Here is a 144,179-nt window from a genome sequence, read left to right as displayed (position 1 = left end):
ACAAGGTTTACAAACTTGATATTGGATCAGGACATCCCATGGTGTAATTGGTATTAATGGTTTGTTCAACAATTAAAGTTCTGTGTGATACAAGTTCGAACTGGAGTAATCCTGGTTAGTTTCTATCTGTTATAAATTTGACCCAGGATGAAAGGACAAGAAAAATAAGGCCTACTTTATAAAAGTGTCTTTAAACAAATTGATGGTATAATTTCAACCTAGTTTTCTAAAAATTTATTTCACTGAAGTATAGTTGACTTACAATGCTGTGTTAATTTCTGCTGTACAGCAAAGTGATTCAGATATATATATATATATATATATACACACACACACGTACTGTTTATTGCATATATACATATGGTTTATTACAGGGTACTGAATATAGTTTCCTGTGCTGTACAGTAAGACCTTGTTGTTTATCCATCCTATATATACTAGTTTGCACCTGCTAATCCCAAGCTCCCAATCCGTCCCTCCCCCATCTTCCCCTTGACCACCACAAGTCTGTTTTCTATGTCTGTGAGTCTCTTTCTGTTTTGTAGATTCATATGTGTCTCATTTTAGATTTCACATATAAGTGATATCATATGTTTTTGGTGTTCTCTGAGTTCACTTAATATGATAATCTCTAGGTCCATCATGTAGATACAAATGGCATTATTTCACTCTGTTTTATGGCTGAGCAATATCCCATTGCATATATTTATCACATCTTCTTTATCCATTCATCTGTTGATGACATAGAGGTTGCTTTCATGTCCTGGCTATTGTAAATATGGCTAGAGTGCATGTTTGCCTGGCTGTGTTTTTCCGATTCTGGTCTTCTTAACTTATCGGCCCATTAGTGGATCAGGCGGATCATGATAGCTCAATTTTTACCTTTTAAATGCAACTTCATTCTGTTCTCATTATTAGCTGTAACCAGTTTATATCCAGCCAACAACATATAGTGGGTATGCATTTCTCCACAAGTCCTTCAGAATTTTTTGCTTGTAGACATTTGCTGATGGCATTTTGAATGTTGGGTGGTGATAGCTTTTGGTAGTTTGGATTTGCTTGCGACCAATAATTCCTGATATTGAGCTTTTATCCATGTACTTTTATTTAAAAAATGAGTGAGTAAAACATACATCTTCAAATTATTTTCTTGAAAAATTTTTCCTGCTTTCAATTTTTTCTGTCCATTACATATGCCAGGACATTTTTTGAGGGCAGGTGTCATTTACAAGCCATGCAATAATTATGAATATTAAGTGACCATTAACACTGGGCTTAAAGCTGTTGTGGTGGGAAACGGCCAAAAGGCGGTAGCATTTCTCCATTCCCAAATCTGGTTGCTAGGGCAGAAGAGCATTCCTAGAAGTCATGTTCCCAGGTTGTAAATTAGAATGGAATCTGCCAGGAAAAAACCCCGTAAGTTTATGTCACATTATTTCTTGTCCTTTGTTGTAGTTTTTTAAATTGAGGTAATGATTAGAATATTGGTTGTCCTAGGTATACACAATCTGAATAATTTTTACATATATATATATTAATGTAGAAATCCTCTTCCCATGTAAATTACTGCAGAGTGTTCCATAGACCTCCTTTGCTATATGGTCAGTCTTTTTGATATATGTATTTAATAGGTATTTGTACACGAATGGCAAAGCTAATCTTAATTTACCCATTCCCCCCACCTTTCCTTTTAGATAAGCATAGTATGTTTTCTAAGTGTGTGAGTGTCTTTCTCTGTGGAAGTATGTTCATTTGTGTCAGTTGTTAGATAACGCCTATAAGTGATATCATAGTATGCGTCTTTTGCTTTCCTACTTACCTCATGTTCTGTGATTCTCTCTAGGCTCATCTGTGGTGACTCAAAGGGCAGTGTTTCATTCTTTTCCATGGCTAATGTTCCATTGTGTACATGGACCACTTCTTCTTTATCCATTCAGCTGTTGATGGACATTTTGCCTGCTTCCGTGGCTTGGCTATTGGGAAAAGTCCTGCAGTGCAGCTGTTGCAGCCTGTGCCTTCGTGACTCTGGTCTTCTGAGGTGAGAGGCTCAGCGGCGGGCCTGCTGGATGGAACGGTGGCTCAATTTTTACTTTGAAATGCAGCTCCTTTCTGTTCTCATTATTGGCTGTTACCACTTTACAGCTCACCAGCAGCTAGAGGGTACACAGTTCTCTAGAACCCCTTCAGCATTTATTGTTTGTAGACCTTTTGCTGATGGTAGTTGACTAGCGTGAGTTGAAACCTTTTTGTAGGTTCGATTTGCATGAGTCTCATAATTCCTGATGTTGAGCTTTTATCCAATTTCCTTTTTTTTTGAAAAAGAGTGAGTAAACCTTACCTCTTCATACTATCTCCTTGAAAATTTTACCAGGTTTGAATTTTTTTGTCCATTCCCTACCTCAGCACAATTTTTGAGGGCAAGTGGCCTTTAGAGGCCTGTGTCCTTGTGAACGTTAAGTGACCGTTAGCTGTGGGTTTAAGGCCACTTTTGCGGAAAATGGCCACAAGGCGGCAGCACTTCTGCATTTCCAACTCGAGGTTTTGGGAGAACAGAGCCTTTTTGGAAATCCTGTTAGTAGGCTGCAAGTTAGAGTGGAATGTGTCAGGGAAAACCCCCAAGAGCATATATCTCCTTACTTCTTGTTTGTTATTTAAATTTAATTTTGATTAACTGTCAGAGCAAATTTGATTAAAATGTTCGTTTTAAGTGTACAAAATCTGATTCATTATATCTATGTGTCTAACTATTCATCTATGGATCCTTTCCCGTGTAGGTTACTAGAGAGTGTTGACTACACCTCTCTTGGTATTCCATAGTTATTTTGTGACATATTTCATATGTGTTAGTACATGTCTGTTAACCCCCTTATCCTAATTCATCCATCCCTTACACTTTTCCATTTGGTTAAACATAATTTTGTTTTCTTAATCCATGCGTGTCCTCCTCTTGGAAATAATTTCATGGGTATCAATTTTTAGGTAACACCTCTAATTGATATCATAGATTATCTGTTTTTCGGTTTCTTCCTTACTTCAAATTGGGGGTTTATCTGTAGGTCCTTCTATGGTGGTGCAAACGGCACTGATTCATTGTTTTCCACGGCTAATATTGCATTGTGTACATGGACACTTTTTCTTTGTTCATTTTTCTGTTGCTGGACATTTTGGTTTCTTCCACGTCTTGGCTATGTTAAATGATGCTGCAGTGCAGGATTGCCAGCCTGTGTCTTTTTGATTCTGGTGTACTCAGGTGATAGGTGTATGAAAGAACCTACCAGATAACATGGTAGCTCATTTTTTACCTTTAAACGCACCTCCATTCTGTTCTCACTACTGGCTGGTACCAGGTTACATCCCACCAGCAGCCAGCGGGTACGTAGTTTTCTAAAACCCATTCAGCATTTATTCTTTGTAGACTTTTTTGGTGATAATCATTCTGACGGCTGTGAAGTGAACCTTTTTGTAGCCTGGATTTTCATGGTTTATTAATTCCTGGTGTTGAGCCTTTTTACATGCCCTTTTTTTAACAAATGAAAGAAAAAAAGAGAAGGCAAAATGTGCGTATAATATGCCTCTTGAAATTGTCGTTTTGAGATATGCATGTCTTTTGAGATTTTTGCTCGATGTACGACCGAAGGATTTGTTTTAAGGGCACGTGTCATTTACAGGCCTGCAATTATTTTGAATATCAAGTAACCATTAGCCCTGGGTTTAGAGCTGCTGTTGTGTGAAATGGCCACAAGGCGGCAGCGGTTCTCCGTTAGCAAATCTGGTTACTAGGGTAACAGAGTCTCAATGGAAGTCGTGTTCTAGGTTGTAGATTAGAGTGGAATGTGCCAGGAAAGAGCCCCTTAAGTTTATGTCTCACTACTTCTGTTCGTTTTTTAAATTTAATTTTTAATCGCAGCAAGTTTGATTACAATGTTTTGCTTGTTCTAGGTGTGCAAGATGTCATTCTTTTACACAGATACATATATCGATTCTTCTTCGGATCCTTTTCCCATGTAGGTTATAACAGAATGTTGAGTAGTCTTCTCTTGGTGTTCCATAGGTCTTTGGTGATTATATACTTTACCTGTGTTTGTATATCTCTGTTAACCCCGGTAACCTTATGTATCCAATCCTCACACCTTTCCATTGGTGAAACATAAGTTTGTTAATGAAGCTGTGATTGCCTTCCTCTGTGGAAATATCTTCACTGGTATCAATTTTTAGGTAACACCTAAAAGTGATATCATAGGATATGTGTCTTTTGCTTTCTGACTTACTACAAGTTGCGTGATCACCTCTAGACTCATCCACGGTGCTCCAAATGGCATTGTGTCATTTTTTCCTTGGCTAATATTCCATCTGTACGTGTACCAGTTTTTCTTTGTCCACTCATCTGTTGATGGATTTATTGGTTGCTTCCATGTCTTGGCTATTTTAATATGGCTGCAATGCAGACTTGCCACCTGTGTCTTTCCAATTCTGTCTTGTTAGGTTACAGGCCCAGGAGTGGGCCTGCTGGATCATATGGTAGCAAAATGTTTAGCATGTAAAGGCACCTCCATTCTGCTCTCATTAGTGGCTCTCACCAAGTCACGTCCCACTTAATGTTGAGGGTATGCCCTTCTCCGCAAGCCCTTTCAGCATTTATTGCTTGTATTTTTGCTGAAGTTTATTCTGACTGGTGTGAGCTGGTACCTGTTTGTGGTTGGATTTGTATGCATCTCATAAACCCTTGAAATTGAGCTTTCAGGCATGTCTTTTTTTCCCTTAAAACTGTGAGTACAGCTTACGTCTTCATATTGTATTCTTGAAGTATGTGCCACATTTAGAAATATTTTGGCCATTACCTCCCTCAAGACATTTTGAGGGCAGGTTTCATTTATAGCCCAACAGGACTTTTGCTTATGAAGTGACTCTTAGCACAGGTTTTAAAGCTGCTGTTGCAGGTAATGGGCAAAGGGCGGCAGTATTTCCGCTTTTCCCACTCTGGTAACTAGGGAAAGAGACCTTCCAGCCAGTGGTTTTCCTTGGTTATAAATTAGAGAGGAATGTGCCCTGGATAAACCCCCAAATGCTGATGTCTCCTTACTTATGTTTGTTTTTGAAATTGAATTTATATGTTTTATTGGAGTCGTATTCCGTTGTGTACACGGACCACTTCTTTGTGCATTCGTCTGTTGATGGACATTTACTTTGCTTCCAAGTGTTGGATATGGTAAACATTGCTGGAGTGCAGGATTGCCAGCCTCTGTCTTTTTGATTCTCATCCTCTCAGGCGATAGGCCCGGCAGTGTGTAGGCTTGATTGAATGGTAGCTCAATATTTACCTCTTCAAGGAATATCCTTTGTGTTTTCATTACTGGCTCTTACCATGTCCCACTTTGAAGCGAGGGTACGCATTTCTGTACAACCCCTTAAGCATTTATTGTTTGCAGAATTTTTGCTGATGGCCATTCTGACTGGTGTGAGCTGATAGGTTTTTGTAATTTGGATGTGCATGTCTTTAAGAATTCCTAATATTCAGCATTTTGCCATGCCTTTTCTTAGTTCTCTTAAAGAAAAATCAGAAAAGAAACCAGTGAGTACAATAAACCTCTTGAAATGGTCTTCTTGGAAGGTTGGCCTCTTTTGAATCTTTTGGTCGATTTTCGACCCCAGGATGCTTTTGGAGTGCAGGTATCATTTACAGGCCTGCAATGAGTGTGAATATTTAGTGGCCATTAGCACTTGGTTTAAAGCAGCTGTTTTGGAAACGGCCACAAGGCGGCAGCATTTCTCCATTCCCAAATCTTGTTACTAGGGCAGCAGAGCCTTTTTGGAAGTCCTGTACCCAGGTTGTAAATTAGAATGGAATGTGCCAGTAGAAAAACCCCATAAGTTTATGTCATATTATTTATTGTTCTTTGTTTTAGTTTTTTTAATCGGGGTAATGATTAGAATATTGGTTGTCCTAGGTATACACAACATGAGTAATTTATATATATATATATATATATATACATATATATATAAATGTACAGATGCTCTTCCCATGTAAATTACTGCAGAGTGTTCCATAGACCTCCCTTGCTATATGGTCGGTCTTTTTGATATATGTATTTAATAGGTATTTGTACACGAATGGTAACCTTAATCTTAATTTACCTATTACCCGCACCTTTCCTTTTAGATAAGCATAGTATGTTTCCTAAGTGTGTGAGTGTCTTTCTCTGTGGAAGTATGTTCACTTGTGTCAGTTGTTAGATAACGCCTATAAGTGATATCATAGTTTGTGTCTTTTGCTTTCCGACTTACTTCATGTTCTGTGATTATCTCTAGGCTCATCTATGGTGCCTCAAAGAGCAGTGTTTCATTTTTGTCCATGGCTAATGTTCATTGTGTACATGGACCACTTGTTTTTTATCCATTCATCTGTTGATGGACATTTTGCCTGCTTCCGTGTCTTGGCTATTGGGAAAATTCCTGCAGTGCAGCTGTTGCAGCCTGTGCCTTCGTGACTCTGGTCTTCTGAGGTGAGAGGCTCAGCGGTGGACCTGCTGGATGGAACGGTGGCTCAATTTTTACTTTGAAATGCAGCTCCTTTTTGTTCTCATTATTGGCTGTTACCACTTTACATCTCACCAGCAGCTAGAGGGTACACAGTTCTCTAAAACCCCTTCAGCATTTATTGTTTGTAGAACTTTTGCTGATGGTAGTTGACTAGCGTGAGTTGAAACCTTGTTGTAGGTTCGATTTGCATGAGTCTCATAATTCCTGATGTTGAGCTTTTATCCATTTTCCTTGTTGTCTAAAAAGAGTGAGTGAAACTTACCTCTTCATACTATCTCCTTGAAATTTTTACCATATTTGAATTCTTTTGTCCATTCCCTACCTCACCACAATTTTTGGACGGCAAGTGTCCTTACAGCCCTGTGTCCTTGTGAATGTTAAGTGACTGTTAGCTGTGGGTTTAAGTCCGCTCTTTTGGAAAACAGCCACAAGGCGGCAGCACTTCTGCATTTCCAACTCGAGGTTTTGGGGCAACAGAGCTTTTCTGGAAATCCTGTTAGTAGGCTGCAAGTTAGAGTGGAATGTGCCAGGGCAAACCCCCAAGAGCTTATATCTCCTTACTTCTTGTTTGTTATTTCAATTTAATTTTGACTGATTATCAGAGCAAATTTGATAAAAATTTTTTTTCTTTGAGGTGTACAAAATCTGATTCATTATACCTATGTATCTAACTATTCATCTGTGGGTCCTTTCCTGTGTAGGTTATTAGAGAGAGTTGAGTACAGCTCTCTTGGTATTCCATAGTTATTTTGTGACATCTATTTCATATGTGTTAGTACATGTCTGTAAAACCCCATCTGCTAATTCATCCATTCCTTACACTTTTGCATTTGGTTAAACATAATTTTGTTTTCCTAATGCATGTGTGTCCTCCTCTTGGAAATAATTTCATGGGTATCAATTTTTAGGTAACACCGATAATTTATATCATAGATTATCTGTTTTTCGGTTTCTTCCTTACTTAAAATTGGGGGTTTAACTGTAGGTCTTTCTATGGGGGTGCAAACGGCACTGTTTCATTGTTTTCCATGGCTAATATTGCATGGTGTACATGGACACTTTTTCTTTGTGCATTTTTCTGTTGCTGGGCATTTTAGTTTCTTCCACGTCTTGGCTATGTTAAATGATGCTGCAGTGCAGGATTGCCAGCCTGTGTCTTGTTGATTCTGGTCTACTCAGGTGATAGGTGTATGAAAGGGCCTACCAGATAACATGGTGGCTCAATTTTTACCTTTAAACGCACCTCCATTCTCTTCTCACTATTGGCTCTTACCAGGTTACATCCCACCAGCAGCTAGCAGGTACGCAGTTCTCTATGACCCCTCCAGCATTTATTCTTTGTAGACTTTTTTGGTGATGATGATTCTGACGGCTGTGAAGTGAACCTTTTTGTACACTGGATTTTCATGGTTTATTAATTACTGATGTTGAGCCTATTTCCATGCCATTTTTTTAACAAGAAAAAAGAAATAAATGAAACAGAAGGGAGAATGCACATATAATATGCCTCTTGAAATTGCCGTTTTGAGATATACACGTCTTTTGAGATTTTTGCTCGATTTATCACTGAAGGATTTGTTTTGAGGGCACGTGTCATTTACAGGCCTGCAAGTATTTTGAATATCAAGTAACCGTTAGCCCTGGGTTTAGAGCTGCTGTTGTGTGAAACGGCCACAAGGCGGGAGCAGTTCTCCTTTACCAGATCTGGTTACTAGGGTAACAGGGCCTCAATGTATGTCCTGTTCTAGGTGGTAAATTTGAATGGAATGTGCCAGGAAAGAGCCCCTTAAGTTTATGTCTCACTACTTCTTATTCGTTTTTTTAATTTAATTTTAATTTTTTATCACAGCAAGTTTGATTAAAATGTTTTGCTTGTTCTAGGTGTGCAAGATGTCGTTCTTTTACACATATACATATATCAGTTCTTCTTCAGATCCTTTTCCCATGTAGGTTATGACAGAATGTTGAGTTGTCTTCTCTTGGTATTCCGTAGGTCTTTGGTGATTATATACTTCACCTGTGTTTGTATATCTCTGTTAACCCCAGTAACCTCATGTATCCAATCCTCACACCTTTCCATTACTGAAACATAAGGTTGTTTAATGAATCTGTGATTGCCTTTCTCTGTGGAAATATCTTCACTGGTATCAATTTTTAGGTAACACCTATCAGTGATATCATAGGATATGTGTCTTTCGCTTTCTGACTTACCACAAGTTGCGTGATCACCTCTAGACTCATCTACGGTGCTCCAAATGGCATTGTGTCATTTTTTTCCTTGTCTAATAGTCCATCTGTACATGTACCAGTTCTTCTTTGTCCACTCATCTGTTGATGGACTTATTGGTTGCTTCCATGTCTTGGCTATTGTAATACGGCTGCAGTGCAGATTTGCCTGCCTGTGTCTTTCCAGTTCTGTCTTCTTAGTTTATAGGCCCAGGAGTGGGCCTGCTGGATCATATGGTAGCAAAATGTTTACCATGTAAAGGCACCTCCATTCTGCTCTCATTAGTGGCTCTTACCAGGTCACGTCCCACTTACCGTTGAGGGTATGCACTTCTCCACAAACCCTTCAGCATTTATTGCTTGTAGATTTTTGCTGAAGTTTATTCCCACTGGTGTGAGCTGGTACCTGTTTTTGGTTGGATTTGCATGCATCTCATAATCCCTTGAAATTGACCTTTCCGGCATTTCCTTTTTTGCTTAAAACTTTGAGTACAGCTTACGTCTTCATATTGTTTTCTTGAAGTATGTGCCACATTTTGAGATATTTTGGCCATTACCTCCCTCAAGACATTTTGAGGGCAGGTTTCATTTACAGCCCAGCAGTACTTGTGCATATGAAGTGACACTTAGCACAGGTTTTAAAGCTTCTGTTGCACGTAACGGGCAGAGGGCGGCAGCATTTCTGCTTTTCCCACTCTGGTAACTAGGGAAACAGACCTTCCTGCCAGTGGTTTTCCTCGGTTATAAATTAGAGAGGAATGTGCCTGGATAAACCCCCAAAGGCTGATGTCTCCTTACTTATGTTTGTTTTTTAAATTGAATGTATATTTTTTATTGGAGTCGTATTCCGTTGTGTATATGGACCACTTCTTCTTTGTGCATTCCTCTGTTGATGGACACTTTCGATGCTTCCAAGTGTTGCCTATGGTAAATATTGCTGGAGTGCAGGATTGCCAGCCTGTGACTTTTGGATTCTCATCCTCTCAGGCGATAGGCCCGGCAGTGGGTAGGCTTGATTGAATGGTAGCTCAATATTTACCTTTTCAAAGAATAACCTTTGTGTTTTCGTTACTGGCTCTTACCATGTCCCACTTTGAACCGAGCGTACGCATTTCTGCACAACTCCTTCAGCATTTATTGTTTGCAGAATTTTTCCTGATGGCCATTCTGACTGGTGTGAGCTGATAGGTTTTTGTAATTTGGATTTGCATGTCTTTAATAATTCCTAATGTTCAGCATTTTGCCACACCGGTTTTAGTTCTCTTAAACAAAAAACAGGGGAAAAAACCAGTGAGTACAATAAACCTCTTGAAATTGTCTTCTTGGAACGCTGCCCTTTTAAATTTTTCATCGATTTTTGACCCCAGGATGTTTTTGGAGCGCAGGTGTCATTTACATGCCTGAAATGAGTGTGAATATTTAGTGACCATTAGCACTGGGTTTAAAGCTGCTGTTTGGGAAACGGCCACAAGGAGGCAGCATTTCTCCATTCCCAAATCTGGTTACTAGGTCAGCAGAGCCTTTTTGGAAGTCCTGTTGCCAGGTTGTAAATTAGAAGGGAATGTGCCAGTAAAAAAAAAACCCCATAAGTTTATGTCACTTTATTTCTTGTTCTTTGTTTTAGTTTTTTTAATCGGGGTAATCTTTAGAATATTGATTGTCCTAGCTATACACAATCTGATTGGTTTTTTCATATATATATATATATATATATATATATATATTAATGTACAGATCCTCTTCTCATGTAAATTACTGCAGGGTTTTCGGTAGACCTCCCTTGCTATATGGTCGGTCTTTTTGATATATGTATTTAATAGGTATTTGTACACGAATGGCAACCCTAATCTTAATTTACCCATTCCCCCCACCTTTCCGTTCAGATTAGCATAGTATGTTTTCTAAGTGTGTGAGTGTCTTTCTCTGTGGAAGTATGTTCACTTGTGTCAGTTGTTAGATAACCCCTATAAGTGATATCATAGTATGTGTCTTTTGCTTTCCGACTTACCTCATGTTCTGTGATTATCTCTAGGCTCATCTGTGGTGCCTCAAAGAGCAGTGTTTCATTTTTCTCCATGGCTAATGTTCATTGTGTACATGGACCACTTCTTCTTTATCCATTCATCTGTTGATGGACATTTTGCCTGCTTCCGTGTCTTGGCTATTGGGAAAAGTCCTGCAGTGCAGCTGTTGCAGCCTGTGCCTTCGTGACTCTGGTCTTCTGAGGTGAGAGGCTCAGCGGCGGGCCTGCTGGATGGAACGGTGGCTCAATTTTTACTTTGAAATGCAGCTCCTTTCTGTTCTCATTATTGGCTGTTACCACTTTACAGCTCACCAGCAGCTAGAGGGTACACAGTTCTCTAGAACCCCTTCAGCATTTATTGTTTGTAGACCTTTTGCTGATGGTAGTTGACTAGCGTGAGTTGAAACCTTTTTGTAGGTTCGATTTGCATGAGTCTCATAATTCCTGATGTTGAGCTTTTATCTATTTTCCTTTTTTTGGAAAAAGAGTGAGTAAAACTTACCTCTTCATACTATCTCCTTGAAAATTTTACCAGTTTTGAATTTTATTTGTCCATTCCCTACCTCAGCACAATTTTTGAGGGCAGGTGTCCTTTACAGCCCTGTGTCCTTGTGAATGGCAAGTGACCGTTAGCTGTGGGTTTAAGGCCGCTCTTGCAGAAAACGGCCACAAGGTGGAAGCACTTCTGCATTTCCAACTCGAGGTTTTGGGAGAACAGAGCCTTTTTGGAAATCCTGTTAGTAGGCTGCAAGTTAGAGTGGAATGAGCCAGGGCAAAGCCGCAAGAGCTTATGTTTCCTTACTTCGTGTTTGTTATTTAAATTTAATTCTAATTAATTATCAGAGCAAATTTGATAAAAATGTTGTTTGTTTTAGGTATACAAAATCTGATTCATTATATCTATGTATCTAACTATTCATCTGTGGATCCTTTCCCGTGTAGGTTATTAGAGAGTGTTGAGTACACCTCTCTTGGTATTCCATAGTTATTTTGTGACATATATTTCATATGTGTTATTACATGTCTGTTAACCCCCATATCCAAATTCATCCATTCCTTACACTTTTCCATTTGGTTTAACAAAATTTTATTTTCTTAATCCATGCATGTCCTCCTCTTGGAAATAATTTCATGGGTATCAATTTTTAGGTCACACCTCTAACTGACATCATAGATTATCTGTTTTTCGGTTTTTCCCTTACTTCAAATTGGGGGTTTATCTGTAGGTTCTTCTATGGTGGTGCAAACGGCACTGTTTCATTGTTTTCCATGGTTAATATTGCATTGTGTACATGGACACATTTTGTTTGTTCATTTTTCTGTTGCTGGACATTTTGGTTTCTTCCACGTCTTGGCTATGTTAAATGATGCTGCAGTGCAGGATTACCAGCCTGTGTGTTTTTGATTCTGGTCCACTCAGGTGATTGGTGTATGAAAGGGCCTACCAGATAACACGGTAGCTCAATTTTCACCTTTAAACGCACCTCCATTCTGTTCTCACTACTGGCGGGTACCAGGTTACATCCCACCAGCAGCGTTCGGGCACGCATTTCTTTAAAACCCTTTCAGCAGATATTCTTTGTAGACTTTTTTGGTGATGATCATTCTGACAACCGTGAAGTGAACCTTTTTGTAGCCTGGATTTTCATGGTTTAATTCCTGATGTTGAGCCTTTTTCCATGCCCTTTTTTAACAACAAAAAAAAGGAAAAAAAGAAAGCTTAGAGAAAATGTGCATAAAATATGCCTCTTGAAATCGTCGTTTTGAGATATGCACGTCTTTTGAGTTTCTTGCTCGATTTACGACCCAAGGATTTGTTTTGAGGGCACGTGTCATTTACAGGCCTGCAATTATTTTGAATATCAAGTTCCCATTAGCCCTGTGTTTAGAGCTGCTGTTGTGTGAAACGGCCACAAGGCGGCAGCAGTTCTCCTTTACCAAATCTGGTTACTAGGGTAACAGAGCCTCAATGGAAGTCATGTTCTAGGTTGTAAATTAGTATGGAATGTGCCAGGAAAGAGCCCCTTAAGTTTATGTCTCACTACTTCTTGTTCGTTTTTTAAATTTAATTTTTAATCGCAGCAAGTTTGATTACAATGTTTTGCTTGTTCTAGGTGTGCAAGGTGTTGTACTTTTACACATATACATATATCAACACTTCTTCTGACGCTTTTCCCATGTACCTTATGACAGAATGTTGAGTAGTCTTCTCTTGGTATTCCGTAGGTCTTTAGTGATTATATACTTGACCTGTGTTTGTATATCTCTGTTAACCCCAGTAACCTAATGTATCCACTCCTCACACCTTTGCATTGGTGAAACATAAGTTTGTTAATGAAGCTGTGATTGCCTTCCTCTGTGGAAATATCTTCACTGGTATCAATTTTTAGGTAACACCTATAAGTGATATCATAGGATATGTGTCTTTTGCTTTCTGACTTACTACAAGTTGCGTGATCACCTCTAGACTCATCTACGGTGCTCCAAATGGCATTGTGTCATTTTTTCCTTGGCTAATATTCCATCTGTACGTGTACCAGTTTTTCTTTGTCCACTCATCTGTTGATGGCTTTATTGGTTGCTTCCATGTCTTGGCTATTTTAATATGGCTGCAATGCAGACTTGCCACCTGTGTCTTTCCAATTCTGTCTTGTTAGGTTACAGGCCCAGGAGTGGGCCTGCTGGATCATATGGTAGCAAAATGTTTAGCATGTAAAGGCACCTCCATTCTGCTCTCATTAGTGGCTCTCACCAAGTCACGTCCCACTTAATGTTGAGGGTATGCCCTTCTCCGCAAGCCCTTTCAGCATTTATTGCTTGTATTTTTGCTGAAGTTTATTCTGACTGGTGTGAGCTGGTACCTGTTTGTGGTTGGATTTGTATGCATCTCATAAACCCTTGAAATTGAGCTTTCAGGCATGTCTTTTTTTCCCTTAAAACTGTGAGTACAGCTTACGTCTTCATATTGTATTCTTGAAGTATGTGCCACATTTAGAAATATTTTGGCCATTACCTCCCTCAAGACATTTTGAGGGCAGGTTTCATTTATAGCCCAACAGGACTTTTGCTTATGAAGTGACTCTTAGCACAGGTTTTAAAGCTGCTGTTGCAGGTAATGGGCAAAGGGCGGCAGTATTTCTGCTTTTCCCACTCTGGTAACTAGGGAAAGAGATCTTCTGGCCAGTGGTTTTCCTTGGTTATAAATTAGAGAGGAATGTGCCCTGGATAAACCCCCAAATGCTGATGTCTCCTTACTTACATTTTTTTTTAAAATTGAATTTGTATTTTTTATTGGAGTCCTATTCCGTTGTGTACGTGGACCATTTCTTCTTTGTGCATTCCTCTGTTGATGGACATTTTCATTGCTTCCAAGTGTTGGCTATGGTAAATATTGCTGGAGTGGAGGATTTCCAGCCTGTGTCTTTTTGATTCTCATTCTCTCAGGCAATAGGCCCGGCAGTGGGTAGGCTTGATTGAATGGTAGCTCAATATTTACCTTTTCAAGGAATATCCTTTGTGTTTTCATTACTGGCTCTTACCATGTCCCACTTTGAACCTAGGGTATGCATTTCTGCACAACCCCTTCAGCATTTATTGTTTGCAGAATTTTTGCTGATGGCCATTCTGACTGGTGTGAGCTGATAGGTTTTTGTAATTTGGATTTGCATGTCTTTAATAATTCCTAATATTCAGCATTTCACCACACCTTTTTTCATTCTCTTAAACAAAATAGAGAAATAAAACAGTGAGTACAATAAACCTCTTGAAATTGTCTTCTTGGAAGGTTGCCCTCTTTTGAATTTTTTGGTCGATTTTCGACCCCAGGATGTCTTTGGAGTGCAGGTATCATTTACAGGCCTGCTATGAATGTGAATATTTAGTGAACATTAGCACTGGGTTTAGAGCTGCTGTTTGGGAAATGGCCACAAGGCGGTAGCATTTCTCCTTTCCCAAATCTGGTTACTAGGGCAGCAGAGCCTTTTTGGAAGTCCTGTACCCAGGTTGTAAATTAGAATGGAATGTGCCAGGAAAAAAACCCCATAAGTTTAAGTCACATTATTTCTTGTTCTTCGTTTTAGTTTTTTTATTCGGGTAATGATTAGAATATTGGTTGTCCTAGGTATATACAATCTGAATGATTTTTACATATATATATATTAATGTAGAAATCCTCTTCCCATGTAAATTACTGTAGAGGGTTCCGTAGGCCTCCCTTGCTATATGGTCGGGTTTTTTGATATATGTATTTAATAGGTATTTGTACACGAATGGCAACCCTAATCTTAATTTACCCATTCCCCCCACCTTTCCGTTCAGATTAGCATAGTATGTTTTCTAAGTGTGTGAGTGTCTTTCTCTGTGGAAGTATGTTCACTTGTGTCAGTTTTTAGATAACCCCTATAAGTGATATCATAGTATGTGTCTTTTGCTTTCCGACTTACCTCATGTTCTGTGATTATCTCTAGGCTCATCTGTGGTGCCTCAAAGAGCAGTGTTTCATTTTTGTCCATGGCTAATGTTCATTGTGTACATGGACCACTTCTTCTTTATCCATTCATCTGTTGATGGACATTTTGCCTGCTTCCGTGTCTTGGCTATTGGGAAAAGTCCTGCAGTGCAGCTGTTGCAGCCTGTGCCTTCGTGACTCTGGTCTTCTGAGGTGAGAGGCTCAGCGGCGGGCCTGCTGGATGGAACGGTGGCTCAATTTTTACTTTGAAATGCAGCTCCTTTCTGTTCTCATTATTGGCTGTTACCACTTTACAGCTCACCAGCAGCTAGAGGGTACACAGTTCTCTAGAACCCCTTCAGCATTTATTGTTTGTAGACCTTTTGCTGATGGTAGTTGACTAGCGTGAGTTGAAACCTTTTTGTAGGTTCGATTTGCATGAGTCTCATAATTCCTGATGTTGAGCTTTTATCCATTTTCCTTTTTTTGGAAAAAGAGTGAGTAAAACTTACCTCTTCATACTATCTCCTTGAAAATTTTACCAGTTTTGAATTTTATTTGTCCATTCCCTACCTCAGCACAATTTTTGAGGGCAGGTGTCCTTTACAGCCCTGTGTCCTTGTGAATGGCAAGTGACCGTTAGCTGTGGGTTTAAGGCCGCTCTTGCAGAAAACGGCCACAAGGTGGAAGCACTTCTGCATTTCCAACTCGAGGTTTTGGGAGAACAGAGCCTTTTTGGAAATCCTATTAGTAGGCTGCAAGTTAGAGTGGAATGAGCCAGGGCAAAGCCGCAAGAGCTTATGTTTCCTTACTTCGTGTTTGTTATTTAAATTTAATTCTAATTAATTATCAGAGCAAATTTGATAAAAATGTTGTTTGTTTTAGGTATACAAAATCTGATTCATTATATCTATGTATCTAACTATTCATCTGTGGATCCTTTCCCGTGTAGGTTATTAGAGAGTGTTGAGTACACCTCTCTTGGTATTCCATAGTTATTTTGTGACATATATTTCATATGTGTTATTACATGTCTGTTAACCCCCATATCCAAATTCATCCATTCCTTACACTTTTCCATTTGGTTTAACAAAATTTTATTTTCTTAATCCATGCGTGTCCTCCTCTTGGAAATAATTTCATGGGTATCAATTTTTAGGTCACACCTCTAACTGACATCATAGATTATCTGTTTTTCGGTTTTTCCCTTACTTCAAATTGGGGGTTTATCTGTAGGTTCTTCTATGGTGGTGCAAACGGCACTGTTTCATTGTTTTCCATGGTTAATATTGCATTGTGTACATGGACACATTTTGTTTGTTCATTTTTCTGTTGCTGGACATTTTGGTTTCTTCCACGTCTTGGCTATGTTAAATGATGCTGCAGTGCAGGATTACCAGCCTGTGTGTTTTTGATTCTGGTCCACTCAGGTGATTGGTGTATGAAAGGGCCTACCAGATAACACGGTAGCTCAATTTTCACCTTTAAACGCACCTCCATTCTGTTCTCACTACTGGCGGGTACCAGGTTACATCCCACCAGCAGCGTTCGGGCACGCATTTCTTTAAAACCCTTTCAGCAGATATTCTTTGTAGACTTTTTTGGTGATGATCATTCTGACAACCGTGAAGTGAACCTTTTTGTAGCCTGGATTTTCATGGTTTAATTCCTGATGTTGAGCCTTTTTCCATGCCCTTTTTTAACAACAAAAAAAAGGAAAAAAAGAAAGCTTAGAGAAAATGTGCATAAAATATGCCTCTTGAAATCGTCGTTTTGAGATATGCACGTCTTTTGAGTTTCTTGCTCGATTTACGACCCAAGGATTTGTTTTGAGGGCACGTGTCATTTACAGGCCTGCAATTATTTTGAATATCAAGTTCCCATTAGCCCTGTGTTTAGAGCTGCTGTTGTGTGAAACGGCCACAAGGCGGCAGCAGTTCTCCTTTACCAAATCTGGTTACTAGGGTAACAGAGCCTCAATGGAAGTCATGTTCTAGGTTGTAAATTAGTATGGAATGTGCCAGGAAAGAGCCCCTTAAGTTTATGTCTCACTACTTCTTGTTCGTTTTTTAAATTTAATTTTTAATCGCAGCAAGTTTGATTACAATGTTTTGCTTGTTCTAGGTGTGCAAGGTGTTGTACTTTTACACATATACATATATCAACACTTCTTCTGACGCTTTTCCCATGTACCTTATGACAGAATGTTGAGTAGTCTTCTCTTGGTATTCCGTAGGTCTTTAGTGATTATATACTTGACCTGTGTTTGTATATCTCTGTTAACCCCAGTAACCTAATGTATCCACTCCTCACACCTTTGCATTGGTGAAACATAAGTTTGTTAATGAAGCTGTGATTGCCTTCCTCTGTGGAAATATCTTCACTGGTATCAATTTTTAGGTAACACCTATAAGTGATATCATAGGATATGTGTCTTTTGCTTTCTGACTTACTACAAGTTGCGTGATCACCTCTAGACTCATCTACGGTGCTCCAAATGGCATTGTGTCATTTTTTCCTTGGCTAATATTCCATCTGTACGTGTACCAGTTTTTCTTTGTCCACTCATCTGTTGATGGATTTATTGGTTGCTTCCATGTCTTGGCTATTTTAATATGGCTGCAATGCAGACTTGCCACCTGTGTCTTTCCAATTCTGTCTTGTTAGGTTACAGGCCCAGGAGTGGGCCTGCTGGATCATATGGTAGCAAAATGTTTAGCATGTAAAGGCACCTCCATTCTGCTCTCATTAGTGGCTCTCACCAAGTCACGTCCCACTTAATGTTGAGGGTATGCCCTTCTCCGCAAGCCCTTTCAGCATTTATTGCTTGTATTTTTGCTGAAGTTTATTCTGACTGGTGTGAGCTGGTACCTGTTTGTGGTTGGATTTGTATGCATCTCATAAACCCTTGAAATTGAGCTTTCAGGCATGTCTTTTTTTCCCTTAAAACTGTGAGTACAGCTTACGTCTTCATATTGTATTCTTGAAGTATGTGCCACATTTAGAAATATTTTGGCCATTACCTCCCTCAAGACATTTTGAGGGCAGGTTTCATTTATAGCCCAACAGGACTTGTGCATATGAAGTGAACCTTAGCACAGGTTTTAAAGCTGCTGTTGCAGGTAATGGGCAAAGGGCGGCAGCATTTCTGTTTTTCCCACTCTGGTAACTAGGGAAAGAGATCTTCTGGCCAGTGGTTTTCCTTGGTTATAAATTAGAGAGGAATGTGCCCTGGATAAACCCCCAAATGCTGATGTCTCTTTACTTACGTTTTTTTAAAATTGAATTTGTATTTTTTATTGGAGTCCTATTCCGTTGTGTACGTGGACCATTTCTTCTTTGTGCATTCCTCTGTTGATGGACATTTTCATTGCTTCCAAGTGTTGGCTATGGTAAATATTGCTGGAGTGGAGGATTTCCAGCCTGTGTCTTTTTGATTCTCATTCTCTCAGGCAATAGGCCCGGCAGTGGGTAGGCTTGATTGAATGGTAGCTCAATATTTACCTTTTCAAGGAATATCCTTTGTGTTTTCATTACTGGCTCTTACCATGTCCCACTTTGAACCTAGGGTATGCATTTCTGCACAACCCCTTCAGCATTTATTGTTTGCAGAATTTTTGCTGATGGCCATTCTGACTGGTGTGAGCTGATAGGTTTTTGTAATTTGGATTTGCATGTCTTTAATAATTCCTAATATTCAGCATTTCACCACACCTTTTTTCATTCTCTTAAACAAAATAGAGAAATAAAACAGTGAGTACAATAAACCTCTTGAAATTGTCTTCTTGGAAGGTTGCCCTCTTTTGAATTTTTTGGTCGATTTTCGACCCCAGGATGTCTTTGGAGTGCAGGTATCATTTACAGGCCTGCTATGAATGTGAATATTTAGTGAACATTAGCACTGGGTTTAGAGCTGCTGTTTGGGAAATGGCCACAAGGCGGTAGCATTTCTCCTTTCCCAAATCTGGTTACTAGGGCAGCAGAGCCTTTTTGGAAGTCCTGTACCCAGGTTGTAAATTAGAATGGAATGTGCCAGGAAAAAAACCCCATAAGTTTAAGTCACATTATTTCTTGTTCTTCGTTTTAGTTTTTTTATTCGGGTAATGATTAGAATATTGGTTGTCCTAGGTATATACAATCTGAATAATTTTTACATATATATATATTAATGTAGAAATCCTCTTCCCATGTAAATTACTGTAGAGGGTTCCGTAGGCCTCCCTTGCTATATGGTTGGTCTTTTTGATATATGTATTTAATAGGTATTTGTACACGAATGGCAACCCTAATCTTAATTTACCCATTCCCCCCACCTTTCCGTTCAGATTAGCATAGTATGTTTTCTAAGTGTGTGAGTGTCTTTCTCTGTGGAAGTATGTTCACTTGTGTCAGTTTTTAGATAACCCCTATAAGTGATATCATAGTATGTGTCTTTTGCTTTCCGACTTACCTCATGTTCTGTGATTATCTCTAGGCTCATCTGTGGTGCCTCAAAGAGCAGTGTTTCATTTTTGTCCATGGCTAATGTTCATTGTGTACATGGACCACTTCTTCTTTATCCATTCATCTGTTGATGGACATTTTGCCTGCTTCCGTGTCTTGGCTATTGGGAAAAGTCCTGCAGTGCAGCTGTTGCAGCCTGTGCCTTCGTGACTCTGGTCTTCTGAGGTGAGAGGCTCAGCGGCGGGCCTGCTGGATGGAAGGGTGGCTCAATTTTTACTTTGAAATGCAGCTCCTTTCTGTTCTCATTATTGGCTGTTACCACTTTACAGCTCACCAGCAGCTAGAGGGTACACAGTTCTCTAGAACCCCTTCAGCATTTATTGTTTGTAGACCTTTTGCTGATGGTAGTTGACTAGCGTGAGTTGAAACCTTTTTGTAGGTTCGATTTGCATGAGTCTCATAATTCCTGATGTTGAGCTTTTATCCATTTTCCTTTTTTTGGAAAAAGAGTGAGTAAAACTTACCTCTTCATACTATCTCCTTGAAAATTTTACCAGTTTTGAATTTTATTTGTCCATTCCCTACCTCAGCACAATTTTTGAGGGCAGGTGTCCTTTACAGCCCTGTGTCCTTGTGAATGGTAAGTGACCGTTAGCTGTGGGTTTAAGGCCGCTCTTGCAGAAAACGGCCACAAGGTGGAAGCACTTCTGCATTTCCAACTCGAGGTTTTGGGAGAACAGAGCCTTTTTGGAAATCCTGTTAGTAGGCTGCAAGTTAGAGTGGAATGAGCCAGGGCAAAGCCGCAAGAGCTTATGTTTCCTTACTTCGTGTTTGTTATTTAAATTTAATTCTAATTAATTATCAGAGCAAATTTGATAAAAATGTTGTTTGTTTTAGGTATACAAAATCTGATTCATTATATCTATGTATCTAACTATTCATCTGTGGATCCTTTCCCGTGTAGGTTATTAGAGAGTGTTGAGTACACCTCTCTTGGTATTCCATAGTTATTTTGTGACATATATTTCATATGTGTTATTACATGTCTGTTAACCCCCATATCCAAATTCATCCATTCCTTACACTTTTCCATTTGGTTTAACAAAATTTTATTTTCTTAATCCATGCATGTCCTCCTCTTGGAAATAATTTCATGGGTATCAATTTTTAGGTCACACCTCTAACTGACATCATAGATTATCTGTTTTTCGGTTTTTCCCTTACTTCAAATTGGGGGTTTATCTGTAGGTTCTTCTATGGTGGTGCAAACGGCACTGTTTCATTGTTTTCCATGGTTAATATTGCATTGTGTACATGGACACATTTTGTTTGTTCATTTTTCTGTTGCTGGACATTTTGGTTTCTTCCACGTCTTGGCTATGTTAAATGATGCTGCAGTGCAGGATTACCAGCCTGTGTGTTTTTGATTCTGGTCCACTCAGGTGATTGGTGTATGAAAGGGCCTACCAGATAACACGGTAGCTCAATTTTCACCTTTAAACGCACCTCCATTCTGTTCTCACTACTGGCGGGTACCAGGTTACATCCCACCAGCAGCGTTCGGGCACGCATTTCTTTAAAACCCTTTCAGCAGATATTCTTTGTAGACTTTTTTGGTGATGATCATTCTGACAACCGTGAAGTGAACCTTTTTGTAGCCTGGATTTTCATGGTTTAATTCCTGATGTTGAGCCTTTTTCCATGCCCTTTTTTAACAACAAAAAAAAGGAAAAAAAGAAAGCTTAGAGAAAATGTGCATAAAATATGCCTCTTGAAATCGTCGTTTTGAGATATGCACGTCTTTTGAGTTTCTTGCTCGATTTACGACCCAAGGATTTGTTTTGAGGGCACGTGTCATTTACAGGCCTGCAATTATTTTGAATATCAAGTTCCCATTAGCCCTGTGTTTAGAGCTGCTGTTGTGTGAAACGGCCACAAGGCGGCAGCAGTTCTCCTTTACCAAATCTGGTTACTAGGGTAACAGAGCCTCAATGGAAGTCATGTTCTAGGTTGTAAATTAGTATGGAATGTGCCAGGAAAGAGCCCCTTAAGTTTATGTCTCACTACTTCTTGTTCGTTTTTTAAATTTAATTTTTAATCGCAGCAAGTTTGATTACAATGTTTTGCTTGTTCTAGGTGTGCAAGGTGTTGTACTTTTACACATATACATATATCAACACTTCTTCTGACGCTTTTCCCATGTACCTTATGACAGAATGTTGAGTAGTCTTCTCTTGGTATTCCGTAGGTCTTTAGTGATTATATACTTGACCTGTGTTTGTATATCTCTGTTAACCCCAGTAACCTAATGTATCCACTCCTCACACCTTTGCATTGGTGAAACATAAGTTTGTTAATGAAGCTGTGATTGCCTTCCTCTGTGGAAATATCTTCACTGGTATCAATTTTTAGGTAACACCTATAAGTGATATCATAGGATATGTGTCTTTTGCTTTCTGACTTACTACAAGTTGCGTGATCACCTCTAGACTCATCTACGGTGCTCCAAATGGCATTGTGTCATTTTTTCCTTGGCTAATATTCCATCTGTACGTGTACCAGTTTTTCTTTGTCCACTCATCTGTTGATGGATTTATTGGTTGCTTCCATGTCTTGGCTATTTTAATATGGCTGCAATGCAGACTTGCCACCTGTGTCTTTCCAATTCTGTCTTGTTAGGTTACAGGCCCAGGAGTGGGCCTGCTGGATCATATGGTAGCAAAATGTTTAGCATGTAAAGGCACCTCCATTCTGCTCTCATTAGTGGCTCTCACCAAGTCACGTCCCACTTAATGTTGAGGGTATGCCCTTCTCCGCAAGCCCTTTCAGCATTTATTGCTTGTATTTTTGCTGAAGTTTATTCTGACTGGTGTGAGCTGGTACCTGTTTGTGGTTGGATTTGTATGCATCTCATAAACCCTTGAAATTGAGCTTTCAGGCATGTCTTTTTTTCCCTTAAAACTGTGAGTACAGCTTACGTCTTCATATTGTATTCTTGAAGTATGTGCCACATTTAGAAATATTTTGGCCATTACCTCCCTCAAGACATTTTGAGGGCAGGTTTCATTTATAGCCCAACAGGACTTGTGCATATGAAGTGAACCTTAGCACAGGTTTTAAAGCTGCTGTTGCAGGTAATGGGCAAAGGGCGGCAGCATTTCTGTTTTTCCCACTCTGGTAACTAGGGAAAGAGATCTTCTGGCCAGTGGTTTTCCTTGGTTATAAATTAGAGAGGAATGTGCCCTGGATAAACCCCCAAATGCTGATGTCTCTTTACTTACGTTTTTTTTAAATTGAATTTGTATTTTTTATTGGAGTCCTATTCCGTTGTGTACGTGGACCATTTCTTCTTTGTGCATTCCTCTGTTGATGGACATTTTCATTGCTTCCAAGTGTTGGCTATGGTAAATATTGCTGGAGTGGAGGATTTCCAGCCTGTGTCTTTTTGATTCTCATTCTCTCAGGCAATAGGCCCGGCAGTGGGTAGGCTTGATTGAATGGTAGCTCAATATTTACCTTTTCAAGGAATATCCTTTGTGTTTTCATTACTGGCTCTTACCATGTCCCACTTTGAACCTAGGGTATGCATTTCTGCACAACCCCTTCAGCATTTATTGTTTGCAGAATTTTTGCTGATGGCCATTCTGACTGGTGTGAGCTGATAGGTTTTTGTAATTTGGATTTGCATGTCTTTAATAATTCCTAATATTCAGCATTTCACCACACCTTTTTTCATTCTCTTAAACAAAATAGAGAAATAAAACAGTGAGTACAATAAACCTCTTGAAATTGTCTTCTTGGAAGGTTGCCCTCTTTTGAATTTTTTGGTCGATTTTCGACCCCAGGATGTCTTTGGAGTGCAGGTATCATTTACAGGCCTGCTATGAATGTGAATATTTAGTGAACATTAGCACTGGGTTTAGAGCTGCTGTTTGGGAAATGGCCACAAGGCGGTAGCATTTCTCCTTTCCCAAATCTGGTTACTAGGGCAGCAGAGCCTTTTTGGAAGTCCTGTACCCAGGTTGTAAATTAGAATGGAATGTGCCAGGAAAAAAACCCCATAAGTTTAAGTCACATTATTTCTTGTTCTTCGTTTTAGTTTTTTTATTCGGGTAATGATTAGAATATTGGTTGTCCTAGGTATATACAATCTGAATAATTTTTACATATATATATATTAATGTAGAAATCCTCTTCCCATGTAAATTACTGTAGAGGGTTCCGTAGGCCTCCCTTGCTATATGGTTGGTCTTTTTGATATATGTATTTAATAGGTATTTGTACACGAATGGCAACCCTAATCTTAATTTACCCATTCCCCCCACCTTTCCGTTCAGATTAGCATAGTATGTTTTCTAAGTGTGTGAGTGTCTTTCTCTGTGGAAGTATGTTCACTTGTGTCAGTTTTTAGATAACCCCTATAAGTGATATCATAGTATGTGTCTTTTGCTTTCCGACTTACCTCATGTTCTGTGATTATCTCTAGGCTCATCTGTGGTGCCTCAAAGAGCAGTGTTTCATTTTTGTCCATGGCTAATGTTCATTGTGTACATGGACCACTTCTTCTTTATCCATTCATCTGTTGATGGACATTTTGCCTGCTTCCGTGTCTTGGCTATTGGGAAAAGTCCTGCAGTGCAGCTGTTGCAGCCTGTGCCTTCGTGACTCTGGTCTTCTGAGGTGAGAGGCTCAGCGGCGGGCCTGCTGGATGGAACGGTGGCTCAATTTTTACTTTGAAATGCAGCTCCTTTCTGTTCTCATTATTGGCTGTTACCACTTTACAGCTCACCAGCAGCTAGAGGGTACACAGTTCTCTAGAACCCCTTCAGCATTTATTGTTTGTAGACCTTTTGCTGATGGTAGTTGACTAGCGTGAGTTGAAACCTTTTTGTAGGTTCGATTTGCATGAGTCTCATAATTCCTGATGTTGAGCTTTTATCCATTTTCCTTTTTTTGGAAAAAGAGTGAGTAAAACTTACCTCTTCATACTATCTCCTTGAAAATTTTACCAGTTTTGAATTTTATTTGTCCATTCCCTACCTCAGCACAATTTTTGAGGGCAGGTGTCCTTTACAGCCCTGTGTCCTTGTGAATGGCAAGTGACCGTTAGCTGTGGGTTTAAGGCCGCTCTTGCAGAAAACGGCCACAAGGTGGAAGCACTTCTGCATTTCCAACTCGAGGTTTTGGGAGAACAGAGCCTTTTTGGAAATCCTGTTAGTAGGCTGCAAGTTAGAGTGGAATGAGCCAGGGCAAAGCCGCAAGAGCTTATGTTTCCTTACTTCGTGTTTGTTATTTAAATTTAATTCTAATTAATTATCAGAGCAAATTTGATAAAAATGTTGTTTGTTTTAGGTATACAAAATCTGATTCATTATATCTATGTATCTAACTATTCATCTGTGGATCCTTTCCCGTGTAGGTTATTAGAGAGTGTTGAGTACACCTCTCTTGGTATTCCATAGTTATTTTGTGACATATATTTCATATGTGTTATTACATGTCTGTTAACCCCCATATCCAAATTCATCCATTCCTTACACTTTTCCATTTGGTTTAACAAAATTTTATTTTCTTAATCCATGCGTGTCCTCCTCTTGGAAATAATTTCATGGGTATCAATTTTTAGGTCACACCTCTAACTGACATCATAGATTATCTGTTTTTTGGTTTTTCCCTTACTTCAAATTGGGGGTTTATCTGTAGGTTCTTCTATGGTGGTGCAAACGGCACTGTTTCATTGTTTTCCATGGTTAATATTGCATTGTGTACATGGACACATTTTGTTTGTTCATTTTTCTGTTGCTGGACATTTTGGTTTCTTCCACGTCTTGGCTATGTTAAATGATGCTGCAGTGCAGGATTACCAGCCTGTGTGGTTTTGATTCTGGTCCACTCAGGTGATTGGTGTATGAAAGGGCCTACCAGATAACACGGTAGCTCAATTTTCACCTTTAAACGCACCTCCATTCTGTTCTCACTACTGGCGGGTACCAGGTTACATCCCACCAGCAGCGTTCGGGCACGCATTTCTTTAAAACCCTTTCAGCAGATATTCTTTGTAGACTTTTTTGGTGATGATCATTCTGACAACTGTGAAGTGAACCTTTTTGTAGCCTGGATTTTCATGGTTTAATTCCTGATGTTGAGCCTTTTTCCATGCCCTTTTTTAACAAAAAAAAAGGAAAAAAAGAAAGCTTAGAGAAAATGTGCATAAAATATGCCTCTTGAAATCGTCGTTTTGAGATATGCACGTCTTTTGAGTTTCTTGCTCGATTTACGACCCAAGGATTTGTTTTGAGGGCACGTGTCATTTACAGGCCTGCAATTATTTTGAATATCAAGTTCCCATTAGCCCTGTGTTTAGAGCTGCTGTTGTGTGAAACGGCCACAAGGCGGCAGCAGTTCTCCTTTACCAAATCTGGTTACTAGGGTAACAGAGCCTCAATGGAAGTCATGTTCTAGGTTGTAAATTAGTATGGAATGTGCCAGGAAAGAGCCCCTTAAGTTTATGTCTCACTACTTCTTGTTCGTTTTTTAAATTTAATTTTTAATCGCAGCAAGTTTGATTACAATGTTTTGCTTGTTCTAGGTGTGCAAGGTGTTGTACTTTTACACACATACATATATCAACACTTCTTCTGATGCTTTTCCCATGTACCTTATGACAGAATGTTGAGTAGTCTTCTCTTGGTATTCCGTAGGTCTTTAGTGATTATATACTTGACCTGTGTTTGTATATCTCTGTTAACCCCAGTAACCTAATGTATCCACTCCTCACACCTTTGCATTGGTGAAACATAAGTTTGTTAATGAAGCTGTGATTGCCTTCCTCTGTGGAAATATCTTCACTGGTATCAATTTTTAGGTAACACCTATAAGTGATATCATAGGATATGTGTCTTTTGCTTTCTGACTTACTACAAGTTGCGTGATCACCTCTAGACTCATCTACGGTGCTCCAAATGGCATTGTGCCATTTTTTTCCTTGGCTAATATTCCATCTGTACGTGTACCAGTTTTTCTTTGTCCACTCATCTGTTGATGGATTTATTGGTTGCTTCCATGTCTTGGCTATTTTAATATGGCTGCAATGCAGACTTGCCACCTGTGTCTTTCCAATTCTGTCTTGTTAGGTTACAGGCCCAGGAGTGGGCCTGCTGGATCATATGGTAGCAAAATGTTTAGCATGTAAAGGCACCTCCATTCTGCTCTCATTAGTGGCTCTCACCAAGTCACGTCCCACTTAATGTTGAGGGTATGCCCTTCTCCGCAAGCCCTTTCAGCATTTATTGCTTGTATTTTTGCTGAAGTTTATTCTGACTGGTGTGAGCTGGTACCTGTTTGTGGTTGGATTTGTATGCATCTCATAAACCCTTGAAATTGAGCTTTCAGGCATGTCTTTTTTTCCCTTAAAACTGTGAGTACAGCTTACGTCTTCATATTGTATTCTTGAAGTATGTGCCACATTTAGAAATATTTTGGCCATTACCTCCCTCAAGACATTTTGAGGGCAGGTTTCATTTATAGCCCAACAGGACTTGTGCATATGAAGTGAACCTTAGCACAGGTTTTAAAGCTGCTGTTGCAGGTAATGGGCAAAGGGCGGCAGCATTTCTGTTTTTCCCACTCTGGTAACTAGGGAAAGAGATCTTCTGGCCAGTGGTTTTCCTTGGTTATAAATTAGAGAGGAATGTGCCCTGGATAAACCCCCAAATGCTGATGTCTCCTTACTTACGTTTTTTTTAAAATTGAATTTGTATTTTTTATTGGAGTCCTATTCCGTTGTGTACGTGGACCATTTCTTCTTTGTGCATTCCTCTGTTGATGGACATTTTCATTGCTTCCAAGTGTTGGCTATGGTAAATATTGCTGGAGTGGAGGATTTCCAGCCTGTGTCTTTTTGATTCTCATTCTCTCAGGCAATAGGCCCGGCAGTGGGTAGGCTTGATTGAATGGTAGCTCAATATTTACCTTTTCAAGGAATATCCTTTGTGTTTTCATTACTGGCTCTTACCATGTCCCACTTTGAACCTAGGGTATGCATTTCTGCACAACCCCTTCAGCATTTATTGTTTGCAGAATTTTTGCTGATGGCCATTCTGACTGGTGTGAGCTGATAGGTTTTTGTAATTTGGATTTGCATGTCTTTAATAATTCCTAATATTCAGCATTTCACCACACCTTTTTTCATTCTCTTAAACAAAATAGAGAAATAAAACAGTGAGTACAATAAACCTCTTGAAATTGTCTTCTTGGAAGGTTGCCCTCTTTTGAATTTTTTGGTCGATTTTCGACCCCAGGATGTCTTTGGAGTGCAGGTATCATTTACAGGCCTGCTATGAATGTGAATATTTAGTGAACATTAGCACTGGGTTTAGAGCTGCTGTTTGGGAAATGGCCACAAGGCGGTAGCATTTCTCCTTTCCCAAATCTGGTTACTAGGGCAGCAGAGCCTTTTTGGAAGTCCTGTACCCAGGTTGTAAATTAGAATGGAATGTGCCAGGAAAAAAACCCCATAAGTTTAAGTCACATTATTTCTTGTTCTTCGTTTTAGTTTTTTTATTCGGGTAATGATTAGAATATTGGTTGTCCTAGGTATATACAATCTGAATAATTTTTACATATATATATATTAATGTAGAAATCCTCTTCCCATGTAAATTACTGTAGAGTGTTCCGTAGGCCTCCCTTGCTATATGGTCGGTCTTTTTGATATATGTATTTAATAGGTATTTGTACACGAATGGCAACCCTAATCTTAATTTACCCATTCCCCCCACCTTTCCGTTCAGATTAGCATAGTATGTTTTCTAAGTGTGTGAGTGTCTTTCTCTGTGGAAGTATGTTCACTTGTGTCAGTTTTTAGATAACCCCTATAAGTGATATCATAGTATGTGTCTTTTGCTTTCCGACTTACCTCATGTTCTGTGATTATCTCTAGGCTCATCTGTGGTGCCTCAAAGAGCAGTGTTTCATTTTTGTCCATGGCTAATGTTCATTGTGTACATGGACCACTTCTTCTTTATCCATTCATCTGTTGATGGACATTTTGCCTGCTTCCGTGTCTTGGCTATTGGGAAAAGTCCTGCAGTGCAGCTGTTGCAGCCTGTGCCTTCGTGACTCTGGTCTTCTGAGGTGAGAGGCTCAGCGGCGGGCCTGCTGGATGGAACGGTGGCTCAATTTTTACTTTGAAATGCAGCTCCTTTCTGTTCTCATTATTGGCTGTTACCACTTTACAGCTCACCAGCAGCTAGAGGGTACACAGTTCTCTAGAACCCCTTCAGCATTTATTGTTTGTAGACCTTTTGCTGATGGTAGTTGACTAGCGTGAGTTGAAACCTTTTTGTAGGTTCGATTTGCATGAGTCTCATAATTCCTGATGTTGAGCTTTTATCCATTTTCCTTTTTTTGGAAAAAGAGTGAGTAAAACTTACCTCTTCATACTATCTCCTTGAAAATTTTACCAGTTTTGAATTTTATTTGTCCATTCCCTACCTCAGCACAATTTTTGAGGGCGGGTGTCCTTTACAGCCCTGTGTCCTTGTGAATGGTAAGTGACCGTTAGCTGTGGGTTTAAGGCCGCTCTTGCAGAAAACGGCCACAAGGTGGAAGCACTTCTGCATTTCCAACTCGAGGTTTTGGGAGAACAGAGCCTTTTTGGAAATCCTGTTAGTAGGCTGCAAGTTAGAGTGGAATGAGCCAGGGCAAAGCCGCAAGAGCTTATGTTTCCTTACTTCGTGTTTGTTATTTAAATTTAATTCTAATTAATTATCAGAGCAAATTTGATAAAAATGTTGTTTGTTTTAGGTATACAAAATCTGATTCATTATATCTATGTATCTAACTATTCATCTGTGGATCCTTTCCCGTGTAGGTTATTAGAGAGTGTTGAGTACACCTCTCTTGGTATTCCATAGTTATTTTGTGACATATATTTCATATGTGTTATTACATGTCTGTTAACCCCCATATCCAAATTCATCCATTCCTTACACTTTTCCATTTGGTTTAACAAAATTTTATTTTCTTAATCCATGCGTGTCCTCCTCTTGGAAATAATTTCATGGGTATCAATTTTTAGGTCACACCTCTAACTGACATCATAGATTATCTGTTTTTTGGTTTTTCCCTTACTTCAAATTGGGGGTTTATCTGTAGGTTCTTCTATGGTGGTGCAAACGGCACTGTTTCATTGTTTTCCATGGTTAATATTGCATTGTGTACATGGACACATTTTGTTTGTTCATTTTTCTGTTGCTGGACATTTTGGTTTCTTCCACGTCTTGGCTATGTTAAATGATGCTGCAGTGCAGGATTACCAGCCTGTGTGTTTTTGATTCTGGTCCACTCAGGTGATTGGTGTATGAAAGGGCCTACCAGATAACACGGTAGCTCAATTTTCACCTTTAAACGCACCTCCATTCTGTTCTCACTACTGGCGGGTACCAGGTTACATCCCACCAGCAGCGTTCGGGCACGCATTTCTTTAAAACCCTTTCAGCAGATATTCTTTGTAGACGTTTTTGGTGATGATCATTCTGACAACCGTGAAGTGAACCTTTTTGTAGCCTGGATTTTCATGGTTTAATTCCTGATGTTGAGCCTTTTTCCATGCCCTTTTTTAACAAAAAAAAGGAAAAAAAGAAAGCTTAGAGAAAATGTGCATAAAATATGCCTCTTGAAATCGTCGTTTTGAGATATGCACGTCTTTTGAGTTTCTTGCTCGATTTACGACCCAAGGATTTGTTTTGAGGGCACGTGTCATTTACAGGCCTGCAATTATTTTGAATATCAAGTTCCCATTAGCCCTGTGTTTAGAGCTGCTGTTGTGTGAAACGGCCACAAGGCGGCAGCAGTTCTCCTTTACCAAATCTGGTTACTAGGGTAACAGAGCCTCAATGGAAGTCATGTTCTAGGTTGTAAATTAGTATGGAATGTGCCAGGAAAGAGCCCCTTAAGTTTATGTCTCACTACTTCTTGTTCGTTTTTTAAATTTAATTTTTAATCGCAGCAAGTTTGATTACAATGTTTTGCTTGTTCTAGGTGTGCAAGGTGTTGTACTTTTACACATATACATATATCAACACTTCTTCTGATGCTTTTCCCATGTACCTTATGACAGAATGTTGAGTAGTCTTCTCTTGGTATTCCGTAGGTCTTTAGTGATTATATACTTGACCTGTGTTTGTATATCTCTGTTAACCCCAGTAACCTAATGTATCCACTCCTCACACCTTTGCATTGGTGAAACATAAGTTTGTTAATGAAGCTGTGATTGCCTTCCTCTGTGGAAATATCTTCACTGGTATCAATTTTTAGGTAACACCTATAAGTGATATCATAGGATATGTGTCTTTTGCTTTCTGACTTACTACAAGTTGCGTGATCACCTCTAGACTCATCTACGGTGCTCCAAATGGCATTGTGTCATTTTTTTCCTTGGCTAATATTCCATCTGTACGTGTACCAGTTTTTCTTTGTCCACTCATCTGTTGATGGATTTATTGGTTGCTTCCATGTCTTGGCTATTTTAATATGGCTGCAATGCAGACTTGCCACCTGTGTCTTTCCAATTCTGTCTTGTTAGGTTACAGGCCCAGGAGTGGGCCTGCTGGATCATATGGTAGCAAAATGTTTAGCATGTAAAGGCACCTCCATTCTGCTCTCATTAGTGGCTCTCACCAAGTCACGTCCCACTTAATGTTGAGGGTATGCCCTTCTCCGCAAGCCCTTTCAGCATTTATTGCTTGTATTTTTGCTGAAGTTTATTCTGACTGGTGTGAGCTGGTACCTGTTTGTGGTTGGATTTGTATGCATCTCATAAACCCTTGAAATTGAGCTTTCAGGCATGTCTTTTTTTCCCTTAAAACTGTGAGTACAGCTTACGTCTTCATATTGTATTCTTGAAGTATGTGCCACATTTAGAAATATTTTGGCCATTACCTCCCTCAAGACATTTTGAGGGCAGGTTTCATTTATAGCCCAACAGGACTTGTGCATATGAAGTGAACCTTAGCACAGGTTTTAAAGCTGCTGTTGCAGGTAATGGGCAAAGGGCGGCAGCATTTCTGTTTTTCCCACTCTGGTAACTAGGGAAAGAGATCTTCTGGCCAGTGGTTTTCCTTGGTTATAAATTAGAGAGGAATGTGCCCTGGATAAACCCCCAAATGCTGATGTCTCCTTACTTACGTTTTTTTTTAAATTGAATTTGTATTTTTTATTGGAGTCCTATTCCGTTGTGTACGTGGACCATTTCTTCTTTGTGCATTCCTCTGTTGATGGACATTTTCATTGCTTCCAAGTGTTGGCTATGGTAAATATTGCTGGAGTGGAGGATTTCCAGCCTGTGTCTTTTTAAATTTTTTTTTTTTTTTTTTTTTTGCGGTATGCGGGCCTCTCACTGTTGTGGCCTCCCCCGCTGCGGAGCACAGGCTCCGGACGCGCAGGCTCCGGACGCGCAGGCTCAGCGGCCATGGCTCACGGGCCCAGCCGCTCCGCGGCACATGGGATCCTCCCAGGCCGGGGCACGAACCCGTATCCCCTGCATCGGCAGGCGGACTCTCAACCACTTGCGCCACCAGGGAGGCCCCAGCCTGTGTCTTTTTGATTCTCATTCTCTCAGGCAATAGGCCCGGCAGTGGGTAGGCTTGATTGAATGGTAGCTCAATATTTACCTTTTCAAGGAATATCCTTTGTGTTTTCATTACTGGCTCTTACCATGTCCCACTTTGAACCTAGGGTATGCATTTCTGCACAACCCCTTCAGCATTTATTGTTTGCAGAATTTTTGCTGATGGCCATTCTGACTGGTGTGAGCTGATAGGTTTTTGTAATTTGGATTTGCATGTCTTTAATAATTCCTAATATTCAGCATTTCACCACACCTTTTTTCATTCTCTTAAACAAAATAGAGAAATAAAACAGTGAGTACAATAAACCTCTTGAAATTGTCTTCTTGGAAGGTTGCCCTCTTTTGAATTTTTTGGTCGATTTTCGACCCCAGGATGTCTTTGGAGTGCAGGTATCATTTACAGGCCTGCTATGAATGTGAATATTTAGTGAACATTAGCACTGGGTTTAGAGCTGCTGTTTGGGAAATGGCCACAAGGCGGTAGCATTTCTCCTTTCCCAAATCTGGTTACTAGGGCAGCAGAGCCTTTTTGGAAGTCCTGTACCCAGGTTGTAAATTAGAATGGAATGTGCCAGGAAAAAAACCCCATAAGTTTAAGTCACATTATTTCTTGTTCTTCGTTTTAGTTTTTTTATTCGGGTAATGATTAGAATATTGGTTGTCCTAGGTATATACAATCTGAATAATTTTTACATATATATATATTAATGTAGAAATCCTCTTCCCATGTAAATTACTGTAGAGTGTTCCGTAGGCCTCCCTTGCTATATGGTCGGTCTTTTTGATATATGTATTTAATAGGTATTTGTACACGAATGGCAACCCTAATCTTAATTTACCCATTCCCCCCACCTTTCCGTTCAGATTAGCATAGTATGTTTTCTAAGTGTGTGAGTGTCTTTCTCTGTGGAAGTATGTTCACTTGTGTCAGTTTTTAGATAACCCCTATAAGTGATATCATAGTATGTGTCTTTTGCTTTCCGACTTACCTCATGTTCTGTGATTATCTCTAGGCTCATCTGTGGTGCCTCAAAGAGCAGTGTTTCATTTTTGTCCATGGCTAATGTTCATTGTGTACATGGACCACTTCTTCTTTATCCATTCATCTGTTGATGGACATTTTGCCTGCTTCCGTGTCTTGGCTATTGGGAAAAGTCCTGCAGTGCAGCTGTTGCAGCCTGTGCCTTCGTGACTCTGGTCTTCTGAGGTGAGAGGCTCAGCGGCGGGCCTGCTGGATGGAACGGTGGCTCAATTTTTACTTTGAAATGCAGCTCCTTTCTGTTCTCATTATTGGCTGTTACCACTTTACAGCTCACCAGCAGCTAGAGGGTACACAGTTCTCTAGAACCCCTTCAGCATTTATTGTTTGTAGACCTTTTGCTGATGGTAGTTGACTAGCGTGAGTTGAAACCTTTTTGTAGGTTCGATTTGCATGAGTCTCATAATTCCTGATGTTGAGCTTTTATCCATTTTCCTTTTTTTGGAAAAAGAGTGAGTAAAACTTACCTCTTCATACTATCTCCTTGAAAATTTTACCAGTTTTGAATTTTATTTGTCCATTCCCTACCTCAGCACAATTTTTGAGGGCGGGTGTCCTTTACAGCCCTGTGTCCTTGTGAATGGTAAGTGACCGTTAGCTGTGGGTTTAAGGCCGCTCTTGCAGAAAACGGCCACAAGGTGGAAGCACTTCTGCATTTCCAACTCGAGGTTTTGGGAGAACAGAGCCTTTTTGGAAATCCTGTTAGTAGGCTGCAAGTTAGAGTGGAATGAGCCAGGGCAAAGCCGCAAGAGCTTATGTTTCCTTACTTCGTGTTTGTTATTTAAATTTAATTCTAATTAATTATCAGAGCAAATTTGATAAAAATGTTGTTTGTTTTAGGTATACAAAATCTGATTCATTATATCTATGTATCTAACTATTCATCTGTGGATCCTTTCCCGTGTAGGTTATTAGAGAGTGTTGAGTACACCTCTCTTGGTATTCCATAGTTATTTTGTGACATATATTTCATATGTGTTATTACATGTCTGTTAACCCCCATATCCAAATTCATCCATTCCTTACACTTTTCCATTTGGTTTAACAAAATTTTATTTTCTTAATCCATGCGTGTCCTCCTCTTGGAAATAATTTCATGGGTATCAATTTTTAGGTCACACCTCTAACTGACATCATAGATTATCTGTTTTTTGGTTTTTCCCTTACTTCAAATTGGGGGTTTATCTGTAGGTTCTTCTATGGTGGTGCAAACGGCACTGTTTCATTGTTTTCCATGGTTAATATTGCATTGTGTACATGGACACATTTTGTTTGTTCATTTTTCTGTTGCTGGACATTTTGGTTTCTTCCACGTCTTGGCTATGTTAAATGATGCTGCAGTGCAGGATTACCAGCCTGTGTGGTTTTGATTCTGGTCCACTCAGGTGATTGGTGTATGAAAGGGCCTACCAGATAACACGGTAGCTCAATTTTCACCTTTAAACGCACCTCCATTCTGTTCTCACTACTGGCGGGTACCAGGTTACATCCCACCAGCAGCGTTCGGGCACGCATTTCTTTAAAACCCTTTCAGCAGATATTCTTTGTAGACTTTTTTGGTGATGATCATTCTGACAACTGTGAAGTGAACCTTTTTGTAGCCTGGATTTTCATGGTTTAATTCCTGATGTTGAGCCTTTTTCCATGCCCTTTTTAACAAAAAAAAAAGGAAAAAAAGAAAGCTTAGAGAAAATGTGCATAAAATATGCCTCTTGAAATCGTCGTTTTGAGATATGCAAGTCTTTTGAGTTTCTTGCTTGATTTACGACCCAAGGATTTGTTTTGAGGGCACGTGTCATTTACAGGCCTGCAATTATTTTGAATATCAAGTTCCCATTAGCCCTGTGTTTAGAGCTGCTGTTGTGTGAAACGGCCACAAGGCGGCAGCAGTTCTCCTTTACCAAATCTGGTTACTAGGGTAACAGAGCCTCAATGGAAGTCATGTTCTAGGTTGTAAATTAGTATGGAATGTGCCAGGAAAGAGCCCCTTAAGTTTATGTCTCACTACTTCTTGTTCGTTTTTTAAATTTAATTTTTAATCGCAGCAAGTTTGATTACAATGTTTTGCTTGTTCTAGGTGTGCAAGGTGTTGTACTTTTACACATATACATATATCAACACTTCTTCTGATGCTTTTCCCATGTACCTTATGACAGAATGTTGAGTAGTCTTCTCTTGGTATTCCGTAGGTCTTTAGTGATTATATACTTGACCTGTGTTTGTATATCTCTGTTAACCCCAGTAACCTAATGTATCCACTCCTCACACCTTTGCATTGGTGAAACATAAGTTTGTTAATGAAGCTGTGATTGCCTTCCTCTGTGGAAATATCTTCACTGGTATCAATTTTTTGGTAACACCTATAAGTGATATCATAGGATATGTGTCTTTTGCTTTCTGACTTACTACAAGTTGCGTGATCACCTCTAGACTCATCTACGGTGCTCCAAATGGCATTGTGTCATTTTTTTCCTTGGCTAATATTCCATCTGTACGTGTACCAGTTTTTCTTTGTCCACTCATCTGTTGATGGATTTATTGGTTGCTTCCATGTCTTGGCTATTTTAATATGGCTGCAATGCAGACTTGCCACCTGTGTCTTTCCAATTCTGTCTTGTTAGGTTACAGGCCCAGGAGTGGGCCTGCTGGATCATATGGTAGCAAAATGTTTAGCATGTAAAGGCACCTCCATTCTGCTCTCATTAGTGGCTCTCACCAAGTCACGTCCCACTTAATGTTGAGGGTATGCCCTTCTCCGCAAGCCCTTTCAGCATTTATTGCTTGTATTTTTGCTGAAGTTTATTCTGACTGGTGTGAGCTGGTACCTGTTTGTGGTTGGATTTGTATGCATCTCATAAACCCTTGAAATTGAGCTTTCAGGCATGTCTTTTTTTCCCTTAAAACTGTGAGTACAGCTTACGTCTTCATATTGTATTCTTGAAGTATGTGCCACATTTAGAAATATTTTGGCCATTACCTCCCTCAAGACATTTTGAGGGCAGGTTTCATTTATAGCCCAACAGGACTTGTGCATATGAAGTGAACCTTAGCACAGGTTTTAAAGCTGCTGTTGCAGGTAATGGGCAAAGGGCGGCAGCATTTCTGTTTTTCCCACTCTGGTAACTAGGGAAAGAGATCTTCTGGCCAGTGGTTTTCCTTGGTTATAAATTAGAGAGGAATGTGCCCTGGATAAACCCCCAAATGCTGATGTCTCCTTACTTACGTTTTTTTTAAATTGAATTTGTATTTTTTATTGGAGTCCTATTCCGTTGTGTACGTGGACCATTTCTTCTTTGTGCATTCCTCTGTTGATGGACATTTTCATTGCTTCCAAGTGTTGGCTATGGTAAATATTGCTGGAGTGGAGGATTTCCAGCCTGTGTCTTTTTGATTCTCATTCTCTCAGGCAATAGGCCCGGCAGTGGGTAGGCTTGATTGAATGGTAGCTCAATATTTACCTTTTCAAGGAATATCCTTTGTGTTTTCATTACTGGCTCTTACCATGTCCCACTTTGAACCTAGGGTATGCATTTCTGCACAACCCCTTCAGCATTTATTGTTTGCAGAATTTTTGCTGATGGCCATTCTGACTGGTGTGAGCTGATAGGTTTTTGTAATTTGGATTTGCATGTCTTTAATAATTCCTAATATTCAGCATTTCACCACACCTTTTTTCATTCTCTTAAACAAAATAGAGAAATAAAACAGTGAGTACAATAAACCTCTTGAAATTGTCTTCTTGGAAGGTTGCCCTCTTTTGAATTTTTTGGTCGATTTTCGACCCCAGGATGTCTTTGGAGTGCAGGTATCATTTACAGGCCTGCTATGAATGTGAATATTTAGTGAACATTAGCACTGGGTTTAGAGCTGCTGTTTGGGAAATGGCCACAAGGCGGTAGCATTTCTCCTTTCCCAAATCTGGTTACTAGGGCAGCAGAGCCTTTTTGGAAGTCCTGTACCCAGGTTGTAAATTAGAATGGAATGTGCCAGGAAAAAAACCCCATAAGTTTAAGTCACATTATTTCTTGTTCTTCGTTTTAGTTTTTTTATTCGGGTAATGATTAGAATATTGGTTGTCCTAGGTATATACAATCTGAATAATTTTTACATATATATATATTAATGTAGAAATCCTCTTCCCATGTAAATTACTGTAGAGTGTTCCGTAGGCCTCCCTTGCTATATGGTCGGTCTTTTTGATATATGTATTTAATAGGTATTTGTACACGAATGGCAACCCTAATCTTAATTTACCCATTCCCCCCACCTTTCCGTTCAGATTAGCATAGTATGTTTTCTAAGTGTGTGAGTGTCTTTCTCTGTGGAAGTATGTTCACTTGTGTCAGTTTTTAGATAACCCCTATAAGTGATATCATAGTATGTGTCTTTTGCTTTCCGACTTACCTCATGTTCTGTGATTATCTCTAGGCTCATCTGTGGTGCCTCAAAGAGCAGTGTTTCATTTTTGTCCATGGCTAATGTTCATTGTGTACATGGACCACTTCTTCTTTATCCATTCATCTGTTGATGGACATTTTGCCTGCTTCCGTGTCTTGGCTATTGGGAAAAGTCCTGCAGTGCAGCTGTTGCAGCCTGTGCCTTCGTGACTCTGGTCTTCTGAGGTGAGAGGCTCAGCGGCGGGCCTGCTGGATGGAACGGTGGCTCAATTTTTACTTTGAAATGCAGCTCCTTTCTGTTCTCATTATTGGCTGTTACCACTTTACAGCTCACCAGCAGCTAGAGGGTACACAGTTCTCTAGAACCCCTTCAGCATTTATTGTTTGTAGACCTTTTGCTGATGGTAGTTGACTAGCGTGAGTTGAAACCTTTTTGTAGGTTCGATTTGCATGAGTCTCATAATTCCTGATGTTGAGCTTTTATCCATTTTCCTTTTTTTGGAAAAAGAGTGAGTAAAACTTACCTCTTCATACTATCTCCTTGAAAATTTTACCAGTTTTGAATTTTATTTGTCCATTCCCTACCTCAGCACAATTTTTGAGGGCGGGTGTCCTTTACAGCCCTGTGTCCTTGTGAATGGTAAGTGACCGTTAGCTGTGGGTTTAAGGCCGCTCTTGCAGAAAACGGCCACAAGGTGGAAGCACTTCTGCATTTCCAACTCGAGGTTTTGGGAGAACAGAGCCTTTTTGGAAATCCTGTTAGTAGGCTGCAAGTTAGAGTGGAATGAGCCAGGGCAAAGCCGCAAGAGCTTATGTTTCCTTACTTCGTGTTTGTTATTTAAATTTAATTCTAATTAATTATCAGAGCAAATTTGATAAAAATGTTGTTTGTTTTAGGTATACAAAATCTGATTCATTATATCTATGTATCTAACTATTCATCTGTGGATCCTTTCCCGTGTAGGTTATTAGAGAGTGTTGAGTACACCTCTCTTGGTATTCCATAGTTATTTTGTGACATATATTTCATATGTGTTATTACATGTCTGTTAACCCCCATATCCAAATTCATCCATTCCTTACACTTTTCCATTTGGTTTAACAAAATTTTATTTTCTTAATCCATGCGTGTCCTCCTCTTGGAAATAATTTCATGGGTATCAATTTTTAGGTCACACCTCTAACTGACATCATAGATTATCTGTTTTTTGGTTTTTCCCTTACTTCAAATTGGGGGTTTATCTGTAGGTTCTTCTATGGTGGTGCAAACGGCACTGTTTCATTGTTTTCCATGGTTAATATTGCATTGTGTACATGGACACATTTTGTTTGTTCATTTTTCTGTTGCTGGACATTTTGGTTTCTTCCACGTCTTGGCTATGTTAAATGATGCTGCAGTGCAGGATTACCAGCCTGTGTGGTTTTGATTCTGGTCCACTCAGGTGATTGGTGTATGAAAGGGCCTACCAGATAACACGGTAGCTCAATTTTCACCTTTAAACGCACCTCCATTCTGTTCTCACTACTGGCGGGTACCAGGTTACATCCCACCAGCAGCGTTCGGGCACGCATTTCTTTAAAACCCTTTCAGCAGATATTCTTTGTAGACTTTTTTGGTGATGATCATTCTGACAACTGTGAAGTGAACCTTTTTGTAGCCTGGATTTTCATGGTTTAATTCCTGATGTTGAGCCTTTTTCCATGCCCTTTTTAACAAAAAAAAAAGGAAAAAAAGAAAGCTTAGAGAAAATGTGCATAAAATATGCCTCTTGAAATCGTCGTTTTGAGATATGCAAGTCTTTTGAGTTTCTTGCTTGATTTACGACCCAAGGATTTGTTTTGAGGGCACGTGTCATTTACAGGCCTGCAATTATTTTGAATATCAAGTTCCCATTAGCCCTGTGTTTAGAGCTGCTGTTGTGTGAAACGGCCACAAGGCGGCAGCAGTTCTCCTTTACCAAATCTGGTTACTAGGGTAACAGAGCCTCAATGGAAGTCATGTTCTAGGTTGTAAATTAGTATGGAATGTGCCAGGAAAGAGCCCCTTAAGTTTATGTCTCACTACTTCTTGTTCGTTTTTTAAATTTAATTTTTAATCGCAGCAAGTTTGATTACAATGTTTTGCTTGTTCTAGGTGTGCAAGGTGTTGTACTTTTACACATATACATATATCAACACTTCTTCTGATGCTTTTCCCATGTACCTTATGACAGAATGTTGAGTAGTCTTCTCTTGGTATTCCGTAGGTCTTTAGTGATTATATACTTGACCTGTGTTTGTATATCTCTGTTAACCCCAGTAACCTAATGTATCCACTCCTCACACCTTTGCATTGGTGAAACATAAGTTTGTTAATGAAGCTGTGATTGCCTTCCTCTGTGGAAATATCTTCACTGGTATCAATTTTTTGGTAACACCTATAAGTGATATCATAGGATATGTGTCTTTTGCTTTCTGACTTACTACAAGTTGCGTGATCACCTCTAGACTCATCTACGGTGCTCCAAATGGCATTGTGTCATTTTTTTCCTTGGCTAATATTCCATCTGTACGTGTACCAGTTTTTCTTTGTCCACTCATCTGTTGATGGATTTATTGGTTGCTTCCATGTCTTGGCTATTTTAATATGGCTGCAATGCAGACTTGCCACCTGTGTCTTTCCAATTCTGTCTTGTTAGGTTACAGGCCCAGGAGTGGGCCTGCTGGATCATATGGTAGCAAAATGTTTAGCATGTAAAGGCACCTCCATTCTGCTCTCATTAGTGGCTCTCACCAAGTCACGTCCCACTTAATGTTGAGGGTATGCCCTTCTCCGCAAGCCCTTTCAGCATTTATTGCTTGTATTTTTGCTGAAGTTTATTCTGACTGGTGTGAGCTGGTACCTGTTTGTGGTTGGATTTGTATGCATCTCATAAACCCTTGAAATTGAGCTTTCAGGCATGTCTTTTTTTCCCTTAAAACTGTGAGTACAGCTTACGTCTTCATATTGTATTCTTGAAGTATGTGCCACATTTAGAAATATTTTGGCCATTACCTCCCTCAAGACATTTTGAGGGCAGGTTTCATTTATAGCCCAACAGGACTTGTGCATATGAAGTGAACCTTAGCACAGGTTTTAAAGCTGCTGTTGCAGGTAATGGGCAAAGGGCGGCAGCATTTCTGTTTTTCCCACTCTGGTAACTAGGGAAAGAGATCTTCTGGCCAGTGGTTTTCCTTGGTTATAAATTAGAGAGGAATGTGCCCTGGATAAACCCCCAAATGCTGATGTCTCCTTACTTACGTTTTTTTTAAATTGAATTTGTATTTTTTATTGGAGTCCTATTCCGTTGTGTACGTGGACCATTTCTTCTTTGTGCATTCCTCTGTTGATGGACATTTTCATTGCTTCCAAGTGTTGGCTATGGTAAATATTGCTGGAGTGGAGGATTTCCAGCCTGTGTCTTTTTGATTCTCATTCTCTCAGGCAATAGGCCCGGCAGTGGGTAGGCTTGATTGAATGGTAGCTCAATATTTACCTTTTCAAGGAATATCCTTTGTGTTTTCATTACTGGCTCTTACCATGTCCCACTTTGAACCTAGGGTATGCATTTCTGCACAACCCCTTCAGCATTTATTGTTTGCAGAATTTTTGCTGATGGCCATTCTGACTGGTGTGAGCTGATAGGTTTTTGTAATTTGGATTTGCATGTCTTTAATAATTCCTAATATTCAGCATTTCACCACACCTTTTTTCATTCTCTTAAACAAAATAGAGAAATAAAACAGTGAGTACAATAAACCTCTTGAAATTGTCTTCTTGGAAGGTTGCCCTCTTTTGAATTTTTTGGTCGATTTTCGACCCCAGGATGTCTTTGGAGTGCAGGTATCATTTACAGGCCTGCTATGAATGTGAATATTTAGTGAACATTAGCACTGGGTTTAGAGCTGCTGTTTGGGAAATGGCCACAAGGCGGTAGCATTTCTCCTTTCCCAAATCTGGTTACTAGGGCAGCAGAGCCTTTTTGGAAGTCCTGTACCCAGGTTGTAAATTAGAATGGAATGTGCCAGGAAAAAAACCCCATAAGTTTAAGTCACATTATTTCTTGTTCTTCGTTTTAGTTTTTTTATTCGGGTAATGATTAGAATATTGGTTGTCCTAGGTATATACAATCTGAATAATTTTTACATATATATATATTAATGTAGAAATCCTCTTCCCATGTAAATTACTGTAGAGTGTTCCGTAGGCCTCCCTTGCTATATGGTCGGTCTTTTTGATATATGTATTTAATAGGTATTTGTACACGAATGGCAACCCTAATCTTAATTTACCCATTCCCCCCACCTTTCCGTTCAGATTAGCATAGTATGTTTTCTAAGTGTGTGAGTGTCTTTCTCTGTGGAAGTATGTTCACTTGTGTCAGTTTTTAGATAACCCCTATAAGTGATATCATAGTATGTGTCTTTTGCTTTCCGACTTACCTCATGTTCTGTGATTATCTCTAGGCTCATCTGTGGTGCCTCAAAGAGCAGTGTTTCATTTTTGTCCATGGCTAATGTTCATTGTGTACATGGACCACTTCTTCTTTATCCATTCATCTGTTGATGGACATTTTGCCTGCTTCCGTGTCTTGGCTATTGGGAAAAGTCCTGCAGTGCAGCTGTTGCAGCCTGTGCCTTCGTGACTCTGGTCTTCTGAGGTGAGAGGCTCAGCGGCGGGCCTGCTGGATGGAACGGTGGCTCAATTTTTACTTTGAAATGCAGCTCCTTTCTGTTCTCATTATTGGCTGTTACCACTTTACAGCTCACCAGCAGCTAGAGGGTACACAGTTCTCTAGAACCCCTTCAGCATTTATTGTTTGTAGACCTTTTGCTGATGGTAGTTGACTAGCGTGAGTTGAAACCTTTTTGTAGGTTCGATTTGCATGAGTCTCATAATTCCTGATGTTGAGCTTTTATCCATTTTCCTTTTTTTGGAAAAAGAGTGAGTAAAACTTACCTCTTCATACTATCTCCTTGAAAATTTTACCAGTTTTGAATTTTATTTGTCCATTCCCTACCTCAGCACAATTTTTGAGGGCGGGTGTCCTTTACAGCCCTGTGTCCTTGTGAATGGTAAGTGACCGTTAGCTGTGGGTTTAAGGCCGCTCTTGCAGAAAACGGCCACAAGGTGGAAGCACTTCTGCATTTCCAACTCGAGGTTTTGGGAGAACAGAGCCTTTTTGGAAATCCTGTTAGTAGGCTGCAAGTTAGAGTGGAATGAGCCAGGGCAAAGCCGCAAGAGCTTATGTTTCCTTACTTCGTGTTTGTTATTTAAATTTAATTCTAATTAATTATCAGAGCAAATTTGATAAAAATGTTGTTTGTTTTAGGTATACAAAATCTGATTCATTATATCTATGTATCTAACTATTCATCTGTGGATCCTTTCCCGTGTAGGTTATTAGAGAGTGTTGAGTACACCTCTCTTGGTATTCCATAGTTATTTTGTGACATATATTTCATATGTGTTATTACATGTCTGTTAACCCCCATATCCAAATTCATCCATTCCTTACACTTTTCCATTTGGTTTAACAAAATTTTATTTTCTTAATCCATGCGTGTCCTCCTCTTGGAAATAATTTCATGGGTATCAATTTTTAGGTCACACCTCTAACTGACATCATAGATTATCTGTTTTTTGGTTTTTCCCTTACTTCAAATTGGGGGTTTATCTGTAGGTTCTTCTATGGTGGTGCAAACGGCACTGTTTCATTGTTTTCCATGGTTAATATTGCATTGTGTACATGGACACATTTTGTTTGTTCATTTTTCTGTTGCTGGACATTTTGGTTTCTTCCACGTCTTGGCTATGTTAAATGATGCTGCAGTGCAGGATTACCAGCCTGTGTGGTTTTGATTCTGGTCCACTCAGGTGATTGGTGTATGAAAGGGCCTACCAGATAACACGGTAGCTCAATTTTCACCTTTAAACGCACCTCCATTCTGTTCTCACTACTGGCGGGTACCAGGTTACATCCCACCAGCAGCGTTCGGGCACGCATTTCTTTAAAACCCTTTCAGCAGATATTCTTTGTAGACTTTTTTGGTGATGATCATTCTGACAACTGTGAAGTGAACCTTTTTGTAGCCTGGATTTTCATGGTTTAATTCCTGATGTTGAGCCTTTTTCCATGCCCTTTTTTAACAAAAAAAAAAGGAAAAAAAGAAAGCTTAGAGAAAATGTGCATAAAATATGCCTCTTGAAATCGTCGTTTTGAGATATGCAAGTCTTTTGAGTTTCTTGCTCGATTTACGACCCAAGGATTTGTTTTGAGGGCACGTGTCATTTACAGGCCTGCAATTATTTTGAATATCAAGTTCCCATTAGCCCTGTGTTTAGAGCTGCTGTTGTGTGAAACGGCCACAAGGCGGCAGCAGTTCTCCTTTACCAAATCTGGTTACTAGGGTAACAGAGCCTCAATGGAAGTCATGTTCTAGGTTGTAAATTAGTATGGAATGTGCCAGGAAAGAGCCCCTTAAGTTTATGTCTCACTACTTCTTGTTCGTTTTTTAAATTTAATTTTTAATCGCAGCAAGTTTGATTACAATGTTTTGCTTGTTCTAGGTGTGCAAGGTGTTGTACTTTTACACATATACATATATCAACACTTCTTCTGATGCTTTTCCCATGTACCTTATGACAGAATGTTGAGTAGTCTTCTCTTGGTATTCCGTAGGTCTTTAGTGATTATATACTTGACCTGTGTTTGTATATCTCTGTTAACCCCAGTAACCTAATGTATCCACTCCTCACACCTTTGCATTGGTGAAACATAAGTTTGTTAATGAAGCTGTGATTGCCTTCCTCTGTGGAAATATCTTCACTGGTATCAATTTTTTGGTAACACCTATAAGTGATATCATAGGATATGTGTCTTTTGCTTTCTGACTTACTACAAGTTGCGTGATCACCTCTAGACTCATCTACGGTGCTCCAAATGGCATTGTGTCATTTTTTTCCTTGGCTAATATTCCATCTGTACGTGTACCAGTTTTTCTTTGTCCACTCATCTGTTGATGGATTTATTGGTTGCTTCCATGTCTTGGCTATTTTAATATGGCTGCAATGCAGACTTGCCACCTGTGTCTTTCCAATTCTGTCTTGTTAGGTTACAGGCCCAGGAGTGGGCCTGCTGGATCATATGGTAGCAAAATGTTTAGCATGTAAAGGCACCTCCATTCTGCTCTCATTAGTGGCTCTCACCAAGTCACGTCCCACTTAATGTTGAGGGTATGCCCTTCTCCGCAAGCCCTTTCAGCATTTATTGCTTGTATTTTTGCTGAAGTTTATTCTGACTGGTGTGAGCTGGTACCTGTTTGTGGTTGGATTTGTATGCATCTCATAAACCCTTGAAATTGAGCTTTCAGGCATGTCTTTTTTTCCCTTAAAACTGTGAGTACAGCTTACGTCTTCATATTGTATTCTTGAAGTATGTGCCACATTTAGAAATATTTTGGCCATTACCTCCCTCAAGACATTTTGAGGGCAGGTTTCATTTATAGCCCAACAGGACTTGTGCATATGAAGTGAACCTTAGCACAGGTTTTAAAGCTGCTGTTGCAGGTAATGGGCAAAGGGCGGCAGCATTTCTGTTTTTCCCACTCTGGTAACTAGGGAAAGAGATCTTCTGGCCAGTGGTTTTCCTTGGTTATAAATTAGAGAGGAATGTGCCCTGGATAAACCCCCAAATGCTGATGTCTCCTTACTTACGTTTTTTTTAAATTGAATTTGTATTTTTTATTGGAGTCCTATTCCGTTGTGTACGTGGACCATTTCTTCTTTGTGCATTCCTCTGTTGATGGACATTTTCATTGCTTCCAAGTGTTGGCTATGGTAAATATTGCTGGAGTGGAGGATTTCCAGCCTGTGTCTTTTTGATTCTCATTCTCTCAGGCAATAGGCCCGGCAGTGGGTAGGCCTGATTGAATGGTAGCTCAATATTTACCTTTTCAAGGAATATCCTTTGTGTTTTCATTACTCGCTCTTACCATGTCCCACTTTGAACCTAGGGTATGCATTTCTGCACAACCCCTTCAGCATTTATTGTTTGCAGAATTTTTGCTGATGGCCATTCTGACTGGTGTGAGCTGATAGGTTTTTGTAATTTGGATTTGCATGTCTTTAATAATTCCTAATATTCAGCATTTCACCACACCTTTTTTCATTCTCTTAAACAAAATAGAGAAATAAAACAGTGAGTACAATAAACCTCTTGAAATTGTCTTCTTGGAAGGTTGCCCTCTTTTGAATTTTTTGGTCGATTTTCGACCCCAGGATGTCTTTGGAGTGCAGGTATCATTTACAGGCCTGCTATGAATGTGAATATTTAGTGAACATTAGCACTGGGTTTAGAGCTGCTGTTTGGGAAATGGCCACAAGGCGGTAGCATTTCTCCTTTCCCAAATCTGGTTACTAGGGCAGCAGAGCCTTTTTGGAAGTCCTGTACCCAGGTTGTAAATTAGAATGGAATGTGCCAGGAAAAAAACCCCATAAGTTTAAGTCACATTATTTCTTGTTCTTCGTTTTAGTTTTTTTATTCGGGTAATGATTAGAATATTGGTTGTCCTAGGTATATACAATCTGAATAATTTTTACATATATATATATTAATGTAGAAATCCTCTTCCCATGTAAATTACTGTAGAGTGTTCCGTAGGCCTCCCTTGCTATATGGTCGGTCTTTTTGATATATGTATTTAATAGGTATTTGTACACGAATGGCAACCCTAATCTTAATTTACCCATTCCCCCCACCTTTCCGTTCAGATTAGCATAGTATGTTTTCTAAGTGTGTGAGTGTCTTTCTCTGTGGAAGTATGTTCACTTGTGTCAGTTTTTAGATAACCCCTATAAGTGATATCATAGTATGTGTCTTTTGCTTTCCGACTTACCTCATGTTCTGTGATTATCTCTAGGCTCATCTGTGGTGCCTCAAAGAGCAGTGTTTCATTTTTGTCCATGGCTAATGTTCATTGTGTACATGGACCACTTCTTCTTTATCCATTCATCTGTTGATGGACATTTTGCCTGCTTCCGTGTCTTGGCTATTGGGAAAAGTCCTGCAGTGCAGCTGTTGCAGCCTGTGCCTTCGTGACTCTGGTCTTCTGAGGTGAGAGGCTCAGCGGCGGGCCTGCTGGATGGAACGGTGGCTCAATTTTTACTTTGAAATGCAGCTCTTTTCTGTTCTCATTATTGGCTGTTACCACTTTACAGCTCACCAGCAGCTAGAGGGTACACAGTTCTCTAGAACCCCTTCAGCATTTATTGTTTGTAGACCTTTTGCTGATGGTAGTTGACTAGCGTGAGTTGAAACCTTTTTGTAGGTTCGATTTGCATGAGTCTCATAATTCCTGATGTTGAGCTTTTATCCATTTTCCTTTTTTTGGAAAAAGAGTGAGTAAAACTTACCTCTTCATACTATCTCCTTGAAAATTTTACCAGTTTTGAATTTTATTTGTCCATTCCCTACCTCAGCACAATTTTTGAGGGCAGGTGTCCTTTACAGCCCTGTGTCCTTGTGAATGGTAAGTGACCGTTAGCTGTGGGTTTAAGGCCGCTCTTGCAGAAAACGGCCACAAGGTGGAAGCACTTCTGCATTTCCAACTCGAGGTTTTGGGAGAACAGAGCCTTTTTGGAAATCCTGTTAGTAGGCTGCAAGTTAGAGTGGAATGAGCCAGGGCAAAGCTGCAAGAGCTTATGTTTCCTTACTTCGTGTTTGTTATTTAAATTTAATTCTAATTAATTATCAGAGCAAATTTGATAAAAATGTTGTTTGTTTTAGGTATACAAAATCTGATTCATTATATCTATGTATCTAACTATTCATCTGTGGATCCTTTCCCGTGTAGGTTATTAGAGAGTGTTGAGTACACCTCTCTTGGTATTCCATAGTTATTTTGTGACATATATTTCATATGTGTTATTACATGTCTGTTAACCCCCATATCCAAATTCATCCATTCCTTACACTTTTCCATTTGGTTTAACAAAATTTTATTTTCTTAATCCATGCGTGTCCTCCTCTTGGAAATAATTTCATGGGTATCAATTTTTAGGTCACACCTCTAACTGACATCATAGATTATCTGTTTTTTGGTTTTTCCCTTACTTCAAATTGGGGGTTTATCTGTAGGTTCTTCTATGGTGGTGCAAACGGCACTGTTTCATTGTTTTCCATGGTTAATATTGCATTGTGTACATGGACACATTTTGTTTGTTCATTTTTCTGTTGCTGGACATTTTGGTTTCTTCCACGTCTTGGCTATGTTAAATGATGCTGCAGTGCAGGATTACCAGCCTGTGTGTTTTTGATTCTGGTCCACTCAGGTGATTGGTGTATGAAAGGGCCTACCAGATAACACGGTAGCTCAATTTTCACCTTTAAACGCACCTCCATTCTGTTCTCACTACTGGCGGGTACCAGGTTACATCCCACCAGCAGCGTTCGGGCACGCATTTCTTTAAAACCCTTTCAGCAGATATTCTTTGTAGACTTTTTTGGTGATGATCATTCTGACAACTGTGAAGTGAACCTTTTTGTAGCCTGGATTTTCATGGTTTAATTCCTGATGTTGAGCCTTTTTCCATGCCCTTTTTTAACAAAAAAAAAGGAAAAAAAGAAAGCTTAGAGAAAATGTGCATAAAATATGCCTCTTGAAATCGTCGTTTTGAGATATGCACGTCTTTTGAGTTTCTTGCTTGATTTACGACCCAAGGATTTGTTTTGAGGGCACGTGTCATTTACAGGCCTGCAATTATTTTGAATATCAAGTTCCCATTAGCCCTGTGTTTAGAGCTGCTGTTGTGTGAAACGGCCACAAGGCGGCAGCAGTTCTCCTTTACCAAATCTGGTTACTAGGGTAACAGAGCCTCAATGGAAGTCATGTTCTAGGTTGTAAATTAGTATGGAATGTGCCAGGAAAGAGCCCCTTAAGTTTATGTCTCACTACTTCTTGTTCGTTTTTTAAATTTAATTTTTAATCGCAGCAAGTTTGATTACAATGTTTTGCTTGTTCTAGGTGTGCAAGGTGTTGTACTTTTACACATATACATATATCAACACTTCTTCTGATGCTTTTCCCATGTACCTTATGACAGAATGTTGAGTAGTCTTCTCTTGGTATTCCGTAGGTCTTTAGTGATTATATACTTGACCTGTGTTTGTATATCTCTGTTAACCCCAGTAACCTAATGTATCCACTCCTCACACCTTTGCATTGGTGAAACATAAGTTTGTTAATGAAGCTGTGATTGCCTTCCTCTGTGGAAATATCTTCACTGGTATCAATTTTTAGGTAACACCTATAAGTGATATCATAGGATATGTGTCTTTTGCTTTCTGACTTACTACAAGTTGCGTGATCACCTCTAGACTCATCTACGGTGCTCCAAATGGCATTGTGTCATTTTTTTCCTTGGCTAATATTCCATCTGTACGTGTACCAGTTTTTCTTTGTCCACTCATCTGTTGATAGATTTATTGGTTGCTTCCATGTCTTGGCTATTTTAATATGGCTGCAATGCAGACTTGCCACCTGTGTCTTTCCAATTCTGTCTTGTTAGGTTACAGGCCCAGGAGTGGGCCTGCTGGATCATATGGTAGCAAAATGTTTAGCATGTAAAGGCACCTCCATTCTGCTCTCATTAGTGGCTCTCACCAAGTCACGTCCCACTTAATGTTGAGGGTATGCCCTTCTCCGCAAGCCCTTTCAGCATTTATTGCTTGTATTTTTGCTGAAGTTTATTCTGACTGGTGTGAGCTGGTACCTGTTTGTGGTTGGATTTGTATGCATCTCATAAACCCTTGAAATTGAGCTTTCAGGCATGTCTTTTTTTCCCTTAAAACTGTGAGTACAGCTTACGTCTTCATATTGTATTCTTGAAGTATGTGCCACATTTAGAAATATTTTGGCCATTACCTCCCTCAAGACATTTTGAGGGCAGGTTTCATTTATAGCCCAACAGGACTTGTGCATATGAAGTGAACCTTAGCACAGGTTTTAAAGCTGCTGTTGCAGGTAATGGGCAAAGGGCGGCAGCATTTCTGTTTTTCCCACTCTGGTAACTAGGGAAAGAAATCTTCTGGCCAGTGGTTTTCCTTGGTTATAAATTAGAGAGGAATGTGCCCTGGATAAACCCCCAAATGCTGATGTCTCCTTACTTACGTTTTTTTTAAAATTGAATTTGTATTTTTTATTGGAGTCCTATTCCGTTGTGTACGTGGACCATTTCTTCTTTGTGCATTCCTCTGTTGATGGACATTTTCATTGCTTCCAAGTGTTGGCTATGGTAAATATTGCTGGAGTGGAGGATTTCCAGCCTGTGTCTTTTTGATTCTCATTCTCTCAGGCAATAGGCCCGGCAGTGGGTAGGCTTGATTGAATGGTAGCTCAATATTTACCTTTTCAAGGAATATCCTTTGTGTTTTCATTACTGGCTCTTACCATGTCCCACTTTGAACCTAGGGTATGCATTTCTGCACAACCCCTTCAGCATTTATTGTTTGCAGAATTTTTGCTGATGGCCATTCTGACTGGTGTGAGCTGATAGGTTTTTGTAATTTGGATTTGCATGTCTTTAATAATTCCTAATATTCAGCATTTCACCACACCTTTTTTCATTCTCTTAAACAAAATAGAGAAATAAAACAGTGAGTACAATAAACCTCTTGAAATTGTCTTCTTGGAAGGTTGCCCTCTTTTGAATTTTTTGGTCGATTTTCGACCCCAGGATGTCTTTGGAGTGCAGGTATCATTTACAGGCCTGCTATGAATGTGAATATTTAGTGAACATTAGCACTGGGTTTAGAGCTGCTGTTTGGGAAATGGCCACAAGGCGGTAGCATTTCTCCTTTCCCAAATCTGGTTACTAGGGCAGCAGAGCCTTTTTGGAAGTCCTGTACCCAGGTTGTAAATTAGAATGGAATGTGCCAGGAAAAAAACCCCATAAGTTTAAGTCACATTATTTCTTGTTCTTCGTTTTAGTTTTTTTATTCGGGTAATGATTAGAATATTGGTTGTCCTAGGTATATACAATCTGAATAATTTTTACATATATATATATTAATGTAGAAATCCTCTTCCCATGTAAATTACTGTAGAGTGTTCCGTAGGCCTCCCTTGCTATATGGTCGGTCTTTTTGATATATGTATTTAATAGGTATTTGTACACGAATGGCAACCCTAATCTTAATTTACCCATTCCCCCCACCTTTCCGTTCAGATTAGCATAGTATGTTTTCTAAGTGTGTGAGTGTCTTTCTCTGTGGAAGTATGTTCACTTGTGTCAGTTTTTAGATAACCCCTATAAGTGATATCATAGTATGTGTCTTTTGCTTTCCGACTTACCTCATGTTCTGTGATTATCTCTAGGCTCATCTGTGGTGCCTCAAAGAGCAGTGTTTCATTTTTGTCCATGGCTAATGTTCATTGTGTACATGGACCACTTCTTCTTTATCCATTCATCTGTTGATGGACATTTTGCCTGCTTCCGTGTCTTGGCTATTGGGAAAAGTCCTGCAGTGCAGCTGTTGCAGCCTGTGCCTTCGTGACTCTGGTCTTCTGAGGTGAGAGGCTCAGCGGCGGGCCTGCTGGATGGAACGGTGGCTCAATTTTTACTTTGAAATGCAGCTCTTTTCTGTTCTCATTATTGGCTGTTACCACTTTACAGCTCACCAGCAGCTAGAGGGTACACAGTTCTCTAGAACCCCTTCAGCATTTATTGTTTGTAGACCTTTTGCTGATGGTAGTTGACTAGCGTGAGTTGAAACCTTTTTGTAGGTTCGATTTGCATGAGTCTCATAATTCCTGATGTTGAGCTTTTATCCATTTTCCTTTTTTTGGAAAAAGAGTGAGTAAAACTTACCTCTTCATACTATCTCCTTGAAAATTTTACCAGTTTTGAATTTTATTTGTCCATTCCCTACCTCAGCACAATTTTTGAGGGCAGGTGTCCTTTACAGCCCTGTGTCCTTGTGAATGGTAAGTGACCGTTAGCTGTGGGTTTAAGGCCGCTCTTGCAGAAAACGGCCACAAGGTGGAAGCACTTCTGCATTTCCAACTCGAGGTTTTGGGAGAACAGAGCCTTTTTGGAAATCCTGTTAGTAGGCTGCAAGTTAGAGTGGAATGAGCCAGGGCAAAGCTGCAAGAGCTTATGTTTCCTTACTTCGTGTTTGTTATTTAAATTTAATTCTAATTAATTATCAGAGCAAATTTGATAAAAATGTTGTTTGTTTTAGGTATACAAAATCTGATTCATTATATCTATGTATCTAACTATTCATCTGTGGATCCTTTCCCGTGTAGGTTATTAGAGAGTGTTGAGTACACCTCTCTTGGTATTCCATAGTTATTTTGTGACATATATTTCATATGTGTTATTACATGTCTGTTAACCCCCATATCCAAATTCATCCATTCCTTACACTTTTCCATTTGGTTTAACAAAATTTTATTTTCTTAATCCATGCGTGTCCTCCTCTTGGAAATAATTTCATGGGTATCAATTTTTAGGTCACACCTCTAACTGACATCATAGATTATCTGTTTTTTGGTTTTTCCCTTACTTCAAATTGGGGGTTTATCTGTAGGTTCTTCTATGGTGGTGCAAACGGCACTGTTTCATTGTTTTCCATGGTTAATATTGCATTGTGTACATGGACACATTTTGTTTGTTCATTTTTCTGTTGCTGGACATTTTGGTTTCTTCCACGTCTTGGCTATGTTAAATGATGCTGCAGTGCAGGATTACCAGCCTGTGTGTTTTTGATTCTGGTCCACTCAGGTGATTGGTGTATGAAAGGGCCTACCAGATAACACGGTAGCTCAATTTTCACCTTTAAACGCACCTCCATTCTGTTCTCACTACTGGCGGGTACCAGGTTACATCCCACCAGCAGCGTTCGGGCACGCATTTCTTTAAAACCCTTTCAGCAGATATTCTTTGTAGACTTTTTTGGTGATGATCATTCTGACAACTGTGAAGTGAACCTTTTTGTAGCCTGGATTTTCATGGTTTAATTCCTGATGTTGAGCCTTTTTCCATGCCCTTTTTTAACAAAAAAAAAGGAAAAAAAGAAAGCTTAGAGAAAATGTGCATAAAATATGCCTCTTGAAATCGTCGTTTTGAGATATGCACGTCTTTTGAGTTTCTTGCTTGATTTACGACCCAAGGATTTGTTTTGAGGGCACGTGTCATTTACAGGCCTGCAATTATTTTGAATATCAAGTTCCCATTAGCCCTGTGTTTAGAGCTGCTGTTGTGTGAAACGGCCACAAGGCGGCAGCAGTTCTCCTTTACCAAATCTGGTTACTAGGGTAACAGAGCCTCAATGGAAGTCATGTTCTAGGTTGTAAATTAGTATGGAATGTGCCAGGAAAGAGCCCCTTAAGTTTATGTCTCACTACTTCTTGTTCGTTTTTTAAATTTAATTTTTAATCGCAGCAAGTTTGATTACAATGTTTTGCTTGTTCTAGGTGTGCAAGGTGTTGTACTTTTACACATATACATATATCAACACTTCTTCTGATGCTTTTCCCATGTACCTTATGACAGAATGTTGAGTAGTCTTCTCTTGGTATTCCGTAGGTCTTTAGTGATTATATACTTGACCTGTGTTTGTATATCTCTGTTAACCCCAGTAACCTAATGTATCCACTCCTCACACCTTTGCATTGGTGAAACATAAGTTTGTTAATGAAGCTGTGATTGCCTTCCTCTGTGGAAATATCTTCACTGGTATCAATTTTTAGGTAACACCTATAAGTGATATCATAGGATATGTGTCTTTTGCTTTCTGACTTACTACAAGTTGCGTGATCACCTCTAGACTCATCTACGGTGCTCCAAATGGCATTGTGTCATTTTTTTCCTTGGCTAATATTCCATCTGTACGTGTACCAGTTTTTCTTTGTCCACTCATCTGTTGATAGATTTATTGGTTGCTTCCATGTCTTGGCTATTTTAATATGGCTGCAATGCAGACTTGCCACCTGTGTCTTTCCAATTCTGTCTTGTTAGGTTACAGGCCCAGGAGTGGGCCTGCTGGATCATATGGTAGCAAAATGTTTAGCATGTAAAGGCACCTCCATTCTGCTCTCATTAGTGGCTCTCACCAAGTCACGTCCCACTTAATGTTGAGGGTATGCCCTTCTCCGCAAGCCCTTTCAGCATTTATTGCTTGTATTTTTGCTGAAGTTTATTCTGACTGGTGTGAGCTGGTACCTGTTTGTGGTTGGATTTGTATGCATCTCATAAACCCTTGAAATTGAGCTTTCAGGCATGTCTTTTTTTCCCTTAAAACTGTGAGTACAGCTTACGTCTTCATATTGTATTCTTGAAGTATGTGCCACATTTAGAAATATTTTGGCCATTACCTCCCTCAAGACATTTTGAGGGCAGGTTTCATTTATAGCCCAACAGGACTTGTGCATATGAAGTGAACCTTAGCACAGGTTTTAAAGCTGCTGTTGCAGGTAATGGGCAAAGGGCGGCAGCATTTCTGTTTTTCCCACTCTGGTAACTAGGGAAAGAAATCTTCTGGCCAGTGGTTTTCCTTGGTTATAAATTAGAGAGGAATGTGCCCTGGATAAACCCCCAAATGCTGATGTCTCCTTACTTACGTTTTTTTTAAAATTGAATTTGTATTTTTTATTGGAGTCCTATTCCGTTGTGTACGTGGACCATTTCTTCTTTGTGCATTCCTCTGTTGATGGACATTTTCATTGCTTCCAAGTGTTGGCTATGGTAAATATTGCTGGAGTGGAGGATTTCCAGCCTGTGTCTTTTTGATTCTCATTCTCTCAGGCAATAGGCCCGGCAGTGGGTAGGCTTGATTGAATGGTAGCTCAATATTTACCTTTTCAAGGAATATCCTTTGTGTTTTCATTACTGGCTCTTACCATGTCCCACTTTGAACCTAGGGTATGCATTTCTGCACAACCCCTTCAGCATTTATTGTTTGCAGAATTTTTGCTGATGGCCATTCTGACTGGTGTGAGCTGATAGGTTTTTGTAATTTGGATTTGCATGTCTTTAATAATTCCTAATATTCAGCATTTCACCACACCTTTTTTCATTCTCTTAAACAAAATAGAGAAATAAAACAGTGAGTACAATAAACCTCTTGAAATTGTCTTCTTGGAAGGTTGCCCTCTTTTGAATTTTTTGGTCGATTTTCGACCCCAGGATGTCTTTGGAGTGCAGGTATCATTTACAGGCCTGCTATGAATGTGAATATTTAGTGAACATTAGCACTGGGTTTAGAGCTGCTGTTTGGGAAATGGCCACAAGGCGGTAGCATTTCTCCTTTCCCAAATCTGGTTACTAGGGCAGCAGAGCCTTTTTGGAAGTCCTGTACCCAGGTTGTAAATTAGAATGGAATGTGCCAGGAAAAAAACCCCATAAGTTTAAGTCACATTATTTCTTGTTCTTCGTTTTAGTTTTTTTATTCGGGTAATGATTAGAATATTGGTTGTCCTAGGTATATACAATCTGAATAATTTTTACATATATATATATTAATGTAGAAATCCTCTTCCCATGTAAATTACTGTAGAGGGTTCCGTAGGCCTCCCTTGCTATATGGTCGGTCTTTTTGATATATGTATTTAATAGGTATTTGTACACGAATGGCAACCCTAATCTTAATTTACCCATTCCCCCCACCTTTCCGTTCAGATTAGCATAGTATGTTTTCTAAGTGTGTGAGTGTCTTTCTCTGTGGAAGTATGTTCACTTGTGTCAGTTTTTAGATAACCCCTATAAGTGATATCATAGTTTGTGTCTTTTGCTTTCCGACTTACCTCATGTTCTGTGATTATCTCTAGGCTCATCTGTGGTGCCTCAAAGAGCAGTGTTTCATTTTTGTCCATGGCTAATGTTCATTGTGTACATGGACCACTTCTTCTTTATCCATTCATCTGTTGATGGACATTTTGCCTGCTTCCGTGTCTTGGCTATTGGGAAAAGTCCTGCAGTGCAGCTGTTGCAGCCTGTGCCTTCGTGACTCTGGTCTTCTGAGGTGAGAGGCTCAGCGGCGGGCCTGCTGGATGGAACGGTGGCTCAATTTTTACTTTGAAATGCAGCTCCTTTCTGTTCTCATTATTGGCTGTTACCACTTTACAGCTCACCAGCAGCTAGAGGGTACACAGTTCTCTAGAACCCCTTCAGCATTTATTGTTTGTAGACCTTTTGCTGATGGTAGTTGACTAGCGTGAGTTGAAACCTTTTTGTAGGTTCGATTTGCATGAGTCTCATAATTCCTGATGTTGAGCTTTTATCCATTTTCCTTTTTTTGGAAAAAGAGTGAGTAAAACTTACCTCTTCATACTATCTCCTTGAAAATTTTACCAGTTTTGAATTTTATTTGTCCATTCCCTACCTCAGCACAATTTTTGAGGGCAGGTGTCCTTTACAGCCCTGTGTCCTTGTGAATGGTAAGTGACCGTTAGCTGTGGGTTTAAGGCCGCTCTTGCAGAAAACGGCCACAAGGTGGAAGCACTTCTGCATTTCCAACTCGAGGTTTTGGGAGAACAGAGCCTTTTTGGAAATCCTGTTAGTAGGCTGCAAGTTAGAGTGGAATGAGCCAGGGCAAAGCCGCAAGAGCTTATGTTTCCTTACTTCGTGTTTGTTATTTAAATTTAATTCTAATTAATTATCAGAGCAAATTTGATAAAAATGTTGTTTGTTTTAGGTATACAAAATCTGATTCATTATATCTATGTATCTAACTATTCATCTGTGGATCCTTTCCCGTGTAGGTTATTAGAGAGTGTTGAGTACACCTCTCTTGGTATTCCATAGTTATTTTGTGACATATATTTCATATGTGTTATTACATGTCTGTTAACCCCCATATCCAAATTCATCCATTCCTTACACTTTTCCATTTGGTTTAACAAAATTTTATTTTCTTAATCCATGCGTGTCCTCCTCTTGGAAATAATTTCATGGGTATCAATTTTTAGGTCACACCTCTAACTGACATCATAGATTATCTGTTTTTTGGTTTTTCCCTTACTTCAAATTGGGGGTTTATCTGTAGGTTCTTCTATGGTGGTGCAAACGGCACTGTTTCATTGTTTTCCATGGTTAATATTGCATTGTGTACATGGACACATTTTGTTTGTTCATTTTTCTGTTGCTGGACATTTTGGTTTCTTCCACGTCTTGGCTATGTTAAATGATGCTGCAGTGCAGGATTACCAGCCTGTGTGTTTTTGATTCTGGTCCACTCAGGTGATTGGTGTATGAAAGGGCCTACCAGATAACACGGTAGCTCAATTTTCACCTTTAAACGCACCTCCATTCTGTTCTCACTACTGGCGGGTACCAGGTTACATCCCACCAGCAGCGTTCGGGCACGCATTTCTTTAAAACCCTTTCAGCAGATATTCTTTGTAGACTTTTTTGGTGATGATCATTCTGACAACTGTGAAGTGAACCTTTTTGTAGCCTGGATTTTCATGGTTTAATTCCTGATGTTGAGCCTTTTTCCATGCCCTTTTTTAACAAAAAAAAAAAAGGAAAAAAAGAAAGCTTAGAGAAAATGTGCATAAAATATGCCTCTTGAAATCGTCGTTTTGAGATATGCAAGTCTTTTGAGTTTCTTGCTCGATTTACGACCCAAGGATTTGTTTTGAGGGCACGTGTCATTTACAGGCCTGCAATTATTTTGAATATCAAGTTCCCATTAGCCCTGTGTTTAGAGCTGCTGTTGTGTGAAACGGCCACAAGGCGGCAGCAGTTCTCCTTTACCAAATCTGGTTACTAGGGTAACAGAGCCTCAATGGAAGTCATGTTCTAGGTTGTAAATTAGTATGGAATGTGCCAGGAAAGAGCCCCTTAAGTTTATGTCTCACTACTTCTTGTTCGTTTTTTAAATTTAATTTTTAATCGCAGCAAGTTTGATTACAATGTTTTGCTTGTTCTAGGTGTGCAAGGTGTTGTACTTTTACACATATACATATATCAACACTTCTTCTGATGCTTTTCCCATGTACCTTATGACAGAATGTTGAGTAGTCTTCTCTTGGTATTCCGTAGGTCTTTAGTGATTATATACTTGACCTGTGTTTGTATATCTCTGTTAACCCCAGTAACCTAATGTATCCACTCCTCACACCTTTGCATTGGTGAAACATAAGTTTGTTAATGAAGCTGTGATTGCCTTCCTCTGTGGAAATATCTTCACTGGTATCAATTTTTTGGTAACACCTATAAGTGATATCATAGGATATGTGTCTTTTGCTTTCTGACTTACTACAAGTTGCGTGATCACCTCTAGACTCATCTACGGTGCTCCAAATGGCATTGTGTCATTTTTTTCCTTGGCTAATATTCCATCTGTACGTGTACCAGTTTTTCTTTGTCCACTCATCTGTTGATGGATTTATTGGTTGCTTCCATGTCTTGGCTATTTTAATATGGCTGCAATGCAGACTTGCCACCTGTGTCTTTCCAATTCTGTCTTGTTAGGTTACAGGCCCAGGAGTGGGCCTGCTGGATCATATGGTAGCAAAATGTTTAGCATGTAAAGGCACCTCCATTCTGCTCTCATTAGTGGCTCTCACCAAGTCACGTCCCACTTAATGTTGAGGGTATGCCCTTCTCCGCAAGCCCTTTCAGCATTTATTGCTTGTATTTTTGCTGAAGTTTATTCTGACTGGTGTGAGCTGGTACCTGTTTGTGGTTGGATTTGTATGCATCTCATAAACCCTTGAAATTGAGCTTTCAGGCATGTCTTTTTTTCCCTTAAAACTGTGAGTACAGCTTACGTCTTCATATTGTATTCTTGAAGTATGTGCCACATTTAGAAATATTTTGGCCATTACCTCCCTCAAGACATTTTGAGGGCAGGTTTCATTTATAGCCCAACAGGACTTGTGCATATGAAGTGAACCTTAGCACAGGTTTTAAAGCTGCTGTTGCAGGTAATGGGCAAAGGGCGGCAGCATTTCTGTTTTTCCCACTCTGGTAACTAGGGAAAGAGATCTTCTGGCCAGTGGTTTTCCTTGGTTATAAATTAGAGAGGAATGTGCCCTGGATAAACCCCCAAATGCTGATGTCTCCTTACTTACGTTTTTTTTAAAATTGAATTTGTATTTTTTATTGGAGTCCTATTCCGTTGTGTACGTGGACCATTTCTTCTTTGTGCATTCCTCTGTTGATGGACATTTTCATTGCTTCCAAGTGTTGGCTATGGTAAATATTGCTGGAGTGGAGGATTTCCAGCCTGTGTCTTTTTGATTCTCATTCTCTCAGGCAATAGGCCCGGCAGTGGGTAGGCTTGATTGAATGGTAGCTCAATATTTACCTTTTCAAGGAATATCCTTTGTGTTTTCATTACTGGCTCTTACCATGTCCCACTTTGAACCTAGGGTATGCATTTCTGCACAACCCCTTCAGCATTTATTGTTTGCAGAATTTTTGCTGATGGCCATTCTGACTGGTGTGAGCTGATAGGTTTTTGTAATTTGGATTTGCATGTCTTTAATAATTCCTAATATTCAGCATTTCACCACACCTTTTTTCATTCTCTTAAACAAAATAGAGAAATAAAACAGTGAGTACAATAAACCTCTTGAAATTGTCTTCTTGGAAGGTTGCCCTCTTTTGAATTTTTTGGTCGATTTTCGACCCCAGGATGTCTTTGGAGTGCAGGTATCATTTACAGGCCTGCTATGAATGTGAATATTTAGTGAACATTAGCACTGGGTTTAGAGCTGCTGTTTGGGAAATGGCCACAAGGCGGTAGCATTTCTCCTTTCCCAAATCTGGTTACTAGGGCAGCAGAGCCTTTTTGGAAGTCCTGTACCCAGGTTGTAAATTAGAATGGAATGTGCCAGGAAAAAAACCCCATAAGTTTAAGTCACATTATTTCTTGTTCTTCGTTTTAGTTTTTTTATTCGGGTAATGATTAGAATATTGGTTGTCCTAGGTATATACAATCTGAATAATTTTTACATATATATATATTAATGTAGAAATCCTCTTCCCATGTAAATTACTGTAGAGTGTTCCGTAGGCCTCCCTTGCTATATGGTCGGTCTTTTTGATATATGTATTTAATAGGTATTTGTACACGAATGGCAACCCTAATCTTAATTTACCCATTCCCCCCACCTTTCCGTTCAGATTAGCATAGTATGTTTTCTAAGTGTGTGAGTGTCTTTCTCTGTGGAAGTATGTTCACTTGTGTCAGTTTTTAGATAACCCCTATAAGTGATATCATAGTATGTGTCTTTTGCTTTCCGACTTACCTCATGTTCTGTGATTATCTCTAGGCTCATCTGTGGTGCCTCAAAGAGCAGTGTTTCATTTTTGTCCATGGCTAATGTTCACTGTGTACATGGACCACTTCTTCTTTATCCATTCATCTGTTGATGGACATTTTGCCTGCTTCCGTGTCTTGGCTATTGGGAAAAGTCCTGCAGTGCAGCTGTTGCAGCCTGTGCCTTCGTGACTCTGGTCTTCTGAGGTGAGAGGCTCAGCGGCGGGCCTGCTGGATGGAAGGGTGGCTCAATTTTTACTTTGAAATGCAGCTCCTTTCTGTTCTCATTATTGGCTGTTACCACTTTACAGCTCACCAGCAGCTAGAGGGTACACAGTTCTCTAGAACCCCTTCAGCATTTATTGTTTGTAGACCTTTTGCTGATGGTAGTTGACTAGCGTGAGTTGAAACCTTTTTGTAGGTTCGATTTGCATGAGTCTCATAATTCCTGATGTTGAGCTTTTATCCATTTTCCTTCTTTTGGAAAAAGAGTGAGTAAAACTTACCTCTTCATACTATCTCCTTGAAAATTTTACCAGTTTTGAATTTTATTTGTCCATTCCCTACCTCAGCACAATTTTTGAGGGCAGGTGTCCTTTACAGCCCTGTGTCCTTGTGAATGGTAAGTGACCGTTAGCTGTGGGTTTAAGGCCGCTCTTGCAGAAAACGGCCACAAGGTGGAAGCACTTCTGCATTTCCAACTCGAGGTTTTGGGAGAACAGAGCCTTTTTGGAAATCCTGTTAGTAGGCTGCAAGTTAGAGTGGAATGAGCCAGGGCAAAGCCGCAAGAGCTTATGTTTCCTTACTTCGTGTTTGTTATTTAAATTTAATTCTAATTAATTATCAGAGCAAATTTGATAAAAATGTTGTTTGTTTTAGGTATACAAAATCTGATTCATTATATCTATGTATCTAACTATTCATCTGTGGATCCTTTCCCGTGTAGGTTATTAGAGAGTGTTGAGTACACCTCTCTTGGTATTCCATAGTTATTTTGTGACATATATTTCATATGTGTTATTACATGTCTGTTAACCCCCATATCCAAATTCATCCATTCCTTACACTTTTCCATTTGGTTTAACAAAATTTTATTTTCTTAATCCATGCGTGTCCTCCTCTTGGAAATAATTTCATGGGTATCAATTTTTAGGTCACACCTCTAACTGACATCATAGATTATCTGTTTTTAGGTTTTTCCCTTACTTCAAATTGGGGGTTTATCTGTAGGTTCTTCTATGGTGGTGCAAACGGCACTGTTTCATTGTTTTCCATGGTTAATATTGCATTGTGTACATGGACACATTTTGTTTGTTCATTTTTCTGTTGCTGGACATTTTGGTTTCTTCCACGTCTTGGCTATGTTAAATGATGCTGCAGTGCAGGATTACCAGCCTGTGTGGTTTTGATTCTGGTCCACTCAGGTGATTGGTGTATGAAAGGGCCTACCAGATAACACGGTAGCTCAATTTTCACCTTTAAACGCACCTCCATTCTGTTCTCACTACTGGCGGGTACCAGGTTACATCCCACCAGCAGCGTTCGGGCACGCATTTCTTTAAAACCCTTTCAGCAGATATTCTTTGTAGACTTTTTTGGTGATGATCATTCTGACAACTGTGAAGTGAACCTTTTTGTAGCCTGGATTTTCATGGTTTAATTCCTGATGTTGAGCCTTTTTCCATGCCCTTTTTTAACAAAAAAAAAAGGAAAAAAAGAAAGCTTAGAGAAAATGTGCATAAAATATGCCTCTTGAAATCGTCGTTTTGAGATATGCACGTCTTTTGAGTTTCTTGCTCGATTTACGACCCAAGGATTTGTTTTGAGGGCACGTGTCATTTACAGGCCTGCAATTATTTTGAATATCAAGTTCCCATTAGCCCTGTGTTTAGAGCTGCTGTTGTGTGAAACGGCCACAAGGCGGCAGCAGTTCTCCTTTACCAAATCTGGTTACTAGGGTAACAGAGCCTCAATGGAAGTCATGTTCTAGGTTGTAAATTAGTATGGAATGTGCCAGGAAAGAGCCCCTTAAGTTTATGTCTCACTACTTCTTGTTCGTTTTTTAAATTTAATTTTTAATCGCAGCAAGTTTGATTACAATGTTTTGCTTGTTCTAGGTGTGCAAGGTGTTGTACTTTTACACATATACATATATCAACACTTCTTCTGATGCTTTTCCCATGTACCTTATGACAGAATGTTGAGTAGTCTTCTCTTGGTATTCCGTAGGTCTTTAGTGATTATATACTTGACCTGTGTTTGTATATCTCTGTTAACCCCAGTAACCTAATGTATCCACTCCTCACACCTTTGCATTGGTGAAACATAAGTTTGTTAATGAAGCTGTGATTGCCTTCCTCTGTGGAAATATCTTCACTGGTATCAATTTTTAGGTAACACCTATAAGTGATATCATAGGATATGTGTCTTTTGCTTTCTGACTTACTACAAGTTGCGTGATCACCTCTAGACTCATCTACGGTGCTCCAAATGGCATTGTGTCATTTTTTTCCTTGGCTAATATTCCATCTGTACGTGTACCAGTTTTTCTTTGTCCACTCATCTGTTGATGGATTTATTGGTTGCTTCCATGTCTTGGCTATTTTAATATGGCTGCAATGCAGACTTGCCACCTGTGTCTTTCCAATTCTCTCTTGTTAGGTTACAGGCCCAGGAGTGGGCCTGCTGGATCATATGGTAGCAAAATGTTTAGCATGTAAAGGCACCTCCATTCTGCTCTCATTAGTGGCTCTCACCAAGTCACGTCCCACTTAATGTTGAGGGTATGCCCTTCTCCGCAAGCCCTTTCAGCATTTATTGCTTGTATTTTTGCTGAAGTTTATTCTGACTGGTGTGAGCTGGTACCTGTTTGTGGTTGGATTTGTATGCATCTCATAAACCCTTGAAATTGAGCTTTCAGGCATGTCTTTTTTTCCCTTAAAACTGTGAGTACAGCTTACGTCTTCATATTGTATTCTTGAAGTATGTGCCACATTTAGAAATATTTTGGCCATTACCTCCCTCAAGACATTTTGAGGGCAGGTTTCATTTATAGCCCAACAGGACTTGTGCATATGAAGTGAACCTTAGCACAGGTTTTAAAGCTGCTGTTGCAGGTAATGGGCAAAGGGCGGCAGCATTTCTGTTTTTCCCACTCTGGTAACTAGGGAAAGAGATCTTCTGGCCAGTGGTTTTCCTTGGTTATAAATTAGAGAGGAATGTGCCCTGGATAAACCCCCAAATGCTGATGTCTCCTTACTTACGTTTTTTTTAAAATTGAATTTGTATTTTTTATTGGAGTCCTATTCCGTTGTGTACGTGGACCATTTCTTCTTTGTGCATTCCTCTGTTGATGGACATTTTCATTGCTTCCAAGTGTTGGCTATGGTAAATATTGCTGGAGTGGAGGATTTCCAGCCTGTGTCTTTTTGATTCTCATTCTCTCAGGCAATAGGCCCGGCAGTGGGTAGGCTTGATTGAATGGTAGCTCAATATTTACCTTTTCAAGGAATATCCTTTGTGTTTTCATTACTGGCTCTTACCATGTCCCACTTTGAACCTAGGGTATGCATTTCTGCACAACCCCTTCAGCATTTATTGTTTGCAGAATTTTTGCTGATGGCCATTCTGACTGGTGTGAGCTGATAGGTTTTTGTAATTTGGATTTGCATGTCTTTAATAATTCCTAATATTCAGCATTTCACCACACCTTTTTTCATTCTCTTAAACAAAATAGAGAAATAAAACAGTGAGTACAATAAACCTCTTGAAATTGTCTTCTTGGAAGGTTGCCCTCTTTTGAATTTTTTGGTCGATTTTCGACCCCAGGATGTCTTTGGAGTGCAGGTATCATTTACAGGCCTGCTATGAATGTGAATATTTAGTGAACATTAGCACTGGGTTTAGAGCTGCTGTTTGGGAAATGGCCACAAGGCGGTAGCATTTCTCCTTTCCCAAATCTGGTTACTAGGGCAGCAGAGCCTTTTTGGAAGTCCTGTACCCAGGTTGTAAATTAGAATGGAATGTGCCAGGAAAAAAACCCCATAAGTTTAAGTCACATTATTTCTTGTTCTTCGTTTTAGTTTTTTTATTCGGGTAATGATTAGAATATTGGTTGTCCTAGGTATATACAATCTGAATAATTTTTACATATATATATATTAATGTAGAAATCCTCTTCCCATGTAAATTACTGTAGAGTGTTCCGTAGGCCTCCCTTGCTATATGGTCGGTCTTTTTGATATATGTATTTAATAGGTATTTGTACACGAATGGCAACCCTAATCTTAATTTACCCATTCCCCCCACCTTTCCGTTCAGATTAGCATAGTATGTTTTCTAAGTGTGTGAGTGTCTTTCTCTGTGGAAGTATGTTCACTTGTGTCAGTTTTTAGATAACCCCTATAAGTGATATCATAGTATGTGTCTTTTGCTTTCCGACTTACCTCATGTTCTGTGATTATCTCTAGGCTCATCTGTGGTGCCTCAAAGAGCAGTGTTTCATTTTTGTCCATGGCTAATGTTCACTGTGTACATGGACCACTTCTTCTTTATCCATTCATCTGTTGATGGACATTTTGCCTGCTTCCGTGTCTTGGCTATTGGGAAAAGTCCTGCAGTGCAGCTGTTGCAGCCTGTGCCTTCGTGACTCTGGTCTTCTGAGGTGAGAGGCTCAGCGGCGGGCCTGCTGGATGGAAGGGTGGCTCAATTTTTACTTTGAAATGCAGCTCCTTTCTGTTCTCATTATTGGCTGTTACCACTTTACAGCTCACCAGCAGCTAGAGGGTACACAGTTCTCTAGAACCCCTTCAGCATTTATTGTTTGTAGACCTTTTGCTGATGGTAGTTGACTAGCGTGAGTTGAAACCTTTTTGTAGGTTCGATTTGCATGAGTCTCATAATTCCTGATGTTGAGCTTTTATCCATTTTCCTTCTTTTGGAAAAAGAGTGAGTAAAACTTACCTCTTCATACTATCTCCTTGAAAATTTTACCAGTTTTGAATTTTATTTGTCCATTCCCTACCTCAGCACAATTTTTGAGGGCAGGTGTCCTTTACAGCCCTGTGTCCTTGTGAATGGTAAGTGACCGTTAGCTGTGGGTTTAAGGCCGCTCTTGCAGAAAACGGCCACAAGGTGGAAGCACTTCTGCATTTCCAACTCGAGGTTTTGGGAGAACAGAGCCTTTTTGGAAATCCTGTTAGTAGGCTGCAAGTTAGAGTGGAATGAGCCAGGGCAAAGCCGCAAGAGCTTATGTTTCCTTACTTCGTGTTTGTTATTTAAATTTAATTCTAATTAATTATCAGAGCAAATTTGATAAAAATGTTGTTTGTTTTAGGTATACAAAATCTGATTCATTATATCTATGTATCTAACTATTCATCTGTGGATCCTTTCCCGTGTAGGTTATTAGAGAGTGTTGAGTACACCTCTCTTGGTATTCCATAGTTATTTTGTGACATATATTTCATATGTGTTATTACATGTCTGTTAACCCCCATATCCAAATTCATCCATTCCTTACACTTTTCCATTTGGTTTAACAAAATTTTATTTTCTTAATCCATGCGTGTCCTCCTCTTGGAAATAATTTCATGGGTATCAATTTTTAGGTCACACCTCTAACTGACATCATAGATTATCTGTTTTTAGGTTTTTCCCTTACTTCAAATTGGGGGTTTATCTGTAGGTTCTTCTATGGTGGTGCAAACGGCACTGTTTCATTGTTTTCCATGGTTAATATTGCATTGTGTACATGGACACATTTTGTTTGTTCATTTTTCTGTTGCTGGACATTTTGGTTTCTTCCACGTCTTGGCTATGTTAAATGATGCTGCAGTGCAGGATTACCAGCCTGTGTGTTTTTGATTCTGGTCCACTCAGGTGATTGGTGTATGAAAGGGCCTACCAGATAACACGGTAGCTCAATTTTCACCTTTAAACGCACCTCCATTCTGTTCTCACTACTGGCGGGTACCAGGTTACATCCCACCAGCAGCGTTCGGGCACGCATTTCTTTAAAACCCTTTCAGCAGATATTCTTTGTAGACTTTTTTGGTGATGATCATTCTGACAACCGTGAAGTGAACCTTTTTGTAGCCTGGATTTTCATGGTTTAATTCCTGATGTTGAGCCTTTTTCCATGCCCTTTTTTAACAAAAAAAAAGGAAAAAAAGAAAGCTTAGAGAAAATGTGCATAAAATATGCCTCTTGAAATCGTCGTTTTGAGATATGCACGTCTTTTGAGTTTCTTGCTCGATTTACGACCCAAGGATTTGTTTTGAGGGCACGTGTCATTTACAGGCCTGCAATTATTTTGAATATCAAGTTCCCATTAGCCCTGTGTTTAGAGCTGCTGTTGTGTGAAACGGCCACAAGGCGGCAGCAGTTCTCCTTTACCAAATCTGGTTACTAGGGTAACAGAGCCTCAATGGAAGTCATGTTCTAGGTTGTAAATTAGTATGGAATGTGCCAGGAAAGAGCCCCTTAAGTTTATGTCTCACTACTTCTTGTTCGTTTTTTAAATTTAATTTTTAATCGCAGCAAGTTTGATTACAATGTTTTGCTTGTTCTAGGTGTGCAAGGTGTTGTACTTTTACACACATACATATATCAACACTTCTTCTGATGCTTTTCCCATGTACCTTATGACAGAATGTTGAGTAGTCTTCTCTTGGTATTCCGTAGGTCTTTAGTGATTGTATACTTGACCTGTGTTTGTATATGTTTGTTAACCCCAGTAACCTAATGTATCCACTCCTCACACCTTTGCATTGGTGAAACATAAGTTTGTTAATGAAGCTGTGATTGCCTTCCTCTGTGGAAATATCTTCACTGGTATCAATTTTTAGGTAACACCTATAAGTGATATCATAGGATATGTGTCTTTTGCTTTCTGACTTACTACAAGTTGCGTGATCACCTCTAGACTCATCTACGGTGCTCCAAATGGCATTGTGCCATTTTTTTCCTTGGCTAATATTCCATCTGTACGTGTACCAGTTTTTCTTTGTCCACTCATCTGTTGATGGCTTTATTGGTTGCTTCCATGTCTTGGCTATTTTAATATGGCTGCAATGCAGACTTGCCACCTGTGTCTTTCCAATTCTGTCTTGTTAGGTTACAGGCCCAGGAGTGGGCCTGCTGGATCATATGGTAGCAAAATGTTTAGCATGTAAAGGCACCTCCATTCTGCTCTCATTAGTGGCTCTCACCAAGTCACGTCCCACTTAATGTTGAGGGTATGCCCTTCTCCGCAAGCCCTTTCAGCATTTATTGCTTGTATTTTTGCTGAAGTTTATTCTGACTGGTGTGAGCTGGTACCTGTTTGTGGTTGGATTTGTATGCATCTCATAAACCCTTGAAATTGAGCTTTCAGGCATGTCTTTTTTTCCCTTAAAACTGTGAGTACAGCTTACGTCTTCATATTGTATTCTTGAAGTATGTGCCACATTTAGAAATATTTTGGCCATTACCTCCCTCAAGACATTTTGAGGGCAGGTTTCATTTATAGCCCAACAGGACTTGTGCATATGAAGTGAACCTTAGCACAGGTTTTAAAGCTGCTGTTGCAGGTAATGGGCAAAGGGCGGCAGCATTTCTGTTTTTCCCACTCTGGTAACTAGGGAAAGAGATCTTCTGGCCAGTGGTTTTCCTTGGTTATAAATTAGAGAGGAATGTGCCCTGGATAAACCCCCAAATGCTGATGTCTCCTTACTTACGTTTTTTTTTAAATTGAATTTGTATTTTTTATTGGAGTCCTATTCCGTTGTGTACGTGGACCATTTCTTCTTTGTGCATTCCTCTGTTGATGGACATTTTCATTGCTTCCAAGTGTTGGCTATGGTAAATATTGCTGGAGTGGAGGATTTCCAGCCTGTGTCTTTTTGATTCTCATTCTCTCAGGCAATAGGCCCGGCAGTGGGTAGGCTTGATTGAATGGTAGCTCAATATTTACCTTTTCAAGGAATATCCTTTGTGTTTTCATTACTGGCTCTTACCATGTCCCACTTTGAACCTAGGGTATGCATTTCTGCACAACCCCTTCAGCATTTATTGTTTGCAGAATTTTTGCTGATGGCCATTCTGACTGGTGTGAGCTGATAGGTTTTTGTAATTTGGATTTGCATGTCTTTAATAATTCCTAATATTCAGCATTTCACCACACCTTTTTTCATTCTCTTAAACAAAATAGAGAAATAAAACAGTGAGTACAATAAACCTCTTGAAATTGTCTTCTTGGAAGGTTGCCCTCTTTTGAATTTTTTGGTCGATTTTCGACCCCAGGATGTCTTTGGAGTGCAGGTATCATTTACAGGCCTGCTATGAATGTGAATATTTAGTGAACATTAGCACTGGGTTTAGAGCTGCTGTTTGGGAAATGGCCACAAGGCGGTAGCATTTCTCCTTTCCCAAATCTGGTTACTAGGGCAGCAGAGCCTTTTTGGAAGTCCTGTACCCAGGTTGTAAATTAGAATGGAATGTGCCAGGAAAAAAACCCCATAAGTTTAAGTCACATTATTTCTTGTTCTTCGTTTTAGTTTTTTTATTCGGGTAATGATTAGAATATTGGTTGTCCTAGGTATATACAATCTGAATAATTTTTACATATATATATATTAATGTAGAAATCCTCTTCCCATGTAAATTACTGTAGAGTGTTCCGTAGGCCTCCCTTGCTATATGGTCGGTCTTTTTGATATATGTATTTAATAGGTATTTGTACACGAATGGCAACCCTAATCTTAATTTACCCATTCCCCCCACCTTTCCGTTCAGATTAGCATAGTATGTTTTCTAAGTGTGTGAGTGTCTTTCTCTGTGGAAGTATGTTCACTTGTGTCAGTTTTTAGATAACCCCTATAAGTGATATCATAGTATGTGTCTTTTGCTTTCCGACTTACCTCATGTTCTGTGATTATCTCTAGGCTCATCTGTGGTGCCTCAAAGAGCAGTGTTTCATTTTTGTCCATGGCTAATGTTCATTGTGTACATGGACCACTTCTTCTTTATCCATTCATCTGTTGATGGACATTTTGCCTGCTTCCGTGTCTTGGCTATTGGGAAAAGTCCTGCAGTGCAGCTGTTGCAGCCTGTGCCTTCGTGACTCTGGTCTTCTGAGGTGAGAGGCTCAGCGGCGGGCCTGCTGGATGGAACGGTGGCTCAATTTTTACTTTGAAATGCAGCTCCTTTCTGTTCTCATTATTGGCTGTTACCACTTTACAGCTCACCAGCAGCTAGAGGGTACACAGTTCTCTAGAACCCCTTCAGCATTTATTGTTTGTAGACCTTTTGCTGATGGTAGTTGACTAGCGTGAGTTGAAACCTTTTTGTAGGTTCGATTTGCATGAGTCTCATAATTCCTGATGTTGAGCTTTTATCCATTTTCCTTTTTTTGGAAAAAGAGTGAGTAAAACTTACCTCTTCATACTATCTCCTTGAAAATTTTACCAGTTTTGAATTTTATTTGTCCATTCCCTACCTCAGCACAATTTTTGAGGGCAGGTGTCCTTTACAGCCCTGTGTCCTTGTGAATGGTAAGTGACCGTTAGCTGTGGGTTTAAGGCCGCTCTTGCAGAAAACGGCCACAAGGTGGAAGCACTTCTGCATTTCCAACTCGAGGTTTTGGGAGAACAGAGCCTTTTTGGAAATCCTGTTAGTAGGCTGCAAGTTAGAGTGGAATGAGCCAGGGCAAAGCCGCAAGAGCTTATGTTTCCTTACTTCGTGTTTGTTATTTAAATTTAATTCTAATTAATTATCAGAGCAAATTTGATAAAAATGTTGTTTGTTTTAGGTATACAAAATCTGATTCATTATATCTATGTATCTAACTATTCATCTGTGGATCCTTTCCCGTGTAGGTTATTAGAGAGTGTTGAGTACACCTCTCTTGGTATTCCATAGTTATTTTGTGACATATATTTCATATGTGTTATTACATGTCTGTTAACCCCCATATCCAAATTCATCCATTCCTTACACTTTTCCATTTGGTTTAACAAAATTTTATTTTCTTAATCCATGCGTGTCCTCCTCTTGGAAATAATTTCATGGGTATCAATTTTTAGGTCACACCTCTAACTGACATCATAGATTATCTGTTTTTTGGTTTTTCCCTTACTTCAAATTGGGGGTTTATCTGTAGGTTCTTCTATGGTGGTGCAAACGGCACTGTTTCATTGTTTTCCATGGTTAATATTGTATTGTGTACATGGACACATTTTGTTTGTTCATTTTTCTGTTGCTGGACATTTTGGTTTCTTCCACGTCTTGGCTATGTTAAATGATGCTGCAGTGCAGGATTACCAGCCTGTGTGTTTTTGATTCTGGTCCACTCAGGTGATTGGTGTATGAAAGGGCCTACCAGATAACACGGTAGCTCAATTTTCACCTTTAAACGCACCTCCATTCTGTTCTCACTACTGGCGGGTACCAGGTTACATCCCACCAGCAGCGTTCGGGCACGCATTTCTTTAAAACCCTTTCAGCAGATATTCTTTGTAGACTTTTTTGGTGATGATCATTCTGACAACCGTGAAGTGAACCTTTTTGTAGCCTGGATTTTCATGGTTTAATTCCTGATGTTGAGCCTTTTTCCATGCCCTTTTTTAACAAAAAAAAAGGAAAAAAAGAAAGCTTAGAGAAAATGTGCATAAAATATGCCTCTTGAAATCGTCGTTTTGAGATATGCACGTCTTTTGAGTTTCTTGCTCGATTTACGACCCAAGGATTTGTTTTGAGGGCACGTGTCATTTACAGGCCTGCAATTATTTTGAATATCAAGTTCCCATTAGCCCTGTGTTTAGAGCTGCTGTTGTGTGAAACGGCCACAAGGCGGCAGCAGTTCTCCTTTACCAAATCTGGTTACTAGGGTAACAGAGCCTCAATGGAAGTCATGTTCTAGGTTGTAAATTAGTATGGAATGTGCCAGGAAAGAGCCCCTTAAGTTTATGTCTCACTACTTCTTGTTCGTTTTTTAAATTTAATTTTTAATCGCAGCAAGTTTGATTACAATGTTTTGCTTGTTCTAGGTGTGCAAGGTGTTGTACTTTTACACACATACATATATCAACACTTCTTCTGATGCTTTTCCCATGTACCTTATGACAGAATGTTGAGTAGTCTTCTCTTGGTATTCCGTAGGTCTTTAGTGATTATATACTTGACCTGTGTTTGTATATGTTTGTTAACCCCAGTAACCTAATGTATCCACTCCTCACACCTTTGCATTGGTGAAACATAAGTTTGTTAATGAAGCTGTGATTGCCTTCCTCTGTGGAAATATCTTCACTGGTATCAATTTTTAGGTAACACCTATAAGTGATATCATAGGATATGTGTCTTTTGCTTTCTGACTTACTACAAGTTGCGTGATCACCTCTAGACTCATCTACGGTGCTCCAAATGGCATTGTGCCATTTTTTTCCTTGGCTAATATTCCATCTGTACGTGTACCAGTTTTTCTTTGTCCACTCATCTGTTGATGGCTTTATTGGTTGCTTCCATGTCTTGGCTATTTTAATATGGCTGCAATGCAGACTTGCCACCTGTGTCTTTCCAATTCTGTCTTGTTAGGTTACAGGCCCAGGAGTGGGCCTGCTGGATCATATGGTAGCAAAATGTTTAGCATGTAAAGGCACCTCCATTCTGCTCTCATTAGTGGCTCTCACCAAGTCACGTCCCACTTAATGTTGAGGGTATGCCCTTCTCCGCAAGCCCTTTCAGCATTTATTGCTTGTATTTTTGCTGAAGTTTATTCTGACTGGTGTGAGCTGGTACCTGTTTGTGGTTGGATTTGTATGCATCTCATAAACCCTTGAAATTGAGCTTTCAGGCATGTCTTTTTTTCCCTTAAAACTGTGAGTACAGCTTACGTCTTCATATTGTATTCTTGAAGTATGTGCCACATTTAGAAATATTTTGGCCATTACCTCCCTCAAGACATTTTGAGGGCAGGTTTCATTTATAGCCCAACAGGACTTGTGCATATGAAGTGAACCTTAGCACAGGTTTTAAAGCTGCTGTTGCAGGTAATGGGCAAAGGGCGGCAGCATTTCTGTTTTTCCCACTCTGGTAACTAGGGAAAGAGATCTTCTGGCCAGTGGTTTTCCTTGGTTATAAATTAGAGAGGAATGTGCCCTGGATAAACCCCCAAATGCTGATGTCTCCTTACTTACGTTTTTTTTTAAATTGAATTTGTATTTTTTATTGGAGTCCTATTCCGTTGTGTACGTGGACCATTTCTTCTTTGTGCATTCCTCTGTTGATGGACATTTTCATTGCTTCCAAGTGTTGGCTATGGTAAATATTGCTGGAGTGGAGGATTTCCAGCCTGTGTCTTTTTGATTCTCATTCTCTCAGGCAATAGGCCCGGCAGTGGGTAGGCTTGATTGAATGGTAGCTCAATATTTACCTTTTCAAGGAATATCCTTTGTGTTTTCATTACTGGCTCTTACCATGTCCCACTTTGAACCTAGGGTATGCATTTCTGCACAACCCCTTCAGCATTTATTGTTTGCAGAATTTTTGCTGATGGCCATTCTGACTGGTGTGAGCTGATAGGTTTTTGTAATTTGGATTTGCATGTCTTTAATAATTCCTAATATTCAGCATTTCACCACACCTTTTTTCATTCTCTTAAACAAAATAGAGAAATAAAACAGTGAGTACAATAAACCTCTTGAAATTGTCTTCTTGGAAGGTTGCCCTCTTTTGAATTTTTTGGTCGATTTTCGACCCCAGGATGTCTTTGGAGTGCAGGTATCATTTACAGGCCTGCTATGAATGTGAATATTTAGTGAACATTAGCACTGGGTTTAGAGCTGCTGTTTGGGAAATGGCCACAAGGCGGTAGCATTTCTCCTTTCCCAAATCTGGTTACTAGGGCAGCAGAGCCTTTTTGGAAGTCCTGTACCCAGGTTGTAAATTAGAATGGAATGTGCCAGGAAAAAAACCCCATAAGTTTAAGTCACATTATTTCTTGTTCTTCGTTTTAGTTTTTTTATTCGGGTAATGATTAGAATATTGGTTGTCCTAGGTATATACAATCTGAATAATTTTTACATATATATATATTAATGTAGAAATCCTCTTCCCATGTAAATTACTGTAGAGTGTTCCGTAGGCCTCCCTTGCTATATGGTCGGTCTTTTTGATATATGTATTTAATAGGTATTTGTACACGAATGGCAACCCTAATCTTAATTTACCCATTCCCCCCACCTTTCCGTTCAGATTAGCATAGTATGTTTTCTAAGTGTGTGAGTGTCTTTCTCTGTGGAAGTATGTTCACTTGTGTCAGTTTTTAGATAACCCCTATAAGTGATATCATAGTATGTGTCTTTTGCTTTCCGACTTACCTCATGTTCTGTGATTATCTCTAGGCTCATCTGTGGTGCCTCAAAGAGCAGTGTTTCATTTTTGTCCATGGCTAATGTTCATTGTGTACATGGACCACTTCTTCTTTATCCATTCATCTGTTGATGGACATTTTGCCTGCTTCCGTGTCTTGGCTATTGGGAAAAGTCCTGCAGTGCAGCTGTTGCAGCCTGTGCCTTCGTGACTCTGGTCTTCTGAGGTGAGAGGCTCAGCGGCGGGCCTGCTGGATGGAACGGTGGCTCAATTTTTACTTTGAAATGCAGCTCCTTTCTGTTCTCATTATTGGCTGTTACCACTTTACAGCTCACCAGCAGCTAGAGGGTACACAGTTCTCTAGAACCCCTTCAGCATTTATTGTTTGTAGACCTTTTGCTGATGGTAGTTGACTAGCGTGAGTTGAAACCTTTTTGTAGGTTCGATTTGCATGAGTCTCATAATTCCTGATGTTGAGCTTTTATCCATTTTCCTTTTTTTGGAAAAAGAGTGAGTAAAACTTACCTCTTCATACTATCTCCTTGAAAATTTTACCAGTTTTGAATTTTATTTGTCCATTCCCTACCTCAGCACAATTTTTGAGGGCAGGTGTCCTTTACAGCCCTGTGTCCTTGTGAATGGTAAGTGACCGTTAGCTGTGGGTTTAAGGCCGCTCTTGCAGAAAACGGCCACAAGGTGGAAGCACTTCTGCATTTCCAACTCGAGGTTTTGGGAGAACAGAGCCTTTTTGGAAATCCTGTTAGTAGGCTGCAAGTTAGAGTGGAATGAGCCAGGGCAAAGCCGCAAGAGCTTATGTTTCCTTACTTCGTGTTTGTTATTTAAATTTAATTCTAATTAATTATCAGAGCAAATTTGATAAAAATGTTGTTTGTTTTAGGTATACAAAATCTGATTCATTATATCTATGTATCTAACTATTCATCTGTGGATCCTTTCCCGTGTAGGTTATTAGAGAGTGTTGAGTACACCTCTCTTGGTATTCCATAGTTATTTTGTGACATATATTTCATATGTGTTATTACATGTCTGTTAACCCCCATATCCAAATTCATCCATTCCTTACACTTTTCCATTTGGTTTAACAAAATTTTATTTTCTTAATCCATGCGTGTCCTCCTCTTGGAAATAATTTCATGGGTATCAATTTTTAGGTCACACCTCTAACTGACATCATAGATTATCTGTTTTTTGGTTTTTCCCTTACTTCAAATTGGGGGTTTATCTGTAGGTTCTTCTATGGTGGTGCAAACGGCACTGTTTCATTGTTTTCCATGGTTAATATTGCATTGTGTACATGGACACATTTTGTTTGTTCATTTTTCTGTTGCTGGACATTTTGGTTTCTTCCACGTCTTGGCTATGTTAAATGATGCTGCAGTGCAGGATTACCAGCCTGTGTGTTTTTGATTCTGGTCCACTCAGGTGATTGGTGTATGAAAGGGCCTACCAGATAACACGGTAGCTCAATTTTCACCTTTAAACGCACCTCCATTCTGTTCTCACTACTGGCGGGTACCAGGTTACATCCCACCAGCAGTGTTCGGGCACGCATTTCTTTAAAACCCTTTCAGCAGATATTCTTTGTAGACTTTTTTGGTGATGATCATTCTGACAACTGTGAAGTGAACCTTTTTGTAGCCTGGATTTTCATGGTTTAATTCCTGATGTTGAGCCTTTTTCCATGCCCTTTTTTAACAAAAAAAAAGGAAAAAAAGAAAGCTTAGAGAAAATGTGCATAAAATATGCCTCTTGAAATCGTCGTTTTGAGATATGCACGTCTTTTGAGTTTCTTGCTCGATTTACGACCCAAGGATTTGTTTTGAGGGCACGTGTCATTTACAGGCCTGCAATTATTTTGAATATCAAGTTCCCATTAGCCCTGTGTTTAGAGCTGCTGTTGTGTGAAATGGCCACAAGGCGGCAGCAGTTCTCCTTTACCAAATCTGGTTACTAGGGTAACAGAGCCTCAATGGAAGTCATGTTCTAGGTTGTAAATTAGTATGGAATGTGCCAGGAAAGAGCCCCTTAAGTTTATGTCTCACTACTTCTTGTTCGTTTTTTAAATTTAATTTTTAATCGCAGCAAGTTTGATTACAATGTTTTTCTTGTTCTAGGTGTGCAAGGTGTTGTACTTTTACACATATACATATATCAACACTTCTTCTGATGCTTTTCCCATGTACCTTATGACAGAATGTTGAGTAGTCTTCTCTTGGTATTCCGTAGGTCTTTAGTGATTATATACTTGACCTGTGTTTGTGTATCTCTGTTAACCCCAGTAACCTAATGTATCCACTCCTCACACCTTTGCATTGGTGAAACATAAGTTTGTTAATGAAGCTGTGATTGCCTTCCTCTGTGGAAATATCTTCACTGGTATCAATTTTTAGGTAACACCTATAAGTGATATCATAGGATATGTGTCTTTTGCTTTCTGACTTACTACAAGTTGCGTGATCACCTCTAGACTCATCTACGGTGCTCCAAATGGCATTGTGTCATTTTTTTCCTTGGCTAATATTCCATCTGTACGTGTACCAGTTTTTCTTTGTCCACTCATCTGTTGATGGATTTATTGGTTGCTTCCATGTCTTGGCTATTTTAATATGGCTGCAATGCAGACTTGCCACCTGTGTCTTTCCAATTCTGTCTTGTTAGGTTACAGGCCCAGGAGTGGGCCTGCTGGATCATATGGTAGCAAAATGTTTAGCATGTAAAGGCACCTCCATTCTGCTCTCATTAGTGGCTCTCACCAAGTCACGTCCCACTTAATGTTGAGGGTATGCCCTTCTCCGCAAGCCCTTTCAGCATTTATTGCTTGTATTTTTGCTGAAGTTTATTCTGACTGGTGTGAGCTGGTACCTGTTTGTGGTTGGATTTGTATGCATCTCATAAACCCTTGAAATTGAGCTTTCAGGCATGTCTTTTTTTCCCTTAAAACTGTGAGTACAGCTTACGTCTTCATATTGTATTCTTGAAGTATGTGCCACATTTAGAAATATTTTGGCCATTACCTCCCTCAAGACATTTTGAGGGCAGGTTTCATTTATAGCCCAACAGGACTTGTGCATATGAAGTGAACCTTAGCACAGGTTTTAAAGCTGCTGTTGCAGGTAATGGGCAAAGGGCGGCAGCATTTCTGTTTTTCCCACTCTGGTAACTAGGGAAAGAGATCTTCTGGCCAGTGGTTTTCCTTGGTTATAAATTAGAGAGGAATGTGCCCTGGATAAACCCCCAAATGCTGATGTCTCCTTACTTACGTTTTTTTTTAAATTGAATTTGTATTTTTTATTGGAGTCCTATTCCGTTGTGTACGTGGACCATTTCTTCTTTGTGCATTCCTCTGTTGATGGACATTTTCATTGCTTCCAAGTGTTGGCTATGGTAAATATTGCTGGAGTGGAGGATTTCCAGCCTGTGTCTTTTTGATTCTCATTCTCTCAGGCAATAGGCCCGGCAGTGGGTAGGCTTGATTGAATGGTAGCTCAATATTTACCTTTTCAAGGAATATCCTTTGTGTTTTCATTACTGGCTCTTACCATGTCCCACTTTGAACCTAGGGTATGCATTTCTGCACAACCCCTTCAGCATTTATTGTTTGCAGAATTTTTGCTGATGGCCATTCTGACTGGTGTGAGCTGATAGGTTTTTGTAATTTGGATTTGCATGTCTTTAATAATTCCTAATATTCAGCATTTCACCACACCTTTTTTCATTCTCTTAAACAAAATAGAGAAATAAAACAGTGAGTACAATAAACCTCTTGAAATTGTCTTCTTGGAAGGTTGCCCTCTTTTGAATTTTTTGGTCGATTTTCGACCCCAGGATGTCTTTGGAGTGCAGGTATCATTTACAGGCCTGCTATGAATGTGAATATTTAGTGAACATTAGCACTGGGTTTAGAGCTGCTGTTTGGGAAATGGCCACAAGGCGGTAGCATTTCTCCTTTCCCAAATCTGGTTACTAGGGCAGCAGAGCCTTTTTGGAAGTCCTGTACCCAGGTTGTAAATTAGAATGGAATGTGCCAGGAAAAAAACCCCATAAGTTTAAGTCACATTATTTCTTGTTCTTCGTTTTAGTTTTTTTATTCGGGTAATGATTAGAATATTGGTTGTCCTAGGTATATACAATCTGAATAATTTTTACATATATATATATTAATGTAGAAATCCTCTTCCCATGTAAATTACTGTAGAGTGTTCCGTAGGCCTCCCTTGCTATATGGTCGGTCTTTTTGATATATGTATTTAATAGGTATTTGTACACGAATGGCAACCCTAATCTTAATTTACCCATTCCCCCCACCTTTCCGTTCAGATTAGCATAGTATGTTTTCTAAGTGTGTGAGTGTCTTTCTCTGTGGAAGTATGTTCACTTGTGTCAGTTTTTAGATAACCCCTATAAGTGATATCATAGTATGTGTCTTTTGCTTTCCGACTTACCTCATGTTCTGTGATTATCTCTAGGCTCATCTGTGGTGCCTCAAAGAGCAGTGTTTCATTTTTGTCCATGGCTAATGTTCATTGTGTACATGGACCACTTCTTCTTTATCCATTCATCTGTTGATGGACATTTTGCCTGCTTCCGTGTCTTGGCTATTGGGAAAAGTCCTGCAGTGCAGCTGTTGCAGCCTGTGCCTTCGTGACTCTGGTCTTCTGAGGTGAGAGGCTCAGCGGCGGGCCTGCTGGATGGAACGGTGGCTCAATTTTTACTTTGAAATGCAGCTCCTTTCTGTTCTCATTATTGGCTGTTACCACTTTACAGCTCACCAGCAGCTAGAGGGTACACAGTTCTCTAGAACCCCTTCAGCATTTATTGTTTGTAGACCTTTTGCTGATGGTAGTTGACTAGCGTGAGTTGAAACCTTTTTGTAGGTTCGATTTGCATGAGTCTCATAATTCCTGATGTTGAGCTTTTATCCATTTTCCTTCTTTTGGAAAAAGAGTGAGTAAAACTTACCTCTTCATACTATCTCCTTGAAAATTTTACCAGTTTTGAATTGTATTTGTCCATTCCCTACCTCAGCACAATTTTTGAGGGCAGGTGTCCTTTACAGCCCTGTGTCCTTGTGAATGGTAAGTGACCGTTAGCTGTGGGTTTAAGGCCGCTCTTGCAGAAAACGGCCACAAGGTGGAAGCACTTCTGCATTTCCAACTCGAGGTTTTGGGAGAACAGAGCCTTTTTGGAAATCCTGTTAGTAGGCTGCAAGTTAGAGTGGAATGAGCCAGGGCAAAGCCGCAAGAGCTTATGTTTCCTTACTTCGTGTTTGTTATTTAAATTTAATTCTAATTAATTATCAGAGCAAATTTGATAAAAATGTTGTTTGTTTTAGGTATACAAAATCTGATTCATTATATCTATGTATCTAACTATTCATCTGTGGATCCTTTCCCGTGTAGGTTATTAGAGAGTGTTGAGTACACCTCTCTTGGTATTCCATAGTTATTTTGTGACATATATTTCATATGTGTTATTACATGTCTGTTAACCCCCATATCCAAATTCATCCATTCCTTACACTTTTCCATTTGGTTTAACAAAATTTTATTTTCTTAATCCATGCGTGTCCTCCTCTTGGAAATAATTTCATGGGTATCAATTTTTAGGTCACACCTCTAACTGACATCATAGATTATCTGTTTTTTGGTTTTTCCCTTACTTCAAATTGGGGGTTTATCTGTAGGTTCTTCTATGGTGGTGCAAACGGCACTGTTTCATTGTTTTCCATGGTTAATATTGCATTGTGTACATGGACACATTTTGTTTGTTCATTTTTCTGTTGCTGGACATTTTGGTTTCTTCCACGTCTTGGCTATGTTAAATGATGCTGCAGTGCAGGATTACCAGCCTGTGTGTTTTTGATTCTGGTCCACTCAGGTGATTGGTGTATGAAAGGGCCTACCAGATAACACGGTAGCTCAATTTTCACCTTTAAACGCACCTCCATTCTGTTCTCACTACTGGCGGGTACCAGGTTACATCCCACCAGCAGCGTTCGGGCACGCATTTCTTTAAAACCCTTTCAGCAGATATTCTTTGTAGACTTTTTTGGTGATGATCATTCTGACAACTGTGAAGTGAACCTTTTTGTAGCCTGGATTTTCATGGTTTAATTCCTGATGTTGAGCCTTTTTCCATGCCCTTTTTTAACAAAAAAAAAGGAAAAAAAGAAAGCTTAGAGAAAATGTGCATAAAATATGCCTCTTGAAATCGTCGTTTTGAGATATGCACGTCTTTTGAGTTTCTTGCTCGATTTACGACCCAAGGATTTGTTTTGAGGGCACGTGTCATTTACAGGCCTGCAATTATTTTGAATATCAAGTTCCCATTAGCCCTGTGTTTAGAGCTGCTGTTGTGTGAAACGGCCACAAGGCGGCAGCAGTTCTCCTTTACCAAATCTGGTTACTAGGGTAACAGAGCCTCAATGGAAGTCATGTTCTAGGTTGTAAATTAGTATGGAATGTGCCAGGAAAGAGCCCCTTAAGTTTATGTCTCACTACTTCTTGTTCGTTTTTTAAATTTAATTTTTAATCGCAGCAAGTTTGATTACAATGTTTTTCTTGTTCTAGGTGTGCAAGGTGTTGTACTTTTACACATATACATATATCAACACTTCTTCTGATGCTTTTCCCATGTACCTTATGACAGAATGTTGAGTAGTCTTCTCTTGGTATTCCGTAGGTCTTTAGTGATTATATACTTGACCTGTGTTTGTATATCTCTGTTAACCCCAGTAACCTAATGTATCCACTCCTCACACCTTTGCATTGGTGAAACATAAGTTTGTTAATGAAGCTGTGATTGCCTTCCTCTGTGGAAATATCTTCACTGGTATCAATTTTTTGGTAACACCTATAAGTGATATCATAGGATATGTGTCTTTTGCTTTCTGACTTACTACAAGTTGCGTGATCACCTCTAGACTCATCTACGGTGCTCCAAATGGCATTGTGTCATTTTTTTCCTTGGCTAATATTCCATCTGTACGTGTACCAGTTTTTCTTTGTCCACTCATCTGTTGATGGATTTATTGGTTGCTTCCATGTCTTGGCTATTTTAATATGGCTGCAATGCAGACTTGCCACCTGTGTCTTTCCAATTCTGTCTTGTTAGGTTACAGGCCCAGGAGTGGGCCTGCTGGATCATATGGTAGCAAAATGTTTAGCATGTAAAGGCACCTCCATTCTGCTCTCATTAGTGGCTCTCACCAAGTCACGTCCCACTTAATGTTGAGGGTATGCCCTTCTCCGCAAGCCCTTTCAGCATTTATTGCTTGTATTTTTGCTGAAGTTTATTCTGACTGGTGTGAGCTGGTACCTGTTTGTGGTTGGATTTGTATGCATCTCATAAACCCTTGAAATTGAGCTTTCAGGCATGTCTTTTTTTCCCTTAAAACTGTGAGTACAGCTTACGTCTTCATATTGTATTCTTGAAGTATGTGCCACATTTAGAAATATTTTGGCCATTACCTCCCTCAAGACATTTTGAGGGCAGGTTTCATTTATAGCCCAACAGGACTTGTGCATATGAAGTGAACCTTAGCACAGGTTTTAAAGCTGCTGTTGCAGGTAATGGGCAAAGGGCGGCAGCATTTCTGTTTTTCCCACTCTGGTAACTAGGGAAAGAGATCTTCTGGCCAGTGGTTTTCCTTGGTTATAAATTAGAGAGGAATGTGCCCTGGATAAACCCCCAAATGCTGATGTCTCCTTACTTACGTTTTTTTTTAAATTGAATTTGTATTTTTTATTGGAGTCCTATTCCGTTGTGTACGTGGACCATTTCTTCTTTGTGCATTCCTCTGTTGATGGACATTTTCATTGCTTCCAAGTGTTGGCTATGGTAAATATTGCTGGAGTGGAGGATTTCCAGCCTGTGTCTTTTTGATTCTCATTCTCTCAGGCAATAGGCCCGGCAGTGGGTAGGCTTGATTGAATGGTAGCTCAATATTTACCTTTTCAAGGAATATCCTTTGTGTTTTCATTACTGGCTCTTACCATGTCCCACTTTGAACCTAGGGTATGCATTTCTGCACAACCCCTTCAGCATTTATTGTTTGCAGAATTTTTGCTGATGGCCATTCTGACTGGTGTGAGCTGATAGGTTTTTGTAATTTGGATTTGCATGTCTTTAATAATTCCTAATATTCAGCATTTCACCACACCTTTTTTCATTCTCTTAAACAAAATAGAGAAATAAAACAGTGAGTACAATAAACCTCTTGAAATTGTCTTCTTGGAAGGTTGCCCTCTTTTGAATTTTTTGGTCGATTTTCGACCCCAGGATGTCTTTGGAGTGCAGGTATCATTTACAGGCCTGCTATGAATGTGAATATTTAGTGAACATTAGCACTGGGTTTAGAGCTGCTGTTTGGGAAATGGCCACAAGGCGGTAGCATTTCTCCTTTCCCAAATCTGGTTACTAGGGCAGCAGAGCCTTTTTGGAAGTCCTGTACCCAGGTTGTAAATTAGAATGGAATGTGCCAGGAAAAAAACCCCATAAGTTTAAGTCACATTATTTCTTGTTCTTCGTTTTAGTTTTTTTATTCGGGTAATGATTAGAATATTGGTTGTCCTAGGTATATACAATCTGAATAATTTTTACATATATATATATTAATGTAGAAATCCTCTTCCCATGTAAATTACTGTAGAGTGTTCCGTAGGCCTCCCTTGCTATATGGTCGGTCTTTTTGATATATGTATTTAATAGGTATTTGTACACGAATGGCAACCCTAATCTTAATTTACCCATTCCCCCCACCTTTCCGTTCAGATTAGCATAGTATGTTTTCTAAGTGTGTGAGTGTCTTTCTCTGTGGAAGTATGTTCACTTGTGTCAGTTTTTAGATAACCCCTATAAGTGATATCATAGTATGTGTCTTTTGCTTTCCGACTTACCTCATGTTCTGTGATTATCTCTAGGCTCATCTGTGGTGCCTCAAAGAGCAGTGTTTCATTTTTGTCCATGGCTAATGTTCATTGTGTACATGGACCACTTCTTCTTTATCCATTCATCTGTTGATGGACATTTTGCCTGCTTCCGTGTCTTGGCTATTGGGAAAAGTCCTGCAGTGCAGCTGTTGCAGCCCGTGCCTTCGTGACTCTGGTCTTCTGAGGTGAGAGGCTCAGCGGCGGGCCTGCTGGATGGAACGGTGGCTCAATTTTTACTTTGAAATGCAGCTCCTTTCTGTTCTCATTATTGGCTGTTACCACTTTACAGCTCACCAGCAGCTAGAGGGTACACAGTTCTCTAGAACCCCTTCAGCATTTATTGTTTGTAGACCTTTTGCTGATGGTAGTTGACTAGCGTGAGTTGAAACCTTTTTGTAGGTTCGATTTGCATGAGTCTCATAATTCCTGATGTTGAGCTTTTATCCATTTTCCTTCTTTTGGAAAAAGAGTGAGTAAAACTTACCTCTTCATACTATCTCCTTGAAAATTTTACCAGTTTTGAATTTTATTTGTCCATTCCCTACCTCAGCACAATTTTTGAGGGCAGGTGTCCTTTACAGCCCTGTGTCCTTGTGAATGGTAAGTGACCGTTAGCTGTGGGTTTAAGGCCGCTCTTGCAGAAAACGGCCACAAGGTGGAAGCACTTCTGCATTTCCAACTCGAGGTTTTGGGAGAACAGAGCCTTTTTGGAAATCCTGTTAGTAGGCTGCAAGTTAGAGTGGAATGAGCCAGGGCAAAGCCGCAAGAGCTTATGTTTCCTTACTTCGTGTTTGTTATTTAAATTTAATTCTAATTAATTATCAGAGCAAATTTGATAAAAATGTTGTTTGTTTTAGGTATACAAAATCTGATTCATTATATCTATGTATCTAACTATTCATCTGTGGATCCTTTCCCGTGTAGGTTATTAGAGAGTGTTGAGTACACCTCTCTTGGTATTCCATAGTTATTTTGTGACATATATTTCATATGTGTTATTACATGTCTGTTAACCCCCATATCCAAATTCATCCATTCCTTACACTTTTCCATTTGGTTTAACAAAATTTTATTTTCTTAATCCATGCGTGTCCTCCTCTTGGAAATAATTTCATGGGTATCAATTTTTAGGTCACACCTCTAACTGACATCATAGATTATCTGTTTTTTGGTTTTTCCCTTACTTCAAATTGGGGGTTTATCTGTAGGTTCTTCTATGGTGGTGCAAACGGCACTGTTTCATTGTTTTCCATGGTTAATATTGCATTGTGTACATGGACACATTTTGTTTGTTCATTTTTCTGTTGCTGGACATTTTGGTTTCTTCCACGTCTTGGCTATGTTAAATGATGCTGCAGTGCAGGATTACCAGCCTGTGTGTTTTTGATTCTGGTCCACTCAGGTGATTGGTGTATGAAAGGGCCTACCAGATAACACGGTAGCTCAATTTTCACCTTTAAACGCACCTCCATTCTGTTCTCACTACTGGCGGGTACCAGGTTACATCCCACCAGCAGCGTTCGGGCACGCATTTCTTTAAAACCCTTTCAGCAGATATTCTTTGTAGACTTTTTTGGTGATGATCATTCTGACAACTGTGAAGTGAACCTTTTTGTAGCCTGGATTTTCATGGTTTAATTCCTGATGTTGAGCCTTTTTCCATGCCCTTTTTTAACAAAAAAAAAGGAAAAAAAGAAAGCTTAGAGAAAATGTGCATAAAATATGCCTCTTGAAATCGTCGTTTTGAGATATGCACGTCTTTTGAGTTTCTTGCTCGATTTACGACCCAAGGATTTGTTTTGAGGGCACGTGTCATTTACAGGCCTGCAATTATTTTGAATATCAAGTTCCCATTAGCCCTGTGTTTAGAGCTGCTGTTGTGTGAAACGGCCACAAGGCGGCAGCAGTTCTCCTTTACCAAATCTGGTTACTAGGGTAACAGAGCCTCAATGGAAGTCATGTTCTAGGTTGTAAATTAGTATGGAATGTGCCAGGAAAGAGCCCCTTAAGTTTATGTCTCACTACTTCTTGTTCGTTTTTTAAATTTAATTTTTAATCGCAGCAAGTTTGATTACAATGTTTTTCTTGTTCTAGGTGTGCAAGGTGTTGTACTTTTACACATATACATATATCAACACTTCTTCTGATGCTTTTCCCATGTACCTTATGACAGAATGTTGAGTAGTCTTCTCTTGGTATTCCGTAGGTCTTTAGTGATTATATACTTGACCTGTGTTTGTATATCTCTGTTAACCCCAGTAACCTAATGTATCCACTCCTCACACCTTTGCATTGGTGAAACATAAGTTTGTTAATGAAGCTGTGATTGCCTTCCTCTGTGGAAATATCTTCACTGGTATCAATTTTTTGGTAACACCTATAAGTGATATCATAGGATATGTGTCTTTTGCTTTCTGACTTACTACAAGTTGCGTGATCACCTCTAGACTCATCTACGGTGCTCCAAATGGCATTGTGTCATTTTTTTCCTTGGCTAATATTCCATCTGTACGTGTACCAGTTTTTCTTTGTCCACTCATCTGTTGATGGATTTATTGGTTGCTTCCATGTCTTGGCTATTTTAATATGGCTGCAATGCAGACTTGCCACCTGTGTCTTTCCAATTCTGTCTTGTTAGGTTACAGGCCCAGGAGTGGGCCTGCTGGATCATATGGTAGCAAAATGTTTAGCATGTAAAGGCACCTCCATTCTGCTCTCATTAGTGGCTCTCACCAAGTCACGTCCCACTTAATGTTGAGGGTATGCCCTTCTCCGCAAGCCCTTTCAGCATTTATTGCTTGTATTTTTGCTGAAGTTTATTCTGACTGGTGTGAGCTGGTACCTGTTTGTGGTTGGATTTGTATGCATCTCATAAACCCTTGAAATTGAGCTTTCAGGCATGTCTTTTTTTCCCTTAAAACTGTGAGTACAGCTTACGTCTTCATATTGTATTCTTGAAGTATGTGCCACATTTAGAAATATTTTGGCCATTACCTCCCTCAAGACATTTTGAGGGCAGGTTTCATTTATAGCCCAACAGGACTTGTGCATATGAAGTGAACCTTAGCACAGGTTTTAAAGCTGCTGTTGCAGGTAATGGGCAAAGGGCGGCAGCATTTCTGTTTTTCCCACTCTGGTAACTAGGGAAAGAGATCTTCTGGCCAGTGGTTTTCCTTGGTTATAAATTAGAGAGGAATGTGCCCTGGATAAACCCCCAAATGCTGATGTCTCCTTACTTACGTTTTTTTTTAAATTGAATTTGTATTTTTTATTGGAGTCCTATTCCGTTGTGTACGTGGACCATTTCTTCTTTGTGCATTCCTCTGTTGATGGACATTTTCATTGCTTCCAAGTGTTGGCTATGGTAAATATTGCTGGAGTGGAGGATTTCCAGCCTGTGTCTTTTTGATTCTCATTCTCTCAGGCAATAGGCCCGGCAGTGGGTAGGCTTGATTGAATGGTAGCTCAATATTTACCTTTTCAAGGAATATCCTTTGTGTTTTCATTACTGGCTCTTACCATGTCCCACTTTGAACCTAGGGTATGCATTTCTGCACAACCCCTTCAGCATTTATTGTTTGCAGAATTTTTGCTGATGGCCATTCTGACTGGTGTGAGCTGATAGGTTTTTGTAATTTGGATTTGCATGTCTTTAATAATTCCTAATATTCAGCATTTCACCACACCTTTTTTCATTCTCTTAAACAAAATAGAGAAATAAAACAGTGAGTACAATAAACCTCTTGAAATTGTCTTCTTGGAAGGTTGCCCTCTTTTGAATTTTTTGGTCGATTTTCGACCCCAGGATGTCTTTGGAGTGCAGGTATCATTTACAGGCCTGCTATGAATGTGAATATTTAGTGAACATTAGCACTGGGTTTAGAGCTGCTGTTTGGGAAATGGCCACAAGGCGGTAGCATTTCTCCTTTCCCAAATCTGGTTACTAGGGCAGCAGAGCCTTTTTGGAAGTCCTGTACCCAGGTTGTAAATTAGAATGGAATGTGCCAGGAAAAAAACCCCATAAGTTTAAGTCACATTATTTCTTGTTCTTCGTTTTAGTTTTTTTATTCGGGTAATGATTAGAATATTGGTTGTCCTAGGTATATACAATCTGAATAATTTTTACATATATATATATATTAATGTAGAAATCCTCTTCCCATGTAAATTACTGTAGAGTGTTCCGTAGGCCTCCCTTGCTATATGGTCGGTCTTTTTGATATATGTATTTAATAGGTATTTGTACACGAATGGCAACCCTAATCTTAATTTACCCATTCCCCCCACCTTTCCGTTCAGATTAGCATAGTATGTTTTCTAAGTGTGTGAGTGTCTTTCTCTGTGGAAGTATGTTCACTTGTGTCAGTTTTTAGATAACCCCTATAAGTGATATCATAGTATGTGTCTTTTGCTTTCCGACTTACCTCATGTTCTGTGATTATCTCTAGGCTCATCTGTGGTGCCTCAAAGAGCAGTGTTTCATTTTTGTCCATGGCTAATGTTCATTGTGTACATGGACCACTTCTTCTTTATCCATTCATCTGTTGATGGACATTTTGCCTGCTTCCGTGTCTTGGCTATTGGGAAAAGTCCTGCAGTGCAGCTGTTGCAGCCTGTGCCTTCGTGACTCTGGTCTTCTGAGGTGAGAGGCTCAGCGGCGGGCCTGCTGGATGGAACGGTGGCTCAATTTTTACTTTGAAATGCAGCTCCTTTCTGTTCTCATTATTGGCTGTTACCACTTTACAGCTCACCAGCAGCTAGAGGGTACACAGTTCTCTAGAACCCCTTCAGCATTTATTGTTTGTAGACCTTTTGCTGATGGTAGTTGACTAGCGTGAGTTGAAACCTTTTTGTAGGTTCGATTTGCATGAGTCTCATAATTCCTGATGTTGAGCTTTTATCCATTTTCCTTCTTTTGGAAAAAGAGTGAGTAAAACTTACCTCTTCATACTATCTCCTTGAAAATTTTACCAGTTTTGAATTGTATTTGTCCATTCCCTACCTCAGCACAATTTTTGAGGGCAGGTGTCCTTTACAGCCCTGTGTCCTTGTGAATGGTAAGTGACCGTTAGCTGTGGGTTTAAGGCCGCTCTTGCAGAAAACGGCCACAAGGTGAAAGCACTTCTGCATTTCCAACTCGAGGTTTTGGGAGAACAGAGCCTTTTTGGAAATCCTGTTAGTAGGCTGCAAGTTAGAGTGGAATGAGCCAGGGCAAAGCCGCAAGAGCTTATGTTTCCTTACTTCGTGTTTGTTATTTAAATTTAATTCTAATTAATTATCAGAGCAAATTTGATAAAAATGTTGTTTGTTTTAGGTATACAAAATCTGATTCATTATATCTATGTATCTAACTATTCATCTGTGGATCCTTTCCCGTGTAGGTTATTAGAGAGTGTTGAGTACACCTCTCTTGGTATTCCATAGTTATTTTGTGACATATATTTCATATGTGTTATTACATGTCTGTTAACCCCCATATCCAAATTCATCCATTCCTTACACTTTTCCATTTGGTTTAACAAAATTTTATTTTCTTAATCCATGCGTGTCCTCCTCTTGGAAATAATTTCATGGGTATCAATTTTTAGGTCACACCTCTAACTGACATCATAGATTATCTGTTTTTTGGTTTTTCCCTTACTTCAAATTGGGGGTTTATCTGTAGGTTCTTCTATGGTGGTGCAAACGGCACTGTTTCATTGTTTTCCATGGTTAATATTGCATTGTGTACATGGACACATTTTGTTTGTTCATTTTTCTGTTGCTGGACATTTTGGTTTCTTCCACGTCTTGGCTATGTTAAATGATGCTGCAGTGCAGGATTACCAGCCTGTGTGTTTTTGATTCTGGTCCACTCAGGTGATTGGTGTATGAAAGGGCCTACCAGATAACACGGTAGCTCAATTTTCACCTTTAAACGCACCTCCATTCTGTTCTCACTACTGGCGGGTACCAGGTTACATCCCACCAGCAGCGTTCGGGCACGCATTTCTTTAAAACCCTTTCAGCAGATATTCTTTGTAGACTTTTTTGGTGATGATCATTCTGACAACTGTGAAGTGAACCTTTTTGTAGCCTGGATTTTCATGGTTTAATTCCTGATGTTGAGCCTTTTTCCATGCCCTTTTTTAACAAAAAAAAAGGAAAAAAAGAAAGCTTAGAGAAAATGTGCATAAAATATGCCTCTTGAAATCGTCGTTTTGAGATATGCACGTCTTTTGAGTTTCTTGCTCGATTTACGACCCAAGGATTTGTTTTGAGGGCACGTGTCATTTACAGGCCTGCAATTATTTTGAATATCAAGTTCCCATTAGCCCTGTGTTTAGAGCTGCTGTTGTGTGAAACGGCCACAAGGCGGCAGCAGTTCTCCTTTACCAAATCTGGTTACTAGGGTAACAGAGCCTCAATGGAAGTCATGTTCTAGGTTGTAAATTAGTATGGAATGTGCCAGGAAAGAGCCCCTTAAGTTTATGTCTCACTACTTCTTGTTCGTTTTTTAAATTTAATTTTTAATCGCAGCAAGTTTGATTACAATGTTTTGCTTGTTCTAGGTGTGCAAGGTGTTGTACTTTTACACATATACATATATCAACACTTCTTCTGATGCTTTTCCCATGTACCTTATGACAGAATGTTGAGTAGTCTTCTCTTGGTATTCCGTAGGTCTTTAGTGATTATATACTTGACCTGTGTTTGTATATCTCTGTTAACCCCAGTAACCTAATGTATCCACTCCTCACACCTTTGCATTGGTGAAACATAAGTTTGTTAATGAAGCTGTGATTGCCTTCCTCTGTGGAAATATCTTCACTGGTATCAATTTTTTGGTAACACCTATAAGTGATATCATAGGATATGTGTCTTTTGCTTTCTGACTTACTACAAGTTGCGTGATCACCTCTAGACTCATCTACGGTGCTCCAAATGGCATTGTGTCATTTTTTTCCTTGGCTAATATTCCATCTGTACGTGTACCAGTTTTTCTTTGTCCACTCATCTGTTGATGGATTTATTGGTTGCTTCCATGTCTTGGCTATTTTAATATGGCTGCAATGCAGACTTGCCACCTGTGTCTTTCCAATTCTGTCTTGTTAGGTTACAGGCCCAGGAGTGGGCCTGCTGGATCATATGGTAGCAAAATGTTTAGCATGTAAAGGCACCTCCATTCTGCTCTCATTAGTGGCTCTCACCAAGTCACGTCCCACTTAATGTTGAGGGTATGCCCTTCTCCGCAAGCCCTTTCAGCATTTATTGCTTGTATTTTTGCTGAAGTTTATTCTGACTGGTGTGAGCTGGTACCTGTTTGTGGTTGGATTTGTATGCATCTCATAAACCCTTGAAATTGAGCTTTCAGGCATGTCTTTTTTTCCCTTAAAACTGTGAGTACAGCTTACGTCTTCATATTGTATTCTTGAAGTATGTGCCACATTTAGAAATATTTTGGCCATTACCTCCCTCAAGACATTTTGAGGGCAGGTTTCATTTATAGCCCAACAGGACTTGTGCATATGAAGTGAACCTTAGCACAGGTTTTAAAGCTGCTGTTGCAGGTAATGGGCAAAGGGCGGCAGCATTTCTGTTTTTCCCACTCTGGTAACTAGGGAAAGAGATCTTCTGGCCAGTGGTTTTCCTTGGTTATAAATTAGAGAGGAATGTGCCCTGGATAAACCCCCAAATGCTGATGTCTCCTTACTTACGTTTTTTTTTAAATTGAATTTGTATTTTTTATTGGAGTCCTATTCCGTTGTGTACGTGGACCATTTCTTCTTTGTGCATTCCTCTGTTGATGGACATTTTCATTGCTTCCAAGTGTTGGCTATGGTAAATATTGCTGGAGTGGAGGATTTCCAGCCTGTGTCTTTTTGATTCTCATTCTCTCAGGCAATAGGCCCGGCAGTGGGTAGGCTTGATTGAATGGTAGCTCAATATTTACCTTTTCAAGGAATATCCTTTGTGTTTTCATTACTGGCTCTTACCATGTCCCACTTTGAACCTAGGGTATGCATTTCTGCACAACCCCTTCAGCATTTATTGTTTGCAGAATTTTTGCTGATGGCCATTCTGACTGGTGTGAGCTGATAGGTTTTTGTAATTTGGATTTGCATGTCTTTAATAATTCCTAATATTCAGCATTTCACCACACCTTTTTTCATTCTCTTAAACAAAATAGAGAAATAAAACAGTGAGTACAATAAACCTCTTGAAATTGTCTTCTTGGAAGGTTGCCCTCTTTTGAATTTTTTGGTCGATTTTCGACCCCAGGATGTCTTTGGAGTGCAGGTATCATTTACAGGCCTGCTATGAATGTGAATATTTAGTGAACATTAGCACTGGGTTTAGAGCTGCTGTTTGGGAAATGGCCACAAGGCGGTAGCATTTCTCCTTTCCCAAATCTGGTTACTAGGGCAGCAGAGCCTTTTTGGAAGTCCTGTACCCAGGTTGTAAATTAGAATGGAATGTGCCAGGAAAAAAACCCCATAAGTTTAAGTCACATTATTTCTTGTTCTTCGTTTTAGTTTTTTTATTCGGGTAATGATTAGAATATTGGTTGTCCTAGGTATATACAATCTGAATAATTTTTACATATATATATATATTAATGTAGAAATCCTCTTCCCATGTAAATTACTGTAGAGTGTTCCGTAGGCCTCCCTTGCTATATGGTCGGTCTTTTTGATATATGTATTTAATAGGTATTTGTACACGAATGGCAACCCTAATCTTAATTTACCCATTCCCCCCACCTTTCCGTTCAGATTAGCATAGTATGTTTTCTAAGTGTGTGAGTGTCTTTCTCTGTGGAAGTATGTTCACTTGTGTCAGTTTTTAGATAACCCCTATAAGTGATATCATAGTATGTGTCTTTTGCTTTCCGACTTACCTCATGTTCTGTGATTATCTCTAGGCTCATCTGTGGTGCCTCAAAGAGCAGTGTTTCATTTTTGTCCATGGCTAATGTTCATTGTGTACATGGACCACTTCTTCTTTATCCATTCATCTGTTGATGGACATTTTGCCTGCTTCCGTGTCTTGGCTATTGGGAAAAGTCCTGCAGTGCAGCTGTTGCAGCCTGTGCCTTCGTGACTCTGGTCTTCTGAGGTGAGAGGCTCAGCGGCGGGCCTGCTGGATGGAACGGTGGCTCAATTTTTACTTTGAAATGCAGCTCCTTTCTGTTCTCATTATTGGCTGTTACCACTTTACAGCTCACCAGCAGCTAGAGGGTACACAGTTCTCTAGAACCCCTTCAGCATTTATTGTTTGTAGACCTTTTGCTGATGGTAGTTGACTAGCGTGAGTTGAAACCTTTTTGTAGGTTCGATTTGCATGAGTCTCATAATTCCTGATGTTGAGCTTTTATCCATTTTCCTTCTTTTGGAAAAAGAGTGAGTAAAACTTACCTCTTCATACTATCTCCTTGAAAATTTTACCAGTTTTGAATTGTATTTGTCCATTCCCTACCTCAGCACAATTTTTGAGGGCAGGTGTCCTTTACAGCCCTGTGTCCTTGTGAATGGTAAGTGACCGTTAGCTGTGGGTTTAAGGCCGCTCTTGCAGAAAACGGCCACAAGGTGAAAGCACTTCTGCATTTCCAACTCGAGGTTTTGGGAGAACAGAGCCTTTTTGGAAATCCTGTTAGTAGGCTGCAAGTTAGAGTGGAATGAGCCAGGGCAAAGCCGCAAGAGCTTATGTTTCCTTACTTCGTGTTTGTTATTTAAATTTAATTCTAATTAATTATCAGAGCAAATTTGATAAAAATGTTGTTTGTTTTAGGTATACAAAATCTGATTCATTATATCTATGTATCTAACTATTCATCTGTGGATCCTTTCCCGTGTAGGTTATTAGAGAGTGTTGAGTACACCTCTCTTGGTATTCCATAGTTATTTTGTGACATATATTTCATATGTGTTATTACATGTCTGTTAACCCCCATATCCAAATTCATCCATTCCTTACACTTTTCCATTTGGTTTAACAAAATTTTATTTTCTTAATCCATGCGTGTCCTCCTCTTGGAAATAATTTCATGGGTATCAATTTTTAGGTCACACCTCTAACTGACATCATAGATTATCTGTTTTTTGGTTTTTCCCTTACTTCAAATTGGGGGTTTATCTGTAGGTTCTTCTATGGTGGTGCAAACGGCACTGTTTCATTGTTTTCCATGGTTAATATTGCATTGTGTACATGGACACATTTTGTTTGTTCATTTTTCTGTTGCTGGACATTTTGGTTTCTTCCACGTCTTGGCTATGTTAAATGATGCTGCAGTGCAGGATTACCAGCCTGTGTGTTTTTGATTCTGGTCCACTCAGGTGATTGGTGTATGAAAGGGCCTACCAGATAACACGGTAGCTCAATTTTCACCTTTAAACGCACCTCCATTCTGTTCTCACTACTGGCGGGTACCAGGTTACATCCCACCAGCAGCGTTCGGGCACGCATTTCTTTAAAACCCTTTCAGCAGATATTCTTTGTAGACTTTTTTGGTGATGATCATTCTGACAACTGTGAAGTGAACCTTTTTGTAGCCTGGATTTTCATGGTTTAATTCCTGATGTTGAGCCTTTTTCCATGCCCTTTTTTAACAAAAAAAAAGGAAAAAAAGAAAGCTTAGAGAAAATGTGCATAAAATATGCCTCTTGAAATCGTCGTTTTGAGATATGCACGTCTTTTGAGTTTCTTGCTCGATTTACGACCCAAGGATTTGTTTTGAGGGCACGTGTCATTTACAGGCCTGCAATTATTTTGAATATCAAGTTCCCATTAGCCCTGTGTTTAGAGCTGCTGTTGTGTGAAACGGCCACAAGGCGGCAGCAGTTCTCCTTTACCAAATCTGGTTACTAGGGTAACAGAGCCTCAATGGAAGTCATGTTCTAGGTTGTAAATTAGTATGGAATGTGCCAGGAAAGAGCCCCTTAAGTTTATGTCTCACTACTTCTTGTTCGTTTTTTAAATTTAATTTTTAATCGCAGCAAGTTTGATTACAATGTTTTGCTTGTTCTAGGTGTGCAAGGTGTTGTACTTTTACACATATACATATATCAACACTTCTTCTGATGCTTTTCCCATGTACCTTATGACAGAATGTTGAGTAGTCTTCTCTTGGTATTCCGTAGGTCTTTAGTGATTATATACTTGACCTGTGTTTGTATATCTCTGTTAACCCCAGTAACCTAATGTATCCACTCCTCACACCTTTGCATTGGTGAAACATAAGTTTGTTAATGAAGCTGTGATTGCCTTCCTCTGTGGAAATATCTTCACTGGTATCAATTTTTTGGTAACACCTATAAGTGATATCATAGGATATGTGTCTTTTGCTTTCTGACTTACTACAAGTTGCGTGATCACCTCTAGACTCATCTACGGTGCTCCAAATGGCATTGTGTCATTTTTTTCCTTGGCTAATATTCCATCTGTACGTGTACCAGTTTTTCTTTGTCCACTCATCTGTTGATGGATTTATTGGTTGCTTCCATGTCTTGGCTATTTTAATATGGCTGCAATGCAGACTTGCCACCTGTGTCTTTCCAATTCTGTCTTGTTAGGTTACAGGCCCAGGAGTGGGCCTGCTGGATCATATGGTAGCAAAATGTTTAGCATGTAAAGGCACCTCCATTCTGCTCTCATTAGTGGCTCTCACCAAGTCACGTCCCACTTAATGTTGAGGGTATGCCCTTCTCCGCAAGCCCTTTCAGCATTTATTGCTTGTATTTTTGCTGAAGTTTATTCTGACTGGTGTGAGCTGGTACCTGTTTGTGGTTGGATTTGTATGCATCTCATAAACCCTTGAAATTGAGCTTTCAGGCATGTCTTTTTTTCCCTTAAAACTGTGAGTACAGCTTACGTCTTCATATTGTATTCTTGAAGTATGTGCCACATTTAGAAATATTTTGGCCATTACCTCCCTCAAGACATTTTGAGGGCAGGTTTCATTTATAGCCCAACAGGACTTGTGCATATGAAGTGAACCTTAGCACAGGTTTTAAAGCTGCTGTTGCAGGTAATGGGCAAAGGGCGGCAGCATTTCTGTTTTTCCCACTCTGGTAACTAGGGAAAGAGATCTTCTGGCCAGTGGTTTTCCTTGGTTATAAATTAGAGAGGAATGTGCCCTGGATAAACCCCCAAATGCTGATGTCTCCTTACTTACGTTTTTTTTTAAATTGAATTTGTATTTTTTATTGGAGTCCTATTCCGTTGTGTACGTGGACCATTTCTTCTTTGTGCATTCCTCTGTTGATGGACATTTTCATTGCTTCCAAGTGTTGGCTATGGTAAATATTGCTGGAGTGGAGGATTTCCAGCCTGTGTCTTTTTGATTCTCATTCTCTCAGGCAATAGGCCCGGCAGTGGGTAGGCTTGATTGAATGGTAGCTCAATATTTACCTTTTCAAGGAATATCCTTTGTGTTTTCATTACTGGCTCTTACCATGTCCCACTTTGAACCTAGGGTATGCATTTCTGCACAACCCCTTCAGCATTTATTGTTTGCAGAATTTTTGCTGATGGCCATTCTGACTGGTGTGAGCTGATAGGTTTTTGTAATTTGGATTTGCATGTCTTTAATAATTCCTAATATTCAGCATTTCACCACACCTTTTTTCATTCTCTTAAACAAAATAGAGAAATAAAACAGTGAGTACAATAAACCTCTTGAAATTGTCTTCTTGGAAGGTTGCCCTCTTTTGAATTTTTTGGTCGATTTTCGACCCCAGGATGTCTTTGGAGTGCAGGTATCATTTACAGGCCTGCTATGAATGTGAATATTTAGTGAACATTAGCACTGGGTTTAGAGCTGCTGTTTGGGAAATGGCCACAAGGCGGTAGCATTTCTCCTTTCCCAAATCTGGTTACTAGGGCAGCAGAGCCTTTTTGGAAGTCCTGTACCCAGGTTGTAAATTAGAATGGAATGTGCCAGGAAAAAAACCCCATAAGTTTAAGTCACATTATTTCTTGTTCTTCGTTTTAGTTTTTTTATTCGGGTAATGATTAGAATATTGGTTGTCCTAGGTATATACAATCTGAATAATTTTTACATATATATATATATTAATGTAGAAATCCTCTTCCCATGTAAATTACTGTAGAGTGTTCCGTAGGCCTCCCTTGCTATATGGTCGGTCTTTTTGATATATGTATTTAATAGGTATTTGTACACGAATGGCAACCCTAATCTTAATTTACCCATTCCCCCCACCTTTCCGTTCAGATTAGCATAGTATGTTTTCTAAGTGTGTGAGTGTCTTTCTCTGTGGAAGTATGTTCACTTGTGTCAGTTTTTAGATAACCCCTATAAGTGATATCATAGTATGTGTCTTTTGCTTTCCGACTTACCTCATGTTCTGTGATTATCTCTAGGCTCATCTGTGGTGCCTCAAAGAGCAGTGTTTCATTTTTGTCCATGGCTAATGTTCATTGTGTACATGGACCACTTCTTCTTTATCCATTCATCTGTTGATGGACATTTTGCCTGCTTCCGTGTCTTGGCTATTGGGAAAAGTCCTGCAGTGCAGCTGTTGCAGCCTGTGCCTTCGTGACTCTGGTCTTCTGAGGTGAGAGGCTCAGCGGCGGGCCTGCTGGATGGAACGGTGGCTCAATTTTTACTTTGAAATGCAGCTCCTTTCTGTTCTCATTATTGGCTGTTACCACTTTACAGCTCACCAGCAGCTAGAGGGTACACAGTTCTCTAGAACCCCTTCAGCATTTATTGTTTTAGACCTTTTGCTGATGGTAGTTGACTAGCGTGAGTTGAAACCTTTTTGTAGGTTCGATTTGCATGAGTCTCATAATTCCTGATGTTGAGCTTTTATCCATTTTCCTTCTTTTGGAAAAAGAGTGAGTAAAACTTACCTCTTCATACTATCTCCTTGAAAATTTTACCAGTTTTGAATTGTATTTGTCCATTCCCTACCTCAGCACAATTTTTGAGGGCAGGTGTCCTTTACAGCCCTGTGTCCTTGTGAATGGTAAGTGACCGTTAGCTGTGGGTTTAAGGCCGCTCTTGCAGAAAACGGCCACAAGGTGAAAGCACTTCTGCATTTCCAACTCGAGGTTTTGGGAGAACAGAGCCTTTTTGGAAATCCTGTTAGTAGGCTGCAAGTTAGAGTGGAATGAGCCAGGGCAAAGCCGCAAGAGCTTATGTTTCCTTACTTCGTGTTTGTTATTTAAATTTAATTCTAATTAATTATCAGAGCAAATTTGATAAAAATGTTGTTTGTTTTAGGTATACAAAATCTGATTCATTATATCTATGTATCTAACTATTCATCTGTGGATCCTTTCCCGTGTAGGTTATTAGAGAGTGTTGAGTACACCTCTCTTGGTATTCCATAGTTATTTTGTGACATATATTTCATATGTGTTATTACATGTCTGTTAACCCCCATATCCAAATTCATCCATTCCTTACACTTTTCCATTTGGTTTAACAAAATTTTATTTTCTTAATCCATGCGTGTCCTCCTCTTGGAAATAATTTCATGGGTATCAATTTTTAGGTCACACCTCTAACTGACATCATAGATTATCTGTTTTTTGGTTTTCCCTTACTTCAAATTGGGGGTTTATCTGTAGGTTCTTCTATGGTGGTGCAAACGGCACTGTTTCATTGTTTTCCATGGTTAATATTGCATTGTGTACATGGACACATTTTGTTTGTTCATTTTTCTGTTGCTGGACATTTTGGTTTCTTCCACGTCTTGGCTATGTTAAATGATGCTGCAGTGCAGGATTACCAGCCTGTGTGTTTTTGATTCTGGTCCACTCAGGTGATTGGTGTATGAAAGGGCCTACCAGATAACACGGTAGCTCAATTTTCACCTTTAAACGCACCTCCATTCTGTTCTCACTACTGGCGGGTACCAGGTTACATCCCACCAGCAGCGTTCGGGCACGCATTTCTTTAAAACCCTTTCAGCAGATATTCTTTGTAGACTTTTTTGGTGATGATCATTCTGACAACTGTGAAGTGAACCTTTTTGTAGCCTGGATTTTCATGGTTTAATTCCTGATGTTGAGCCTTTTTCCATGCCCTTTTTTAACAAAAAAAAAGGAAAAAAAGAAAGCTTAGAGAAAATGTGCATAAAATATGCCTCTTGAAATCGTCGTTTTGAGATATGCACGTCTTTTGAGTTTCTTGCTCGATTTACGACCCAAGGATTTGTTTTGAGGGCACGTGTCATTTACAGGCCTGCAATTATTTTGAATATCAAGTTCCCATTAGCCCTGTGTTTAGAGCTGCTGTTGTGTGAAACGGCCACAAGGCGGCAGCAGTTCTCCTTTACCAAATCTGGTTACTAGGGTAACAGAGCCTCAATGGAAGTCATGTTCTAGGTTGTAAATTAGTATGGAATGTGCCAGGAAAGAGCCCCTTAAGTTTATGTCTCACTACTTCTTGTTCGTTTTTTAAATTTAATTTTTAATCGCAGCAAGTTTGATTACAATGTTTTGCTTGTTCTAGGTGTGCAAGGTGTTGTACTTTTACACATATACATATATCAACACTTCTTCTGATGCTTTTCCCATGTACCTTATGACAGAATGTTGAGTAGTCTTCTCTTGGTATTCCGTAGGTCTTTAGTGATTATATACTTGACCTGTGTTTGTATATCTCTGTTAACCCCAGTAACCTAATGTATCCACTCCTCACACCTTTGCATTGGTGAAACATAAGTTTGTTAATGAAGCTGTGATTGCCTTCCTCTGTGGAAATATCTTCACTGGTATCAATTTTTTGGTAACACCTATAAGTGATATCATAGGATATGTGTCTTTTGCTTTCTGACTTACTACAAGTTGCGTGATCACCTCTAGACTCATCTACGGTGCTCCAAATGGCATTGTGTCATTTTTTTCCTTGGCTAATATTCCATCTGTACGTGTACCAGTTTTTCTTTGTCCACTCATCTGTTGATGGATTTATTGGTTGCTTCCATGTCTTGGCTATTTTAATATGGCTGCAATGCAGACTTGCCACCTGTGTCTTTCCAATTCTGTCTTGTTAGGTTACAGGCCCAGGAGTGGGCCTGCTGGATCATATGGTAGCAAAATGTTTAGCATGTAAAGGCACCTCCATTCTGCTCTCATTAGTGGCTCTCACCAAGTCACGTCCCACTTAATGTTGAGGGTATGCCCTTCTCCGCAAGCCCTTTCAGCATTTATTGCTTGTATTTTTGCTGAAGTTTATTCTGACTGGTGTGAGCTGGTACCTGTTTGTGGTTGGATTTGTATGCATCTCATAAACCCTTGAAATTGAGCTTTCAGGCATGTCTTTTTTTCCCTTAAAACTGTGAGTACAGCTTACGTCTTCATATTGTATTCTTGAAGTATGTGCCACATTTAGAAATATTTTGGCCATTACCTCCCTCAAGACATTTTGAGGGCAGGTTTCATTTATAGCCCAACAGGACTTGTGCATATGAAGTGAACCTTAGCACAGGTTTTAAAGCTGCTGTTGCAGGTAATGGGCAAAGGGCGGCAGCATTTCTGTTTTTCCCACTCTGGTAACTAGGGAAAGAGATCTTCTGGCCAGTGGTTTTCCTTGGTTATAAATTAGAGAGGAATGTGCCCTGGATAAACCCCCAAATGCTGATGTCTCCTTACTTACGTTTTTTTTTAAATTGAATTTGTATTTTTTATTGGAGTCCTATTCCGTTGTGTACGTGGACCATTTCTTCTTTGTGCATTCCTCTGTTGATGGACATTTTCATTGCTTCCAAGTGTTGGCTATGGTAAATATTGCTGGAGTGGAGGATTTCCAGCCTGTGTCTTTTTTTTTTTTTTTTTTTTTTTGCGGTATGCGGGCCTCTCACTGTTGTGGCCTCCCCCGTTGCGGAGCACAGGCTCCGGACGCGCAGGCTCCGGACGCGCAGGCTCAGCGGCCATGGCTCACGGGCCCAGCCGCTCCGCGGCATATGGGATCCTCCCAGACCGGGGCACGAACCCGTATCCCCTGCAGCGGCAGGCGGACTCTCAACCACTTGCGCCACCAGGGAGACCCCAGCCTGTGTCTTTTTGATTCTCATTCTCTCAGGCAATAGGCCCGGCAGTGGGTAGGCTTGATTGAATGGTAGCTCAATATTTACCTTTTCAAGGAATATCCTTTGTGTTTTCATTACTGGCTCTTACCATGTCCCACTTTGAACCTAGGGTATGCATTTCTGCACAACCCCTTCAGCATTTATTGTTTGCAGAATTTTTGCTGATGGCCATTCTGACTGGTGTGAGCTGATAGGTTTTTGTAATTTGGATTTGCATGTCTTTAATAATTCCTAATATTCAGCATTTCACCACACCTTTTTTCATTCTCTTAAACAAAATAGAGAAATAAAACAGTGAGTACAATAAACCTCTTGAAATTGTCTTCTTGGAAGGTTGCCCTCTTTTGAATTTTTTGGTCGATTTTCGACCCCAGGATGTCTTTGGAGTGCAGGTATCATTTACAGGCCTGCTATGAATGTGAATATTTAGTGAACATTAGCACTGGGTTTAGAGCTGCTGTTTGGGAAATGGCCACAAGGCGGTAGCATTTCTCCTTTCCCAAATCTGGTTACTAGGGCAGCAGAGCCTTTTTGGAAGTCCTGTACCCAGGTTGTAAATTAGAATGGAATGTGCCAGGAAAAAAACCCCATAAGTTTAAGTCACATTATTTCTTGTTCTTCGTTTTAGTTTTTTTATTCGGGTAATGATTAGAATATTGGTTGTCCTAGGTATATACAATCTGAATAATTTTTACATATATATATATTAATGTAGAAATCCTCTTCCCATGTAAATTACTGTAGAGTGTTCCGTAGGCCTCCCTTGCTATATGGTCGGTCTTTTTGATATATGTATTTAATAGGTATTTGTACACGAATGGCAACCCTAATCTTAATTTACCCATTCCCCCCACCTTTCCGTTCAGATTAGCATAGTATGTTTTCTAAGTGTGTGAGTGTCTTTCTCTGTGGAAGTATGTTCACTTGTGTCAGTTTTTAGATAACCCCTATAAGTGATATCATAGTATGTGTCTTTTGCTTTCCAACTTACCTCATGTTCTGTGATTATCTCTAGGCTCATCTGTGGTGCCTCAAAGAGCAGTGTTTCATTTTTGTCCATGGCTAATGTTCCATTGTGTACATGGACCACTTCTTCTTTATCCATTCATCTGTTGATGGACATTTTGCCTGCTTCCGTGTCTTGGCTATTGGGAAAAGTCCTGCAGTGCAGCTGTTGCAGCCTGTGCCTTCGTGACTCTGGTCTTCTGAGGTGAGAGGCTCAGCGGCGGGCCTGCTGGATGGAACGGTGGCTCAATTTTTACTTTGAAATGCAGCTCCTTTCTGTTCTCATTATTGGCTGTTACCACTTTACAGCTCACCAGCAGCTAGAGGGTACACAGTTCTCTAGAACCCCTTCAGCATTTATTGTTTGTAGACCTTTTGCTGATGGTAGTTGACTAGCGTGAGTTGAAACCTTTTTGTAGGTTCGATTTGCATGAGTCTCATAATTCCTGATGTTGAGCTTTTATCCATTTTCCTTCTTTTGGAAAAAGAGTGAGTAAAACTTACCTCTTCATACTATCTCCTTGAAAATTTTACCAGTTTTGAATTTTATTTGTCCATTCCCTACCTCAGCACAATTTTTGAGGGCAGGTGTCCTTTACAGCCCTGTGTCCTTGTGAATGGCAAGTGACCGTTAGCTGTGGGTTTAAGGCCGCTCTTGCAGAAAACGGCCACAAGGTGGAAGCACTTCTGCATTTCCAACTCGAGGTTTTGGGAGAACAGAGCCTTTTTGGAAATCCTGTTAGTAGGCTGCAAGTTAGAGTGGAATGAGCCAGGGCAAAGCCGCAAGAGCTTATGTTTCCTTACTTCGTGTTTGTTATTTAAATTTAATTCTAATTAATTATCAGAGCAAATTTGATAAAAATGTTGTTTGTTTTAGGTATACAAAATCTGATTCATTATATCTATGTATCTAACTATTCATCTGTGGATCCTTTCCCGTGTAGGTTATTAGAGAGTGTTGAGTACACCTCTCTTGGTATTCCATAGTTATTTTGTGACATATATTTCATATGTGTTATTACATGTCTGTTAACCCCCATATCCAAATTCATCCATTCCTTACACTTTTCCATTTGGTTTAACAAAATTTTATTTTCTTAATCCATGCGTGTCCTCCTCTTGGAAATAATTTCATGGGTATCAATTTTTAGGTCACACCTCTAACTGACATCATAGATTATCTGTTTTTTGGTTTTTCCCTTACTTCAAATTGGGGGTTTATCTGTAGGTTCTTCTATGGTGGTGCAAACGGCACTGTTTCATTGTTTTCCATGGTTAATATTGCATTGTGTACATGGACACATTTTGTTTGTTCATTTTTCTGTTGCTGGACATTTTGGTTTCTTCCACGTCTTGGCTATGTTAAATGATGCTGCAGTGCAGGATTACCAGCCTGTGTGTTTTTGATTCTGGTCCACTCAGGTGATTGGTGTATGAAAGGGCCTACCAGATAACACGGTAGCTCAATTTTCACCTTTAAACGCACCTCCATTCTGTTCTCACTACTGGCGGGTACCAGGTTACATCCCACCAGCAGCGTTCGGGCACGCATTTCTTTAAAACCCTTTCAGCAGATATTCTTTGTAGACTTTTTTGGTGATGATCATTCTGACAACTGTGAAGTGAACCTTTTTGTAGCCTGGATTTTCATGGTTTAATTCCTGATGTTGAGCCTTTTTCCATGCCCTTTTTTAACAAAAAAAAGGAAAAAAAGAAAGCTTAGAGAAAATGTGCATAAAATATGCCTCTTGAAATCGTCGTTTTGAGATATGCACGTCTTTTGAGTTTCTTGCTCGATTTACGACCCAAGGATTTGTTTTGAGGGCACGTGTCATTTACAGGCCTGCAATTATTTTGAATATCAAGTTCCCATTAGCCCTGTGTTTAGAGCTGCTGTTGTGTGAAACGGCCACAAGGCGGCAGCAGTTCTCCTTTACCAAATCTGGTTACTAGGGTAACAGAGCCTCAATGGAAGTCATGTTCTAGGTTGTAAATTAGTATGGAATGTGCCAGGAAAGAGCCCCTTAAGTTTATGTCTCACTACTTCTTGTTCGTTTTTTAAATTTAATTTTTAATCGCAGCAAGTTTGATTACAATGTTTTTCTTGTTCTAGGTGTGCAAGGTGTTGTACTTTTACACATATACATATATCAACACTTCTTCTGATGCTTTTCCCATGTACCTTATGACAGAATGTTGAGTAGTCTTCTCTTGGTATTCCGTAGGTCTTTAGTGATTATATACTTGACCTGTGTTTGTATATCTCTGTTAACCCCAGTAACCTAATGTATCCACTCCTCACACCTTTGCATTGGTGAAACATAAGTTTGTTAATGAAGCTGTGATTGCCTTCCTCTGTGGAAATATCTTCACTGGTATCAATTTTTAGGTAACACCTATAAGTGATATCATAGGATATGTGTCTTTTGCTTTCTGACTTACTACAAGTTGCGTGATCACCTCTAGACTCATCTACGGTGCTCCAAATGGCATTGTGTCATTTTTTTCCTTGGCTAATATTCCATCTGTACGTGTACCAGTTTTTCTTTGTCCACTCATCTGTTGATGGATTTATTGGTTGCTTCCATGTCTTGGCTATTTTAATATGGCTGCAATGCAGACTTGCCACCTGTGTCTTTCCAATTCTGTCTTGTTAGGTTACAGGCCCAGGAGTGGGCCTGCTGGATCATATGGTAGCAAAATGTTTAGCATGTAAAGGCACCTCCATTCTGCTCTCATTAGTGGCTCTCACCAAGTCACGTCCCACTTAATGTTGAGGGTATGCCCTTCTCCGCAAGCCCTTTCAGCATTTATTGCTTGTATTTTTGCTGAAGTTTATTCTGACTGGTGTGAGCTGGTACCTGTTTGTGGTTGGATTTGTATGCATCTCATAAACCCTTGAAATTGAGCTTTCAGGCATGTCTTTTTTTCCCTTAAAACTGTGAGTACAGCTTACGTCTTCATATTGTATTCTTGAAGTATGTGCCACATTTAGAAATATTTTGGCCATTACCTCCCTCAAGACATTTTGAGGGCAGGTTTCATTTATAGCCCAACAGGACTTGTGCATATGAAGTGAACCTTAGCACAGGTTTTAAAGCTGCTGTTGCAGGTAATGGGCAAAGGGCGGCAGCATTTCTGTTTTTCCCACTCTGGTAACTAGGGAAAGAGATCTTCTGGCCAGTGGTTTTCCTTGGTTATAAATTAGAGAGGAATGTGCCCTGGATAAACCCCCAAATGCTGATGTCTCCTTACTTACGTTTTTTTTTAAATTGAATTTGTATTTTTTATTGGAGTCCTATTCCGTTGTGTACGTGGACCATTTCTTCTTTGTGCATTCCTCTGTTGATGGACATTTTCATTGCTTCCAAGTGTTGGCTATGGTAAATATTGCTGGAGTGGAGGATTTCCAGCCTGTGTCTTTTTGATTCTCATTCTCTCAGGCAATAGGCCCGGCAGTGGGTAGGCTTGATTGAATGGTAGCTCAATATTTACCTTTTCAAGGAATATCCTTTGTGTTTTCATTACTGGCTCTTACCATGTCCCACTTTGAACCTAGGGTATGCATTTCTGCACAACCCCTTCAGCATTTATTGTTTGCAGAATTTTTGCTGATGGCCATTCTGACTGGTGTGAGCTGATAGGTTTTTGTAATTTGGATTTGCATGTCTTTAATAATTCCTAATATTCAGCATTTCACCACACCTTTTTTCATTCTCTTAAACAAAATAGAGAAATAAAACAGTGAGTACAATAAACCTCTTGAAATTGTCTTCTTGGAAGGTTGCCCTCTTTTGAATTTTTTGGTCGATTTTCGACCCCAGGATGTCTTTGGAGTGCAGGTATCATTTACAGGCCTGCTATGAATGTGAATATTTAGTGAACATTAGCACTGGGTTTAGAGCTGCTGTTTGGGAAATGGCCACAAGGCGGTAGCATTTCTCCTTTCCCAAATCTGGTTACTAGGGCAGCAGAGCCTTTTTGGAAGTCCTGTACCCAGGTTGTAAATTAGAATGGAATGTGCCAGGAAAAAAACCCCATAAGTTTAAGTCACATTATTTCTTGTTCTTCGTTTTAGTTTTTTTATTCGGGTAATGATTAGAATATTGGTTGTCCTAGGTATATACAATCTGAATAATTTTTACATATATATATATTAATGTAGAAATCCTCTTCCCATGTAAATTACTGTAGAGTGTTCCGTAGGCCTCCCTTGCTATATGGTCGGTCTTTTTGATATATGTATTTAATAGGTATTTGTACACGAATGGCAACCCTAATCTTAATTTACCCATTCCCCCCACCTTTCCGTTCAGATTAGCATAGTATGTTTTCTAAGTGTGTGAGTGTCTTTCTCTGTGGAAGTATGTTCACTTGTGTCAGTTTTTAGATAACCCCTATAAGTGATATCATAGTATGTGTCTTTTGCTTTCCAACTTACCTCATGTTCTGTGATTATCTCTAGGCTCATCTGTGGTGCCTCAAAGAGCAGTGTTTCATTTTTGTCCATGGCTAATGTTCCATTGTGTACATGGACCACTTCTTCTTTATCCATTCATCTGTTGATGGACATTTTGCCTGCTTCCGTGTCTTGGCTATTGGGAAAAGTCCTGCAGTGCAGCTGTTGCAGCCTGTGCCTTCGTGACTCTGGTCTTCTGAGGTGAGAGGCTCAGCGGCGGGCCTGCTGGATGGAACGGTGGCTCAATTTTTACTTTGAAATGCAGCTCCTTTCTGTTCTCATTATTGGCTGTTACCACTTTACAGCTCACCAGCAGCTAGAGCGTACATAGTTCTCTAGAACCCCTTCAGCATTTATTGTTTGTAGACCTTTTGCTGATGGTAGATGACTAGCGTGAGTTGAAACCTTTTTGTAGGTTCGATTTGCATGAGTCTCATAATTCCTGATGTTGAGCTTTTATCCATTTTCCTTTTTTTGGAAAAAGAGTGAGTAAAACTTACCTCTTCATACTATCTCCTTGAAAATTTTACCAGTTTTGAATTTTATTTGTCCATTCCCTACCTCAGCACAATTTTTGAGGGCAGGTGTCCTTTACAGCCCTGTGTCCTTGTGAATGGTAAGTGACCGTTAGCTGTGGGTTTAAGGCCGCTCTTGCAGAAAACGGCCACAAGGTGGAAGCACTTCTGCATTTCCAACTCGAGGTTTTGGGAGAACAGAGCCTTTTTGGAAATCCTGTTAGTAGGCTGCAAGTTAGAGTGGAATGAGCCAGGGCAAAGCCGCAAGAGCTTATGTTTCCTTACTTCGTGTTTGTTATTTAAATTTAATTCTAATTAATTATCAGAGCAAATTTGATAAAAATGTTGTTTGTTTTAGGTATACAAAATCTGATTCATTATATCTATGTATCTAACTATTCATCTGTGGATCCTTTCCCGTGTAGGTTATTAGAGAGTGTTGAGTACACCTCTCTTGGTATTCCATAGTTATTTTGTGACATATATTTCATATGTGTTATTACATGTCTGTTAACCCCCATATCCAAATTCATCCATTCCTTACACTTTTCCATTTGGTTTAACAAAATTTTATTTTCTTAATCCATGCGTGTCCTCCTCTTGGAAATAATTTCATGGGTATCAATTTTTAGGTCACACCTCTAACTGACATCATAGATTATCTGTTTTTTGGTTTTTCCCTTACTTCAAATTGGGGGTTTATCTGTAGGTTCTTCTATGGTGGTGCAAACGGCACTGTTTCATTGTTTTCCATGGTTAATATTGCATTGTGTACATGGACACATTTTGTTTGTTCATTTTTCTGTTGCTGGACATTTTGGTTTCTTCCACGTCTTGGCTATGTTAAATGATGCTGCAGTGCAGGATTACCAGCCTGTGTGTTTTTGATTCTGGTCCACTCAGGTGATTGGTGTATGAAAGGGCCTACCAGATAACACGGTAGCTCAATTTTCACCTTTAAACGCACCTCCATTCTGTTCTCACTACTGGCGGGTACCAGGTTACATCCCACAAGCAGCGTTCGGGCACGCATTTCTTTAAAACCCTTTCAGCAGATATTCTTTGTAGACTTTTTTGGTGATGATCATTCTGACAACTGTGAAGTGAACCTTTTTGTAGCCTGGATTTTCATGGTTTAATTCCTGATGTTGAGCCTTTTTCCATGCCCTTTTTTAACAAAAAAAAAGGAAAAAAAGAAAGCTTAGAGAAAATGTGCATAAAATATGCCTCTTGAAATCGTCGTTTTGAGATATGCACGTCTTTTGAGTTTCTTGCTCGATTTACGACCCAAGGATTTGTTTTGAGGGCACGTGTCATTTACAGGCCTGCAATTATTTTGAATATCAAGTTCCCATTAGCCCTGTGTTTAGAGCTGCTGTTGTGTGAAATGGCCACAAGGCGGCAGCAGTTCTCCTTTACCAAATCTGGTTACTAGGGTAACAGAGCCTCAATGGAAGTCATGTTCTAGGTTGTAAATTAGTATGGAATGTGCCAGGAAAGAGCCCCTTAAGTTTATGTCTCACTACTTCTTGTTCGTTTTTTAAATTTAATTTTTAATCGCAGCAAGTTTGATTACAATGTTTTTCTTGTTCTAGGTGTGCAAGGTGTTGTACTTTTACACATATACATATATCAACACTTCTTCTGATGCTTTTCCCATGTACCTTATGACAGAATGTTGAGTAGTCTTCTCTTGGTATTCCGTAGGTCTTTAGTGATTATATACTTGACCTGTGTTTGTATATCTCTGTTAACCCCAGTAACCTAATGTATCCACTCCTCACACCTTTGCATTGGTGAAACATAAGTTTGTTAATGAAGCTGTGATTGCCTTCCTCTGTGGAAATATCTTCACTGGTATCAATTTTTAGGTAACACCTATAAGTGATATCATAGGATATGTGTCTTTTGCTTTCTGACTTACTACAAGTTGCGTGATCACCTCTAGACTCATCTACGGTGCTCCAAATGGCATTGTGTCATTTTTTTCCTTGGCTAATATTCCATCTGTACGTGTACCAGTTTTTCTTTGTCCACTCATCTGTTGATGGATTTATTGGTTGCTTCCATGTCTTGGCTATTTTAATATGGCTGCAATGCAGACTTGCCACCTGTGTCTTTCCAATTCTGTCTTGTTAGGTTACAGGCCCAGGAGTGGGCCTGCTGGATCATATGGTAGCAAAATGTTTAGCATGTAAAGGCACCTCCATTCTGCTCTCATTAGTGGCTCTCACCAAGTCACGTCCCACTTAATGTTGAGGGTATGCCCTTCTCCGCAAGCCCTTTCAGCATTTATTGCTTGTATTTTTGCTGAAGTTTATTCTGACTGGTGTGAGCTGGTACCTGTTTGTGGTTGGATTTGTATGCATCTCATAAACCCTTGAAATTGAGCTTTCAGGCATGTCTTTTTTTCCCTTAAAACTGTGAGTACAGCTTACGTCTTCATATTGTATTCTTGAAGTATGTGCCACATTTAGAAATATTTTGGCCATTACCTCCCTCAAGACATTTTGAGGGCAGGTTTCATTTATAGCCCAACAGGACTTGTGCATATGAAGTGAACCTTAGCACAGGTTTTAAAGCTGCTGTTGCAGGTAATGGGCAAAGGGCGGCAGCATTTCTGTTTTTCCCACTCTGGTAACTAGGGAAAGAGATCTTCTGGCCAGTGGTTTTCCTTGGTTATAAATTAGAGAGGAATGTGCCCTGGATAAACCCCCAAATGCTGATGTCTCCTTACTTACGTTTTTTTTTAAATTGAATTTGTATTTTTTATTGGAGTCCTATTCCGTTGTGTACGTGGACCATTTCTTCTTTGTGCATTCCTCTGTTGATGGACATTTTCATTGCTTCCAAGTGTTGGCTATGGTAAATATTGCTGGAGTGGAGGATTTCCAGCCTGTGTCTTTTTGATTCTCATTCTCTCAGGCAATAGGCCCGGCAGTGGGTAGGCTTGATTGAATGGTAGCTCAATATTTACCTTTTCAAGGAATATCCTTTGTGTTTTCATTACTGGCTCTTACCATGTCCCACTTTGAACCTAGGGTATGCATTTCTGCACAACCCCTTCAGCATTTATTGTTTGCAGAATTTTTGCTGATGGCCATTCTGACTGGTGTGAGCTGATAGGTTTTTGTAATTTGGATTTGCATGTCTTTAATAATTCCTAATATTCAGCATTTCACCACACCTTTTTTCATTCTCTTAAACAAAATAGAGAAATAAAACAGTGAGTACAATAAACCTCTTGAAATTGTCTTCTTGGAAGGTTGCCCTCTTTTGAATTTTTTGGTCGATTTTCGACCCCAGGATGTCTTTGGAGTGCAGGTATCATTTACAGGCCTGCTATGAATGTGAATATTTAGTGAACATTAGCACTGGGTTTAGAGCTGCTGTTTGGGAAATGGCCACAAGGCGGTAGCATTTCTCCTTTCCCAAATCTGGTTACTAGGGCAGCAGAGCCTTTTTGGAAGTCCTGTACCCAGGTTGTAAATTAGAATGGAATGTGCCAGGAAAAAAACCCCATAAGTTTAAGTCACATTATTTCTTGTTCTTCGTTTTAGTTTTTTTATTCGGGTAATGATTAGAATATTGGTTGTCCTAGGTATATACAATCTGAATAATTTTTACATATATATATATATTAATGTAGAAATCCTCTTCCCATGTAAATTACTGTAGAGTGTTCCGTAGGCCTCCCTTGCTATATGGTCGGTCTTTTTGATATATGTATTTAATAGGTATTTGTACACGAATGGCAACCCTAATCTTAATTTACCCATTCCCCCCACCTTTCCGTTCAGATTAGCATAGTATGTTTTCTAAGTGTGTGAGTGTCTTTCTCTGTGGAAGTATGTTCACTTGTGTCAGTTTTTAGATAACCCCTATAAGTGATATCATAGTATGTGTCTTTTGCTTTCCGACTTACCTCATGTTCTGTGATTATCTCTAGGCTCATCTGTGGTGCCTCAAAGAGCAGTGTTTCATTTTTGTCCATGGCTAATGTTCATTGTGTACATGGACCACTTCTTCTTTATCCATTCATCTGTTGATGGACATTTTGCCTGCTTCCGTGTCTTGGCTATTGGGAAAAGTCCTGCAGTGCAGCTGTTGCAGCCTGTGCCTTCGTGACTCTGGTCTTCTGAGGTGAGAGGCTCAGCGGCGGGCCTGCTGGATGGAACGGTGGCTCAATTTTTACTTTGAAATGCAGCTCCTTTCTGTTCTCATTATTGGCTGTTACCACTTTACAGCTCACCAGCAGCTAGAGGGTACACAGTTCTCTAGAACCCCTTCAGCATTTATTGTTTGTAGACCTTTTGCTGATGGTAGTTGACTAGCGTGAGTTGAAACCTTTTTGTAGGTTCGATTTGCATGAGTCTCATAATTCCTGATGTTGAGCTTTTATCCATTTTCCTTCTTTTGGAAAAAGAGTGAGTAAAACTTACCTCTTCATACTATCTCCTTGAAAATTTTACCAGTTTTGAATTGTATTTGTCCATTCCCTACCTCAGCACAATTTTTGAGGGCAGGTGTCCTTTACAGCCCTGTGTCCTTGTGAATGGTAAGTGACCGTTAGCTGTGGGTTTAAGGCCGCTCTTGCAGAAAACGGCCACAAGGTGAAAGCACTTCTGCATTTCCAACTCGAGGTTTTGGGAGAACAGAGCCTTTTTGGAAATCCTGTTAGTAGGCTGCAAGTTAGAGTGGAATGAGCCAGGGCAAAGCCGCAAGAGCTTATGTTTCCTTACTTCGTGTTTGTTATTTAAATTTAATTCTAATTAATTATCAGAGCAAATTTGATAAAAATGTTGTTTGTTTTAGGTATACAAAATCTGATTCATTATATCTATGTATCTAACTATTCATCTGTGGATCCTTTCCCGTGTAGGTTATTAGAGAGTGTTGAGTACACCTCTCTTGGTATTCCATAGTTATTTTGTGACATATATTTCATATGTGTTATTACATGTCTGTTAACCCCCATATCCAAATTCATCCATTCCTTACACTTTTCCATTTGGTTTAACAAAATTTTATTTTCTTAATCCATGCGTGTCCTCCTCTTGGAAATAATTTCATGGGTATCAATTTTTAGGTCACACCTCTAACTGACATCATAGATTATCTGTTTTTTGGTTTTCCCTTACTTCAAATTGGGGGTTTATCTGTAGGTTCTTCTATGGTGGTGCAAACGGCACTGTTTCATTGTTTTCCATGGTTAATATTGCATTGTGTACATGGACACATTTTGTTTGTTCATTTTTCTGTTGCTGGACATTTTGGTTTCTTCCACGTCTTGGCTATGTTAAATGATGCTGCAGTGCAGGATTACCAGCCTGTGTGTTTTTGATTCTGGTCCACTCAGGTGATTGGTGTATGAAAGGGCCTACCAGATAACACGGTAGCTCAATTTTCACCTTTAAACGCACCTCCATTCTGTTCTCACTACTGGCGGGTACCAGGTTACATCCCACCAGCAGCGTTCGGGCACGCATTTCTTTAAAACCCTTTCAGCAGATATTCTTTGTAGACTTTTTTGGTGATGATCATTCTGACAACTGTGAAGTGAACCTTTTTGTAGCCTGGATTTTCATGGTTTAATTCCTGATGTTGAGCCTTTTTCCATGCCCTTTTTTAACAAAAAAAAGGAAAAAAAGAAAGCTTAGAGAAAATGTGCATAAAATATGCCTCTTGAAATCGTCGTTTTGAGATATGCACGTCTTTTGAGTTTCTTGCTCGATTTACGACCCAAGGATTTGTTTTGAGGGCACGTGTCATTTACAGGCCTGCAATTATTTTGAATATCAAGTTCCCATTAGCCCTGTGTTTAGAGCTGCTGTTGTGTGAAACGGCCACAAGGCGGCAGCAGTTCTCCTTTACCAAATCTGGTTACTAGGGTAACAGAGCCTCAATGGAAGTCATGTTCTAGGTTGTAAATTAGTATGGAATGTGCCAGGAAAGAGCCCCTTAAGTTTATGTCTCACTACTTCTTGTTCGTTTTTTAAATTTAATTTTTAATCGCAGCAAGTTTGATTACAATGTTTTGCTTGTTCTAGGTGTGCAAGGTGTTGTACTTTTACACATATACATATATCAACACTTCTTCTGATGCTTTTCCCATGTACCTTATGACAGAATGTTGAGTAGTCTTCTCTTGGTATTCCGTAGGTCTTTAGTGATTATATACTTGACCTGTGTTTGTATATCTCTGTTAACCCCAGTAACCTAATGTATCCACTCCTCACACCTTTGCATTGGTGAAACATAAGTTTGTTAATGAAGCTGTGATTGCCTTCCTCTGTGGAAATATCTTCACTGGTATCAATTTTTTGGTAACACCTATAAGTGATATCATAGGATATGTGTCTTTTGCTTTCTGACTTACTACAAGTTGCGTGATCACCTCTAGACTCATCTACGGTGCTCCAAATGGCATTGTGTCATTTTTTTCCTTGGCTAATATTCCATCTGTACGTGTACCAGTTTTTCTTTGTCCACTCATCTGTTGATGGATTTATTGGTTGCTTCCATGTCTTGGCTATTTTAATATGGCTGCAATGCAGACTTGCCACCTGTGTCTTTCCAATTCTGTCTTGTTAGGTTACAGGCCCAGGAGTGGGCCTGCTGGATCATATGGTAGCAAAATGTTTAGCATGTAAAGGCACCTCCATTCTGCTCTCATTAGTGGCTCTCACCAAGTCACGTCCCACTTAATGTTGAGGGTATGCCCTTCTCCGCAAGCCCTTTCAGCATTTATTGCTTGTATTTTTGCTGAAGTTTATTCTGACTGGTGTGAGCTGGTACCTGTTTGTGGTTGGATTTGTATGCATCTCATAAACCCTTGAAATTGAGCTTTCAGGCATGTCTTTTTTTCCCTTAAAACTGTGAGTACAGCTTACGTCTTCATATTGTATTCTTGAAGTATGTGCCACATTTAGAAATATTTTGGCCATTACCTCCCTCAAGACATTTTGAGGGCAGGTTTCATTTATAGCCCAACAGGACTTGTGCATATGAAGTGAACCTTAGCACAGGTTTTAAAGCTGCTGTTGCAGGTAATGGGCAAAGGGCGGCAGCATTTCTGTTTTTCCCACTCTGGTAACTAGGGAAAGAGATCTTCTGGCCAGTGGTTTTCCTTGGTTATAAATTAGAGAGGAATGTGCCCTGGATAAACCCCCAAATGCTGATGTCTCCTTACTTACGTTTTTTTTTAAATTGAATTTGTATTTTTTATTGGAGTCCTATTCCGTTGTGTACGTGGACCATTTCTTCTTTGTGCATTCCTCTGTTGATGGACATTTTCATTGCTTCCAAGTGTTGGCTATGGTAAATATTGCTGGAGTGGAGGATTTCCAGCCTGTGTCTTTTTTTTTTTTTTTTTTTTTTTGCGGTATGCGGGCCTCTCACTGTTGTGGCCTCCCCCGTTGCGGAGCACAGGCTCCGGACGCGCAGGCTCCGGACGCGCAGGCTCAGCGGCCATGGCTCACGGGCCCAGCCGCTCCGCGGCATATGGGATCCTCCCAGACCGGGGCACGAACCCGTATCCCCTGCAGCGGCAGGCGGACTCTCAACCACTTGCGCCACCAGGGAGACCCCAGCCTGTGTCTTTTTGATTCTCATTCTCTCAGGCAATAGGCCCGGCAGTGGGTAGGCTTGATTGAATGGTAGCTCAATATTTACCTTTTCAAGGAATATCCTTTGTGTTTTCATTACTGGCTCTTACCATGTCCCACTTTGAACCTAGGGTATGCATTTCTGCACAACCCCTTCAGCATTTATTGTTTGCAGAATTTTTGCTGATGGCCATTCTGACTGGTGTGAGCTGATAGGTTTTTGTAATTTGGATTTGCATGTCTTTAATAATTCCTAATATTCAGCATTTCACCACACCTTTTTTCATTCTCTTAAACAAAATAGAGAAATAAAACAGTGAGTACAATAAACCTCTTGAAATTGTCTTCTTGGAAGGTTGCCCTCTTTTGAATTTTTTGGTCGATTTTCGACCCCAGGATGTCTTTGGAGTGCAGGTATCATTTACAGGCCTGCTATGAATGTGAATATTTAGTGAACATTAGCACTGGGTTTAGAGCTGCTGTTTGGGAAATGGCCACAAGGCGGTAGCATTTCTCCTTTCCCAAATCTGGTTACTAGGGCAGCAGAGCCTTTTTGGAAGTCCTGTACCCAGGTTGTAAATTAGAATGGAATGTGCCAGGAAAAAAACCCCATAAGTTTAAGTCACATTATTTCTTGTTCTTCGTTTTAGTTTTTTTATTCGGGTAATGATTAGAATATTGGTTGTCCTAGGTATATACAATCTGAATAATTTTTACATATATATATATTAATGTAGAAATCCTCTTCCCATGTAAATTACTGTAGAGTGTTCCGTAGGCCTCCCTTGCTATATGGTCGGTCTTTTTGATATATGTATTTAATAGGTATTTGTACACGAATGGCAACCCTAATCTTAATTTACCCATTCCCCCCACCTTTCCGTTCAGATTAGCATAGTATGTTTTCTAAGTGTGTGAGTGTCTTTCTCTGTGGAAGTATGTTCACTTGTGTCAGTTTTTAGATAACCCCTATAAGTGATATCATAGTATGTGTCTTTTGCTTTCCAACTTACCTCATGTTCTGTGATTATCTCTAGGCTCATCTGTGGTGCCTCAAAGAGCAGTGTTTCATTTTTGTCCATGGCTAATGTTCCATTGTGTACATGGACCACTTCTTCTTTATCCATTCATCTGTTGATGGACATTTTGCCTGCTTCCGTGTCTTGGCTATTGGGAAAAGTCCTGCAGTGCAGCTGTTGCAGCCTGTGCCTTCGTGACTCTGGTCTTCTGAGGTGAGAGGCTCAGCGGCGGGCCTGCTGGATGGAACGGTGGCTCAATTTTTACTTTGAAATGCAGCTCCTTTCTGTTCTCATTATTGGCTGTTACCACTTTACAGCTCACCAGCAGCTAGAGGGTACACAGTTCTCTAGAACCCCTTCAGCATTTATTGTTTGTAGACCTTTTGCTGATGGTAGTTGACTAGCGTGAGTTGAAACCTTTTTGTAGGTTCGATTTGCATGAGTCTCATAATTCCTGATGTTGAGCTTTTATCCATTTTCCTTCTTTTGGAAAAAGAGTGAGTAAAACTTACCTCTTCATACTATCTCCTTGAAAATTTTACCAGTTTTGAATTTTATTTGTCCATTCCCTACCTCAGCACAATTTTTGAGGGCAGGTGTCCTTTACAGCCCTGTGTCCTTGTGAATGGCAAGTGACCGTTAGCTGTGGGTTTAAGGCCGCTCTTGCAGAAAACGGCCACAAGGTGGAAGCACTTCTGCATTTCCAACTCGAGGTTTTGGGAGAACAGAGCCTTTTTGGAAATCCTGTTAGTAGGCTGCAAGTTAGAGTGGAATGAGCCAGGGCAAAGCCGCAAGAGCTTATGTTTCCTTACTTCGTGTTTGTTATTTAAATTTAATTCTAATTAATTATCAGAGCAAATTTGATAAAAATGTTGTTTGTTTTAGGTATACAAAATCTGATTCATTATATCTATGTATCTAACTATTCATCTGTGGATCCTTTCCCGTGTAGGTTATTAGAGAGTGTTGAGTACACCTCTCTTGGTATTCCATAGTTATTTTGTGACATATATTTCATATGTGTTATTACATGTCTGTTAACCCCCATATCCAAATTCATCCATTCCTTACACTTTTCCATTTGGTTTAACAAAATTTTATTTTCTTAATCCATGCGTGTCCTCCTCTTGGAAATAATTTCATGGGTATCAATTTTTAGGTCACACCTCTAACTGACATCATAGATTATCTGTTTTTTGGTTTTTCCCTTACTTCAAATTGGGGGTTTATCTGTAGGTTCTTCTATGGTGGTGCAAACGGCACTGTTTCATTGTTTTCCATGGTTAATATTGCATTGTGTACATGGACACATTTTGTTTGTTCATTTTTCTGTTGCTGGACATTTTGGTTTCTTCCACGTCTTGGCTATGTTAAATGATGCTGCAGTGCAGGATTACCAGCCTGTGTGTTTTTGATTCTGGTCCACTCAGGTGATTGGTGTATGAAAGGGCCTACCAGATAACACGGTAGCTCAATTTTCACCTTTAAACGCACCTCCATTCTGTTCTCACTACTGGCGGGTACCAGGTTACATCCCACCAGCAGCGTTCGGGCACGCATTTCTTTAAAACCCTTTCAGCAGATATTCTTTGTAGACTTTTTTGGTGATGATCATTCTGACAACTGTGAAGTGAACCTTTTTGTAGCCTGGATTTTCATGGTTTAATTCCTGATGTTGAGCCTTTTTCCATGCCCTTTTTTAACAAAAAAAAGGAAAAAAAGAAAGCTTAGAGAAAATGTGCATAAAATATGCCTCTTGAAATCGTCGTTTTGAGATATGCACGTCTTTTGAGTTTCTTGCTCGATTTACGACCCAAGGATTTGTTTTGAGGGCACGTGTCATTTACAGGCCTGCAATTATTTTGAATATCAAGTTCCCATTAGCCCTGTGTTTAGAGCTGCTGTTGTGTGAAACGGCCACAAGGCGGCAGCAGTTCTCCTTTACCAAATCTGGTTACTAGGGTAACAGAGCCTCAATGGAAGTCATGTTCTAGGTTGTAAATTAGTATGGAATGTGCCAGGAAAGAGCCCCTTAAGTTTATGTCTCACTACTTCTTGTTCGTTTTTTAAATTTAATTTTTAATCGCAGCAAGTTTGATTACAATGTTTTTCTTGTTCTAGGTGTGCAAGGTGTTGTACTTTTACACATATACATATATCAACACTTCTTCTGATGCTTTTCCCATGTACCTTATGACAGAATGTTGAGTAGTCTTCTCTTGGTATTCCGTAGGTCTTTAGTGATTATATACTTGACCTGTGTTTGTATATCTCTGTTAACCCCAGTAACCTAATGTATCCACTCCTCACACCTTTGCATTGGTGAAACATAAGTTTGTTAATGAAGCTGTGATTGCCTTCCTCTGTGGAAATATCTTCACTGGTATCAATTTTTAGGTAACACCTATAAGTGATATCATAGGATATGTGTCTTTTGCTTTCTGACTTACTACAAGTTGCGTGATCACCTCTAGACTCATCTACGGTGCTCCAAATGGCATTGTGTCATTTTTTTCCTTGGCTAATATTCCATCTGTACGTGTACCAGTTTTTCTTTGTCCACTCATCTGTTGATGGATTTATTGGTTGCTTCCATGTCTTGGCTATTTTAATATGGCTGCAATGCAGACTTGCCACCTGTGTCTTTCCAATTCTGTCTTGTTAGGTTACAGGCCCAGGAGTGGGCCTGCTGGATCATATGGTAGCAAAATGTTTAGCATGTAAAGGCACCTCCATTCTGCTCTCATTAGTGGCTCTCACCAAGTCACGTCCCACTTAATGTTGAGGGTATGCCCTTCTCCGCAAGCCCTTTCAGCATTTATTGCTTGTATTTTTGCTGAAGTTTATTCTGACTGGTGTGAGCTGGTACCTGTTTGTGGTTGGATTTGTATGCATCTCATAAACCCTTGAAATTGAGCTTTCAGGCATGTCTTTTTTTCCCTTAAAACTGTGAGTACAGCTTACGTCTTCATATTGTATTCTTGAAGTATGTGCCACATTTAGAAATATTTTGGCCATTACCTCCCTCAAGACATTTTGAGGGCAGGTTTCATTTATAGCCCAACAGGACTTGTGCATATGAAGTGAACCTTAGCACAGGTTTTAAAGCTGCTGTTGCAGGTAATGGGCAAAGGGCGGCAGCATTTCTGTTTTTCCCACTCTGGTAACTAGGGAAAGAGATCTTCTGGCCAGTGGTTTTCCTTGGTTATAAATTAGAGAGGAATGTGCCCTGGATAAACCCCCAAATGCTGATGTCTCCTTACTTACGTTTTTTTTTAAATTGAATTTGTATTTTTTATTGGAGTCCTATTCCGTTGTGTACGTGGACCATTTCTTCTTTGTGCATTCCTCTGTTGATGGACATTTTCATTGCTTCCAAGTGTTGGCTATGGTAAATATTGCTGGAGTGGAGGATTTCCAGCCTGTGTCTTTTTGATTCTCATTCTCTCAGGCAATAGGCCCGGCAGTGGGTAGGCTTGATTGAATGGTAGCTCAATATTTACCTTTTCAAGGAATATCCTTTGTGTTTTCATTACTGGCTCTTACCATGTCCCACTTTGAACCTAGGGTATGCATTTCTGCACAACCCCTTCAGCATTTATTGTTTGCAGAATTTTTGCTGATGGCCATTCTGACTGGTGTGAGCTGATAGGTTTTTGTAATTTGGATTTGCATGTCTTTAATAATTCCTAATATTCAGCATTTCACCACACCTTTTTTCATTCTCTTAAACAAAATAGAGAAATAAAACAGTGAGTACAATAAACCTCTTGAAATTGTCTTCTTGGAAGGTTGCCCTCTTTTGAATTTTTTGGTCGATTTTCGACCCCAGGATGTCTTTGGAGTGCAGGTATCATTTACAGGCCTGCTATGAATGTGAATATTTAGTGAACATTAGCACTGGGTTTAGAGCTGCTGTTTGGGAAATGGCCACAAGGCGGTAGCATTTCTCCTTTCCCAAATCTGGTTACTAGGGCAGCAGAGCCTTTTTGGAAGTCCTGTACCCAGGTTGTAAATTAGAATGGAATGTGCCAGGAAAAAAACCCCATAAGTTTAAGTCACATTATTTCTTGTTCTTCGTTTTAGTTTTTTTATTCGGGTAATGATTAGAATATTGGTTGTCCTAGGTATATACAATCTGAATAATTTTTACATATATATATATTAATGTAGAAATCCTCTTCCCATGTAAATTACTGTAGAGTGTTCCGTAGGCCTCCCTTGCTATATGGTCGGTCTTTTTGATATATGTATTTAATAGGTATTTGTACACGAATGGCAACCCTAATCTTAATTTACCCATTCCCCCCACCTTTCCGTTCAGATTAGCATAGTATGTTTTCTAAGTGTGTGAGTGTCTTTCTCTGTGGAAGTATGTTCACTTGTGTCAGTTTTTAGATAACCCCTATAAGTGATATCATAGTATGTGTCTTTTGCTTTCCAACTTACCTCATGTTCTGTGATTATCTCTAGGCTCATCTGTGGTGCCTCAAAGAGCAGTGTTTCATTTTTGTCCATGGCTAATGTTCCATTGTGTACATGGACCACTTCTTCTTTATCCATTCATCTGTTGATGGACATTTTGCCTGCTTCCGTGTCTTGGCTATTGGGAAAAGTCCTGCAGTGCAGCTGTTGCAGCCTGTGCCTTCGTGACTCTGGTCTTCTGAGGTGAGAGGCTCAGCGGCGGGCCTGCTGGATGGAACGGTGGCTCAATTTTTACTTTGAAATGCAGCTCCTTTCTGTTCTCATTATTGGCTGTTACCACTTTACAGCTCACCAGCAGCTAGAGCGTACATAGTTCTCTAGAACCCCTTCAGCATTTATTGTTTGTAGACCTTTTGCTGATGGTAGATGACTAGCGTGAGTTGAAACCTTTTTGTAGGTTCGATTTGCATGAGTCTCATAATTCCTGATGTTGAGCTTTTATCCATTTTCCTTTTTTTGGAAAAAGAGTGAGTAAAACTTACCTCTTCATACTATCTCCTTGAAAATTTTACCAGTTTTGAATTTTATTTGTCCATTCCCTACCTCAGCACAATTTTTGAGGGCAGGTGTCCTTTACAGCCCTGTGTCCTTGTGAATGGTAAGTGACCGTTAGCTGTGGGTTTAAGGCCGCTCTTGCAGAAAACGGCCACAAGGTGGAAGCACTTCTGCATTTCCAACTCGAGGTTTTGGGAGAACAGAGCCTTTTTGGAAATCCTGTTAGTAGGCTGCAAGTTAGAGTGGAATGAGCCAGGGCAAAGCCGCAAGAGCTTATGTTTCCTTACTTCGTGTTTGTTATTTAAATTTAATTCTAATTAATTATCAGAGCAAATTTGATAAAAATGTTGTTTGTTTTAGGTATACAAAATCTGATTCATTATATCTATGTATCTAACTATTCATCTGTGGATCCTTTCCCGTGTAGGTTATTAGAGAGTGTTGAGTACACCTCTCTTGGTATTCCATAGTTATTTTGTGACATATATTTCATATGTGTTATTACATGTCTGTTAACCCCCATATCCAAATTCATCCATTCCTTACACTTTTCCATTTGGTTTAACAAAATTTTATTTTCTTAATCCATGCGTGTCCTCCTCTTGGAAATAATTTCATGGGTATCAATTTTTAGGTCACACCTCTAACTGACATCATAGATTATCTGTTTTTTGGTTTTTCCCTTACTTCAAATTGGGGGTTTATCTGTAGGTTCTTCTATGGTGGTGCAAACGGCACTGTTTCATTGTTTTCCATGGTTAATATTGCATTGTGTACATGGACACATTTTGTTTGTTCATTTTTCTGTTGCTGGACATTTTGGTTTCTTCCACGTCTTGGCTATGTTAAATGATGCTGCAGTGCAGGATTACCAGCCTGTGTGTTTTTGATTCTGGTCCACTCAGGTGATTGGTGTATGAAAGGGCCTACCAGATAACACGGTAGCTCAATTTTCACCTTTAAACGCACCTCCATTCTGTTCTCACTACTGGCGGGTACCAGGTTACATCCCACAAGCAGCGTTCGGGCACGCATTTCTTTAAAACCCTTTCAGCAGATATTCTTTGTAGACTTTTTTGGTGATGATCATTCTGACAACTGTGAAGTGAACCTTTTTGTAGCCTGGATTTTCATGGTTTAATTCCTGATGTTGAGCCTTTTTCCATGCCCTTTTTTAACAAAAAAAAAAGGAAAAAAAGAAAGCTTAGAGAAAATGTGCATAAAATATGCCTCTTGAAATCGTCGTTTTGAGATATGCACGTCTTTTGAGTTTCTTGCTCGATTTACGACCCAAGGATTTGTTTTGAGGGCACGTGTCATTTACAGGCCTGCAATTATTTTGAATATCAAGTTCCCATTAGCCCTGTGTTTAGAGCTGCTGTTGTGTGAAACGGCCACAAGGCGGCAGCAGTTCTCCTTTACCAAATCTGGTTACTAGGGTAACAGAGCCTCAATGGAAGTCATGTTCTAGGTTGTAAATTAGTATGGAATGTGCCAGGAAAGAGCCCCTTAAGTTTATGTCTCACTACTTCTTGTTCGTTTTTTAAATTTAATTTTTAATCGCAGCAAGTTTGATTACAATGTTTTTCTTGTTCTAGGTGTGCAAGGTGTTGTACTTTTACACATATACATATATCAACACTTCTTCTGATGCTTTTCCCATGTACCTTATGACAGAATGTTGAGTAGTCTTCTCTTGGTATTCCGTAGGTCTTTAGTGATTATATACTTGACCTGTGTTTGTATATCTCTGTTAACCCCAGTAACCTAATGTATCCACTCCTCACACCTTTGCATTGGTGAAACATAAGTTTGTTAATGAAGCTGTGATTGCCTTCCTCTGTGGAAATATCTTCACTGGTATCAATTTTTAGGTAACACCTATAAGTGATATCATAGGATATGTGTCTTTTGCTTTCTGACTTACTACAAGTTGCGTGATCACCTCTAGACTCATCTACGGTGCTCCAAATGGCATTGTGTCATTTTTTTCCTTGGCTAATATTCCATCTGTACGTGTACCAGTTTTTCTTTGTCCACTCATCTGTTGATGGATTTATTGGTTGCTTCCATGTCTTGGCTATTTTAATATGGCTGCAATGCAGACTTGCCACCTGTGTCTTTCCAATTCTGTCTTGTTAGGTTACAGGCCCAGGAGTGGGCCTGCTGGATCATATGGTAGCAAAATGTTTAGCATGTAAAGGCACCTCCATTCTGCTCTCATTAGTGGCTCTCACCAAGTCACGTCCCACTTAATGTTGAGGGTATGCCCTTCTCCGCAAGCCCTTTCAGCATTTATTGCTTGTATTTTTGCTGAAGTTTATTCTGACTGGTGTGAGCTGGTACCTGTTTGTGGTTGGATTTGTATGCATCTCATAAACCCTTGAAATTGAGCTTTCAGGCATGTCTTTTTTTCCCTTAAAACTGTGAGTACAGCTTACGTCTTCATATTGTATTCTTGAAGTATGTGCCACATTTAGAAATATTTTGGCCATTACCTCCCTCAAGACATTTTGAGGGCAGGTTTCATTTATAGCCCAACAGGACTTGTGCATATGAAGTGAACCTTAGCACAGGTTTTAAAGCTGCTGTTGCAGGTAATGGGCAAAGGGCGGCAGCATTTCTGTTTTTCCCACTCTGGTAACTAGGGAAAGAGATCTTCTGGCCAGTGGTTTTCCTTGGTTATAAATTAGAGAGGAATGTGCCCTGGATAAACCCCCAAATGCTGATGTCTCCTTACTTACGTTTTTTTTTAAATTGAATTTGTATTTTTTATTGGAGTCCTATTCCGTTGTGTACGTGGACCATTTCTTCTTTGTGCATTCCTCTGTTGATGGACATTTTCATTGCTTCCAAGTGTTGGCTATGGTAAATATTGCTGGAGTGGAGGATTTCCAGCCTGTGTCTTTTTGATTCTCATTCTCTCAGGCAATAGGCCCGGCAGTGGGTAGGCTTGATTGAATGGTAGCTCAATATTTACCTTTTCAAGGAATATCCTTTGTGTTTTCATTACTGGCTCTTACCATGTCCCACTTTGAACCTAGGGTATGCATTTCTGCACAACCCCTTCAGCATTTATTGTTTGCAGAATTTTTGCTGATGGCCATTCTGACTGGTGTGAGCTGATAGGTTTTTGTAATTTGGATTTGCATGTCTTTAATAATTCCTAATATTCAGCATTTCACCACACCTTTTTTCATTCTCTTAAACAAAATAGAGAAATAAAACAGTGAGTACAATAAACCTCTTGAAATTGTCTTCTTGGAAGGTTGCCCTCTTTTGAATTTTTTGGTCGATTTTCGACCCCAGGATGTCTTTGGAGTGCAGGTATCATTTACAGGCCTGCTATGAATGTGAATATTTAGTGAACATTAGCACTGGGTTTAGAGCTGCTGTTTGGGAAATGGCCACAAGGCGGTAGCATTTCTCCTTTCCCAAATCTGGTTACTAGGGCAGCAGAGCCTTTTTGGAAGTCCTGTACCCAGGTTGTAAATTAGAATGGAATGTGCCAGGAAAAAAACCCCATAAGTTTAAGTCACATTATTTCTTGTTCTTCGTTTTAGTTTTTTTATTCGGGTAATGATTAGAATATTGGTTGTCCTAGGTATATACAATCTGAATAATTTTTACATATATATATATTAATGTAGAAATCCTCTTCCCATGTAAATTACTGTAGAGTGTTCCGTAGGCCTCCCTTGCTATATGGTCGGTCTTTTTGATATATGTATTTAATAGGTATTTGTACACGAATGGCAACCCTAATCTTAATTTACCCATTCCCCCCACCTTTCCGTTCAGATTAGCATAGTATGTTTTCTAAGTGTGTGAGTGTCTTTCTCTGTGGAAGTATGTTCACTTGTGTCAGTTTTTAGATAACCCCTATAAGTGATATCATAGTATGTGTCTTTTGCTTTCCAACTTACCTCATGTTCTGTGATTATCTCTAGGCTCATCTGTGGTGCCTCAAAGAGCAGTGTTTCATTTTTGTCCATGGCTAATGTTCCATTGTGTACATGGACCACTTCTTCTTTATCCATTCATCTGTTGATGGACATTTTGCCTGCTTCCGTGTCTTGGCTATTGGGAAAAGTCCTGCAGTGCAGCTGTTGCAGCCTGTGCCTTCGTGACTCTGGTCTTCTGAGGTGAGAGGCTCAGCGGCGGGCCTGCTGGATGGAACGGTGGCTCAATTTTTACTTTGAAATGCAGCTCCTTTCTGTTCTCATTATTGGCTGTTACCACTTTACAGCTCACCAGCAGCTAGAGGGTACACAGTTCTCTAGAACCCCTTCAGCATTTATTGTTTGTAGACCTTTTGCTGATGGTAGTTGACTAGCGTGAGTTGAAACCTTTTTGTAGGTTCGATTTGCATGAGTCTCATAATTCCTGATGTTGAGCTTTTATCCATTTTCCTTTTTTTGGAAAAAGAGTGAGTAAAACTTACCTCTTCATACTATCTCCTTGAAAATTTTACCAGTTTTGAATTTTATTTGTCCATTCCCTACCTCAGCACAATTTTTGAGGGCGGGTGTCCTTTACAGCCCTGTGTCCTTGTGAATGGTAAGTGACCGTTAGCTGTGGGTTTAAGGCCGCTCTTGCAGAAAACGGCCACAAGGTGGAAGCACTTCTGCATTTCCAACTCGAGGTTTTGGGAGAACAGAGCCTTTTTGGAAATCCTGTTAGTAGGCTGCAAGTTAGAGTGGAATGAGCCAGGGCAAAGCCGCAAGAGCTTATGTTTCCTTACTTCGTGTTTGTTATTTAAATTTAATTCTAATTAATTATCAGAGCAAATTTGATAAAAATGTTGTTTGTTTTAGGTATACAAAATCTGATTCATTATATCTATGTATCTAACTATTCATCTGTGGATCCTTTCCCGTGTAGGTTATTAGAGAGTGTTGAGTACACCTCTCTTGGTATTCCATAGTTATTTTGTGACATATATTTCATATGTGTTATTACATGTCTGTTAACCCCCATATCCAAATTCATCCATTCCTTACACTTTTCCATTTGGTTTAACAAAATTTTATTTTCTTAATCCATGCGTGTCCTCCTCTTGGAAATAATTTCATGGGTATCAATTTTTAGGTCACACCTCTAACTGACATCATAGATTATCTGTTTTTTGGTTTTTCCCTTACTTCAAATTGGGGGTTTATCTGTAGGTTCTTCTATGGTGGTGCAAACGGCACTGTTTCATTGTTTTCCATGGTTAATATTGCATTGTGTACATGGACACATTTTGTTTGTTCATTTTTCTGTTGCTGGACATTTTGGTTTCTTCCACGTCTTGGCTATGTTAAATGATGCTGCAGTGCAGGATTACCAGCCTGTGTGTTTTTGATTCTGATCCACTCAGGTGATTGGTGTATGAAAGGGCCTACCAGATAACACGGTAGCTCAATTTTCACCTTTAAACGCACCTCCATTCTGTTCTCACTACTGGCGGGTACCAGGTTACATCCCACCAGCAGCGTTCGGGCACGCATTTCTTTAAAACCCTTTCAGCAGATATTCTTTGTAGACTTTTTTGGTGATGATCATTCTGACAACCGTGAAGTGAACCTTTTTGTAGCCTGGATTTTCATGGTTTAATTCCTGATGTTGAGCCTTTTTCCATGCCCTTTTTTAACAAAAAAAAAAAGGAAAAAAAGAAAGCTTAGAGAAAATGTGCATAAAATATGCCTCTTGAAATCGTCGTTTTGAGATATGCACGTCTTTTGAGTTTCTTGCTCGATTTACGACCCAAGGATTTGTTTTGAGGGCACGTGTCATTTACAGGCCTGCAATTATTTTGAATATCAAGTTCCCATTAGCCCTGTGTTTAGAGCTGCTGTTGTGTGAAACGGCCACAAGGCGGCAGCAGTTCTCCTTTACCAAATCTGGTTACTAGGGTAACAGAGCCTCAATGGAAGTCATGTTCTAGGTTGTAAATTAGTATGGAATGTGCCAGGAAAGAGCCCCTTAAGTTTATGTCTCACTACTTCTTGTTCGTTTTTTAAATTTAATTTTTAATCACAGCAAGTTTGATTACAATGTTTTGCTTGTTCTAGGTGTGCAAGGTGTTGTACTTTTACACATATACATATATCAACACTTCTTCTGATGCTTTTCCCATGTACCTTATGACAGAATGTTGAGTAGTCTTCTCTTGGTATTCCGTAGGTCTTTAGTGATTATATACTTGACCTGTGTTTGTATATCTCTGTTAACCCCAGTAACCTAATGTATCCACTCCTCACACCTTTGCATTGGTGAAACATAAGTTTGTTAATGAAGCTGTGATTGCCTTCCTCTGTGGAAATATCTTCACTGGTATCAATTTTTAGGTAACACCTATAAGTGATATCATAGGATATGTGTCTTTTGCTTTCTGACTTACTACAAGTTGCGTGATCACCTCTAGACTCATCTACGGTGCTCCAAATGGCATTGTGTCATTTTTTTCCTTGGCTAATATTCCATCTGTACGTGTACCAGTTTTTCTTTGTCCACTCATCTGTTGATGGATTTATTGGTTGCTTCCATGTCTTGGCTGTTTTAATATGGCTGCAATGCAGACTTGCCACCTGTGTCTTTCCAATTCTGTCTTGTTAGGTTACAGGCCCAGGAGTGGGCCTGCTGGATCATATGGTAGCAAAATGTTTAGCATGTAAAGGCACCTCCATTCTGCTCTCATTAGTGGCTCTCACCAAGTCACGTCCCACTTAATGTTGAGGGTATGCCCTTCTCCGCAAGCCCTTTCAGCATTTATTGCTTGTATTTTTGCTGAAGTTTATTCTGACTGGTGTGAGCTGGTACCTGTTTGTGGTTGGATTTGTATGCATCTCATAAACCCTTGAAATTGAGCTTTCAGGCATGTCTTTTTTTCCCTTAAAACTGTGAGTACAGCTTACGTCTTCATATTGTATTCTTGAAGTATGTGCCACATTTAGAAATATTTTGGCCATTACCTCCCTCAAGACATTTTGAGGGCAGGTTTCATTTATAGCCCAACAGGACTTGTGCATATGAAGTGAACCTTAGCACAGGTTTTAAAGCTGCTGTTGCAGGTAATGGGCAAAGGGCGGCAGCATTTCTGTTTTTCCCACTCTGGTAACTAGGGAAAGAGATCTTCTGGCCAGTGGTTTTCCTTGGTTATAAATTAGAGAGGAATGTGCCCTGGATAAACCCCCAAATGCTGATGTCTCCTTACTTACGTTTTTTTTTAAATTGAATTTGTATTTTTTATTGGAGTCCTATTCCGTTGTGTACGTGGACCATTTCTTCTTTGTGCATTCCTCTGTTGATGGACATTTTCATTGCTTCCAAGTGTTGGCTATGGTAAATATTGCTGGAGTGGAGGATTTCCAGCCTGTGTCTTTTTGATTCTCATTCTCTCAGGCAATAGGCCCGGCAGTGGGTAGGCTTGATTGAATGGTAGCTCAATATTTACCTTTTCAAGGAATATCCTTTGTGTTTTCATTACTGGCTCTTACCATGTCCCACTTTGAACCTAGGGTATGCATTTCTGCACAACCCCTTCAGCATTTATTGTTTGCAGAATTTTTGCTGATGGCCATTCTGACTGGTGTGAGCTGATAGGTTTTTGTAATTTGGATTTGCATGTCTTTAATAATTCCTAATATTCAGCATTTCACCACACCTTTTTTCATTCTCTTAAACAAAATAGAGAAATAAAACAGTGAGTACAATAAACCTCTTGAAATTGTCTTCTTGGAAGGTTGCCCTCTTTTGAATTTTTTGGTCGATTTTCGACCCCAGGATGTCTTTGGAGTGCAGGTATCATTTACAGGCCTGCTATGAATGTGAATATTTAGTGAACATTAGCACTGGGTTTAGAGCTGCTGTTTGGGAAATGGCCACAAGGCGGTAGCATTTCTCCTTTCCCAAATCTGGTTACTAGGGCAGCAGAGCCTTTTTGGAAGTCCTGTACCCAGGTTGTAAATTAGAATGGAATGTGCCAGGAAAAAAACCCCATAAGTTTAAGTCACATTATTTCTTGTTCTTCGTTTTAGTTTTTTTATTCGGGTAATGATTAGAATATTGGTTGTCCTAGGTATATACAATCTGAATAATTTTTACATATATATATATTAATGTAGAAATCCTCTTCCCATGTAAATTACTGTAGAGTGTTCCGTAGGCCTCCCTTGCTATATGGTCGGTCTTTTTGATATATGTATTTAATAGGTATTTGTACACGAATGGCAACCCTAATCTTAATTTACCCATTCCCCCCACCTTTCCGTTCAGATTAGCATAGTATGTTTTCTAAGTGTGTGAGTGTCTTTCTCTGTGGAAGTATGTTCACTTGTGTCAGTTTTTAGATAACCCCTATAAGTGATATCATAGTATGTGTCTTTTGCTTTCCGACTTACCTCATGTTCTGTGATTATCTCTAGGCTCATCTGTGGTGCCTCAAAGAGCAGTGTTTCATTTTTGTCCATGGCTAATGTTCCATTGTGTACATGGACCACTTCTTCTTTATCCATTCATCTGTTGATGGACATTTTGCCTGCTTCCGTGTCTTGGCTATTGGGAAAAGTCCTGCAGTGCAGCTGTTGCAGCCTGTGCCTTCGTGACTCTGGTCTTCTGAGGTGAGAGGCTCAGCGGCGGGCCTGCTGGATGGAACGGTGGCTCAATTTTTACTTTGAAATGCAGCTCCTTTCTGTTCTCATTATTGGCTGTTACCACTTTACAGCTCACCAGCAGCTAGAGGGTACATAGTTCTCTAGAACCCCTTCAGCATTTATTGTTTGTAGACCTTTTGCTGATGGTAGATGACTAGCGTGAGTTGAAACCTTTTTGTAGGTTCGATTTGCATGAGTCTCATAATTCCTGATGTTGAGCTTTTATCCATTTTCCTTTTTTTGGAAAAAGAGTGAGTAAAACTTACCTCTTCATACTATCTCCTTGAAAATTTTACCAGTTTTGAATTTTATTTGTCCATTCCCTACCTCAGCACAATTTTTGAGGGCAGGTGTCCTTTACAGCCCTGTGTCCTTGTGAATGGTAAGTGACCGTTAGCTGTGGGTTTAAGGCCGCTCTTGCAGAAAACGGCCACAAGGTGGAAGCACTTCTGCATTTCCAACTCGAGGTTTTGGGAGAACAGAGCCTTTTTGGAAATCCTGTTAGTAGGCTGCAAGTTAGAGTGGAATGAGCCAGGGCAAAGCCGCAAGAGCTTATGTTTCCTTACTTCGTGTTTGTTATTTAAATTTAATTCTAATTAATTATCAGAGCAAATTTGATAAAAATGTTGTTTGTTTTAGGTATACAAAATCTGATTCATTATATCTATGTATCTAACTATTCATCTGTGGATCCTTTCCCGTGTAGGTTATTAGAGAGTGTTGAGTACACCTCTCTTGGTATTCCATAGTTATTTTGTGACATATATTTCATATGTGTTATTACATGTCTGTTAACCCCCATATCCAAATTCATCCATTCCTTACACTTTTCCATTTGGTTTAACAAAATTTTATTTTCTTAATCCATGCATGTCCTCCTCTTGGAAATAATTTCATGGGTATCAATTTTTAGGTCACACCTCTAACTGACATCATAGATTATCTGTTTTTTGGTTTTTCCCTTACTTCAAATTGGGGGTTTATCTGTAGGTTCTTCTATGGTGGTGCAAACGGCACTGTTTCATTGTTTTCCATGGTTAATATTGCATTGTGTACATGGACACATTTTGTTTGTTCATTTTTCTGTTGCTGGACATTTTGGTTTCTTCCACGTCTTGGCTATGTTAAATGATGCTGCAGTGCAGGATTACCAGCCTGTGTGTTTTTGATTCTGGTCCACTCAGGTGATTGGTGTATGAAAGGGCCTACCAGATAACACGGTAGCTCAATTTTCACCTTTAAACGCACCTCCATTCTGTTCTCACTACTGGCGGGTACCAGGTTACATCCCACAAGCAGCGTTCGGGCACGCATTTCTTTAAAACCCTTTCAGCAGATATTCTTTGTAGACTTTTTTGGTGATGATCATTCTGACAACTGTGAAGTGAACCTTTTTGTAGCCTGGATTTTCATGGTTTAATTCCTGATGTTGAGCCTTTTTCCATGCCCTTTTTTAACAAAAAAAAAGGAAAAAAAGAAAGCTTAGAGAAAATGTGCATAAAATATGCCTCTTGAAATCGTCGTTTTGAGATATGCACGTCTTTTGAGTTTCTTGCTCGATTTACGACCCAAGGATTTGTTTTGAGGGCACGTGTCATTTACAGGCCTGCAATTATTTTGAATATCAAGTTCCCATTAGCCCTGTGTTTAGAGCTGCTGTTGTGTGAAATGGCCACAAGGCGGCAGCAGTTCTCCTTTACCAAATCTGGTTACTAGGGTAACAGAGCCTCAATGGAAGTCATGTTCTAGGTTGTAAATTAGTATGGAATGTGCCAGGAAAGAGCCCCTTAAGTTTATGTCTCACTACTTCTTGTTCGTTTTTTAAATTTAATTTTTAATCGCAGCAAGTTTGATTACAATGTTTTGCTTGTTCTAGGTGTGCAAGGTGTTGTACTTTTACACATATACATATATCAACACTTCTTCTGATGCTTTTCCCATGTACCTTATGACAGAATGTTGAGTAGTCTTCTCTTGGTATTCCGTAGGTCTTTAGTGATTATATACTTGACCTGTGTTTGTATATCTCTGTTAACCCCAGTAACCTAATGTATCCACTCCTCACACCTTTGCATTGGTGAAACATAAGTTTGTTAATGAAGCTGTGATTGCCTTCCTCTGTGGAAATATCTTCACTGGTATCAATTTTTAGGTAACACCTATAAGTGATATCATAGGATATGTGTCTTTTGCTTTCTGACTTACTACAAGTTGCGTGATCACCTCTAGACTCATCTACGGTGCTCCAAATGGCATTGTGTCATTTTTTTCCTTGGCTAATATTCCATCTGTACGTGTACCAGTTTTTCTTTGTCCACTCATCTGTTGATGGATTTATTGGTTGCTTCCATGTCTTGGCTGTTTTAATATGGCTGCAATGCAGACTTGCCACCTGTGTCTTTCCAATTCTGTCTTGTTAGGTTACAGGCCCAGGAGTGGGCCTGCTGGATCATATGGTAGCAAAATGTTTAGCATGTAAAGGCACCTCCATTCTGCTCTCATTAGTGGCTCTCACCAAGTCACGTCCCACTTAATGTTGAGGGTATGCCCTTCTCCGCAAGCCCTTTCAGCATTTATTGCTTGTATTTTTGCTGAAGTTTATTCTGACTGGTGTGAGCTGGTACCTGTTTGTGGTTGGATTTGTATGCATCTCATAAACCCTTGAAATTGAGCTTTCAGGCATGTCTTTTTTTCCCTTAAAACTGTGAGTACAGCTTACGTCTTCATATTGTATTCTTGAAGTATGTGCCACATTTAGAAATATTTTGGCCATTACCTCCCTCAAGACATTTTGAGGGCAGGTTTCATTTATAGCCCAACAGGACTTGTGCATATGAAGTGAACCTTAGCACAGGTTTTAAAGCTGCTGTTGCAGGTAATGGGCAAAGGGCGGCAGCATTTCTGTTTTTCCCACTCTGGTAACTAGGGAAAGAGATCTTCTGGCCAGTGGTTTTCCTTGGTTATAAATTAGAGAGGAATGTGCCCTGGATAAACCCCCAAATGCTGATGTCTCCTTACTTACGTTTTTTTTTAAATTGAATTTGTATTTTTTATTGGAGTCCTATTCCGTTGTGTACGTGGACCATTTCTTCTTTGTGCATTCCTCTGTTGATGGACATTTTCATTGCTTCCAAGTGTTGGCTATGGTAAATATTGCTGGAGTGGAGGATTTCCAGCCTGTGTCTTTTTGATTCTCATTCTCTCAGGCAATAGGCCCGGCAGTGGGTAGGCTTGATTGAATGGTAGCTCAATATTTACCTTTTCAAGGAATATCCTTTGTGTTTTCATTACTGGCTCTTACCATGTCCCACTTTGAACCTAGGGTATGCATTTCTGCACAACCCCTTCAGCATTTATTGTTTGCAGAATTTTTGCTGATGGCCATTCTGACTGGTGTGAGCTGATAGGTTTTTGTAATTTGGATTTGCATGTCTTTAATAATTCCTAATATTCAGCATTTCACCACACCTTTTTTCATTCTCTTAAACAAAATAGAGAAATAAAACAGTGAGTACAATAAACCTCTTGAAATTGTCTTCTTGGAAGGTTGCCCTCTTTTGAATTTTTTGGTCGATTTTCGACCCCAGGATGTCTTTGGAGTGCAGGTATCATTTACAGGCCTGCTATGAATGTGAATATTTAGTGAACATTAGCACTGGGTTTAGAGCTGCTGTTTGGGAAATGGCCACAAGGCGGTAGCATTTCTCCTTTCCCAAATCTGGTTACTAGGGCAGCAGAGCCTTTTTGGAAGTCCTGTACCCAGGTTGTAAATTAGAATGGAATGTGCCAGGAAAAAAACCCCATAAGTTTAAGTCACATTATTTCTTGTTCTTCGTTTTAGTTTTTTTATTCGGGTAATGATTAGAATATTGGTTGTCCTAGGTATATACAATCTGAATAATTTTTACATATATATATATTAATGTAGAAATCCTCTTCCCATGTAAATTACTGTAGAGTGTTCCGTAGGCCTCCCTTGCTATATGGTCGGTCTTTTTGATATATGTATTTAATAGGTATTTGTACACGAATGGCAACCCTAATCTTAATTTACCCATTCCCCCCACCTTTCCGTTCAGATTAGCATAGTATGTTTTCTAAGTGTGTGAGTGTCTTTCTCTGTGGAAGTATGTTCACTTGTGTCAGTTTTTAGATAACCCCTATAAGTGATATCATAGTATGTGTCTTTTGCTTTCCAACTTACCTCATGTTCTGTGATTATCTCTAGGCTCATCTGTGGTGCCTCAAAGAGCAGTGTTTCATTTTTGTCCATGGCTAATGTTCCATTGTGTACATGGACCACTTCTTCTTTATCCATTCATCTGTTGATGGACATTTTGCCTGCTTCCGTGTCTTGGCTATTGGGAAAAGTCCTGCAGTGCAGCTGTTGCAGCCTGTGCCTTCGTGACTCTGGTCTTCTGAGGTGAGAGGCTCAGCGGCGGGCCTGCTGGATGGAACGGTGGCTCAATTTTTACTTTGAAATGCAGCTCCTTTCTGTTCTCATTATTGGCTGTTACCACTTTACAGCTCACCAGCAGCTAGAGGGTACACAGTTCTCTAGAACCCCTTCAGCATTTATTGTTTGTAGACCTTTTGCTGATGGTAGTTGACTAGCGTGAGTTGAAACCTTTTTGTAGGTTCGATTTGCATGAGTCTCATAATTCCTGATGTTGAGCTTTTATCCATTTTCCTTTTTTTGGAAAAAGAGTGAGTAAAACTTACCTCTTCATACTATCTCCTTGAAAATTTTACCAGTTTTGAATTTTATTTGTCCATTCCCTACCTCAGCACAATTTTTGAGGGCGGGTGTCCTTTACAGCCCTGTGTCCTTGTGAATGGTAAGTGACCGTTAGCTGTGGGTTTAAGGCCGCTCTTGCAGAAAACGGCCACAAGGTGGAAGCACTTCTGCATTTCCAACTCGAGGTTTTGGGAGAACAGAGCCTTTTTGGAAATCCTGTTAGTAGGCTGCAAGTTAGAGTGGAATGAGCCAGGGCAAAGCCGCAAGAGCTTATGTTTCCTTACTTCGTGTTTGTTATTTAAATTTAATTCTAATTAATTATCAGAGCAAATTTGATAAAAATGTTGTTTGTTTTAGGTATACAAAATCTGATTCATTATATCTATGTATCTAACTATTCATCTGTGGATCCTTTCCCGTGTAGGTTATTAGAGAGTGTTGAGTACACCTCTCTTGGTATTCCATAGTTATTTTGTGACATATATTTCATATGTGTTATTACATGTCTGTTAACCCCCATATCCAAATTCATCCATTCCTTACACTTTTCCATTTGGTTTAACAAAATTTTATTTTCTTAATCCATGCGTGTCCTCCTCTTGGAAATAATTTCATGGGTATCAATTTTTAGGTCACACCTCTAACTGACATCATAGATTATCTGTTTTTTGGTTTTTCCCTTACTTCAAATTGGGGGTTTATCTGTAGGTTCTTCTATGGTGGTGCAAACGGCACTGTTTCATTGTTTTCCATGGTTAATATTGCATTGTGTACATGGACACATTTTGTTTGTTCATTTTTCTGTTGCTGGACATTTTGGTTTCTTCCACGTCTTGGCTATGTTAAATGATGCTGCAGTGCAGGATTACCAGCCTGTGTGTTTTTGATTCTGGTCCACTCAGGTGATTGGTGTATGAAAGGGCCTACCAGATAACACGGTAGCTCAATTTTCACCTTTAAACGCACCTCCATTCTGTTCTCACTACTGGCGGGTACCAGGTTACATCCCACCAGCAGCGTTCGGGCACGCATTTCTTTAAAACCCTTTCAGCAGATATTCTTTGTAGACTTTTTTGGTGATGATCATTCTGACAACCGTGAAGTGAACCTTTTTGTAGCCTGGATTTTCATGGTTTAATTCCTGATGTTGAGCCTTTTTCCATGCCCTTTTTTAACAAAAAAAAAAAGGAAAAAAAGAAAGCTTAGAGAAAATGTGCATAAAATATGCCTCTTGAAATCGTCGTTTTGAGATATGCACGTCTTTTGAGTTTCTTGCTCGATTTACGACCCAAGGATTTGTTTTGAGGGCACGTGTCATTTACAGGCCTGCAATTATTTTGAATATCAAGTTCCCATTAGCCCTGTGTTTAGAGCTGCTGTTGTGTGAAACGGCCACAAGGCGGCAGCAGTTCTCCTTTACCAAATCTGGTTACTAGGGTAACAGAGCCTCAATGGAAGTCATGTTCTAGGTTGTAAATTAGTATGGAATGTGCCAGGAAAGAGCCCCTTAAGTTTATGTCTCACTACTTCTTGTTCGTTTTTTAAATTTAATTTTTAATCGCAGCAAGTTTGATTACAATGTTTTGCTTGTTCTAGGTGTGCAAGGTGTTGTACTTTTACACATATACATATATCAACACTTCTTCTGATGCTTTTCCCATGTACCTTATGACAGAATGTTGAGTAGTCTTCTCTTGGTATTCCGTAGGTCTTTAGTGATTATATACTTGACCTGTGTTTGTATATCTCTGTTAACCCCAGTAACCTAATGTATCCACTCCTCACACCTTTGCATTGGTGAAACATAAGTTTGTTAATGAAGCTGTGATTGCCTTCCTCTGTGGAAATATCTTCACTGGTATCAATTTTTAGGTAACACCTATAAGTGATATCATAGGATATGTGTCTTTTGCTTTCTGACTTACTACAAGTTGCGTGATCACCTCTAGACTCATCTACGGTGCTCCAAATGGCATTGTGTCATTTTTTTCCTTGGCTAATATTCCATCTGTACGTGTACCAGTTTTTCTTTGTCCACTCATCTGTTGATGGATTTATTGGTTGCTTCCATGTCTTGGCTGTTTTAATATGGCTGCAATGCAGACTTGCCACCTGTGTCTTTCCAATTCTGTCTTGTTAGGTTACAGGCCCAGGAGTGGGCCTGCTGGATCATATGGTAGCAAAATGTTTAGCATGTAAAGGCACCTCCATTCTGCTCTCATTAGTGGCTCTCACCAAGTCACGTCCCACTTAATGTTGAGGGTATGCCCTTCTCCGCAAGCCCTTTCAGCATTTATTGCTTGTATTTTTGCTGAAGTTTATTCTGACTGGTGTGAGCTGGTACCTGTTTGTGGTTGGATTTGTATGCATCTCATAAACCCTTGAAATTGAGCTTTCAGGCATGTCTTTTTTTCCCTTAAAACTGTGAGTACAGCTTACGTCTTCATATTGTATTCTTGAAGTATGTGCCACATTTAGAAATATTTTGGCCATTACCTCCCTCAAGACATTTTGAGGGCAGGTTTCATTTATAGCCCAACAGGACTTGTGCATATGAAGTGAACCTTAGCACAGGTTTTAAAGCTGCTGTTGCAGGTAATGGGCAAAGGGCGGCAGCATTTCTGTTTTTCCCACTCTGGTAACTAGGGAAAGAGATCTTCTGGCCAGTGGTTTTCCTTGGTTATAAATTAGAGAGGAATGTGCCCTGGATAAACCCCCAAATGCTGATGTCTCCTTACTTACGTTTTTTTTTAAATTGAATTTGTATTTTTTATTGGAGTCCTATTCCGTTGTGTACGTGGACCATTTCTTCTTTGTGCATTCCTCTGTTGATGGACATTTTCATTGCTTCCAAGTGTTGGCTATGGTAAATATTGCTGGAGTGGAGGATTTCCAGCCTGTGTCTTTTTGATTCTCATTCTCTCAGGCAATAGGCCCGGCAGTGGGTAGGCTTGATTGAATGGTAGCTCAATATTTACCTTTTCAAGGAATATCCTTTGTGTTTTCATTACTGGCTCTTACCATGTCCCACTTTGAACCTAGGGTATGCATTTCTGCACAACCCCTTCAGCATTTATTGTTTGCAGAATTTTTGCTGATGGCCATTCTGACTGGTGTGAGCTGATAGGTTTTTGTAATTTGGATTTGCATGTCTTTAATAATTCCTAATATTCAGCATTTCACCACACCTTTTTTCATTCTCTTAAACAAAATAGAGAAATAAAACAGTGAGTACAATAAACCTCTTGAAATTGTCTTCTTGGAAGGTTGCCCTCTTTTGAATTTTTTGGTCGATTTTCGACCCCAGGATGTCTTTGGAGTGCAGGTATCATTTACAGGCCTGCTATGAATGTGAATATTTAGTGAACATTAGCACTGGGTTTAGAGCTGCTGTTTGGGAAATGGCCACAAGGCGGTAGCATTTCTCCTTTCCCAAATCTGGTTACTAGGGCAGCAGAGCCTTTTTGGAAGTCCTGTACCCAGGTTGTAAATTAGAATGGAATGTGCCAGGAAAAAAACCCCATAAGTTTAAGTCACATTATTTCTTGTTCTTCGTTTTAGTTTTTTTATTCGGGTAATGATTAGAATATTGGTTGTCCTAGGTATATACAATCTGAATAATTTTTACATATATATATATTAATGTAGAAATCCTCTTCCCATGTAAATTACTGTAGAGTGTTCCGTAGGCCTCCCTTGCTATATGGTCGGTCTTTTTGATATATGTATTTAATAGGTATTTGTACACGAATGGCAACCCTAATCTTAATTTACCCATTCCCCCCACCTTTCTGTTCAGATTAGCATAGTATGTTTTCTAAGTGTGTGAGTGTCTTTCTCTGTGGAAGTATGTTCACTTGTGTCAGTTTTTAGATAACCCCTATAAGTGATATCATAGTATGTGTCTTTTGCTTTCCGACTTACCTCATGTTCTGTGATTATCTCTAGGCTCATCTGTGGTGCCTCAAAGAGCAGTGTTTCATTTTTGTCCATGGCTAATGTTCCATTGTGTACATGGACCACTTCTTCTTTATCCATTCATCTGTTGATGGACATTTTGCCTGCTTCCGTGTCTTGGCTATTGGGAAAAGTCCTGCAGTGCAGCTGTTGCAGCCTGTGCCTTCGTGACTCTGGTCTTCTGAGGTGAGAGGCTCAGCGGCGGGCCTGCTGGATGGAACGGTGGCTCAATTTTTACTTTGAAATGCAGCTCCTTTCTGTTCTCATTATTGGCTGTTACCACTTTACAGCTCACCAGCAGCTAGAGGGTACACAGTTCTCTAGAACCCCTTCAGCATTTATTGTTTGTAGACCTTTTGCTGATGGTAGTTGACTAGCGTGAGTTGAAACCTTTTTGTAGGTTCGATTTGCATGAGTCTCATAATTCCTGATGTTGAGCTTTTATCCATTTTCCTTCTTTTGGAAAAAGAGTGAGTAAAACTTACCTCTTCATACTATCTCCTTGAAAATTTTACCAGTTTTGAATTTTATTTGTCCATTCCCTACCTCAGCACAATTTTTGAGGGCAGGTGTCCTTTACAGCCCTGTGTCCTTGTGAATGGCAAGTGACCGTTAGCTGTGGGTTTAAGGCCGCTCTTGCAGAAAACGGCCACAAGGTGGAAGCACTTCTGCATTTCCAACTCGAGGTTTTGGGAGAACAGAGCCTTTTTGGAAATCCTGTTAGTAGGCTGCAAGTTAGAGTGGAATGAGCCAGGGCAAAGCCGCAAGAGCTTATGTTTCCTTACTTCGTGTTTGTTATTTAAATTTAATTCTAATTAATTATCAGAGCAAATTTGATAAAAATGTTGTTTGTTTTAGGTATACAAAATCTGATTCATTATATCTATGTATCTAACTATTCATCTGTGGATCCTTTCCCGTGTAGGTTATTAGAGAGTGTTGAGTACACCTCTCTTGGTATTCCATAGTTATTTTGTGACATATATTTCATATGTGTTATTACATGTCTGTTAACCCCCATATCCAAATTCATCCATTCCTTACACTTTTCCATTTGGTTTAACAAAATTTTATTTTCTTAATCCATGCGTGTCCTCCTCTTGGAAATAATTTCATGGGTATCAATTTTTAGGTCACACCTCTAACTGACATCATAGATTATCTGTTTTTCGGTTTTTCCCTTACTTCAAATTGGGGGTTTATCTGTAGGTTCTTCTATGGTGGTGCAAACGGCACTGTTTCATTGTTTTCCATGGTTAATATTGCATTGTGTACATGGACACATTTTGTTTGTTCATTTTTCTGTTGCTGGACATTTTGGTTTCTTCCACGTCTTGGCTATGTTAAATGATGCTGCAGTGCAGGATTACCAGCCTGTGTGTTTTTGATTCTGGTCCACTCAGGTGATTGGTGTATGAAAGGGCCTACCAGATAACACGGTAGCTCAATTTTCACCTTTAAACGCACCTCCATTCTGTTCTCACTACTGGCGGGTACCAGGTTACATCCCACCAGCAGCGTTCGGGCACGCATTTCTTTAAAACCCTTTCAGCAGATATTCTTTGTAGACTTTTTTGGTGATGATCATTCTGACAACCGTGAAGTGAACCTTTTTGTAGCCTGGATTTTCATGGTTTAATTCCTGATGTTGAGCCTTTTTCCATGCCCTTTTTTAACAAAAAAAAAGGAAAAAAAGAAAGCTTAGAGAAAATGTGCATAAAATATGCCTCTTGAAATCGTCGTTTTGAGATATGCACGTCTTTTGAGTTTCTTGCTCGATTTACGACCCAAGGATTTGTTTTGAGGGCACGTGTCATTTACAGGCCTGCAATTATTTTGAATATCAAGTTCCCATTAGCCCTGTGTTTAGAGCTGCTGTTGTGTGAAACGGCCACAAGGCGGCAGCAGTTCTCCTTTACCAAATCTGGTTACTAGGGTAACAGAGCCTCAATGGAAGTCATGTTCTAGGTTGTAAATTAGTATGGAATGTGCCAGGAAAGAGCCCCTTAAGTTTATGTCTCACTACTTCTTGTTCGTTTTTTAAATTTAATTTTTAATCGCAGCAAGTTTGATTACAATGTTTTGCTTGTTCTAGGTGTGCAAGGTGTTGTACTTTTACACACATACATATATCAACACTTCTTCTGATGCTTTTCCCATGTACCTTATGACAGAATGTTGAGTAGTCTTCTCTTGGTATTCCGTAGGTCTTTAGTGATTATATACTTGACCTGTGTTTGTATATGTCTGTTAACCCCAGTAACCTAATGTATCCACTCCTCACACCTTTGCATTGGTGAAACATAAGTTTGTTAATGAAGCTGTGATTGCCTTCCTCTGTGGAAATATCTTCACTGGTATCAATTTTTAGGTAACACCTATAAGTGATATCATAGGATATGTGTCTTTTGCTTTCTGACTTACTACAAGTTGCGTGATCACCTCTAGACTCATCTACGGTGCTCCAAATGGCATTGTGCCATTTTTTTCCTTGGCTAATATTCCATCTGTACGTGTACCAGTTTTTCTTTGTCCACTCATCTGTTGATGGATTTATTGGTTGCTTCCATGTCTTGGCTATTTTAATATGGCTGCAATGCAGACTTGCCACCTGTGTCTTTCCAATTCTGTCTTGTTAGGTTACAGGCCCAGGAGTGGGCCTGCTGGATCATATGGTAGCAAAATGTTTAGCATGTAAAGGCACCTCCATTCTGCTCTCATTAGTGGCTCTCACCAAGTCACGTCCCACTTAATGTTGAGGGTATGCCCTTCTCCGCAAGCCCTTTCAGCATTTATTGCTTGTATTTTTGCTGAAGTTTATTCTGACTGGTGTGAGCTGGTACCTGTTTGTGGTTGGATTTGTATGCATCTCATAAACCCTTGAAATTGAGCTTTCAGGCATGTCTTTTTTTCCCTTAAAACTGTGAGTACAGCTTACGTCTTCATATTGTATTCTTGAAGTATGTGCCACATTTAGAAATATTTTGGCCATTACCTCCCTCAAGACATTTTGAGGGCAGGTTTCATTTATAGCCCAACAGGACTTGTGCATATGAAGTGAACCTTAGCACAGGTTTTAAAGCTGCTGTTGCAGGTAATGGGCAAAGGGCGGCAGCATTTCTGTTTTTCCCACTCTGGTAACTAGGGAAAGAGATCTTCTGGCCAGTGGTTTTCCTTGGTTATAAATTAGAGAGGAATGTGCCCTGGATAAACCCCCAAATGCTGATGTCTCCTTACTTACGTTTTTTTTTAAATTGAATTTGTATTTTTTATTGGAGTCCTATTCCGTTGTGTACGTGGACCATTTCTTCTTTGTGCATTCCTCTGTTGATGGACATTTTCATTGCTTCCAAGTGTTGGCTATGGTAAATATTGCTGGAGTGGAGGATTTCCAGCCTGTGTCTTTTTGATTCTCATTCTCTCAGGCAATAGGCCCGGCAGTGGGTAGGCTTGATTGAATGGTAGCTCAATATTTACCTTTTCAAGGAATATCCTTTGTGTTTTCATTACTGGCTCTTACCATGTCCCACTTTGAACCTAGGGTATGCATTTCTGCACAACCCCTTCAGCATTTATTGTTTGCAGAATTTTTGCTGATGGCCATTCTGACTGGTGTGAGCTGATAGGTTTTTGTAATTTGGATTTGCATGTCTTTAATAATTCCTAATATTCAGCATTTCACCACACCTTTTTTCATTCTCTTAAACAAAATAGAGAAATAAAACAGTGAGTACAATAAACCTCTTGAAATTGTCTTCTTGGAAGGTTGCCCTCTTTTGAATTTTTTGGTCGATTTTCGACCCCAGGATGTCTTTGGAGTGCAGGTATCATTTACAGGCCTGCTATGAATGTGAATATTTAGTGAACATTAGCACTGGGTTTAGAGCTGCTGTTTGGGAAATGGCCACAAGGCGGTAGCATTTCTCCTTTCCCAAATCTGGTTACTAGGGCAGCAGAGCCTTTTTGGAAGTCCTGTACCCAGGTTGTAAATTAGAATGGAATGTGCCAGGAAAAAAACCCCATAAGTTTAAGTCACATTATTTCTTGTTCTTCGTTTTAGTTTTTTTATTCGGGTAATGATTAGAATATTGGTTGTCCTAGGTATATACAATCTGAATAATTTTTACATATATATATATTAATGTAGAAATCCTCTTCCCATGTAAATTACTGTAGAGTGTTCCGTAGGCCTCCCTTGCTATATGGTCGGTCTTTTTGATATATGTATTTAATAGGTATTTGTACACGAATGGCAACCCTAATCTTAATTTACCCATTCCCCCCACCTTTCCGTTCAGATTAGCATAGTATGTTTTCTAAGTGTGTGAGTGTCTTTCTCTGTGGAAGTATGTTCACTTGTGTCAGTTTTTAGATAACCCCTATAAGTGATATCATAGTATGTGTCTTTTGCTTTCCGACTTACCTCATGTTCTGTGATTATCTCTAGGCTCATCTGTGGTGCCTCAAAGAGCAGTGTTTCATTTTTGTCCATGGCTAATGTTCCATTGTGTACATGGACCACTTCTTCTTTATCCATTCATCTGTTGATGGACATTTTGCCTGCTTCCGTGTCTTGGCTATTGGGAAAAGTCCTGCAGTGCAGCTGTTGCAGCCTGTGCCTTCGTGACTCTGGTCTTCTGAGGTGAGAGGCTCAGCGGCGGGCCTGCTGGATGGAACGGTGGCTCAATTTTTACTTTGAAATGCAGCTCCTTTCTGTTCTCATTATTGGCTGTTACCACTTTACAGCTCACCAGCAGCTAGAGGGTACACAGTTCTCTAGAACCCCTTCAGCATTTATTGTTTGTAGACCTTTTGCTGATGGTAGTTGACTAGCGTGAGTTGAAACCTTTTTGTAGGTTCGATTTGCATGAGTCTCATAATTCCTGATGTTGAGCTTTTATCCATTTTCCTTCTTTTGGAAAAAGAGTGAGTAAAACTTACCTCTTCATACTATCTCCTTGAAAATTTTACCAGTTTTGAATTTTATTTGTCCATTCCCTACCTCAGCACAATTTTTGAGGGCAGGTGTCCTTTACAGCCCTGTGTCCTTGTGAATGGCAAGTGACCGTTAGCTGTGGGTTTAAGGCCGCTCTTGCAGAAAACGGCCACAAGGTGGAAGCACTTCTGCATTTCCAACTCGAGGTTTTGGGAGAACAGAGCCTTTTTGGAAATCCTGTTAGTAGGCTGCAAGTTAGAGTGGAATGAGCCAGGGCAAAGCCGCAAGAGCTTATGTTTCCTTACTTCGTGTTTGTTATTTAAATTTAATTCTAATTAATTATCAGAGCAAATTTGATAAAAATGTTGTTTGTTTTAGGTATACAAAATCTGATTCATTATATCTATGTATCTAACTATTCATCTGTGGATCCTTTCCCGTGTAGGTTATTAGAGAGTGTTGAGTACACCTCTCTTGGTATTCCATAGTTATTTTGTGACATATATTTCATATGTGTTATTACATGTCTGTTAACCCCCATATCCAAATTCATCCATTCCTTACACTTTTCCATTTGGTTTAACAAAATTTTATTTTCTTAATCCATGCGTGTCCTCCTCTTGGAAATAATTTCATGGGTATCAATTTTTAGGTCACACCTCTAACTGACATCATAGATTATCTGTTTTTCGGTTTTTCCCTTACTTCAAATTGGGGGTTTATCTGTAGGTTCTTCTATGGTGGTGCAAACGGCACTGTTTCATTGTTTTCCATGGTTAATATTGCATTGTGTACATGGACACATTTTGTTTGTTCATTTTTCTGTTGCTGGACATTTTGGTTTCTTCCACGTCTTGGCTATGTTAAATGATGCTGCAGTGCAGGATTACCAGCCTGTGTGTTTTTGATTCTGGTCCACTCAGGTGATTGGTGTATGAAAGGGCCTACCAGATAACACGGTAGCTCAATTTTCACCTTTAAACGCACCTCCATTCTGTTCTCACTACTGGCGGGTACCAGGTTACATCCCACCAGCAGCGTTCGGGCACGCATTTCTTTAAAACCCTTTCAGCAGATATTCTTTGTAGACTTTTTTGGTGATGATCATTCTGACAACCGTGAAGTGAACCTTTTTGTAGCCTGGATTTTCATGGTTTAATTCCTGATGTTGAGCCTTTTTCCATGCCCTTTTTTAACAAAAAAAAAGGAAAAAAAGAAAGCTTAGAGAAAATGTGCATAAAATATGCCTCTTGAAATCGTCGTTTTGAGATATGCACGTCTTTTGAGTTTCTTGCTCGATTTACGACCCAAGGATTTGTTTTGAGGGCACGTGTCATTTACAGGCCTGCAATTATTTTGAATATCAAGTTCCCATTAGCCCTGTGTTTAGAGCTGCTGTTGTGTGAAACGGCCACAAGGCGGCAGCAGTTCTCCTTTACCAAATCTGGTTACTAGGGTAACAGAGCCTCAATGGAAGTCATGTTCTAGGTTGTAAATTAGTATGGAATGTGCCAGGAAAGAGCCCCTTAAGTTTATGTCTCACTACTTCTTGTTCGTTTTTTAAATTTAATTTTTAATCGCAGCAAGTTTGATTACAATGTTTTGCTTGTTCTAGGTGTGCAAGGTGTTGTACTTTTACACACATACATATATCAACACTTCTTCTGATGCTTTTCCCATGTACCTTATGACAGAATGTTGAGTAGTCTTCTCTTGGTATTCCGTAGGTCTTTAGTGATTATATACTTGACCTGTGTTTGTATATCTCTGTTAACCCCAGTAACCTAATGTATCCACTCCTCACACCTTTGCATTGGTGAAACATAAGTTTGTTAATGAAGCTGTGATTGCCTTCCTCTGTGGAAATATCTTCACTGGTATCAATTTTTAGGTAACACCTATAAGTGATATCATAGGATATGTGTCTTTTGCTTTCTGACTTACTACAAGTTGCGTGATCACCTCTAGACTCATCTACGGTGCTCCAAATGGCATTGTGCCATTTTTTTCCTTGGCTAATATTCCATCTGTACGTGTACCAGTTTTTCTTTGTCCACTCATCTGTTGATGGATTTATTGGTTGCTTCCATGTCTTGGCTATTTTAATATGGCTGCAATGCAGACTTGCCACCTGTGTCTTTCCAATTCTGTCTTGTTAGGTTACAGGCCCAGGAGTGGGCCTGCTGGATCATATGGTAGCAAAATGTTTAGCATGTAAAGGCACCTCCATTCTGCTCTCATTAGTGGCTCTCACCAAGTCACGTCCCACTTAATGTTGAGGGTATGCCCTTCTCCGCAAGCCCTTTCAGCATTTATTGCTTGTATTTTTGCTGAAGTTTATTCTGACTGGTGTGAGCTGGTACCTGTTTGTGGTTGGATTTGTATGCATCTCATAAACCCTTGAAATTGAGCTTTCAGGCATGTCTTTTTTTCCCTTAAAACTGTGAGTACAGCTTACGTCTTCATATTGTATTCTTGAAGTATGTGCCACATTTAGAAATATTTTGGCCATTACCTCCCTCAAGACATTTTGAGGGCAGGTTTCATTTATAGCCCAACAGGACTTGTGCATATGAAGTGAACCTTAGCACAGGTTTTAAAGCTGCTGTTGCAGGTAATGGGCAAAGGGCGGCAGCATTTCTGTTTTTCCCACTCTGGTAACTAGGGAAAGAGATCTTCTGGCCAGTGGTTTTCCTTGGTTATAAATTAGAGAGGAATGTGCCCTGGATAAACCCCCAAATGCTGATGTCTCCTTACTTACGTTTTTTTTTAAATTGAATTTGTATTTTTTATTGGAGTCCTATTCCGTTGTGTACGTGGACCATTTCTTCTTTGTGCATTCCTCTGTTGATGGACATTTTCATTGCTTCCAAGTGTTGGCTATGGTAAATATTGCTGGAGTGGAGGATTTCCAGCCTGTGTCTTTTTGATTCTCATTCTCTCAGG

This window comes from Mesoplodon densirostris, chromosome 5, assembly GCF_025265405.1.
Source record: "Mesoplodon densirostris isolate mMesDen1 chromosome 5, mMesDen1 primary haplotype, whole genome shotgun sequence".
NCBI lineage: Eukaryota > Metazoa > Chordata > Mammalia > Artiodactyla > Ziphiidae > Mesoplodon > Mesoplodon densirostris.
This window is presented reverse-complemented; position numbering follows the sequence as displayed.